Source organism: Ixodes scapularis, unplaced genomic scaffold, assembly GCF_016920785.2.
Source record: "Ixodes scapularis isolate PalLabHiFi unplaced genomic scaffold, ASM1692078v2 PGA_scaffold9__187_contigs__length_104089568, whole genome shotgun sequence".
NCBI lineage: Eukaryota > Metazoa > Arthropoda > Arachnida > Ixodida > Ixodidae > Ixodes > Ixodes scapularis.
The window spans coordinates 17,221,577-17,365,755 of record NW_024609884.1 but is presented as its reverse complement, the minus strand read 5'-3'; the positions used below and the strand labels follow the sequence as shown (position 1 = coordinate 17,365,755).

General features: G+C 46.3%; 3 protein-coding genes and 1 long non-coding RNA gene across 4 annotated transcripts; 1 reads left to right on the top strand and 3 right to left on the bottom strand.

The window, feature by feature from the left end:
- Nucleotides 1-25,458: 25,458 nt before the first annotated feature.
- Nucleotides 25,459-28,039, bottom strand: LOC115320110. The gene is made up of 3 exons (XR_005715276.3): nucleotides 27,904-28,039; nucleotides 26,761-26,961; nucleotides 25,459-26,068 (listed from the first exon to the last, which is right to left on the bottom strand). It is a non-coding gene; the product is annotated as an uncharacterized LOC115320110 (long non-coding RNA).
- A 25,335-nt stretch (nucleotides 28,040-53,374) lies between these two features.
- Nucleotides 53,375-65,365, top strand: LOC8024873. Its single transcript, XM_040209430.3, has 5 exons — nucleotides 53,375-53,487; nucleotides 53,956-54,180; nucleotides 57,556-57,562; nucleotides 58,540-58,669; nucleotides 64,852-65,365. Exons 1-5 carry the CDS (start codon nucleotides 53,375-53,377, stop codon nucleotides 64,935-64,937), a joined length of 561 nt encoding a protein of 186 aa, XP_040065364.1. The 3' UTR covers nucleotides 64,938-65,365.
- Nucleotides 65,366-66,991: 1,626 nt separating this feature from the next.
- LOC8024860 (paramyosin) lies at nucleotides 66,992-101,999 on the bottom strand. Its single transcript, XM_029980221.4, has 14 exons — nucleotides 101,481-101,999; nucleotides 93,280-93,336; nucleotides 90,667-90,920; nucleotides 88,650-88,728; nucleotides 87,600-87,845; nucleotides 86,408-86,604; nucleotides 83,042-83,391; nucleotides 78,704-78,944; nucleotides 73,280-73,475; nucleotides 72,491-72,619; nucleotides 72,012-72,176; nucleotides 70,754-70,960; nucleotides 69,565-69,765; nucleotides 66,992-68,399 (listed from the first exon to the last, which is right to left on the bottom strand). Exons 1-14 carry the CDS (start codon nucleotides 101,580-101,582, stop codon nucleotides 68,202-68,204), a joined length of 2,622 nt encoding a protein of 873 aa, XP_029836081.1. The 5' UTR covers nucleotides 101,583-101,999; the 3' UTR covers nucleotides 66,992-68,201.
- Nucleotides 74,044-74,944, bottom strand: LOC121833743. Its single transcript, XM_042287286.1, has one exon. The coding sequence runs from the start codon at nucleotides 74,832-74,834 to the stop codon at nucleotides 74,244-74,246; it is 591 nt and encodes a 196-aa protein (XP_042143220.1). The 5' UTR covers nucleotides 74,835-74,944; the 3' UTR covers nucleotides 74,044-74,243.
- Nucleotides 102,000-144,179: the final 42,180 nt, after the last annotated feature.

Below are 144,179 nucleotides of genomic sequence, written 5' to 3'. Positions count from 1 at the left end.
ACCGCCCTGTCAGCTTGTCGGTGAACGGAGTGGAAGGGTGCAATGTGGGCGCTGCACTCTAAAAATGTCTGTGCGTCTACTTTCACGCACAACACTCGGAGAGCCAATCAGCGCAACTTGCGGAGGCAGCTCAGCGAATGGCAATGCCGAAACATGTGTTTAGACCAAAAAACGCAGTCTGAGTTGTGACATTAAGCAATGCAATACGTCACGCTTGCATTGCTTAATGTCACAACTCAGACTGCGTTTTTTTTTTTTTTTTTTGTCTAAACAGATGTTTCGGCATCGTCATTTACTGAGCTGCCTCCGTAAGTTGCGCTGATTGTTTCTCCGAGTGTTGTGCGTGAAAGCAGAAGCACAGACTTTTTTTAGAGTCTGCTACCCCGCATGCGTATTACGCTTCGCTTTGTATGCTTGAGTCGCGGAACCGTTCTAGCCCGTGCAACTGTCATACCTCCCCTTCTAGCCCACAACAGAAACAGCTGACAATACACACACGCTTGCTACATCGAATAGGTTATCTTACAAGTTGACGACAACACATAACACAAAGGCTTTCTTCTTTTCACGCTTTCTCTACTTTCTCTTTGTCGCTTTGCGTTTATATCGAAAATCTTGTCTTTAAATGGGGTGGATATACAATGGAAGAATTCAAAAGCTTGAAGAAAGTTTGAGTCGTGAGAACGACAGAGTTAAGAAAAGGACCCGCGGCTAACACAGAAATAGTAAAAACTTATTCAAACGAATTCCCTCACTCCGCTTCTTCTTTTGGCCCTGGTAGGCCCTCGGTGAGGCTTAATTCGTGGCTCGGGTCCAGTATGTTGTTTAAAATTTCCACCTGTCGCAGGCGGCGTGCCTGCAGCTTCTGCAGGTCTTCAAGGTCTTCTTCCAGCAACGTTCTCAACTGCACACAAAGCAGTAAGAGAAATTAATGACCAAGCTGAGAATGTCGTCATTGCTGTGTCACCAGGCAAGCCTAAAAAAGATGACACGTACATTTTCAAGTGACCCAAGTCAGATGTTAAATATTTCAGAAGGCCGTATCTTGAGACGATGCGCACCGTGGCCCTTCGTTACTCTACAGAGGCGAATTATTCTTGGTTGCGGTGAAACCTTTGCTATCTTTTCACCTTGTCTCCATAACCTTCAAAAAATTTTGTTCTTGTCTTTAAAGTAATGTTTTAATTAGCCCAATAAACGTCTTCTGAATAAAGATGACGCGAAAATAGCATTTTAAAGAAACTTATTACTGGTGACAGTAAGTTATCTGGATTACAGGGTACTACCAAATAGCAGTGATAACGCTGCACTTCTCAGACAGTGGGGAACAAGACAATGATATATCCTTCTCTGCTCGCACCAAGATTTGGTGGGAATTAGCCGCTAGGAAGATCATAGCGCACACATTTGAATCCTTCTTGGACCCTTTTTGTTGAACCACTTCGAATCATCGATAGAGCGGGAAGTAAAATTTTCACTAACCCATTTATGATATAACTACACTCTAAACAAAATCTGGTTGTAAAAGAACTCTTTTGTGTTTTGCGGGTTGCTCTGATTTTGCATCCTAAAAAGTTATTTTAAGCACCCTTTAAAAGGGTTATTCCCGAAGAACCTACGAAGCGTTCTTTTAAGCTTTTTTTTTTTTTTTATACGAAACAGTTCTTAATCGCTCAGTTGCCTTTCTAATGTGTCAGAGGGCCATAGTGCTTGGGGCGAAACCCTTCTTCACGAGCTGAAAGAGTTCTTGAAACGTCAAAAAATCTTTAAAAAAAAAATTATTATTATTTTTTTTTTTTTTTTTTTTGGGGGGGGGGGGGGTTTGGTTTATTTTGTTTTTGTCCTATTAACGCATAAATATTTACCATTGGCAGAAAGATGGTGAATATCTTCTCATTACGAACTTCGGCGGCTTTTTTCTCTGCCAGCCACACCCTCGCCCACTCGAGTCTGCGGGCCAGACCCCTGTTGTGCGCCGAGAGGACCTCGATTTGCGCTTTCAGGCCACCTGCATAATTCAATCCCCAAAGCATCATGCCGCCGTTTCCAAATGCCTCGGCGTGGACGGGGGTTAAACACATAGCCCCTGACCGAATCGCGTGAAAACCCAAATGCAAGGCATAGCACTACATCGTACTATATGCGACGAGAAACTGAGAGAGAGCAGGAGACGAGAAGGACGTTACAACGCCGAGCTCTTGTTCGAATAATTGGTGTGTACACCGTAAACGAAAAGTAGCCCGGATGGGGGTTTTAAAGAATAAGATACCGATTAAACTCCCAAGCCTAAAGCATTCACTCCCCGCACATGGGAGTATAAAAACTAGAAACCACCACTTTACTCTGGTCGCTAAGAGACGAGGTATAAAAGCGACAACACCTGATTTTACTCCCATTTTAAACTGGAGTTCTTGTATGACAACCCTCCGCAAGACGAAATGGGAATTGAAAATAGTCCCATCCGTCCACCCGTCTGCGGGAGATCGGCCGCCATTGACGCAGCCGGCGTTTCCCCCGTCCCGCTCAGTCCCGGCTCTGGCACCAACAGGTTTCCCGTCGTGGAGGAGGTCGTTATAATGAGTCCAAGACGTTTTGGGGCTGGTTTTTGTCCAAAATACCGACGCTCTCGAACAACAAATATTACACCAGTGAAAAACCAATCACAAAATACGAACTTTTCGCTCAATCTGGCGAATACTCAAAAGTTGAGGGTACTATGGGGAAGCAGAAGACAATCCAGCTCTTTTCGGGCAGACTCAAGTATAGTGCAACCATTGTATGTTGTTTAAAGGCCCTTTCACACGATGCATTTTTCTGGCGCATCTTGACTCGCGAAACGAGTTTCGTGAAATGAACGCGCCGTCTGAACAGGACCGAAAAATGTGCGTCTGCATCTTTCTGGGTTTTCACGAAAAACACAGCCAACGGCCTCTCAAGAAAGCTTTCACGCGATCTCAAAAGGATAAGCGAGCCGTTGGCGGGGCCCAGTGGCGGATTAGAGAGGGGGGGGGGGGGGGGGGGGGGGGGGCGGTCTGTCCAAATGTTCTGACTTCCTCTTGATTTCTGCATGTGTAAAAATTTAGGGCGGGAAAACAAAGGGAAAGGGGGGGGGGGGGTTCAAGAGACATCTGATACGCTAACCTCCCCTCTCTGGAAATAGCTGCGTCGGTACCTGGCGGGGCCAGATTTCTTCCCGATTCCAAGCCACAGCAGAAAAAAAGTAAATAAACACGGCGCGATCCAGGGATGGATACGTAGGTTGCGTTTTCTTGGTCCACACGAGTTCGGGTGCGCACAGATCGGTGGCTCGTGGCAGCTTTCTCGATTTTTGTGCACTCGTAGCGACGAGCGCGAACATTGCACGCCGCCGCCAAGAATGCTGTATTCGCGTCGTCAACGAGCCCGGAGAGCGCTGCCCGACGGTGGTGAGCCGGTGTCTACCCAGAAGCCCACGCGCGAGCGCCCCATTCGGGAATTCGGGGCAGCTGGGGCCAGTGTGGTGCTTGAGGCGCTCACTTCTGCGATCTGAACCTGCCGTTCTTGCCGCGTGTCGTCTGCTGTACACGTTTTTCCGTGCTGGTGTGGATTTCTAACGTTCGTGCGCTCGACTGGGCGATTGTGCGCGTGGACGTGGACTGCTCCGAGGATGCGCTACCGCCGTTAGGCCTATCTGTCCAACGATCCCGGGCCCATAGGCCTAACAGCCGGTGGTGGTGGTGGTGTGCCGGCGAAAGCGGGAAGCTCCATGACGCGTCAAAGGTAGAGTTAATTAGAATTAACGATGACCTCATGTGTGTGCTATATTTCATCATGTGCTAGTCGTACGTTAAGGCAGCCGTTCCCGGTCGAAAGAAGCGCCATCAAATGTACGGGAACGGAATTCGGGGCAGCTGGGGCCAGTGTGGTGCTCGAGGCGCTCACTTCTGCGATCTGAACCTGCCGTTCTTGCGTGTCGTCTGCTGTACACGTTTTTCCGTGCTGGTGTGGATTTCTAACGTTCGTGCGCTCGACTGGGCGATTGTGCGCGTGGACGTGGACTGCTCCGAGGATGTGCTACCGCCGTTAGGCCTATCTGTCTAACGATCCCGGGCCCATAGGCCTAACAGCCGGTGGTGGTGGTGGTGTGCCGGCGAAAGCGGGAAGCTCCATGACGCGTCAAAGGTAGAGTTAATTAGAATTAACGATGACCTCATGTGTGTGCTATATTTCATCATGTGCTAGTCGTACGTTAAGGCAGCCGTTCCCGGTCGAAAGAAGCGCCATCGAATGTACGGAAACGGAATTCGGGGCAGCTGGGGCCAGTGTGGTGCTCGAGGCGCTCATTTCTGCGAACTGAACCTGCCGTTCTTGCCGCGTGTCGTCTGCTGTCCACGTTTTCCCGTGCTGGTGTGCATATTTAACGTTCGTGCGCTTACTGGGCGATTGTGGACGTGGACTGCTCCGAGGATGTGCTACCGCCGTTAGGCCTATCTGTCTAGCGAGCTCGGGCCCATAGGCCTAACAGCCGGTGGTGGTGGTGGTGGGGTGCCGGCACAAGCGGGAATCTCCATGAAGCGCCAAAGGTAGAGTTAATTAGAATTAAGGATGACCTCATGTGTGTGTGCTATATTTTATAATGTGCTAGTCGTACGTAATGGCAGCCGTTCCCGGTCGAAACAAGCGCCATCGAATGTACGGGAACGGTGGACCCAATGAAACATTTTAACCAAGTCGGCCAGAAATTTTCATCTGGAGTGTCTCGGCTAGGTAAACGATAGTAGCGGTCCGCGATGAAGGTGGGACTGAATTTTTGCATTGTTTGCAAAGGTTCTGTGAAATGCGCTACAATTTCAAACGCGTACGTTGTGTAATTAGGCTTCGTCCGCTTTCTTAGGTGTCAGTTTCTTGACTTGGCGAACAGACTGGCCATCTGTCAGAAAGAGGTCGCTGTGGAATATCGATTTCATCGAAGCATTCCGGCGGAATCACCAGAGTCGCTTGACACCACTCCGGTAAATCCGCCAAGCAGCTAGTTTCGACAAACCCGATAGTGTGATTTGTGTTTTGTCACATTTGTGTGAGATTTTGGAGAAAATAAATGCTGGTCTGCATCAGGGCCGTACCCAGAAAAAAATTTCGGGGGGGGTTTTCGGGGACAACGGCGGCCATTTTGAAAATGTCTATTGTCTTATTTTCGCCTATGAATCATGTGCATCGGTGGCATATAATGGAGAGTTATAGCAAACCGGAGAACTGGTCCCGGTTTGGTACCCGGTAGCCGACCGGCGCCACTGCGCGTGCGCAGAGGTGGAGATTAAAATCGGCTGGCTGCAAGTGCACCGACCAGGGCCGTACACAGAAAAAAATTTCGGGGGGGGGGGTCAGAAACCCCCTATCCCCCCCCACCCCCCCCCCCCCCCCCCCCCCCCCCCTGGTTACGGCCCTGGTCTGCATTCGTTATCCCCCAACATTTGTTTGTTTTCTATCTGCTAACCACTACCCCGAATCGTTGTTTTGGAGCGGGTCCAAACCACGGGAACGAAAAAGTACCGACTGGGAATCCGACATACGGTACGTGTAAATACGACGCGGTTGCCGCGAAGACACGCATGCTCAAGGTGGCAGCTCGTCGGGGTGCGCTGGCTGGCCGCGCTGATAAACCAGACAGTGGCGTAGCCAGGTCGTGTTCAAGGGTCGAAACACCTTCGAAATTGCATGGTTTTCCTCTTTCCCCCTTTCCGTTTTTCATTGTCAGCTTTTTTTTTTTTCTTTTTTTTTCTCTTGTTTTGTGAAGGCATTAAAAGTCCTATGTGCTTCTCTTTCTGTTCGACAACCCACTACGGCGAGGGGCCGGAACATTCCAAAGCAAAACGAAGATGACAACACTGTCCGTGGACGGCGTGAGCGTGAGAAATAGAAGTCCGGCTCCGGCTTTCCGAAGAGCTCTCGCCAAACTCGACAGTGTTATTAGCAACCTAAGCCTTTCTTCAAGCTCGCAGGTGCGGGTGACTCCGCTCCTGACGTCACATAAGCCGCGAAATCCTGACCTCGAAGGACGCTGGCCTCGCCTCGGAGAATGCAGGCGGCTTGAATAAAGTTCCCCTACTCTTTGAGCCTCAAGGACTCCACGCCACTCTCAGGGCAGCGAAACAAAATTTCAAAATAGCAATACTTTGACTTCGCAAACCCTACAACCCTACAAACAGGACGGCAAAATGACAAACAGCTTAGCTTTCTTCTTTTTTTTTTTCGTCCCGTCTTTTATTTGTTTTGAGGGCATACCAAAATGTAAAAAAGAAAAAAGCGGGAGAGAAATGCGGCAGCATATGCACCGTAAAAGCACTTCGGAACGCTCATAATTCTTTTGGTTTCAAAGCGTACCGAGGTTACTTCTTTAATCACTGCAGTGGGTCATGTTTATAATCTTGCGTTCAACACGTGAGTTGTGAAAGTTCCTTTACGTATATAGACTCTCAAAAATTAATTAAATAGCCACAGCTGTCGCTTGACGCTTTTTTAAAGAATGATTATTGACCTACAACTTCAAGCGTGCCATCAACGTCTCCAACAGAGTCGGCACATTCACGTCAGGGAGCATAGTCCGCCCTAGGCGAGAACAATGTCATGGCCAACGACGTCGGTATCAATGTCGCAATCCTCGGGTTGGGCCAATCACCAGCCTGTGCGGAGCATTCGTTTCATTAAACAAACTGTCTGAGGAACTTCTGGTTTAGACACAGATGTGAAGGGACCGCACCGCTTAGCGCGTGTCACCGGTAGAGACAACTTGCCTTGGTCCCCAGGTCTTGTATTCTAATGTCAACCGCCTGTTGCAAATCCTGGCCACCATGCCCGTTAATAGCCGATTCACACGACGGACTGATCCGCGGACGGATTGATCACGTGATGACATATCCGCGGTTCATCCGTCTCCCAAGCGCATCCACACGAGGGAGACGACGAGCAGACGCCAGCGAGGACGGACCGATCCAGCTCGCCACCCCACAGTGCCGCGAAACTCCAACATCGCACCGTGGCACCGTTGTCCAAGAGAGAAATCGACGTTTGCCACCGCGATCGAGAATCGTACGCTGCTGTTACGCACAGATCGAGACAAAACACCGGGGCAGGCTTCGCACCAAGCGCCACTAACTTTACTAACCCAAAGCATGACAGTGATACAGGCATGGTCCTGCTCGAGAAAGCCTCGGCGTAGACGCGACGAAGTTCTGGGCTCGTGGAGGGGCGTTTGGAGATGCCTTCACGCACTCCGCGCTCGTGCACAACACTCAAGCACACCACATTCGCGACTTACAAGAGAGGTCTTGCTCGGTGAAATCCTGATCGGACGTGCAAGAATTACCGCGGCGTGCTAGACAAATTTTGACGGGAGCTTCTTGACACGGACCCGGAGGAGTACCGAAACCTGCGTCGCGTCAGCCAGACAAGTTTCTGGAGTTTCTTTCACTCGTGGAACCAAGATTCGCGCGTCAAAATGAACCAACCACGCACAAAACACAACGATGCGCCATTTTGTTTTGAACGCCCAGAAGCAAAAAACCAAGAAAACAATGTACCGTTGCCAGACTAAACGCTTTCCAAGTCAATCTGCCGCCAAACGTCCGCGAGTGAAAAAGGCGCTCGACTTTATCAGTCCGCGTCTCCGCGGACGAGGCGCGGATCGCAGGAATCGGTGGCGTGCCGGTCACGTGGTACATGGTCCGCGGACGAAAATCGCGATTCGGTCCGTCGTGTGAATCGGGTATAAGGGGTATCCACACGAAGGAGAACTCCGCGGACGGATGTCGTGACGTCAACATCCCGGGAAACTCCGTCCCCGGCTCCGCCGCGTGCACCGGCGGAGCCTTCGTGCTGACAGCACGTAGCCTCCGCGCCTCCGCCACGGAGGAGAACGGCGGCGCGAGGACAGCGAGGCGTCAAAAAGGGATGACGTATGTCTCACGTGATGCGCGCTCCGCGGAGGAAAGGGGCGGATTTCTCCTTCGTGTGGATACCCCTTTAAGGGCTATCCACACGAAGGAGAACTCCGCGGACGGATCTCGTGACGTCAACAACCGGGGAAACTCCGTCCCCGGCTCCGCCGCGCGCACTTGCGGAGTTCTCATGCGAAGAGTAAGGGGGATCCACACGAAGGAGAAATCCGCCACGTTCCTCCGCGGATCGCGCATCACGTGAGACATACGTCATCCCTTTTTGACGCCTCGCGGCGCGTTCTCCTCCGTGGCGGAGGCGCGGAGGCTTTGTGCTGACAGCACGAAAGCTCCGCAGGTGCACGCGGCGGAGCCGGGGACGGAGTTTCCCGGGATGTTGACGTCACGACATCCGTCCGCGGAGTTCTCCTTCGTGTGGATACCCCTGTACGAAGCCTCCGCGCCTCCGCCACGGAGGAGAACGAGAGAACGGCGCCACGAGGCATCAAAAAGGGATGACGTATGTCTCACGTGATGCGCGCTCCGCGGAGGAAAGGAGCGGATTTCTCCTTCGTGTGGATACCCCTTTAAGGGGTATCCACACGAAGGAGAACTCCGCGGACGGATGTCGTGACGTCAACATCCCGGGAAACTCCGTCCCCGGCTCCGCCGCGTGCACCTGCGGAGTTCTCATGCCAAGAGTACGAAGCCTCCGCGCCTCCGCCACGGAGGAGAACGAGAGAACGGCGCCACGAGGCGTCAAAAAGGGATGACGTATGTGTCACGTGATGCGCGCTCCGCGGAGGAAAGGAGCGGATTTCTCCTTCGTGTGGATACCCCTTTAATAGCCGATTCACACGACGGACCGAATCGCGATTTTCGCCCGCGGACCGTGTACCACGTGACCGGCACGTCACCGATTCCTGCGATCCGCGCCTCCTCCGCGGAGCCGCGGACTGATAAAGTCGAGCGCCTTTTTCACTCGCGGACGTTTGGCGGCAGATTGACTTGGAAAGCGTTTAGTCTGGCAACGGTACATTGTTTTCTTGGTTTTTTGCTTCTGGGCGTTCAAAACAAAATGGCGCATCGTTGTGTTTTGTGCGTTGTTGGTTCATTTTGACGCGCGATTCTTGGTTCCACGAGTGAAAGAAACTCCAGAAACTTGTCTGGCTGACGCGACGCAGGTTTCGGTACTCTTCCGGGTCCGTGTCAAGAAGCTCCCGTCGAAATTTGTCTAGCACGCCGCAGTAATTCTTGCACGTCCGATCAGGATTTCACCGAGCAAGACCTCTCCAGTAAGTTGTGAATGTGGTGTGCTTGAGTGTTGTGCACGAGCGCGGAGTGCGTGAAGGCATCTCCAGACGCCCCTCCGCGAGCCCAGAACTTCGTCGCGTCTACGCCGAGGCTTTCTCGAGCAGGAGGACCATGCCTGTCACTGTCATGTTTTGGGTTAGTAAAGTTAGTGGCGCTTGGTGCGAAGCCTGCCCCGGTGTTTTGTCTCGATCTGTGCGTAAAAGCAGCGTACGATTCTCAATCGCGGTAGCAAACGTCGATTTCTCTCTTGGACAACGGTGCCACGGTGCGATGTTGGAGTTTCGCGGCACAGTGGGGTGGCGAGCTGGATCGGTCCGTCCTCGCTGGCGTCTGCTCGTCGTCTCCCTCGTGTGGATGCGCTTGGGAGACGGTTGAACCGCGGATATGTCATCACGTGATCAATCCGTCCGTGGATCAGTCCGTCGTGTGAATCGGCTATAAGGGGTATCCAGACGAAGGAGAACTCCGCGGACGGATGTCGTGACGTCAGCAACCCGGGAAACTCCGTCCTCGGCTCCGCCGCGCGCACTTGCGGAGTTCTCATGCTAAGAGTACGAAGCCTCCGCGCCTCCGCCACGGAGGAGAACGAGAGAACGGCGCCACGAGGCGTCAAAAAGGGATGACGTATGTCTCACGTGATGCGCGCTCCGCGGAGGAAAGGAGCGGATTTCTCCTTCGTGTGGATACCCCTTTAGCGCCGCTGAGGCGGAACGTTCGGTCTCGAGACTCCGAAGACGGGAGCCATACCTGAGAGCTTCAACGTCCCCGGAGCGCTTGCTACTCCGTTCTTAGCTCAGACCAGAAGCTCCGCCTTCAGCGCGAGCTCGCTGGCTTCCGCTGTGCTTTGTTTGCGCGCGCCTGCGCGTTCAGACTTGTGCCAGCAAGGGCAGAAAGCTCGCGCTGAAGCTTCTAGTCTCGGCTAAGGGTGAACGAAGTATAGGGGTTGCGCTTTTGAACATTCACGGGAACATCCAAGACAGCTCCGAAAGGGTCCTCTCGCTTCTTTCGATCGACCGACCGCGGCTTCCACTAAATGTTTAGACTCCACAAAACGATAGAAACTGGTACTTTTCTCTGCCACTTTCTCGTAAAACGACAACGAAGAACGGAAAAAACCAGAAACATGACCACAACACGATCATTTCTGAAAAATGTGCGCAGGAACAATGAGCGTGACGTTTCACTTGCTCGTTGCCCCGGTCAGTGCGCATTGGAGTTTTTATGTGTAATCGTATTCTAAACTTCGCTATTCTTTGGCACTCTTACGTAGTTTTCAGTCATTGGATACCCCAGTGTTCCGCAGAGAAGGGAACGCACCGGAATATTTTGTGAGCCTGTCTAGACTTTTTTGTTCAAAGCGCATTATTATATTTTATGATTGCGTGTTTTTGTTGTTCCACAGTAAAGTTCCCCTCCTTAAAGATCGGAGGGACGAAATCAAAAAGGTTGAATTCTTGTCTTCTGAGAAACAGAAAAATAGCAACTAAAATTGTGTTTGCGGGATTTCTTTTCCTCTTTCTTGATTTTTTCTTTTTTTTCTTTTTTCTACTTTTGAATGGTCTGGGCAAAGGAAAGCATCCCCTGAAAACATTTCCTGGCTACGGCACTGGCGGACTGCTTTCTAACTGTTCGCGTACCGGATCGCCGTGCAATGCTCAAAAAGGACGACGAGCTGGCGTGTTATCTCCGATGGGTGGAAAATGCACCAATCTCGCCGTGCCCTTTTATTTCGATATGGCGTAAAATGTGCGTGAAATATCAACAGGTAAAGTGACAAGATTTAGGCACATAAACAAATTCAATCATACTGTGAATTAAAGTCGTCCATCTTTATATTTAATCCCGTGTAGGTATGCCGCGAACTTTTTTTGACCGAAGTTTCGATGATCGATTCAAGTGGTTCAAAAGATTTCGAATTTTCGAACTTTCCATATCGAGAAATTCGACGGAAGTCGTATTTTCGAACTTATTAAACTAAAAAGTTCGACGCTTTCCGAAATTTCGAACTTATTACCAGGCAAAATTCGATGCTTGTCGAACTTTCGAACTTGATAGACTAAAAAATCGATGATTTTCGAACTTTCGACCTTCTTGCACTAAAAAGTTCGAAGCTTTTCGAACTTGCAAACTTCCTACGCTAAGAAATTCGAAAATTTACGAACTTTCAAACTTATTAATCTACAGAATTCAAAAATTGTCGAACTTTCGATTCCTGAAACGTCAAAGGTTTGACGAACTTCGAGCTTTTAGTGCAAAAGTTCGAAGTTCGTCAAACCTTTGACGCTTCAGGAATCGAAAGTTCGACAATTTTTGAATTCTGTAGATTAATAAGTTCGAAAGTTCGTTAATTTTCTAATTTCTTAGCGTAGGAAGTTTGAAAGTTCGAAAAGCTTCGAACTTTTTAGTGCAAAAAGGTCGAAAGTTCGAAAATCATCGATTTTAAGCTTTTAGGGTAAAAGTTCGAAGTTGGTCGAACTTCAAAAGACCGGCGGGCGGTTTCATTTGGATTCAAGCAGTGAGGTACATTCGTAATTTTTTTTTTTCGCAATTTTACATGCGTTGCCGCATTCCTTGCGAAAGACAATGCCGTTTATTTCAATCATCTGGCATGGTTAGTTTTAAAGAAATAGATTCCCGAAGGAGCGAGGAAGGCTATAGCCGAAGCTATTTATGGTAGAGATGTTAAACTTTTTAAGAATGATCTATGTATAGCTTAGGTAAGTGTCGTCTTAAGATATGATTATTGTTGTTCAAGACGAGTTTCGAAGAAATATCAAAACATATACCTACGGGCAATTATGCCCTAAACTTGGTAATTTGTTTCGCCTACATTCTTTAGGCATCGCAGTTAAATTAACACCAGAGACAGTACATATCTTTTCCATCTGCAGATTATAAGATAATGTATTTCTTTTTTTCCCCCGTTGAGGAACAAATTAACTCATGGGGGAAGGTTTCTAAAATTGTTCAAGTTCAGCACGTCATAAAAAAAAAAAAAACATTTTTTTTTTCTCAATTTACGTTTTTGGGACGTGTTTCTTTTGGCCTGTATACATTTTGGTGGGAGAAACTTGTTTCATAGTTCTGGGCCTCTGAATATGCAAGATTACAACACTTCCGGCTGGTTCTTGATAGTTCTTTTTTCTCTCCAGCTTTTTATTTTTGCATTTATTGTTATGTTTATTTATTGATTATTTTTTACCAATGGCACAGTTATTTAGGTCGAAAAGACATAGCTTTGAACTTCCGAACCACCGAGCATGTGACGAGTAGAGCCTTCTGACAACGAGTTTCTAACAATGACCATCTACGCGATCTTTTATGCAGTGAAGAGCGACAGTAGCTATACATATGCATAAATAATTTCAGATTAAAAGAAGCTAGACCATGCCCTCTTTCCCTGTGTTCTTTTCTTTAACAGTCCGAAATATCAGGGAGGGGGGGGGGGGGGGGGGGGAGGGGGAGGGACTGGAGCCTCCCCCCCCCTCCTCCCGTTTTTCCGCTTCGGACGCCACTGGTATTGTAGAACGCTCCTCGACCTCAAGTTGCATCAACTTCTATGCTTTTTGCTCGGCGTTTCTTCCGCCCCGGAAAATAAACCTCCAAAGCAATTACAAACAAAAAAAATGTCAAGATGCAGGCAAGCTGGTGTATGTTGATCATGATACAAAATCCCGAGACTGGGAATGAAATTCGCAAGAAATAGTGTAAGAAGAAAGAAAAAAAGGGACAGGACAACGTCTCAAACTCAGCTGAGTTGAGTTTGAGACGTTGTCCTGAGCTGAGTTTTCAGCTGAGTTGAGTTTGAGACGTTGTCCTGAGCTGAGTTTGAGACGTTGTCGTGTCCCCTTTTTTTCTGTCTTCTTACAATTTTTCTTTAAAATTTAATTCCCAGAACTGAGTTTGAGGCGTTGTCCTGTCCCTTTCTTTCTGCCTTCTTACACTTTTTCTTCAGAATTTCATTCCCAGTCTCAGGATTTTGCATCATGTACAAACTAAACTTACTATATGCCAGCGTCACTCGGGCGGCGTTCGATCGGATTACTACCAGCGTGCAAGGGGGTAGGGGGGCAGTTTGCCAGATCACTTCAAGGTTTTTCTGAGCCTCAACCACCTGCCTGCCCCCGGCCGTTTTGAACTGGATGAGTATCGTTAAACAGTGCGTTCGTAGGATCACTACTTCGTAATGCACGTTAATGACCACCCCGGGCTGGCGGTCACAATTACTGATCTATTGTCACACGTCACTCTGCACTGGCAAATATTCCAGCACATCCCGGCCACTCGTCGTCTCATTTAATTGCCTGACCAACTTCGCGCAGTCTAAATATCACACCCGAACTTTTCTAAACCTGATTTCGTGAAAACCAGTGAGGCGTGAAAACGTTATTTGAAACTGAAACTGGTGGCGGAACATGAGAACCCGACTTCGAACTTTGCGCACTTGGACATAAAAAAAATTTAAAACCTTAAATTTTTTTTTTTAATTTAGTCCTGAAAGAGAATCGAAACCTTCGACCTTTTCGAACTTTATGTAAAAAGGCAATCGAAATCTTCGAATTTATCGACCTTTGTCTTTAAAAATTCGAAACGCTCGATTTTAGATCTAAAGCAATTCGAAACGTTCGAATCTCGCGAATTTCAAATTAGGGAAGTTCGAAATCTTCAAATTTATCGAACCTCAAGTAAACAAAAATTCGAAATAATCGACCCCAACTTTTAGAAACCGTGAAAGCTTCGAACGTTTCGATTTCGAAACCCCGCGATTTAGGAAAGCTGCGAATTTTTCGAATTCAAACCTCCGTACGGTCGAAAATATAGAAGCCTTTCGAATTCAAGCATCAGTTCGGGTCGAAAATATCGAAACCTTTCGAAATCGAACCTAGGGTGGTTCGTGGCATCCCTAATCACGTGCAAAAATAAATATGTTCAAAAATTCATTTGCAACAAAAAAAAAATATTTTGTATCAAAGCGATAGGCAGCATTATCTCCAATCTACCTTTCAAATTCAGGTTCCGATGGTTTTAGTGGTTTTAAGTACTATTTGTATCCGATAAAGCGATTTTATCTTTTTCGGTTTTGAAACCGAAACCGAAACAGGGTGCCTATGGCAGGTGGCGCTAGCTATCGCCCATAATCTCCCCGCTCATATCTTGTTTTGAATGGGCGTCCATAACTTTGCTCTCAGAGGCGAGTCGTCGGGTGTCGTCGTCTTGTGCCGGCGTTCGCCGCTTATTTTTTACTTTTAAGAACCTTAATAATGGGCGTTTCTTACTAGCACCTTGTTCAAGAGTGTCAAACGGTATCTCGGAGACGCCGCGTCTAGTCATTGACCGTTGGCTGGCAGCGAGAGGCTACGAAAACTCCAAACGGCCGGTGAGCACAACTCTTTCCTTTGTTCAGAACGAAGTGTTACTTTTGCCGTAAGCTTGCTAAGCTATGCTCTAACCTTTAGCCCCTTTCCCTGGCAAATCGCGAGCGCTTGTTTCGCACTTGGACTCGTCTTCGTGGTTGTGCGACGGCACCGCGTTGTATCGGATCGCCTACTTCTGATGCTCGTAACGGGGCTTGTAACAGTACCGCATCCCTCAGATGTCCACGTAACTTTCTATTGCGAAGTGCCACTGGCACAATCAGTTTCGTGAGTGCCACAACATCGCCAACAGAAATATTGAAGCTGAAATGTTGCGAGTGATTTCCGAATAAACTACTCCGAAAAAGACAGAGGACTTCTGTGGCTCGCTCGACGCGCTCCGCCCCTTTCCCTCGGATCGGTTGGAGCTAGAGTTTTAGTAGATCGTTTTCAGAGGCTCTGTACTGCTACGGGCGCGCGCTTCAGAGCATGCATCGAAGTGGCAGCGCGAGCTCCCGCTACGAATAGCGTGGTCTGAAAACACGGCCGCTCGCCGAGCGCTCTACCGGCTCCAGATTTACCAGCGGCACAAGAATCCGCCCGGCGAGCGCGTGCTATTTGCCAAGGGAAGGGCTACTAGTATGCTTGTGACCAGGGGCGGTTTGCTGGATAGCGACGTTGTGTTTGTCCTTTACCTGTCTCGGCTTTCAGTATGTCGAATGCGCCAAGCGACTGAGAGAGAGGAAGAGACGAGTGCGCGAGGACGTCAGAACGCTGAGCTCTGGTCGGATTGATTAGTGGGTAGACCTAAAGCCAGGTACCTTGGTCTGCGCTGCATGTGTCAAACACATTCTGATGCAAGAGCGTAACGCCAGACGCATTCTAGCTCGTTCGACAAGTGCAATGAAGACAAAGGCAGCTAAATTTAGATCTACCCACTAATCATTCAAACGAAAGCTCGGCATTCTGATGTCCCCACGCTCATTTCCCCTTCTCTCTTAGTCACCTGCCCAGTATTGTTACCTTCAATTACCGTTTATGTCGTCCAAGTTTGCCACGTTTACATAAATCCGACTTGAGTGCGTAGACTTTAATTATTCTCAGAATTAAGCCGATACGCCAGCATTCACGTTAAAGGGGCCCTGCAATCATATTTAAGCGTCAACCTTTTTTGCGGTTTCCACGTCTCTTCTGGTTCGGGCAAGCCAGCGGGTACGGAGAGAGTAACTAAATATCAGTGCGTCCTATTTTAACCGGACGACGCGGAAACCTCTTCCACCTACGGGGGCGCCCCGCGGTACCGAAAGTGCACCAAATGTGAGATATTTGCTCCTGGGCTTACTACTGGTGAGAGCCGCTAAAAGCTTCTTTTAGTCGAAATACAAAACATAAGTGGCAAGAACCGTCTCAATTATTTATGCAAGTAGTTTTTGTTCAGTATTTTAGATCAGAAAAGAAACAAATGCAGTTTATAAAGTCCGGAAACCAGAAATGACCTGTCGACATACCCGCCACCAAGCGGTAAAAAAGGTGGCACATACTAGAAAGGAATAATAGGATCAGGCTCCAACGAGTGGCGAGCGTAGAAAGGTCCCGGATGTATGCGGTGGCACTGCGGTCATTTACGGACTCGAGGATTTGACCGGTCCCGAGCGTTCGGCACAGGTTTGGCTTGCTGTTTGGCCGTTTCGCGGTATGGCAGCGCAAAGTGGCTCCTGTTCTGAACTGATCTTTACCCCGTGTTTGCTGTCGTTTGTGGCCAATGAAGTGTCATGCCGAATTAGTGTTTAATCGTGCAGAAAATGCAATGTGAGCCGCCCTGGCTGCCTGCTCCTACAGCCTATCCTGAACATGCTTTTGTGGCACCCTATCGAGCTGTCGACGCAGAGTGCGGCAGCCATGAGCGCTCGCTGCGCTCACTACCCCTCCTCTAGTTCACGGCCACTGTAGTGGCCAAAGACGTCACGAAGGAAGTTATTTTTTGCTTGTAAACTTGAGGAAGAAAACGAGAAAGGACGGACAAACACAAACTTCCAACTGGCAACAACATTTAATAACACCAAGAGTTTGCTTATATACAGGAAAAAAGGGGGGGGTGAAAAGGGGGGTGGGAAGGAGGAGCACTATGCCGTCAAGGGTGCGTCGTCGCTGTCAGGAACGTGGGGGGAGATAGCTCCGAACTAAGAAATCTTATCTCTTTCCCCGAAAGGGCAATGGAAGGGGAGCCGATGTTGTCCTTGGATCGACACATGGAAGGCCTCCAGAATCTCCCGACCATACCTCGAGGGGTGACCCCCGATTCTTGTAGTAGAGGGAAGGACGGCTGAGCAGGAAGTACATTCCGATGCGTGTTTGGCGATCGGGTGGTGAATGACCTCTGAACCGTCAGAGACCGCTTTTTTAACCTCGTTCGCGTGCTCTCTCAGGCGGTCGTTTAAGCAGCGCCCTGTTTGGCCGATGTATCGGGCGCCACAGGACATAGGTATTGAGTAAACACACTCTTTGCGGCAAGGAACGTAACAGGTTTTGTGGTTCTTTTGGCAAGAGGGCGCCGGTCCGGGGCTGTTGACTTTTTTGCAAATAGATGCCAATTTAAACTTACACGAGAAAACCACGTTGGTGTTGAAGCCCTGAGCTATTGATTTCAGTCGATGCGAAATGTTATGAATGTAGGGGATGCACGCGAAGCGGGACCTTGGAGGCGGCTTTTTGGATTGAGGCCCTGTGACAAGTCTTTTGTAATATTAATATACAATTTTTGTAATATTAATATACAATTTTTGTAATATTAATTTGCCTATAACTTTTAAGATAAAGCGAAATTCGAGGGGAAAAAAAAAAGTTTAATTAAGTTACTATGTTTAGTGCGCTTAAGTTCGGTGCAAATTAAAAACCAGTAAAAAAGTCATTGCAAGGCCCTTTTAATGCTCAAGTCCTATGCTAAGATGGCACCATGTTGTGTCACATCTCAAAGTTAAACCAGCATTTCCAACTCAGGCCGAACATTGTAATCACATTTTCTGTCTGGTGTTCCGCATGCGGTGGCCTTTCTGATAGCATAAAGATCTTAACCACTGTCTTTGATGCTCTGCAAGAAGTTACAGGCTGCAAGAAAGCGCTGAGAGTTCTGGGCCTTGCCACTCTAGAACCGAGGGAACAATACTGCACACGACATGGCGAGCTAGATCGTTTCCAACGGCTTTCAAGACACTACAGCTACTTCTATCATGGTTGGACCACAAGGACGAGAGGTTCCAGTGCAAGCAGGAGCAGCACTGAGGTAGGAACTACTTTTTCTGCAGTACCAGCACTTGAGCTCGCGACGCCATTCCTGCTTACAACTTACTTTAGGGGCTCCCTCCGATGCGCAAGGCCAGAGTGGGTGCCGCCCTCGCCAAGCAGCTCAGCTATTTGCGACTCCAGCGAACTATAGGGGCGCGCCAGTCAGGCAGTATGGCGGGCGAAAGGAGGTTGCTTTCGTCGTTCGGCACGCTGACCACCATAAATTCTTTCACTGCAGCGCAGATCGGTGTTACATGTGAAAGCAAAGCGATTTTTCGACGGTAGAAACCTTCTTCTAGTCAGTGCGTAGGAATGACACGGCGGAAGCATAACAATAATTACTGGAAGCAATGTTTGTTTCTATGCTGCCTACGTGAACCAAGCAGCGATAACAGACGACAGAGTGGAAACGACCTCCTCTCCTGAGCTTCTCGGTGTTGCCGCTACGCACTGTTGATTTCGCTGGAGTCGCCAATATTCAGCTCATTTACAATGGCAAGAAAGGTTTTCGTTTCTTCTCGAGAGAAACTTACGGAGGGACACCCAGGATTGTGCCCACTTTTTTTCTGCTGCCAACAAGACAAGACTCACCGCCTCCATGTTCGCAGCTAGGCACATAGCCAGGATTTTGATTCGGGGGGGGGGGGGGGGGGGGGGGGGGGGGGGGAGGAGATTGGTGCTTGGTTTTTGCTACCAAGTCTGCCAATACCGAGTTGGCGGCAAGAGGAAAAGGAATGCTATACTCTAGCTCTGCAATGCCTATACAGTTACTCTATATCTGGACTAAGCGCAGCACTCGCGTTAAACCACAAAACTAAAAGAAAAAAAAAAAGATTGCAAAAGTGCAAAGACAAAAAAGGACCTTGAGACAAGTTGAAAAATGTGTCATCTCGGGATCGTCCTTTTGTTAATTCTATTCCTTCCGTTTTGTAACAAGTCGTCGCAGACTGTCACCGCGAAGCGGCTTGAATGGGTGGACCAGGTAGGTTAAAGGGATACTGAACCGAAATTTGGATTTCGCAAAGTAAGGCTGCAGAAGTGTTGAACCAGATGCTACGAACTCCAAAACATCCCTCGTACATCGATATGTCAAACGGATGGCCGTACTTTTGCAAAAAGAAGGGCGCGATCAAGCGAGTTCTTTGACGTAACTGTCCTCCGGGAGAATTTGAGAATGAGGAGAAGCGGCCTCGCTTCTCTCCTCCTCGCTTCGGTTCATCAGCTTGGCGGGACGTAGCGAGGAGAGAGAATGGGAATCGTGACGTGCCTTGTCTCGTCGGCCGGGTTCAATTACGCACTTCTTTCCCAAAAAAATACGGCAACCCGTTAGATATATCGCCGTATGTGTGGTATTTCTTGGTTTTGCAACTTCCCACCTATCCGCCCGGCCTTGTTTAGTTAGCTCGAAATCTCGGTTCAGTATCCCTTTAAAGGGGCCCACCAACACTTTTTTAACCAGTTTGAAGTTGGCGCTGAAACGGAGCTCTATGAAAGCAGGAACACCGAGGAAAAAAAATATTACAGAAATTCGCAATATTTTGTGAGTTATTAGAAAACTAAATATTGCAGAAAACAACTTTAAATAAGCAAAACATTGCGCTTCATGACGTAAAATGAAACAGTTTAGCGATTGGAGCAAAGCGGTTGGCCAATGGGAGCAAAGCATCGGCCCGGCCGATTGGAGCAAAGCGTCGGCCCGGTTGGCTCGTCGGCCATTAGGCCTAGCTGCTACCATCGTAGCTTTGGGATCGGGTTGCCATCATTGATGAATTTACCGAGCTTATCGGATTTTGAGTGCGGAGCTGGGCGTCGCGCCGTACGAGGACACTCCACGCATGCGCCGCGACGCGTCTCTGCCTCAGTCCGCTTCGACTGCCGCGGAAGACTCGTCTCCCGCAACTCCGCCACCGGAGCCACCTCGGCGAGTAGGAGCTACAAACTGGTGAGCGGTTCCGTTGGGCAAAAGCTGGATCCTGTCGCCGCACTTCACTCGAACAGTGAAAAGTCCGTCACAGCATTAAAAGAAAATAAGGGTTCCCCTGGCTCCTCTTATTGCTTTTAGTTGACCGGGACCGGGGGCACACAAGTGAAAATACGATGCGCGTTGACTACACGGATCACTTGTCGTCTGCTCGCGATGGTACGTTGCGGACGCCGCTGGGAGGCGCGCATGAGCGACAAGGCGTTGTTTTCGCTCTTTTTGAACTTTACTTTGCAACTTTATTAGCTCTATAAGAATGACTTGTTAGAGAAATAATGACGGTTAACGTGTGATATACTTTATTTCGCTTCAAAATTCCTGGGACGGCTGTCGCCAATCACAAAACCCAGAGAATGTGACGTATAGTGAAAGGGAGCGCCGTTATGCGCGCGCATTCGGCACCTCGCGGCGCCACCATCGGAGGAGGTGTTTCCGAGTTGTCAAATTAAAATATGATGCGCTAATATTTTCAAACTCTTTCGTTGTCCACTGGGTTTCCGGGAGCACTAGCGTGTAGAAACCGCAAAAAAAAGTCGACGCTCAAATACTGTTGGAGGGACCCTTTAAAGGGACACTGACACCCCTCAAAAAAAATTTTTAATTTTTTGCCAGGCGCTTTATTATGGTGTCGGAGGACTACCCAATTAATATTTTGCAACAGAGTAGCGTATTTTTTTAATAAAGCCAAAAGACGCAACTGCTCGAAACCGAAACCCGACGGAGGTCGGTGCAGTGGAGAGAAGAGAGTGAGTGGCGGAAGTCACGTGGCTACACCCGACCGTGCGTTTTTGTCTTTTTTTTTTTCTCCTCTCTGTAGCAGACGACACGACATGCGGCGTGCGGGAACTGCTCGCCGTGCGATACTTTTGCAGTTATGTTTGTTCCGCTCGTTGTTCTGTACTCCAAGATGAGTTGTTTTGTACATTGAGGAGTTGGAGATGAGTAGTGAGTGCCCGTGGTGAATTTCCATGATCGGCTCCGAAAAGAATACACCCAAGATGTTGCGTGAAGAGCTGGCTCACATGTCCTGCATCCAAAAAAAAGTGGCATTGTGCGACAGAGTTTCCGAAAGATCAACGGGATCGGGACCAATGGCTGGCTGCAATTCCTGTAGAACATTTACGGGCACCTCGGAAAGCGGACGCTACCTGATTTATATGCTCCTTGCATTTTGTGGAAAGCGATTACATTGAGTTCGCAGGTGTCAAAACGGAAATCCCATACCATTTAATTCAGCTAAGTATCGTCCACAACATTTGTTTATTTTTTTGTTTGTTTCTTCAGTGATGATTGTAAAAAAAATAAAAAGATATGTAAACATCGGAAAATGTTTAAAAAAAAAAATAGCTTCATGGGGGATCGAACCCGGACCTACCGCATGTGAACCGGACGTCTTTCCCACTGAGCTACTGGGGCAACTCTTTTGTGGTGGATCTCTTTTCTTAGTAATAATCCAGCCGGTAAACTGTAAGTTGGAAAGTTTGCTGTCGATTTTTCTCTAGCAAAAGCACTCCCGGGTCGAAGACGGGAAGCACCACGCTTTGGGGACATTCGCACCTAGTAAAGAAATCGTACGCGTGCATATTCAACTCGAAGTAGACACGTCGTGCTTGACGTTTGCGCGAGCGATGTCTTTAGCCACGAGAAGGGAGCGACGGCTCGGCGACGTCTTCGTGCAAATCGGCTTGGTGGTCGGGCGTGTCGTACGGCATGAATACCAATTCTTTTGATCAGTCCCAAATTTCTTTTTTAACGGTAGACAGAAGTTGCCGGTACCCGCGAACGACAGTTCTGAAATAGAGGTCCCACGTCCGTCGTCCGCTGCCATCGCCGTCCCCGCGAGTCCCACGATACGCGAAACGACAAACGCACAGAATGCTTCCGGTTGTCTGTGGAACTTTTTTTTTCAATCAACGTATTTACAGCTTTTTAGAAGCCACAAAAAATGGGTTTCATAATTTTTTTCTATTTTTAATATTGAGTGTGTGCCTTCAGTGACCCACGACTTTGATTAAATTTGGTGGTCGCATCGATACCTTACAAAACGGCCCGTGACCGCGAAAAAGAGAGTGAGCGAGACTCGAACCGGCCAGTTCTTGATCGGCGGTTTTCCGGCGGAAAGAAACCGAATTTCAAGCCGCAAATTCTGTTCTGGGTAGTTGAGCTCTCATATGTCACGTACAACTAAAAACCTCGGCGAGCATAAATACCCTGTCAGTGTCCCTTTAACGCGCGCCTTAGTGTTACGTGTGCGACATAGTGGTCGTCCCCCACTGCAGTGGCGTGGACAGGGAGGAGGCTTTTGGGGCTTCAGCCCTCCCTCCCCTGGTCATAAAGATCCCAGCCTCCTCAGCCAGCCCCCCCCCCCCCCCCCCCCCCCCCCCCCCAAAAAAAAAAAATCTACGCATGGCACCGTGAAAGCGGTGAAAGTGGCAAGTTATTTTCTTCGACAAGGAAGGGCACATAGGGGTAAATTACCTTGCGGCGATTTTAGGGATTACTATGGTGCAGTATTTGCTTTAAAATGTCAGGGAAAAAAGTATATTTTGGCTTTTAAAAAGCTGCATCCAGTTAACATCTGCAACGATTTTTCGTGCAGCGAATTGCCCTATGACGAATCGGCCTATTCGACGAATGAACCGTCGACGATTTGTCCGAGACCCTCACCACATCATCTCAGCTGCGATCTACAACGCAGGACAACATTGCATTCCTATAGGACAGGGGTCTCAAGCACGCGGCCCGCGACTCGCTGGGACGTGGCCCGCAGGCAACCGGCTACGCGTTCCAATTCCTGTGCGCTGGAAATGGCATGCGCCATAGTGATCTCATCACGCCGATTCATTTCCGCTCGAAATGTAGCTCTGCCATTTTAACGTATTCACACAGTTTATACTTATCTGTGCTCATTTGCCCTTTGTTTCACTTTATTTTTTTGCTTCCCGGCTTTTTGTAATGTACAACAATTACGCTACTGCTGCAAGCGCGAACTATTCGTTTCAGGATACATCTCGGCTGCGCAAACTCTCGATCAGCAGGAGTAGTGATCAGCAGGAGTAGCGGCCCGAGCGCACCCTCCTTGCAAGAATGATCATGACCAAAGCACATTTCCAGTGAATGAGGGATGAGACGATGTGTCTTGCAACACAGTCTCATCCCAGATGAACCTTTTTGATCGTCAGATTCTCAGACATGAAAACTTAAGATAAAATAAAATTAAAATTGAAAATGATGAGCGAATGTTTACTTTCTACATACACATGAAAGCATTCATTTGGTGGCATTCACTAAGTTGTCTGTGCAATTGGTAACCACAACAGTTCCATATGTAAACACTTTTTGTGTCTGCATGTGCTTGTGTCGTGTAAACCAAACTGCACGGCGAACACGCACTGCTCAATAGCATTTGTTGTTTATTGAGGTTGGTTCTTGGCATTTGTTGCTTAAATGAGACCGTGGCTTACGAGTCCACAGAAATATACAAGAATGTAGGAAACATGCGCCGATACCACACCATTCGCAGATTGACATCCTTCGGCAAGCAGCAGAGTGTACTGAAAATACAACTAGTACCAAAGTCCATATCGTACAGCATACCACCTGAACCGGACTGATGCCTGCAGCCATCTAAAAGAGACTTTCTGAAGCTTAAGATGTGTGCGAAGGGACATTATCCACTCACGACAAAAAGCTGTGTATGTACATCTGAAGAAGAGTGTTATCATACACAGCACTTTCTATCGAAAACAGTAGTCCGAGCATTAATCGGACATACACTACTCCACAAACTAGTCCTACATTTTCTATTCAAACAATAATTGTGCTGTATTGTTCTTCATTTTTGTCTTATGTAGGTACCAAAAGGCCCACTTCTGGACTAGGAACTCAGTGCAGCGGGCCTAGGCACTTTCCGTGCCTCGACATGTGCTAGCAGCACAAGCCTGAATGATCAGCTGTGATGATCACTGGACTTGCACTGCAAAACTTGGCCCACCTGCAGAACGAGCCACTTTCCGCTCTACCAGTCCCACCCCCCACTGACGATGCTGAAGGCAGTCTCATCTCCCATCGACACCAGACCACGTGGACACATTCAACGGGGCATGGGTGCGGGCTCAACTCGTTGTGTGGTGTTTCCAGTAGGAACTGAATGCAGAGCATGTCCTTTTTAGCTTAAGTCACCGAAGAATCAAGTCACTGGCCATGTTAAAGCTCAAAATGCAATCGGGCCAGAAACAAATCAACCTTATACTATGGCCACACACTTTCTAATTTGAACCGAAACAAATTTGCCGGTTTCTCAGCTAGTTGGTCACCACAAATTGTTGCAATGTCTTTGTTCTACTCAGGTTCCCGCTGGACGACAGTGTTTGAAACTATGCTGGTGGTTGCTGTTTTATCAATCCTCCGAAAGAAGCAAGACCAACTTGCCCTCTTTGTTGTGGAAACTTTTTGCTCGAGAACAATTCAATATTTGTCATCACACAAAGCAGGATACAAAGAAAGTGAGAAGCTTCAGGTAATTACATTAAAATAACTCAAAATTTTGCAGTGTTCAGACTCGAGACTTTTCAGCGAGCTGTTCAGTGCACATTTGTTCGAAATAAACTTATACATGAGAATGTCTGAAATGACATCTTGCAGCTGTGACCCCATATGAAAAGTTTTCGGTTAGAATAAATATTACAATAGCGCAGCAATTCCTTGTGAGGACTCCTTCGGATGTTAGGCAGTCAAGGGTGTCCTACCTAACAGTTACTTACACAAGCATGCGGAGCCCATGCACTCAAACTGATGGCATCACACTATATTACTGAATGCGAGCATGAATGAGGTGAGCACCGTACCAGGGTTTAGCTGGAACCGCTGCTCAATTACTGTATCACTGTGTGGCCAGCTGCAAACTTGGGGCCCAATTGCTACGTCGGCACTGTAGTAGTGTGCAGTGAAAAGGCAGTGAAGTCAAATTTGGGGGTTTTACGTGCCAAACCAACGACAGGCATCTGGCACGCCCCAGCAGAGAACTGAGGGTTAATTTTGACCACCTGGGGATCTTTGGACAAGCAACCAAAAGCTCTGTGACACGGCGCCACCTCCGCAATGAAAAGGCAGTGGGCAAGCCTCGTCAATGTGGTGTCGACTTTACTCTGGTAGGCGGTACAAGTTCACAGAGGATTGCGAGGCACAAACCCCTGGACAGGAAATGAGACGTCTTAATGAAAACTATGGCAAAACTCAGTGACAACAGCATTTAATGAACGAGGCTGCACATGGACTACACACTAATAAAAGAGACATTACATAAATAATAGTGGCAATGTTTAGGAAACACCTGGCTGTACATTCAAACAGATTCCTAATATCCATCAAGGGGATCGGTGGTCGACTGCATTAACGGATCACAGCTTGGAGCACGTGGAGTGAAAGCTCGCACAGCTGAACATAGGAATCTTGAGTTCAATCTCTGCTTCTGCCTGTATCGATGTGGATGAACATTGTAACAGCATGCAGTTGTGTATCACTACTGTGATTTAAGTTAAAGACCCCAGGATAGCTGTGGTACGACACTGGCTGAATATCTCGTCTACAGTGGAGATAAGTTGCTCACTGGGGCTGACTAACTTCCCGTTGTCTAAACATACAAACAATGTAATTAGTAAGAAAAAAATACTCTGTTACTTTCTAAGTTTCAAAGGAATAGATTTAAAGCTGACGTAACTGCCCTTTTGCATAAAATGTTCACTACAAATAGCAAATCGAGAAACAAGTTAAAAAAATGCTAGGCTTTAACAAACGAGATACGGTCAATACTTGTAACAACTTCAGGTCAGAGATAAAATGAAGCAAGTTACAGACCTTAAAAAAGCATTCTTAAACACAAAAGAGAATGGTAATTACTAAAGAGGAAGATGAAACAAATCGAATAAATCAGCCTACTGTTGTGGCTGGACCCCGAGAACAAGCAGTTGTTGCAGCGTGATTAGTTTGTTGAGCTGAAGTAGCTCAAGCTCGACCTGGGCCTGCGTCTGTTAATAGGCAACCTGACACTGATGTAGCTCCACCTGCAGCAGGTGTAGCTCCTCCAGTCGGTGCAACCTTTAGTTGTCTTCACTCGGACAATCACACGTGGCGGCTGAGGAGGTAGAGGAGCTGGGGCTTGGTTGGTGACGCAGCAACCGCAACCTCCATGATGCCACCCCAGTCCAGCAGCGGTGAGGCAGGTGAATCTAGGCAAGCACAACACATTGACGCCGAGTGTTACAGGCACGGTGAAGACACCGGAGAACTGGTAGAAACTGTTACAACAACCCCATTACAGAAATGTTAAATGCCAACTGTTGGTAAACATGAAAGTTTTCCTTCCTTGTTCTGACCCTTTCCTTTCCGTGATACTGTCAGTAGCGGCAGGGCAGACTCCAAATGGTGATGTAAAAATTAAATAGTGCAAAGGTTAGACAAAGGACAGAACTTGTAGACAGGACAAGCGCTAGCGCTTGTCCTATCTACATGATCTGTCCTTTGTCTAACCTTTGTGCTATTTAATTTTTACATCATGCATATCCAACTAGCACACCTCAATATCTTAGTCCAAATGGTGATACCGTCAAAAGAAACAGCGCTGTTATCTCAGACCTTGTTGGCCCTCGGGCACACGTGTGGTGTATTTGTCAATAAGCATGTCATTATCCAGACCCAAGGAATTTACCGTGTTCCTACGTGGCACCCCTAATAAGTCGCATTCATGAAAATGTGGCTCATTGTCACAGTTTTTAGCGTTCCTACGAGACAGTATGCCAAAATCGAAATAATAAACGGAAGAGCATAGACAGATTTTTTTATAAATAAACATTGGAAGCTGTGTGATCAAGTAGCAACCAACCTCCATGGGTACGTAGCAAATGCAATCGAAAACTTTTACCAGGCATCATGCCAGTCGTCATGCTCGTCCACTGTGGCTTCGGGAAAGGCGGCTGGCAGCATTGAGAGCACCGGCCAACCAGCGCGGGCGCTGCCACTGTTGTACGGGCTTGGCAGCCGCATTGCCATGTGGGACACCAGTGCCCCCACAAGATGGAGGGACGGGCCCATTGTTCAGCGGGTGTGATACCAGTGCCCCCTCCTGCAATGAAAGGCCAAAGAATATCCTGTGACAGCATCCATGAGTTGAGATGTACAAAGCACAACGCAGAAAGAAAAACAAATCGTACTACAACTTATGCGGTACAATTTGTTGTTCGACACTTAACTGCAAGAAATAAATGCGAAACAAGTGATGTCATACCTGTGCTGTTTCTTGATATGCATGGAAAATACTGGAGTAGCTTAATGTGATCATCGACAACAGTTGTACTGTAGACACAACTTTTCAAATCAATAATGTATACTTCTACCCATATGAAATTTGTGCCAGCTTAATCATGCCAGTACAATGCGCTGGTTAACCTAGGAAATAAATGACAATGGTTGCACACTAACATGGACACCTGAAAAAAGGCATCTGTCAACAACTGGACTCCAGCACATCTCATGTACGCATAATGGCATTTCTTCGGAGGTTAAAATTAAGAAATGAGAGCTGGTAGTCAATTAAACCTGCACAAGATTTTTTTTTTCTTCAAAAGATTAGCACACAAGGAGATGAGGTGCTAGGTCCAATTGACATAGTGGAAACTCCTACTTAGCGTAACTTCTACGTGCACTAGTGTCAGTTTCGTGCGTCGCGTTTTTTTTTGTTTTTTTTTTTTATACGTCCAGGTTGCCTCTCTAATCTCAAGAAAGGGGCCGGAGGCTAAGGTAGTGTGGCGCAACCAGAATGTTCGCAGCGTAATTTTCGCTTGGATATAGCACAACACGCAAAGTTGTCCAAGTCGGCACAAGAATCACCAAAGATAGCGCCAATTCACCGTGACTGCCCACCTACGGCCTCGACAGTAACGTGCTTGACTAGCTGCAGGTGGCCACAGCAAAGTCGCTTCCAGAGTTATTTAGTACATACGTCCTGTCATGTGATTTTGCGAACCCGTTGCGTTATTCTGCCCAAATATAAAAATTGCTTACACACCTGTTGCGTGGATGCCCCGATTCTTCTCGGAGTCTGTTTTCTTCCACTTGGGTTTACCGTTGTCCCAACACTCGTGGGCGGACATGCGGCTGGCGCTTATACTTGGTGCAGACTCTTCTACGCGTCAATTTTAGCTTCTTTCGGGGAGTTGTTAGTAGAACGACGAAGAAGCTCCCCTCCTTCGTGGAACCACTCGCCCCTTCTTGTCACCTTCGTTGAACGACATCGTTCTTGGGCAAGGCACTCTAGTAGGACTCTGAAGAAAGAGGAAGGGTGAAAATGCTCGTTCTAGGCGGTGACAGCGAAGCAGATAAGCGGTGAGACGAGGTGAGACGGCGAAGAACGGGCGAGACGCAGAGACGAACGACGGTAGCGAGCTACAGCTGCCTCTACGACGCAAAAGCTGGAGAGCGGCCACCACCGTTGCCAGACTGGAGAACGCTTGTGGCTGTTTGTCCGAAAACCGGCCGCAACGCATAAAACATGCGCGCTGCGAAGCAGAAATCTTTCAGACTCCCAATTCAATGTTAGTAAAATGTGTCCCTTCAAATAAAATGAACTAATATGCTCATAATTCACACCACAATATTGTTTTCAACTTCGTTTTTTACTACAACCTCGTAACCAGACGCCTTTCACGTCTCCTCGAGTTTCCTCGAGTGGGGGAAGTGTTCTCGAGGAGCTCCTCAGCCGAGGAAACGCCGAGGCGCGTCTGTGAAGCCCAGTGTTGCCAGGTCTACTGATTTATCAGTAGATCTACTGATTTCGTTCCGGGTCTACTGATTCACTGAAAAAGAAGAAAATCTACTGACTTTCTTTTAGTAAACATATTAAAAATTTATTATTTGGCCCCTTCAGTTCCCAGGGTCGCCCACCAAAGGAAACTCGTATTCTCCCAGAATTAAAAACGAAGCACTGGCTAGACGGCCCAGAAACCCAACCTATTCGAGCGACTTAACCGTATATTCATATCTATTCATCCAGAGCAGGTTCGACCAACGTTGGGTTCGACGGTGACATCCGGGCCAGAGCCATATATGGAAGAGTTTGGCCAGCCTATGATCTCGCAACCGTAACGTCTATTTCCGAGTGAGCCAATCAGCCTGTGGCGCAGAGAGAGAGGCGTGAGCGCATGCGCGTGAAATCTCGGCTGCTCCCAGCTGAGCGGGGAGGTCCGCCATTTTCATTCATTCGCCCGGAGGAATGCAAGGGATTGACATCCAAATTTCGGTTCTTAATTTTTATTTGGTAGGTTCGGCAAGAATATAATATAATGTTATTCCTCGGTAACTTAAAAAGCTAACGAATTAAGTTTCTCCATGTTCGAACGCAAGCTTTGAGTCAGGCGAAAAAGAAATAAGCCCGTAGCAGACGACGTGTATCCTCGACAGTGCTCCGCGCCGACAGCGTTGCGTCAAAAACGTTCCACAGCCCAGAAAGGAAGGATGGCAGCTTGCAGAGGACATAAAATGGACATGCACGCGCGCACTTGCTGGAACGTCTTGTTTTATTTTCGTTTCAATAATAGGGACAGGTGGATGTCTGACCGTCGCCCTCATCTGTTGATCCCAAAAGTGGCTCAGTCTCGATTTCAACGAATAATCCTCGAAATCGCAACACTAGTCAATGCTGATAAAAAATATATAAATAAATATATTCACGGTGCCATTTTACTTTGTTTTTCATAAAGAATTACTCGAGAACTGGTCTTGTTTTTTTTCATATTTTATTTGTGTTTATTACCATGTTTGTTGCTCTGTAGTATTTCATTTGTTGTTCTATAGTATTTCTTCGAAAAATGGTTTAATGAAAATGGCAAAACATGGCAAAACACAGATTTCGTAGAATCTACTGATTTTTGTTCAAATCTACTGACTTTTTGGAGACCGATCTGCTGACTTTTTTTTTATCCGTGTGGCAACACTGAAGCCCGATGGCTCCTCGAGTGGAGGCGAGCTGCTTTCCTCCACTCCAGTGAGTCGAGGTGGAGTGTCGAGTCGAGGCCCGTTTATGAATACGGCCGTAAAAACCTCCCATAAGGGAATGCGCTAGAGGACAAGCGATGTACTCCCATCTGGGTATATTTTCGTTTAGTGTGTAGACCCAAATCTAGCCGCTCTTGTATCCATTGCACTGGTCGAACGCTTTCGAACGCGAGAGCCAAACGCCGGGCGCCGGCGTTCCGCGTTTTAACGCGTTCGACGAGTGCAGTGGAGACAAGAGCTGCTAGCTTTGGGTCTACACACCAATTATTCGAGGAAGAGCTCGACATTCTGAAGTCCCCGCGGGCTCTCGTCTCCTCCTTTCTGAGAGTTTCTCGGCGCGTTCATTGAAAAAGTGCTCACTCAATTTCGTTTCCTGTAACAATTCCTGCCTACAAAGGTCAGACTGACAAGATCGTTGTGGCAATGAGCCGAACGATAGTTTGCAGATGCTGCACAAATGCTCGTTTAAACCTCAATGGAAAGAGCGAGGGAGTATCGAACGTTAGCAAAGAGTACTTACTCGGGCTCGAGAGGTGTGATCTGGAAGATAGGCTGCTGCGCCGGGCAATGTTGCGAGTTACCTGAGCCGAGCCCGATGGAAGGACCCGTCGGGACGAGAAAGAAAACAACAATACTTTCAAAAACGCTCAGGAGGAACCAGCTAATACAGGGCACTGAGAGGAAATTGCCTTACCTGCGCTCCCGGCATTTTCGCCGGGCGTTCCAACGATATACACGAACTCGAATGATGCTGCTCGTGATTTGCGCGAGGGACGTATGTATGTATGTATGTATATTTGAGGCACAATCTCTTTGTAACGGTGGCGCAAATCACGCGCCACCGTCCCTCCGCCAGCTCGACGCGCGTGGAGCGAAAGCTCGCGCTGCAGAACCCAGGGATCCTGGGTTCGAGCCCCACCCTGCCCGTTTCGATCTGGATGAGCATCGTACCGGCGTGCGGTCGTGTATCACTACTGCGTGGTGCACGTTAAAGACCCCAGGCTAGCGGCTGTACTCATCTACAGTGGGTAACAATGTCGCCATGTTCTGGCAGACTAAACTCCTGCTGTATAAACAACTAACGACTAATTTTTTTTTTTTTTTTTGGTATTAGCGCGTTAACTTGCCTTGATCCTTTCTTTTTCTTCCCGGTGTTGCGATTGAACAGGTGGGACTAACAGTAAAAACCGTGTAAGGCGCAGTAGTGCAAGTGGATGATTTCCTAAAAAGGATCACAGTTAAAAAGTAAGACACGCGCAAAATACAAAAAGAAAAAAGAAGTCCCTAGTGCGATTGGAAGCCGGAGCTTTTACGCCCCGACGACAAGTACCGGCGCTTAACCTCTCGACCATAGCTGAACGCGCGAGGCGCCGTCGCCGGCGGAGGTAGATAAATATACTGCTACCGCTTTTATCTCCTGTGGTTTCTTCTTTATTTTGGCTCCTATTTACCCTCCCTGGCCGTAACTTTACCTGCCGCTCCTACAGTATAAAGGGGAGGTCAATTGGACTCCAGATGAAAGTCCCTGCAATCACTTTCTGCGAGCGAAATTAGGCTTTTGTACTTGAAGCGATGCGGTTCACTCCGCCATTAGGCAGGGACGCTAGGTACTTCTTGTCCCCATGGAGCTGGTCACGTGACGTAAAAATCCCTCTTGGCCGCAGCCGCGACCGCAGCCGCAAGATGAGCAAACCGGCCCTGGGCCCGGTGTTTACTGACACAGAAAAACAAAGAAATTGAACCTCGCCATGCACGGTCTGGACACGAGCGCTTCACTCTTACCAGTGCTTGGTTGCATGAGGAGCGGCTTTCGAATCCTCACCATCGATATCGCTGATCAAAAATAAACAAAAAAATTCGGTTTGTTGTCCCCACAGCTGAAGCGTGCCGCCAGAGGCGTGACTGTTCTATCTCCTCCCCAATAGGCTCCCTACGGGAGCCAGAGTTGCGCGTCTGTTTTCCACGTGCCGCCGCGCCGCTATTCCCCGAGATCCGATAACTTGAGGTGTCGGGTCAAGTGCCGTGCAGGAAAGGAAAGCCAGTTTTATTACGCCACCGCTGCCGCCATGCATCGTGGGAGATGTAGTTTTTCTGCACGCGCAACAACCCCGCTAAAGGCCTGCGCGAGCAGAACACGAGGCGGCACGAGCTGCCTCGTGAACTGGCGCCTGCCTCCTATGAACTACAGTGATGTATGGCGACGTTACGCATGCGTGAAACCCTTAGTGAGATCGGTCTATTCTCCATACCAGAGAAAGCGACCGTTTTCGAGAGCATAAAGCAGAAAGGGGAAAAGATGTTGGTCCTCTGACGTCCCCTTCGATTCACGAAATCGATGGTGCGTGATTTAGCCGAGCATGACCTCCTATCACGGCCATTGGACCGGCATTATTGAAGCTTTTGGGACTGCCACAAGGTGACTCTGACTTTTGAAAAGGGTCTATTAATACCATAAGTAGGACGTCCCTGCTACAAGCAAACCGTTGCCAGGGGCGTTATAATAAACAAATACATGAAACTAAATTTCGCTCCGAAAAAACTATCGCTCAAAAATCAAACGTAGCATGTAAACATCTAAAAATAGTAGATATAGGAATTCTGTATTTCCCACTTACAACGACAGAGGTTTACCGAAAAGGGGCTATTTCTGCAATATTTGCGACGGCAACTTCCGGTCCTCGAGATGTCTCGAGGTGCCTGTTCCAGACGACGAACGCATGACGAACACACACGGAATGACTGGAGTATGCCGCCTGCAGCAGTTAGAATCGTTTGCATAATGATACGTTTTTGATTTTCTATTTATTCGGAACATAGCATGGCCTAAGAAAACTCATCAGGTTTATAAAAACGAAATTCCCGTGCGATACGGGATACCTTCTGACGAAAATCATCCCAAGCATAGAGATCTGCTAAAAATACAGCGAGAAAAGCATGTGTTTAGAACAGGATATCAAAGCAGCGTAGGGCCCTCTTTTTGATTTTGCAGTTGACGTGCATTGTAATGGGGGGGGGGGGGGGGGGGGGGGGGGGGGAGGAGCAAAATTATTTTGACTCTAACATTAAACGGTTCGAGACCCCAAAGTTCGTTTTTTCAGGCTCGCAATAAAGGGTCTGCGTTTCGTACCTGCTTGTAATAATCACACTCAGAAAAAAAAAATCCTACTGATTCTTCAGTCTTAAGGTGCAACCCCACCCCTGGTTAGTGTGATTCTGAACCAACAGATGGCGGTGGGATCGCCTTCCAGGCCTGCACATCAATGCCAGAAATCGTGTGTGAAAGGCGCTTCCGATACAGTTAGATTAAAGCGCAAACACATCGAGGGGCTTTAAGTTGGATATTCTTCTATATCCAGAATTTGACATCCCTGGTCCCTTGCTTGGTTTTCTCTGCATGAGCTTTCTTTGGAACGCCCACGGCTGCGCCAGTTCTCGTGCAAGGGGGCCAGTTGCCACGCTCCGAGCTCACGTCTCCAGCAAATGTAGGCAGAACAAAACGCGAAAATCGTCCTGAGCCAAATAGCGAGACACATGCACAACAAAACTACCGACGCGTTGAAAAGTATAAAATCGCCTGTGCGCCGTTATCGGAGATTTCAGAGGCCAATGACACATATTACAATGTGATCAGATTTATACTGATACGAATGAAGGTGACGAGAGGACGAACAGTGAACTGAAAAATAAAGGTTTAATAGGCGAACTTGTTCCAAACAAAAAAAAAGTAAACAAAGAGCGTCGAGGCAGCAGAAAAGCAGGCGGCGATTCGGCAGCGTAACAAAGAGCGAGAGCGAGACTGACTCGACAAGGTCGCTGGCAGCTGCTTATCTAGAGTGCGTGACGTCACCATCTCGAAAGTTCGGCAAAGAAGGTTCGAGCGTCGCGCGTTCGGGGCGAGGATGAACTGGCACTTTCGAGGACAAGAAAACAGAGCGAAAGTTCCGTCTGGTGCAAGAATGAACGCGAATCTTCCAGAAGTCCGTGACCGAGCGTTGCTTTCTCGGCTCTGCGGGCGGCAATATGACGGGTCGGCCCTTTCATCGTGCATGTGTTTGGATCTTTGTGGATTTCCAGAAAAACGTGATGACGTCATAGTCTGGTTTCCAAAATTCTAGCTTGAGGAATTAACTACCTAAAAGAAAAGACTATTTTTTGGGCGGTCAGGTGTCTCATTTAGGTAGCTGGGTGTTTATTTTGACCCAAACCACGAGACTGGAAAACACAAAAAAATGACACTCAGGTTTAGATGTTGAGTTTGGTAAACCCAAACTAGGACTGGTGCGGGGGTCATAATAAAAAATGCCGAGGTTAAAAATAAACTCGCAGCAATAAAGAATAGTTATTAATTTTAATACGAATTCGGTGATAAATGCAATGACTGACCAGGCAAAGATTCTGGGTCTGTTGATAGCTTTTGCACATAGTTTAAGCAACTTGCAGGGTGTCACAAAAGAAAAAAATACAGGGTTTCTTTTTAGCGCAAGAATAAACTAGGCATCGCCGAACGCTCATTCTCCGCCAATAGGTAGCGCTAGAGGTACAACCAGATGTCAAAGTTTCAGCCCAATACGATACCTTCTTCAAAAATTATAAGTGATTTTCTGAAAAGTTCAACCGGAAAATAGCGGCCGACGGAGCTTTCGAATACATGGGGCTCTATGGCACCAGAAACGAAAAACACGCAAAAATGGGCTCCATTTTTCTCATTGGAATTTTCAGAAAATCACTTATAACGTTTGAATAAGGTGTCCATTCGGGATGAAACTTTGGCATCTGGTTGTGACCTAGCGCTTCCTTTGGGCGGAGAATGAGTGTTAGGCAATGCGTAGTTTATTTTTGCGGTAAAAAAAAAACAACCCTGTAAATTGTTTTTCTGACATCCTGTGCCAGTCTCAATTTGGTGATTCATGCGCGCAAGTAGTGGTGTGCAAAAATGAAAATGATGCAAACGGGTAGGCTTTGACGTTATATGAAATATAGTGTAAGCACGCAAATGGTACGCTGATTAAGAATGAAACAGCCCTACGTTTTACAGTAGCGTTGAGCGTGTCGAAAGTTAAGCGTGCATCAAAGCTAAAGCTTGTACACATATACTGCTCAGGCCATTGTGTTTGAATGCTCATAGTAATTTATTACCCTCAGATTTGGTGTAAGTTGTCTCCTGATTGCTTACAACAGAAAAAAGGAAACATTCTAACTCTGGGTTGGTATAAAAACTCCACCTGCTGGCGGCCACCAATCATCTCGGCGCCGATTATGAGTATTCACTGCATGCCAACGGTCGCGTTCTTAGAACGAGTTTTTCCCACGTGATTTCATACGATCGCAATTGTTCTTGACAAACAACAATGTTTAGTCAGGCAAGCGGTCATATGTGAAGCTTAGAATATTTTCTATTGGTTGTGGCACACGTGGCACAACCACGTTTTAGAATCCGCGAAAAAGAATGCTCTTGGGTTACCTTGGTCTCTAATAATTCATGTAGCACACACAAGAGCACGAACTGAATCGCTGTGGGAAACGAAAACAATAATGATAAACAAGCGTGCAATCATGCGAAAACCGAGGGCATGGCACATATAGACCTTTCCAGAAAAGGGCTGCTGGCCGGTTTCATTTTCAGTGTTCGTGCGTATCGCGCGTGATTTGCTCGCTTTCCGAAGCGACGCACACGTGCGAGCTGAGCTCTGGAGATCGCGCGCTGAGCTGTGGATATGTAAACATTGGAAAGGTCTATACAGAAAGTAAGCTTTGTTTCACTAAATACATTACCAATAAAGTATTTGGTTTTATCCTGCGAGCGAAGCGGAACATACAAGTGCGAGCATACTGTCCTGAACTACACTTCCAGTGAACAAGCGCACCATCCAAAGCACCGAGCTCGCTTTTATAGCGTTTGGTGCTTTGTTGTAAATGACAATTCGTTGTAAATGACATTCGAGTTGCCCGTGTGGCACGCGTGCCACACGGGCAACTCAAATGTATTAGTGCTGCGTCGCCATTTGTGTCCAAGGGCCGGTCGAGTCACGGGCCTCGTGCACTGGCACCTTTGAGGTTATTTGAAAAACCAACGCAAATACATCGAGGGGATTTAGTCCCTACACGCTCTACAGCGGGAGCTCCGTGCTTTGAACGGAGCTCGCACTCGAGCATTTCTCCATGTGCTCTGATCTGCGGTGCCACAACACACTCGGCCAACGATCTTCCACCGCACTTGATTTATCCTTAGAGTATCGGCAATTTTTCCCCCGATATTTTTTTGGGCGCCGCCATGTTGGTGGTTAGTAACAAATCAAATGCAACTGCCGGTCGTCATGATTCAAAAGTGCGACTTCCTCAGCAATAGTTTCGGTGTCAGGAAGCTCCCGTAATATTGCTTTGCTTTGTCGCCAACTGTTTAAACATTTGTGGAGGACGGAAAAGCGTTTCCTGCGATTTCAGATAAAGCTTCAGATAACTGACAACCACCATTTTAAGCATCCATATGTGTATGAAGTGTAGCTTATTTAGGGGGTCTAGTTTAGCATGACCCTATGCCTGACCGCATAGGCACTGAAAGAGAACGAACAGCTTAACTTCGTGCTCTTGGCGCTGCTTCAGTGGCTTCATCAGTCCGTAGCGTTGGTTGCGCTCCGTACTAAGGTAAAGCAAAGCAAATATTCAGATCTTAGGGTTTCACAAGCCAAACCAACAAAAAGCACTTAACACGCCCAAATAAAAAAAAAATTATTGCGGGTTTATTTTGACTAACCGTAGATCTTTTGACGTGCAACCGAAATCTCAGATTGGCCTCCGTCGGATTGCGGGTACCTCGGCCGATATTTAAACCTGACAAATATAGATTCATGGGCCAGCACGTTGGCTGAGAGGAACTGAGACGTTTTAATGTCATTCGAGGTGGTTTTTGAAACAAAATATAGTCGTACCATTCCGACAAGCATAGTTTGATAGAGTAAATGATTTATGCAAGTGACAAAAGCATTAAAATGTTTTCGCATACGTGGCGGAATCTGAAATGGCAGAGTGCATTTCATGGCGCCCATTTCATTTGGATCGCGTCGGGCATGTGTACCGACGCACCGTAGAACGCGCGCAAAAGTAGCTGTGGTGCACCCGCAGCCTCGCGCTTGTTGTTCTCACATCTCTGGCTCGCTCACTGCGGGCATCCAGGCATCTGACACCCTGACATCTGGCGCTTTTTCTGTCTTTCACGTGGCGTTCCAAGCGGCACACGACGGAAAGTACACATCAAGCTGTTCTTGAACACGTGTCACCATCTGTACTTTATATTAAGAAACTACAATTTCGCCGTAACTGAATGGGAAACGTTTGAGGTCTTATAACATTCTTAACGTGTAATATATCGATATGGAAGTTCTGGAAAATGTAATATCGGAGGATGCTTCATAATTTAATGTCTCGTTATTTTGATTAGTTGACGTGATTTTGTTTTTATAGCGCCATAAAATATTACAATTTTAAACTTTATTTTTTATTTTAAAATATACATTATCTGTACAGTTCGTTGCTTGCTTTTTTATTTTATTACATCTAACCGAACTCTCACGTAAAATATCGTGGGCGATGAGACATTATAACTCGAGAAATAATTTTTTCAATATTAGAAACTGTGGTCTATTAAAAGCCAAATAACTAACAACTAAAAATAATCGTAATATCAAGACATTAAAGCATTGTTGAAAAACTGCTCTTTAATTTGGCACTAACTTTATAATTGTAAGATACATAGAAAGTTATAAGCCGTCGGAAAAGCACCCAAAACGTCATGCACGGTGGGGTTGCACCTTAAGTAAGACCCCAAATAGCGATGGAGCCGGATGGCTAGCATCAGAGCGCATGACCCTAGATCGCCGACAAGAGAGCGCGCGACAGGTGAGCGCCACGACACCAGAGCGCGCGTCACGAGAACGCATGTGCGCTTTCATGACGCGTGACGCGTGCTCCCAAATGCTGTTACTTTTTCAGGTCGCAAAATTTAATGATCTAATGGAAGCCAAAGAATTAAAACGCATGTTCAAAACGCAGGAGAAAAGCTCACTGGGGGAAAGCTGCCTGGTGTAATGCTCTCTGCAAAGAAGGCTGATGAGGAAAACATTCACCGCTCTTTTGACAGAAGAAGAGAAAGGCACACGCACAGCATTGGAGCCCGCTAGAATTCAAAGTGTTCGTCGTAATAAATTAATGGCAAAACATAAAGATATTCACAAAACTATGCAGTGCAAACTGCCGTATAGTACAGTAATATATACAATCGCTCAAGATATGTTATTACTTTATTGTTCATTTGCCGACTAATTTTAGTATAAAAAAATAGTTTGATTGAACTAAGTGTGCACTGCATTGAGATAAAAGAGGCCTTGTGCGACAAATTAAGCTGGGCGTAGTGGCACAAGCGTGTTGAGCGCAGCACTCTCCAGTCGTACCATTTAAGATAATTTATTTTGTTCAGGTTATCTATCCTAATTCAACGCATTACCGCTCGCAGTTGTCATCGCTGCCGCTCGTAGAGTGCTCCTTTCAAACTTGGTCACTACTTTCGCTCTCGAGACATGTTTACTTGTGATGTTTGTTAGTTCTTTACTGAGAGCAAGGGCTACAGGAGTCTACCGTGCACGCTGGTGTTACATCAATACCCTGTCTAATTCTGGCAAACGTCGGAAAAACGTCGAACTTGGAGCGCGCTAGAAATTATTTCGCTCGTTCCCATGTTTAAAGATGAAATATGAAGCCGTTAATCAAAAAATTCAAACGTATAACAACCAAGCTGTTATACAACGTGGTTGTTATATAAAAACCAATAACAGTCAATTAAATGTATAACAACCAAGTTGCTAGAGAAGGGGATTCAATAGTTGAACGTTCTGCCACGGGGAAGAGCACCTTAGTGACTGCAGCTGTTCAGCGCTCTCGTGACGCGCGCTCTAATGACACCCGCTCTTGTGTCGCGGCGCTCTTTTGTCCAGCATTCTTTTGTCGCGGCGCACTTTTGTCGAGCACTCTTTTGTCGCGGCACTCTGCTGTCGTGCTCTCTCGTGTCGCGACGCTCTACTGTCGCACGCCCTTCTGTCGGCGCTGTCGTGACATGCGCTCTCGTGGCGCCCTCCCGAGCTCGCGTCCACCGTGGGTACCGATCAAATCTATACGCGAGCCCTCTTGATTTATTCTGATGTGCCATGAAAAGCTGCCCCCGAGTGGGTAGCACCGGTATCGTGCTCGCCACTGAAATGAAATGAAATCAGTTTGGCTTTCTACGCAAGTGTAATGCCCTAGTTACGCTGGCAGCCTTAACCTTAGTTAAGCTCGTCGTAGTTTGCGGCCACTAACCGCGGTTAGACCCAACTCTAGCCAACAGGAGTACCTTTATCCCTGTTGCCAAAATAAAGGCAAGTGTTGTCTTATGTCTTCACTTTAAGTATTGAAGCAGATTGTACATATAAAAAGGCATTTTATCTTGTTTATAGGTGTTTATAGTCTTTGTTAGTCAAGATGGTAGGGAGAGAGAAAAGAAGGCCGGGGAGGAGGAAGCAGGCGTAGCGCTAGAGAGAGGAGGAAGTTTCCCCCTCTCCCCTCGAGCATTCCGTCTGCTTCCTCCTCCTCGGCCTCTCTTTCCCTCGCCCTACCTTCTTTAGTTGCACTGGACTATAACAACTGTTATGATGGCGCGCCTTGCTCTCTTTATGGCGCACGAAAGAAACACTATAGGGCTTATTTGAGGGCGCTGTTTAGAGCTCAAAATAAGAACGAGCTCACATTATTAGGCTGCTAAGACCGGCATTATTGATGATGCGGAATGCACGTTGCAAAATAACTGTGGAAGCTCGCCGTCAGCATGCGCTCAGCGTTTGCGCACACAGCTATGGCCGCCAGTGAACACTCCCTATTGGCGACGTGCACGATGGAAAGCGTCGTTGTGGTCGGCCTTCCATGATTGGCAGAATGCTAACTATGACGTCAGCAAAGGTTTTCTCAACAATAGAAATAAGAGGAATGCAAGAACTTGAAGTTTGACGATGTTGGCAGTGTTGCTTTGAGAGCGCAATGAATTCAAGCTTCTACCATGCTCATAACAAACACCATCATAATTGTTGTTCGCAAGGTAATGACATAACGAGAGGGAACCACCGGAGGGCGCCACCAAAACATCTCGCCGCTAATAGACCTTTCCAAAAAAAAGGTCTCCCGGCCGGTTCCATTGTCAGTGTTCTTGCGTAGATTTGCTCGATTTCTGAAGCGACGACCATGCGCGTGCTGGCCTGAGCACTTCTAAAGTTTGAAATGGTCTATTGGCGACATGAGCGATCGCAAGCGCCGCTGTGGTCGGCCCACCACAATTGGCCGAATGCTGCATAGGACGTCAGCAAAGGATGTCTCATCAAGGGAAAGAATTTTGACGGTGTTGGCAGCAATGCTTTGAGAGCGCTATGATTTCATTCAGGCTTCAACCATGCCCATTACGAACAACATCGAACTTTCTGTTCGCAAGATAATGACGTCACGAAAGGTAACCAAACGAGGGCACCACCGAAACATCTCGTCGCTAATAGTCGCGGTGACAGGCGAAGAGCGCAGTCGAAGCTCCGCCTTCAGCGCGAGCTTTCTTGCCTTGAAAGCGGAAGAGTGCTCACGCAGGTCTCTGGGCAATAAACAGCAACAAAAAGCTCACGCAGCTACACACAGCCAAAGTGCGGCGAAAGACAACGAGCGCGTGATGAAGGCACTGACCGCCAAATGCATTGCACAGAACCGAGCCACCGAGGAAGCCGCAACGCCATCGGAAGCTTTCTTTTTTTTTTTTTTTTTTATTGTGGAAAGAGAACAAAAACAACCCCGTTCTGCGACGTGCCGGCGTCGTTATAAAAGCAGCTTTCACAACTAAATATGGCTATTCCGGCAGTATTTGCTGCTACGAGTGTTTTTAGATGACTCCTCAAGTATTCTGAAACAGTGTGTCGTCAAAGCTTGCAGTGGCGAAGCGTGGTCGCCGCCATCTTCAACACAGGACCGCGGAAGTGACGTTGCGCGGAGGCGCGTTTCAGGCACGTGACGCCGGTACAAGTCGCGCATGCGCAGTCGGGCCCACAGTAACAGTAGTACGGTAACGGTTTGCTAAAGCTCCTGATAACATCAGGTAAGTTATAATTATATCTGTTACGGACTTCGTTTGATCACACAAATGTGTACTGAGGTAACTTCTGTGCTGTCAGAACTTTTTGAAACGCGTGCTGGCCTGCACTTCGACCTTGATACACTTCGCTTCGTCGTCGCACGTGATTCGGTTTCGCAGTGTTTTCACCTTCTCAAATATTGCGCAAGCCTCCAGGGGCAAGCGTTTGTGCGCTCGCGTATCGCGAGCGTCGATCAAAGCTGTGCACAGGCACTTTTGCTTCGGAAATCCCACAGAAAGTTGACCCCGAAAATAGAATAGTTTCGTCTATCGTCCCCAACTTTATTCAATAGAGTCGCGTACTCCTTCAGAAAAACCCACTGAACTCACGAAGCTGTCATGTCGTCTGCTCTCTAGGCAAAATCGGTTATAAAACTTTATTACGGGCTTTCGTCAACGCTTTATGGTACTGAGACGATAGAGAAAAAAGTATTCATGATTAGAACTTGAGTAGCTTACAAAAAATTATTTAATTTTTTATCAGACAATTTCTAACTCCACGTCGAACCCGCAAGCATTTGTCCACAACAACGGCCCTAGCCACTGCTCCTTTGGAGCTGAGCGCCATGTCGTGGCGTCATCATTTACGGGATCAGATAGACGATGTCGTGCGCGCGTGCAGGGCAAGCTTCATGGGCTCTCCTTTCGCCAAGCTTCCGCGTCATTAACCTTGTTGTTGTTGTTTTCTTCTTCTCAGCCAATGCGTCTTACAGCGCCAAAAAACTACACTAAAATGCCCGGTTAAGATCACGTGGGAATGCAGAGTAACAAGCGCCCCGGTTATTCGCTAAAACGTCGATCCGCTTAAAACGTCATTCGCTCATGTGATATGGGCCCGTGCTGAGCACGGCTTCAGGTTTCGATTCGAGATCTCTTTATTGAGCCAAACGATTTCGGCGTAGGTTCAAAGGATCTGAAGCGGCTGCCCTTAGGCTGCCCTCTTCTACGACGCCCCAACAATGAATTTGCTTATAATCTGGTACTGCCGACAGAGATGCACAGAAAAGGTAATGGTGGGAACTGGAAGAAGGAGATATGCGCCCTTGCTTGGCTGGGTCTATGGCCCCACTTCCGTAGAGCGGAGGAGTTAGCGTGACACGCTCCTCCTCCTGGGGACTTAGTCGGATGGGACAGCCGGTGCAGCATCTCGGAGGCCATGCCGGAACATCAGTTAGATCGGCGCGCCCCCTTTAAATGTCGCACGCTCAACCTCAGAGCTTCAGCCACCTTTTATGGTCCCTGCTGTCGCTTGGGATCTCGTGAAACGACTTGATTGTGCTGTCGTTTCACGAGACCCCAAGCGACACCCCAAGCGACCCTAAGCGAGACCCCAAGCGTTTCACGAGTCCGAGTTGCACGCAGCCTCACAACAGAACGACTTTTTGCTCGTTTTCCTAAGTCTCCCGATCTTTGTGATGTTAAAAAAGACACATCGAGCCAATAATAATGCTCTCGCAATATCAAACGGTAAGTGGCCTTCCCCGTCACGACTCGCTTTGCGGGAGAAATAATTGACGTGGACTAGGAAGTTCCCTCGTCGCAAAGTCGGAAGGCCAACGTTCAAGGCCAGTAGATTGGTCACTCTCGGGTATCGCGTGAGTTCCACGTTTATAGCCCGGGAGAGCGAAGCGGAAGCGCTACCGCAGTACCCTTCCGTGGGTGCGGTCGAAGCGGAGAAGACAAGAGCGATCGGCTACTCGATGCCCAAGAAAATGCCGCGGCCTCCGCGGGTCTGCGCTTCTCCCGAACGCGCAGATCCGGACCAATGACACGGAAAGCTACTCATGTAGCCCGGGCTGTTTCAGTGATTTCTTTTGTTCCGTCGGGGATTTTTACGGAGAAGAGAGTTTCGAAAACGACAAGGGCCGCAGAGTGAGAGGGAGGAAGGGACGGGGTTCGCTGGAGCGCCTTTCGGCGAGTAGCGCCGGGACGAGCCATCGCCATTATAAAGATGGTTCGTCTTTTTTGTCTCTATTCTCGCGCGCGGCGAGACGCACGGAGAAGGAGAAAGCAAGGAGCGACAGAATTCTGTGTTCGGACCATTGCTCAGATGGCCCGCCGGCCGCCGGTTGTCAGATAAGGGGCCACCGCTTTTGCCCTCCTGCGGCGGCTCCAAATCCCGTGACTGGTTTCTCGGGCCGGTGGTGGTGCGACCATTGGCCTAAATCGCGGTCTGCTCAAATGGACGCCGGGAGAGGGGCAGCTGCGCGCCGACGCTGCCGAGGAGCGAGGGAACGCGCGCTAAGGAAAAGAGGTCCGGAGGGGGAAGAAGCACCGCTGAATAATTCACGCTCGGAGTCGCGCCACTCGGTTGAACTGCCGCGCTGGTGCCGAGTCTCCCCGCCACCCCCCCGCGCCCAACCTCTGATGACCGCTTGCTGGACGCTCACTTTCCGTGCACGGTCGCCCTGGGCCCGCTATTTGGAGATGGAAAGCAGAACGCTCTCGGAAGAGGCAATGGGAGCGTTATGGCAGCGGCAAACTGCGCTCCTTTCTGGCTGCTGCCTTCTCCTCGTTTGGAGCGGCGATGGCGGTGCCTAAGCCAGCGTTCGTTCGTCGCGGCGGCTGCGCCACTCGGTTTGTCGTCGGCTTCCCCCTTGATGGGGGAAGGTGGCCGGAGGCGAGATGCGACCACAACTGACTCCTGGGGCTTAGAGTTGATCGGTGAAGCGGACGGCTTCTTTTCGACGGGTGAAACGTCGTGCTGGACTTCTCCAAATCTGCGATTTTTTTTTTTTTTTTTTTTTTTGCAGCATTCACTTTGAACGTGAGTCGACACTTGACATTTTACATTCGCTAGAAAGATCAAAACTGTTCCTCCGAACTCTAATTATATATATTTTATTTTACAACTACACCAAAATTTATGCTGATCCTCCTTTAGAGTTGATTAAATCGATATTTATAGTTTTCACGACGTTTGCGTTTCGACGCTGGGTACAGGATACAGTTATTGCAACACGGAGGTCTAAATCGACTTGCCTATTTTCAGCTTTAAATAATTTATTTCACAAAGGGTAGACTGAAAACAATTTTAATTCCTTTTTGTGCGGAATTCGTTTGTCGACGGAAATATGGGTGCCTAGTTATTCGAACGAACCATGTATTCATGGTTATTATTTGTCGAGAATTTTATAGGTTTCGATCGTCCGATTTTTTTTTTGCGTTTGTTTCGTTTGTTTTAAGAATAAATATAACAATACTAAAACACAACAAAGGGGTTGTTTCGCTTTTAAAAGGGTAGTGCAACGATTTTAATGTTGAAAGAATTTGCAATTTCTATTTTCGATATTGGTTATCAAGGCACAAGGGACAAAAAAAAAAGTTTCACCTTGCTCCGAAAAACTACTTTTCAGCTGCGCAATCGCAAAGCAAAAAAAAAAAAAAAAAAAAAAGCGAATTGTTTGTTGGTCTGCAGCCGCGTGTGGCGTTTATGGGAACTACGGTGACAAGTCACCGAGTGCCACGCGGAAGTCAACAAAACCTGTCACCCTCCGCTTCTACATTAGTTGTCATCCCCTTGGCGAACCGCCTTTTGTGTCGATCGCTCGCCGCGGCCTTCGTCGATGCTAATCCTTGAAAAGTCGACAATCCCGGAGGAAGCCGCTGGAGTCTCTGAAGGGGGAACCCAACGGGAAACCAGGTGGTCTCCCAGAGTACGTTACTCGAAACACGACGTGGGCATAGACACTTTAATCTTCGATTTGTTTCATTTTTTTTAAAATAAAAAGTAGCGTGCGCAAGAAAATACGGTTTGCTGTTCTTTGTTCTATCGGTGAGACAGGCTGATGCCCGCAGTTAATTGACCAAAGTCCGAAAAATCATTGCACCGCCTCTTTAAGTGTCTCCTGCTTTCAGTTTTGAGCCGCCCTCAAAGAGACCTTCGGGCCTGTTGTTTTCCCCTTGGACACAGTTCTCATTAGTCCGAATAACATGAACGCATTTGAGAACGTAGTAAAACAAAGGAACCGCCAAGGCCAACAGCAAAAGTGCGGCGGCCGGCCGTGTTGTACAGTTCACAATACGATCTTGGTTGAAAACATACAAATCAAATTTTATCTTTTTTTTCCCCCGCTCTGGAAAAGAATTAAGTTGGTATGGGTAATAATTTAGTAAGTTGTACAGGGTGCGGCCGTAAGGACCAACACATTTGGGACACCGTGCCAAATTCCAATTTCAAATGTACATACCTGAAACTGGGCGCCCGAACGTATATAGTTTCGTAAAACATTTTATGACTATTTTTTTAAAAGCTCAATTCGGAGGTAATAAAATGTTAAAAATAAAGTGAAATCGGAGGTCGTCTATTGCCTATGTCCTATACCAGCCCCTTTGTCGTATGCACACCGGTTGATGGGCTGGCTTGCTGAACGCAAACATCTAAGAACCATTAGTAGAGGCTGGCGATCGTCGAGATAATCGCGATAAGTCATACTTTAAACGAAATATCTGGACAATGACCAACTGGGAGAAAGATCACAAACCAGTGGGCAGACGACGAACATCCGGTAAAGGGCAGAGGAAATGCACGAACGCCGTTTTTGTTCTATATCTAATATTTCATCACCTCTGAATGGAGCTTTGAAAAAAAAATTAGACATAAAACTTTTTTGCAAAACTACGTTCATGTGCCCAGTTTCAGGTACGCGCGTTTTAAAAGTAATTTTTGCGAGGCGTCCCAATTGAGTTAGTCCTTATACGGTTGCTCCCCGTACACCTCTCGCCCCTTCGAGTGTCGCGACGTAGCGCGAGCTTAAAGCCGCGATCCCACTGCTGCTACATGGTACAAAGGACCTTCTGCAGACATTGTCTGAGGTCTTCCTCGTTCTGACGGTCCCATGGGTCAGACAAACACCGTCTGCGCACATGTGCGAAGCAAACATGCTTTGAACATGACCAAGGCGTGTCCGCAGATGTCATCACGTCTGCGGCAAACACCGTGTCTTTTGTGTGACGTATGAATAGTGTCACTGCGGCTTGATATTTCCGTGGCTTGCCGCTTGTCCCTATTAAGCCGGTGAATCGTCGGGCATCGTCGGGCGCCACACGGGACAGCACAGCGGCTGCGGCGATGTGGTCGACCAAGCGACCAAAAGCGGGCTCGCCGCGGCTCGGCCCAGACCTTCGATCCTTGTCGCTGGCCGACACAGATCGTTCTCGAAACACCATCTCGTCGTAATGAGAGGGGGGGTTGAGCGTGCAAGTTAGACAATGCCGTATGTCCAAAAAGTTGAAGCGAATTGTTTACCGAGCTCTCCCGAAGTTTTTGGGGGTTAAGCGTACACAGGTAACGAACTATGTCGAAGAAATTTGACGAGCCTTGTTAAAGTAGTCATATTTTGCTGTCTACAACTGACAGAGTTTTAATGATTACAATCTCTCGCAATGGTCGTGTCTCGACCATTCGTTATGCGTCTTCCGTGCCGGAGTCACAAATCGACCCGATTCCGGGGTTATTAGTTCCAACTCGCGCTTTGCCTAATAAGCCAATAAATCCGCCAAATGCTTCCGCACAGACTCCCGTGCGCTATGAAAGCAAACTTACCATACTCGCTGTCACATGAAACAAAAATAAAAAAGAGGAAGTTCTGCGCATTACTCATGCGCTGCATGAAGTAGTTTTTACAAAAGTTGGTTGTTGACGGAAGGAACTATGCTTTTAGCGTTTGATACGTGTGCTACTTGATAAAATAACATAAAGCAAACCTGAAGTGTTCCCATATATATATATCATAATTCGACATATGAAGGGAGGAATTAGTAACGTACCGCAAAAATCTCAGCTTTATTTTTTTCTTTTTTCCACTGCGGTACTTGATTTGAGTACGTACACATACTTGTTGGAAATAATCTCGCACTCTGGGGATTTTTCTGCCTATGACTCCCTCTACAGGGGACCGTCCCTTCAGCTTTTGATGCCGCCCTTTTCTTTGCAACCATTTTTGTTTTACTCTTTTGTGCGTTTTTTAACACCCCCAAGTGCTCCTCGAAAGACAAACAAAGCACCATCTTTTTTTTTTTTTGCGTATTTTCTTCTTATATTGCACGGTTTTATCCTCCATAAAATCCCTATGGGGCAGGAGATCGAACTATAGTGGGCGCTTTATCGAGCTTGTTGTCCACACAACCCAGTGTTTACTAACACAGAAGAACAAAGAAAGTGAACCTCGACTAATACGTTCTGGGCACGAGCGCTTCGCTTTTATCAGTGCTTTAGTCGCACGAGGAGCGGCCTTCGAATCGTCATCTTCGATTTTGCTGATCAACAACAAACAAAAAAAAATCGGTTTGTTGTCCACACAGTTGAAGCATGTCGCTAAGGCGTGACTGTTCGATCTCCTCCCCAATACTGGAGGGCAACTTTCTGTGGCTATGACGTGAAAGATACGGAAGCGCTGCGTCCGCAAACCTTGAGTGCCGGTTAATGCTGTGCACGCGCACTCCCCACCTTGAAATGCCACAGAACGTTGCTGGCGACTCGCGTGACCAAAAGCGTTGCCGTGATCGGCTTTTGACTAAAGCCCCTTGATGTGGTTGTGTTCGCTTTACAAGTGGCGTCAAATGCGCCAATGCACGAGGGTCGTGTCTCGTATGGCCCTTCGAATAAATGAGCGGCCCTTGGAAGCGAATAGCGGTGCAGCACTCGCTCGTGGCACATGTCTTGCGCGTTCGCACAACAGTGGTCGGCGGTGCTTGTAAGAAACGCAAAGCGTGAATTATGTCAAGGGCCTTCAGTTTGGGAACTCGGGCGGCATTCACCGAAGGAGCGCGGGCCGCTGCGGTAGCTGGCGAAACAGTGCCGCTGCCTTCGCCGTGAGATCGGTTCTCCCCGCGCAGCGTGCAGTGCTCCACCAGATGGTTTGCGAATCCTCCGCTAGAGTGCATCGGTTTTGAAAGGATCAACTGAAATCGAGATGAAAATCCTCATTTTTTTTATTAGAAATTGTGAATTCGAGAGGATTTGCAGAGAACGCACGTTCTCTGCACTGTGGGGATTGTGATCCCTCAACATTCTGTCGCGTCAGCGTTTTGGCGCGCCGTGGCGGCCGCGCTGGCGTAGCGAGAGGTGACGCTGCTTACCACTGTGAATGGCTTCCTCCTCTCCCCCTTTGGGGCGATTTCCGTAACGAACCCCCGCACAAAGGAGATCGACGTGTCGCTCCTTGATTGGCCACTTCGCCCCCGCCGTTATCTTAAAACCAGCGGACAGCAGTATCGCTGCTCTCTTCTTCCTGGGATTCGGCGGCGGCGACAACGAGGAACCGTCTGGTGCACCGGTGAGCGTTTACCCCGTCCTTTGTATCTTTGTGAACGACCGTTCGGCCGTGGGCGATCTCCACACCGACGGCGTTCACCAGCTTATAGCCGCTGTTTTGTTGTTATTTGTTTCATTGTAAATAAACAGAGTTTATCACCGTTACCAACGTGACTGGTGTCTGTTTGCACTCAACGAGCAGCATGCCACGTGAGTACGAACCCGCTTCGCGGTAGAGTGTCTCGCCGCGAACGTGGTACTCTCAAAGGCAGTGACCCAAAGGAGAACCACAGCACAGTCCTCTCGAAGTCACTTTAGTAACGCAATATTCAACTCAGTGACTCACAAACCAGGCCCATTTCAAGTACTCATCAAAATTTTAAGGCATTCTCAAATAAAGGTATTTACAAACTATTTACGAAAGTAGACATCTGAAGTCTCTACACGAGACCCCTTGAGTAAGGCCACTACTACCAAAGGCCACCTTCTTCACCTTTTCTCTTACGTATACATAAACCTCAGTTCATGTAAATAGGCTTGCATGGCCTTTTTTGTCTAAGTAACTTACAGCCTGAGCAACGCTTCAATCGATGGTGCCTCGTTTGCTGCTCTTCGTGGTTGGTTTCAAGAGATGTGCGGGGACATTCGGGAACAGACATGGCGCAGCATCTTTTTTGAATGACCATTGACCCTGGCCATCAAGACAGCCTGCTTATTAATGACGTGCTAGTAATGACGATTAATGTCGTCGAGCTGAATATCGAAATCGCACAGAAAACTTTTTATGTGAGCGTGAACATTTTCCCAGGGATCGCTTTCTGCCGTATACCTTCAGGCGCACAGCATCCTTCGGAGCGGTACAGAAGTGGCGCTTCTCGTCACTTTTTGACGTCTGGGAGACGCGCTCGCTGCGACAGCCGGGAGCGCAGCAGGTCGGCATGCTTTCACATTGATTGGGGAACGGCTCAAAGTTCCCGGCACCAGAAAAGAGCGCTTACGAGCCTACGATGAGCCACCGATGAGACGAGCGAAAACACGAGGAACATCGAAGACAACGAGATGCTGCCGAAAGTGCGGCCGAGAGTCGATCCAGCGCCACATCTCGCGTGCTCTACTAAATGGCGCCACACCGGGAAGTGAGTTTCCAAACTGACCCCCTCTAGTAGTGTTGGGCTTTACTTTCGACGATTGTCCAAGCACTCCAATGTCTGTTCCAAATCTCACCCAGATAGACCCGAGTTACTCCGGCAGGTCGTGACACGTAACAACACAGATAGAGCAACGCTGGACGCGGGTTGGTTTTTGAACGCCAAGGTACAAAGCCCTTATCCTGGTGTAAGATGGAGTAAAGTATGTAACACAGCCCCTATGACGTCTTTAATGAACTTCATTTTGCTTTGATCGACAAAAATCAGAGCGATGTCAGACTGATAATATTGACGGTGTTAGTTTAAGAACATGATGACTGCAAGATTTCACGGTGCCTTTTCCGCGCACCATCAAACTTGTCGCTCGCAACATGTGAAAAGTGGCCTGGACCACAAGTCGTGACGTCACGGCGTGGCAAATCCTGGTCGTGACGTCACGGACAGAAGCCACAAGAGGACGCCACCGAAACATCTCGGCGCGAATAGCAGGATCATAACGGCAGTCAGGTCTTTCAGGTCCTTCAGCACTAACTTCTGCCTTCGATAGCATGTCGGCATCACGTGAGCGTTTCTTGTGCACGTGCACACAACCATAGCCTCCTCTATACTGACAAAGCTTGGCAGATTGCCACGAGACGCGACCGCCGAAATCGAAGTGGTAGAGCGGCAGACAACGGATGAGAGGAGAGCCAGGTGACAGGTGCCCCGCTGCGGCGAGACGCCAAAACACACTTCTCCCGAGCGATGGAATGTCTGCTCGTGCTCCTCGCATTCCTTGCACTACCGCTTCTTTTCTCGCCGAGTTTCATAACCATGTTTCGGGTCCTCGCCGCTGCAAAAGCTGTGCGCTGACGACCAGGTTTCCCGAGAAATGCTTTGTGCTACCAGATCTTCGCGCTCCAAAATTTGCGACCGGGCTCTCTATGGCTCCGTCATCGAACTGCCAGGCTTTGTGAGTATAGAGGAGGCTATGGCACAACGGAAAAGCAACGTTCGCAATTAAAAACAAATACCTCCGACTTGCATAACAATACCAACATTTATCAGACGTTTCGTCTCCTATACGGGAGACATCATCAGTGCGGCCTGGGAACACCCGACTAGCTACCAGAAATCCAACGCTTCTTCTTCCTTCTCTTCATCCGTAGCGCTGGTTCTGCCGACTTCTTCGTCGATGGCATACGGGAGACATTATCATCGGCTGCACTCGCTTCAACTTCTTTTTACGTCCGTCCTGGATGGGAAGTTAAATGAAAGGTTATTTCAGGATGTCGGTGTACACGTCGGGGAGGGGGCCGTGGTTAGAATTGCAGGCAGATGGGTCACTGCGAATACACCATGATTCCATAGGAGACGAAACGTCTGATAAATGTTGGTATTATTATGCAAGTCGGAAGTATTTGTTTTTAATCATGAATCCCGGCTTTTGGAACATTTTTGCAACGTTCACAAGCCGGAGGCTGGGCATCTGAAAAACACGGTGTGCGTTTGTTGAAGCAATAACTTTACGGGCGACACTTTGCAGACATTTCGAGCTCGTGTGCTGTCGTCGCCGCCACAAAAAGAGCCATCTCTCCGCTCTTGGCGCAAGGCCAGGGAAGTCCGGTTTTCCCGTCGGCCGCGCAGCGCGGAGAAAGAATAGAGGGAAGCCCCGGCGTCCCCGCCAGTAACGACGCGACGAAAGGAGAGTCTTCCGTGTCGTCTGCTTCAAACACTTGTTTCCAAATATTACTCACGTTGTGCGAAATCTCACTTTCGCAGTATCCAGTTGTTACGCGTAACGTTGGACGGTTTTAAATACTTCCACCGCGCTTGCCCACTTACGTCACGGATCACCGAGCACTTGTGGCGGCCGTCAGTGGCATCCACGAAGCCAACCATGACGGGTATGAAAAGTAACCACGTCGCACCTCCGTCCTTAGGTACGTGACGGCACCATTCCGCCTGCATTGTGCGACCGTACTACAGCCATCGCTTTCGTTTCTTCGCACATTATTGGGCTAAAAATACTCATCTGGGGAACATGTGCGCTCTTGAACCGGTGCTTGTTTGCTCCTTTTTTGCATTAGCTTTCTTTTAAGTAACCGTTCGAACTTTTTATTTGTTTACTCTTTAGCTTTAGTTACACATCTGGGATATATATATATATATATATATATATATATATATATATATATATATATATATATATTTTTTTTTTTTTTTTAACGGTCGGAAGCGGCGTGAGACTGAAGACATTTTGGTTGAGCTGAGAAACACGCATTGTAGTCCACCGGTAAAGAAACTATATACAGAATCGGTTGAAACGAGGCACCGGCTTTCGAAACAAGTCTTAATTCATTATCTGGAGGAAACATTCTCTTTGAGATACGTTAATATAGCGATCACTATAGTCTTCAACTGCTGCGAGCACGAGGATAATTCCTATGTGGCTCATGAAAACAGCGGATAAACGAAAACACCTAAGAAAAAAAAAAACTAAAGAGAGCTAGGCACGAACTATCTTATATATTTTGCATAAAAACGCCGCTGATGCGTTGTCAGATAATAACTTTTTTTCTAAAGATCGCACTATGCGCCGCACCGAAACACCACAAGCTCTTTGAAGCCCAAAACGAAGTACATAGAAAATATTTGCCAACAAAGCTCTTTGTTGACACAAGTTTCCTCAGCAGCAGGGATGCAATCCGAGCGTCGCTTACTTTGTCCCGTTTACTTCCACCCGCTGGGACGACGAGATAGGACGACCGGACAGCTAATCCTGTCTCTGAAACCACGCCGTACTCTACACAACACAAAAGGCGAGAAAAACAAACGAATCAAAATTTCCGAGCATGCGCCGAAGCGACGCTGCGGAATTGAACGGCTCCGAAGTCGCATAGCCACCACCATTGTCCCCAAAGCAGTCGCACTGTCTCGTCCGAACGAACGAAGCCCTTTCTAAGGAAGACGTACGTACGCGAGTCCCGTGAGCCGCCGCCAGCACCGGGTGTCTATCTTACGCCGTTTCAGAGTTCGCCCGCGCTTTCGCCATTTTGGGGGGAAGTTTGAAAAATCGGCTTTCTTGCCAGCGCCGTCGGCTCCAATTTGGATTTAGAGTCCCCGCGGAGATTAAGTTGACTTGGCGGCGCGGCACAGCCCGACTCCAATCTCGTACTCCTGCTGCCAGCTCCGCCTCATTGTTTCTAAGCGAAAGAAGAGAGCCGCGACCGTCTCAAGATTGCGTCAGGCAGGCCCGGTCAACATTTTCTACACTTTGCTTTTCATTACGTTTTTTTGTTTTTTTGTTTCTTGTCTTGAAGCGCAGCATCGGTCAGAACAAAATATAAATCAAACTATTATAATAACCCTTCTTTTTTTTTTTCTTTTTTACTTTACCTTGAACGCGAACAGCTCGTTACTCAAAAGATTCGCTTTGTTTTAATGTCGTTCCGAAGCAGCTCGTCGAGGGCTACACTTCTGGCTTGAAAACAAAAGAATACGCCTTCCGAAGTGATACGATAGGTACTGAAGAATGCAGTCGACCAGAAAAAACTCGAAAAAGCAGCCGTCTCCAGCGGTGAGGAAACACGACTACGAATCCAAGTTTGCCGAGCTGCACGAGCGAGTCGTTGCGTCGGGGATCACGGCCCAGCAGCTTTCTCTGCTCACCTCCGTGAAGAGACTTCGGGGTCTGCGTAGCAAGAATGCTAGCCTTGCGTCAGGAAGGCATTTGTGCGATCTGCTTCAAAAGTTCGCCGTGCCATCCTCCGTGCGTCGGTACTCGAAGCTTCTCTGCGCGATGGTCGTCCTCGTCGGTTTGTTCCGGTTGTGGTACATTGGCCTGCATCGCCAAGACGGCTGGGTAACCTTGTTAGTCGGAAATTCCAAGCCCGAGCTGGAGCCCTGCGTCGTCGCCATGCCGGCCCGAGTTCAGAGTGCGCTTATGCCTCCCGTCGACTGCGCCATGTGCCGTGGTTTGAAAAGCATCGAACGGAAGACCTCTCTAAGTCAATGGGATTTCGAGCAGAAGTAAGACGGACGGCGGCGCTTTTATTTGAACCAGAGTTTTATTTGAGGACGCGTTGCGTGATAGAAATGTTGACCGCTTTTGTTTTCTTGCCTTTTACTGAGAGTATTTTTTTTTCTTCAATCCGTTCCTTACCCCGCTTTTTCGATACAGGCTAAAATATTTGTTTTATTTTATAGCTGGACCAAGAAAGCTTTCAAAATATTTCAAAGCGGCTTTGGAGACATCTGACAGTATTTTCTTTTTAAACTTGGATGCCGTTTTCAAAACATTTGAAAGCAGTTTTTTTTTTCTTTTCAACAAATATATATTTAAAAAAAAGCATTTGAGAAAGTTTGAAGGAACACCCCTCTAAATAACTTAATTTGCTCTTTGATACTTCAGTGAAATGTTGGCGTAACTGAAACAAAAGCGGCATTCATTGGTTTCCGGAAGTTACCGAAAGATTACGGGTTCATATCTGGTTCCAGTCACGCCTACACGGGAGTTCCCGTGGTTGTCACCGATGGAGCCTCGAACTGGACCGCGCTGCGAAGTTTCTCTCTGGAATTCTTCAAGAATGTCTACGCAAGCGCGTCGGCTAAAACGTCCAAGAGCTACTGTCAGTTCTTCCCTTACAAAACAGAATTCAGAAGCCTTTTCGAGGTATTCAACATGTCTGCCCAGAGATCACGGCAGCCCTGGTATATTGGATGGTGAGTTCAAAGGCACTGCTCTCGATACTCTTTTCGTTTGAAAATTGTGACGCTTTCGTCTTCTTGTTCGTTGCTTTCAGTACATTGTGAGAGAAAAAAATGTCTAAAAGCAAGCATGCAGATTCAATTCTCTTTTTTGTTTGCGGCCTTATCTAGCCTATGCTGGGAGGGTATTATATTCCGTAAGGCAGTTCAAAATGTACCGGTTTCAGACTGTGCCCGTCTTGATCTAGAAATAACCTACATGTGAGCAAAACAGAATGAGGAAATTAGCGCAAATACAAGGAAGGAAGGAAGAACGTTAGGACAGGAAAGAGCGCTTCTTCCTTCCTTCCTTGTATTTGCGCTAATTTCATCATTATGTTTAGCCAACTAGCCCACCAGATGATTTTAGAGCAAAACACACTTGAAAGGAATGTAGGAAAATATTCCGCACGATGAAAAACTGCAGTGGTCATGAGTAAGATGTTCTACTGCGTAGAACCCAAATCTTGGTTTTTATATTTTCCCATTTTTATTTATTTATTTGCTTAGAGCGATGAGAGCTTACGCGGCTGTGGTTCTTTTTCTGCGCCTCTCTTAACTTCACATGTGACTTGCGTGCCACTCTGATAAGAGGCCTGGAAGGTCGCACAACCTCCAAATTACACTACTACAATATATAAAAATCGGGGGGGGGGGGGGGGGGGGGGGGGGGGGAGCAGAATGCAAAATGGTCTGTACGTTTAAAGCGAATATTTTGTTCTCGTGATCTACCTCTCTGTAAAGCATGCATGCCAAGGACGGAACAACCGTGTCTGGGAAAAAAATTTAAACTTTATTTTTAGATCGCATAAATAAACTACGCATCGCAGAAACTTCAATCTTCGTGAGAATGTGACGCTGCGGTGGTGATAAAACGAACAACTTTGAGAACATGGCGTTAAACGAATCAAAAGATAAAACTGAAAAAAAAAAATTTCTCAATAAGCCGACGTCCAGATAAGCCTAATATTCGCCAAACCAAGAAATTATATTTTGGGCGCCGTAATATTTATGTATATACAAAAAAAAAAAATTAGTCAACAAACTACATATTTTTTTCTTGCTCATGAGTTTGCTCCTTCAAATAAATGCCATAGGCGCCCACAGTGCCATTTGTTGGTTTGGAAAATATTAGGCTTACTCGGACGTCGGCTCATGAATTAATATTGATTTTCGGTTTTATCTCTAGCTTGATCTAGGTAACGTCACGTTCTCGAACTTTACCATTCCTTCACCTACTGCTAGCGTCAAATTCACATTCACACGGAGTTTCAGCTTTCTGTGGTGCATAGTTTATTTAATCGGGCCGAAAATCCGGGGTTTATGTTCTCTCAGGAACCCGGTACACTACGCTTCATGGTGCCGAGGGCGAGCGCGATGCCTAGGCACATTTGCGCAACTAACGTTTCAACAGAGGATTCTCATTCACTGTGTTTGTGCTGTATTAACCTCGGTGGAGATTCGAATTTTCGTGATACCTCCACTAACCGCGTAGGAGGAACGAAGTTCAGAGATTTGACTGGAAGACATACCCTTGTGACAGGAGCAACTGTGACGCGGGTGTGGCAGACGTCTTGCGCCGTCACTACGCCTCGCCGTACTTTCTGCCTGCGCATTCCGAAGGTTCCACGCTGGACTGGATCTTCATGGGCAGTCCGGGATACGGCGCCCACCTTCACGTGCGTCAAATCCGCTTTATTTTCCCGTTTATGACAATGACGTAATTCGAATCATGAAAGTGCATTACTTCATTGAACCAGTCATTGGCTGTACACGTTTTTCGCGTGATGTATTTCTGCGGTTTTCAGTAGTACGCTAGGAAGAACGACTATGTTGCCCTTGTTTTGCTTGGCATGAGCTAACCGAAGGTTTTAATAGACTCTTTCCGAAATTTGGCCAGAAAGCTCCATCGGACGCCATTTTCCCATTGAAATTTTCAGAAAATCACTTGTACCTTTTTTAATAAGATATCGCTTCGGGCTGAAACTTGGTCATCTGGGTGGGACCTCTATTGCTACCTTTGGGCAGAGAATGAGCGTCCGGCGTTGCGTAGTTTATTTTTGCGAGAAAGAAAAAAACTGTAAAAGTTTTTTTTCGGGGACACCCTGTACATTCGAGACGCTCGTACGATGCGAAGCAGGGATTGAATACAAGATCTGCGTAAGCGCTCATTCCTAACTCATGTCTGGCCAATCTTGTTGACGGAACATAATAAGCTCTTAAGCCCCTTGATGTATAAACGTTTATCACGGCGTCAATGTGGGTTTGTGCTTCGTTCTTACCGCTTGTATATGTGACACCATCGAAACTGAGAGATCCAGAAAAAATGGTAAGGTAAAGAACACATTCTCTACTGCTGTTGACTAGAGCAAGTGATAGTGTCCGGCAAAATACTACACACTGCAGGTCGAGTACCGCCATTAGTAAGGCAAAGTGTAAACTGCTAATGGAGCCACCGGATGGCACTGAATTTTGATAATTGTCTGTTCAGCTCAATATGAACACTGTAAGCGAAGTATAATGCAGATAAATTTCTATAATAAAACAATCCAGATACTTGCGGTGTTTTCAGTTTAATGTCGCCGACAGAGTTCACTCTACGGTAACAGGCTAAGAACTGAGGAGAATCTCAGCCTCCAGCACGCACTTGTTGCCGTCCACCGGGCTTTAACTGCGCGTGCGATCAAGTGTTATCTATGGCAAAAAGCTCGCGCTGAAGTCCTACTGCATCCATAACCAGTAACCGACTTCTTGATCCAGAAACGCGGTTGAACATGATGGGTTTAATTTTATAGTGCTTCTCTCCTACATTGTACACAATATATGCTACCGTGAGGGCAACGCCAGCTTAATTTATTCACTGTTTCATTTACCTAGCAATAAGCCGAATAGTTTTCAACCTGTACACATACGAAAATAAAAAAAAAATGTTTATTGTGGGGATGCTGATGCTTAGACACTTTTGTGCTAATGTTTTTGTCGCTTTCGAGTATTTTTTTAACATATGCTCTAAACATGACCGCGCACCTACTTTCCCGCAGATCATCCTACAGGAACACAATACGGTGTTCTGCATTGGCACCTAGTAGTGTCCGCTATAGTCAGTGGCAGGTTAAGCATTCGGTGACAGATCAAAGGGAATCCAATCACCCTTCCAGCTAATCTCTTCCACTTGTTTTCATGACGCAACGGGTTTACGAATGAACCTTTTGCAACATGGCAGCGTGCTCCTAGCAACAAGAATATTTGCAACGGAGTCTGCGCTATGAGTTTTCTGCTTTTTATCGCAGTCTTTACCTACCAGGGTGTGCGGCTCGACGTCACGAGGGAATTCGTGTGCGCTCACGGCAGCTTCTATGCAGGGACGTGTGAGTCGAGTGGTGACATAGTTGTAACTGCCATCAAAGTGTTCAGTGTGCGCATGTACACTCAAGTGGTGGGAGCTTAGTGGGGACGGGTTTCCCCTGACGCCGTCCTGTTCCCTTCATTAATTTTCTGCTGGCCCCTATCCTAAGTTATGCAGCTGACCAATCATGGTATCAGCTCTTTTTTGCAATGGTTTCTCTGAGTTGACGTGCAAATGTTGTGGTCATCACCATTCAAGTCATACACTGCGTAGAATCTGCCAAAGTGAAACCGCCAGCGCCAACCAACCTCATTGCGCTCCGTCTGCTTCCTGCGAGTAAATAAATTAAGGTAGCTGACTGAAATGACAAACTTTAAGTAAAATTTATTCATGAGCGAACCGGGGTTCACTTGCCTTTGCTCGTCGTCACGATGAGTTGCATATGGCAAAATCAGGTGAGTAATAATTGCCTCATCCTGCCCCACATGAAGGCGTCACGGTACAAAGTCACCGTTCAGTCATGCCATCACTCTTGTCTCGATGGAATAAAAATATCAAGTGGCACACCTTTTTTCTTCGAATTAAAGCCTTTTGATTGACGCCGCTCCTTTCCCGCATAAAAAAAAAATGTCGCGGAGTAGACGACAGACTATTTCCTCGACCGCGGAGGTACTTGAAGCGGGCACATGACGCACGTGGGCGAGGATTATGCTTTTATGTTTGTCTGCCTGCCTCACGTCGACAATTCTCGCAGCAATTGAGAGGCTCGTAATAAAGATTTGCGAGGATAGTCATTCTCGAGAATTGCGGACCTAGCAAATACTCGTAATTCTCGAACGGTTTTGGAGGGGGGGGGGGGGGGGGGGGGGGGTGACATTTTAAATGGGCGTCGTAATTATTATTAAACTTTTGACCAGCAAACGAAAAATTATTGATTTTTGCTTGTCAGTATTACGTTTCGAGCTGCTTCACAACTCTTCTTACTGCAGATCGACCATGTGGGAAAGCCATCCTGGCAGGCTCAGATTAGGGGCCGCAAGCAGTGGATCCTCGAGCCTGTACCTGAATGTTACTCGGACTGCCAGAGCCTCGAGATCGTCGTCAACCCAGGAGAAATTTGTGAGGGTCTTTTGTTTATCTCGCCTGTATTTTCAAGATGACAAAGCAACAGATGCCGACAGAGCCCGAGAAGAAACCCAGACCATTACTTACCTGGGCTTCCTCGAAATATGCGGTTCAACAAGCAAACGTTCCATTTACACAGCTTGCGAGCATGACAAAAACAGCCGTACCTTAGGCAAGCTTGAAGGCCCCTACGCACAGTTGCGTTTGGGAGCGTTTGAGTACGTTTAACTGCGTTGCGACTGCGAGACACCAGGACATCCCTGCTTATCACGTCACGTGCCAAGATGATTCCTTCAATTGGATTCCACGCTTCATTCGAAGCACAGATGTGCCGGCGACTCGCTTTCGTTGTTTGACGCAACGCAGTCAAAATCACTCCGACGCTCGTGAACGCAACTGTGCGTAGGGGCCTTAAAATCTGGTTCAGATAGCACCGTTTTCTTATGTTACGCAGCTTACGTAAACGCTTACGTCAATATATGAATGCAAATCACCGGCATATTTGTGCTTCATATTCCACGTGCCAAGCTATTGCTTTAACTGGTTGCAACGCTTCGTACTGGGCACGGTTGCGCATTCTCGACGCAAGCGTACGCAAGCTTCTTAACGTAGGAAAACTGTGCTTAAAGGAACGATGCAACAATGTTTGTACTTTGAGTGAATTCCGCGAGTATTTTTTTATTTTTTTTTATTTTAGATTCGTAATCTCCGAAACACGCGTTGTTGTCTGTTTGTGGTTGTTGTTTTCGCGCATGGCAGTCACGGAGAAAACATTCCCGAAAAAGCGACCAGCATTTATCCCTCAAATAGCAGTCGAACACGCGGCCACGTGTTATGGAGCCGATTAAATGCCGCTAATGTTTAACATAGCCCCGTGCTGGGGTTGGCTAAAGTAAGTGAATCCTAAGAAACTTGCGCCAAGCTCCCCGTATGGTCACCATTTTGGTTCATGTTATGGACAGTTCCCCGTTCGCCTCTCCATTCTTGGTGAGGCGATCAAAATTTGGGGTGACAGGTTGCTTTATGAAGACATTTTCGTTATCCACACTCCGGCGAAACAAGTACACATCTTCGCACTGCTACCACATGTGGCGTCGGTGCTTGGCAACATTGAAAAATAATTTCCTAGTCTTGAAATGCGTAGGAAGAACAATATTATTGTAAGGTAAGTCGACTGCGTACACAGTTTCAAAGACGCGTATATTGGCGAGGAACACTTTCAGTACGGTGAAGTTACATAGCGATCTTGGCGCCACTGGTTCAAAATGAAATTTTTGAAGCTTCGAAGTTTTGAAAGGGCCGAAATGGCGATTGCCATGACAACAGAAACCGATCAGCCAATCGCCTTGCGAGGTTTTTGTAGTCTGTGTGTTACTATAGGTTAATGTTCAGCTAGCGGCAGGGAAGGCAATGACGTTACTTTCCCCAGGATACCGTGACTTTAGGGTTGGCAAAGCACAGGGTGCGGGCTGAGATACGTGCATTGTTAAAATTCGGCTATTCCCGTCGTCGCAGCGATTAGTCACGAGCCACTACCAGAGTGGCGTGTCGAAGTACTAATTGTCGCGAGCCCCAATCAAATGCCCACTTAGTGCTCGTGTCCACTATATATGAGCCGCATTCAAATATCGTCACTACGGAGATCGCAAAGCGTGGCGACAAAAATCCCGGGGATCGCATGGTCGACAACGCCAACAATGCGATCCTCACAACGCCGTCAACTCCGTCCTCAAGTTTTGCGAAGGAGGGACTAAAAGGAAACGTCCGCTTTTATCCTTGACATTATGGTACGACAAAGCAGCTTCTTTGTCAGTGGCATTGCGTGCGAGTATACTTGGATCCCAGCCGGTCCCAGCACTAGCAGTAACCTTGTGTTCAGTTAGAAACATTCCTACCCAATATCGTTGCACGGCACAAAGTATTCAAGAAGCATACTTGAGGACACCTTTTCTGGTAATGAAGCCAGAGCTATGTGTACCCGTGCCGTCGCGCACCTTGAGCGCCGACCAAAGCTCTACACGTGGAGTCTTCATTTTTTTTTTCTGAAATACTAGACATAGTTGTCCCCCAGTACAGGCTAAAACACCACAGAAACACGGGTTTATGCCTTGCGAACGCCTGTTCATAAACACAGTAGCTGCAAAGACACAAGCACGTGAAGGTTCACTCAATCCTGTGCTTTTGCTGCAATATCTTCACGATCTTTGCCGGCGCATGTCCTGAAGCGCTCTATTTTAGAACATCCTATTCGCTTCGAGATTCGATCGGCACGGCTCATGTCGGGAAAAACAGAACTACGATTTGATTTGCATTTGGAGCAAAACAAATGCTACGGACGCGAGGCCCAGGCCACGGGAGGCGCCAATGCAGCGCTCGCGCACTGGAATCCACTGCTAAGAGCTCGTGCCCTGTACACCCTTGCCCGTCCTCTGTGCCGTTAGTGTGGATGCTTTGTCCTCACTCGCATTATGGACAGAGGGAATCACCACGTGCCTCATAGAGAACCATGGATAAACAAGAGCACACTTTCTCTAAATTCAGTTTGAGTCCCGAGGCGAATAGGGTGTATTCACTGGACGCCATATTTGAGGGCGATGTTTAGAGCGCATGCTGAGAACGAGCTCACATTAATAGGCTGCTAAGACCGGCAATCTTGATGGTGCAGAATGCACGTTGCGAAAGAACTGCGGAAGCTCGCCGTCAGCACGCGCTCAGCAGCCGCGCACACAGATATGGCCACCAGTGAATACTCCCTACATTGTAAGAAATGCATGCGCTTCGATTTACCCGCAAAACACTCAAACAGCCAATCTATGTGATCTACGAAATCAGCTCAGCGAATGATGAGGCGGAACATTCGTATAGACCTCAGAATTAAGTCTGCGCTGAGGCATTACGCAATGCTGGTATGACGCTTTGCATTGCTACGTGCATTGCTACGTGCAGAGGCACGGCGGCCGCAACACGTCCTACTTGCAATCGTCTATAGACCATATACGAAAAGAAAAGCGCCACCTAGTGTAATCATGATCTATTATCGAATTTCCGCCATATTGGAGGGTTCCTGACGGATAGTTTTGCCCAACGTTTTTAGATTAAAGAACCGGTGCAACGATACTCAATTGGAATGTTTTTCACTCTACACGAGCTTACTGGGACACCTCGGACTCAAGGATACCCACACGCAACGCCACTGGCCAAGAAACTCCTTTGTTGCGGTGTAATTTCAAGGACAAAAGCGATCATTTTCATTCAATCTCTCCCTTGCAAAATTTGATGACGTAACGTGGGGATCGCAGTACACCCAAGTGACGATATTTGAATGCGGTTCATAGATTGGACCCGAGCATTGCGTGGGCACTCGACTTGGGCTCGTGATAATTGCTAGCTCGAGAAGCATTCGGGTAGTGACCCGTGTCCAATCGCTGTAACGACGACAACAGCCGAGCCATAACAATGTCTGGAACTCAGCGCGTGTCCTGCGCTTTGCCAACCCTGCAGCGCGTGGCTATGATCAACACTGGCAGCATATAATCGGCTCCAGATCACGTGGCCGCTTGTTCTGGCTGTGAGTTGAGGGGGTGAACGCTGCTCGTTTTTCTTAAATTTTTTTCTGGGACTTCTATTGGCGTGGGGTGAAGAACGAACGCGTGTTTCATAGGTCATTAACGTTAGGGATCCGTTTTAAGCGGTATTTGCGCAAAGTACAAAAATTGTTGCATCGCTCCTTTAAGCTCAGTTGGTGAAAGAGCTCGGGCGCTTTATGGCACCGGAGCGCGCTCCGCAGTATCCGTGGAAGCGGTGGCGCTACGGTTCCGATAGGATCGGTTCCTTGCGCGTCGCCCGCTATCCTCTTGCTCTGAAAGGCGTCAACACGCAGCCAACCAAACCGCCGAAGGACTTGTAAAGCAAATGATGCCACTGAACGAAGTGTATTTAAAGAGAACGTGAGCACCAAATAAAAAAGTAAAATGCCAGTATATTATAAGATGTTTTTCTCTCCACTAAGTGCACCTACCCATGGTTTTAGCTCTTTCCTCTGGAGCACGCCTGAAAACATCGGTCATATAACGAAATTTTCTGCTCGCGCGCCCGGTTAGTAAAGAAGGTCGCTGATAAGGAACAATAGGAACTTTTAGTAAGCCGTTACCGTGTTCCGCGTACCGCACTATCGGAGCCTTTGTAGCATGCTTTTAAGCGCCTTACCGGGTGCTACCGTGACCGCGGGGCACGCGCTTAAATCGCAACCAGAGCCGGTTATACTGAGAGAGTTTGGCCAATGGGCGGAGCTTGTTGCTCGCTAGAACCAGCAGATTTCGCGATATCACAAAATGGCGTTACTTCTTTGTCTTCCTTATTCCTGAGAAATTGTATACAGTTCCTATGAGTCAGAGCCCCGAAATGGCGGAGAGAAGTAGTCATTCCCCGGTTGTCAGACTACGCTGCTGTGGTTGCTAGGTTGTCTAAATCTCCTTAAGAAGGCCAAACTCTCCGAGTATAAAAGGCGCTGATCGCAACGTGACGCTAGCGCCGCCTTTCGGAAGCGCCACAAAACGGAGCCACCGCCTCCCGGGAGTTTCCCAATTAACCCTGATCTAAAAACGTTGGTTTAGCATGAGAGACAATGGTCTCAGCAAACCGGGTGTTCTAGATCTAAAATATGATCACGTGCTGCCGTCCAGTACGAAGGCTTCAGACAGTGTCTTCGATAAAGACCGTTCACTGATCTGGATGGCCCAGGGGCCCAATGTTGCGCTTTTTGGACTCCCAGGGCGACCAGGGAGTGGGAAGTGACGTCAACAGCGTTCTTTGGATGTTGATCGGTGGAGTCGCTGATGACGAATTTCTGCGATGTCGTCGCGGCGTCAGAAAGTGAGTTTCCGCGATTTGTGGTGTTGCTAAGATACGTTCATTCACACCTACGTCACTTCTTTCTCCCTAGTCGCCGTGGGAGTACAAAAAGCCCAACATAGGTCCCCTGTTCACTGCTTGAGTGACGAGTCTTAAGACCTCGTTGCTGACAATTCCTTTTCCAGAATTTTGCTGGCGTCTTCCTTTTCCTTCTTGAACCAAATCTGAACAGCAACTCATTGAATGCAGAAATGCAATGTCATATTATCATGAAAACCGAGTTAAATGCAGATGCGCGTCGTCCACAGCTGGAAGATGTGGAAAACAAATATGGTGGCTTCGAATGGTATGATGATGACAGCTGCGGAGCACTTGCTCGTGACGCGCTTTGAGCGTCCCCAGAATAATGGTTCATGGTACGTGCAAGAAACGCGAAGCTTGAATTTTATTAATTAAGGTGTTTAACCTATTAGAAGGATACCACGGGGGGTAAGCTGGCAGCAGCACTTCAACGGCAAATATCACTCAGTTATTTGGAACTTTGGCTCTAAAACAAATGGGAGCAGGCAAAAATATATTTATAAAAATAAGGAGGCCGTATTTCCATTTACGTCAATGCACAGAATGCTCCATATAATCATTTTTGTTAGCATTTTCGTTCGTTAGCATACCGATTGTGCTGCGCTTTTGGGCACGAATCGCCGTGAATCGTGGATACTGGAGCCACTAAATAAGCTACGCTTCAAAGTAACAACACTTAGCCATCTTGGTGCTTAAAATCATGGTTTCCAGTTATCTGAAGCAGTTTATAATCACAAGAAACGCTTTCCCGTCGTCCACAATGTTTAAACAGTTCGCGACAAAGCAAAGGAATATTACCTAAGCTTCCTAACACCGAATCGAATGCTGAGGTAGTCGCACTTTTGAATCATGACGATCGGCAGTGGCGTCCACTCTGTACTAATCACCAAGATGGCGGCACCCACAACAATATCGGGGAAGAAATTACCGACATTCTAAGCGTGGCTCTATAGAACAGGGACCGTTCTGACCCGTGAGATAATCACACATCTTTTTCTTGCACACCATCGCCATGCCTTGTGTTTTCTTAAAGTGTCTTTGACTAAAGTAAGTTTCACAAGTTATAAACCGTCTTCGGGTCGTAGCCGACATTTCAATTGCAACCAAGCCGGCACAACAAAAGATTTCACTTGCTCTCTATTTCTTTTGCCACTATTATGTTTTATTTTTACTTTACAATATACTTTTTCACCGGTTGTGCTCACTGTTTCTCCTTATTAATGTTTGTTTGCGATTCATTTCAGTCGTGGTGGATTCCAACCTGTGGTACCACAAGACACTCATCATCGGAGATGAAGTCAGCATCGCGATCGGCTCGGAATACGACTGAAAACAGCGTTGCTCTTCCGTCTTTCCTGACACGCCGTTTTAACAGTCGTGTTCGAGCTGTCAGACGGCGGCTTTCTCGAAAACACCGCCCATAGCAGTCTTCGGTTTACCCTCTTACGCGATTGTAAAGAGCCCGTGCTTGAGTGCAACGAGGCGAAAGTTCCGTTTGGCGCTTTTATTGCTAAAAGCAAGGTCTAGAATACTGGAGCTGGGGAAGCGTATCCTCTATCACGTACAGCCCTCCTACGCAGACTGGACACTCCCCCAAAGTGCTGTCTTCGATTTTCCCCTATTCACGTACCCAACGCTTGAATTGTATTTGCTACGGGACATCGTTACTTAGTAAGGACTTAACTCCCCCCCCCCCCCCTTTCCCCCCATCTCCCTTCCAGAAGGAAAAAAAGAACAAAGGCAACGGAGACGCTGTTGTATTCCTCCCTTTTTATTGTATGCCCACGTTTCGGGTTGTACGTTTTTACTGTGTTTCACCAGTTAGCCCGTCGCCTCGCTCTTCTTTCACTAGTCACTACCTTTTGCTGATGTCCAATGCATTTTGGTTTTTTCGTATGAGCATGCTGAAAGAAATTTGATTTCATGTAGCAAGGAGACGCGAATTTTACCGTTGGAACGTATTCATGTCCCAGGTCTGTTGCACAAGTTCCCTATTTGCTAGCGTGTGCACGTTTGTGCGTGCGCGCTTGCGAGGGTGTACTTGTGAGTGTGTGTGCGTGTGTGTGCTTCACTGGGTGCATTCGAGTGTCCCGCTGCCTCGGGGTGAGTTCAACTGTCAATAAATGTGCGTTGGCGTCTGCTTGTGTCTGTGACCTTAGCAACTAACCCGCCCGAATTCCAACTTTGAGTGCTGCTCCGCTATTTCTGTCGCTTCCATTTCAGCCCGGTTTCTGGCTACGCATAAAGTCAATATAAACTCGGCAAGCTCGCCGGTGTTGCGCCATAAAGGTAAGCATGCAGCGAGGGCATTACGCAAACAGGCTTTTTGCCCGAAGAAAAAAAAAAAAAAAAGGAAACGGCGCAAACGACGCCGAATGCGTCGACGCAGCCAGAAAACATTTAGTTTTCGCAAGCCGGGCTAGCGTGCACGCGGAAAATATACCAAATGTTGGCGTTGTGCGTGCGTGCGTGCGTGCGCGCCCGCGCGTGTGTGTGTGTGTGCATGTGTGTTTCTTTTTTTTTGCGTAGAAATCGCGTTTTCTTTTTTTTTTTTTTTTTTTTTTTGGAGGGGGGGGGGGGGTGGTTTTTAGATGGTTTTGCGGTAAGGTTGACTTTACATTTGGCGGAGAAAAAAGAAATGTCTGGCCAACTTTGTACTTCACTCCCTGCATGGATACTCCCGTAAACGCCTCGCTAAGTTCCAAGTTCTGGCTCTATTTTTTCTTTTTTTCCTTTTTTTTTTTCTTCATTTTAGCGTTCTGTCAGGGCCGAAAGACAACGAGTGGCATTGGGCCGTTGTGACGAATTCGCCATGGGAGTTGACTTTTTTCGGCCGTTGAGGATTACGTTGTGCATTGACACTCGTAAAGTTTAATTGTTTTTTTATGCAATTATTTGTGTTTCCTTTATCACTTTTGAAGCTTCGCGTGACAACTTAAGTTTTCTTTGCACGTTGCACGTTGCAGTTCTTTATCGAGAGTTTTCATATAAATATTCAACTGTACTCAGGACGCCACGGGCGTCATTTTAACTGAAAGCATCGTTGGAACCGTCAACAAATAAAATTGGTGTCTTTTTCCCAAATGCAGTTGATTTATATTCTAGCCGCAACCAAAAATTACGGACTATGCAAAGGTAATACAACGGGCGGCTATAGTACAATAGAGGACACGTTATCATGTCTTGCAGCGCTATCCAGCAGTAAAAAACTGATTCGTGGAAACTTGGATTGCCTATTAGACTGGCCCACGCCTCTCCTGGCTTCCCTTTTCCCTTCAGCCCAAAACACACAAACACAGATCCTCGTCATAGTGCCCGTGTGAAAGTGACAAGACCAAAAATGGGAGAAGGCAATGCGGGTAGAATATATGAAGAGCCGTGGGGTGGAGGTTTTTGGAGGCGCCTTTATTGTTTCTGTAAAAGTACACCTGCAGCGTGCACGCTCTACGACACACAAATCACGTCTGGTAAAGGAAAGATCGAAAGCTTTCAAAAGAGAGAAGAAAACTGGACGCAAAACTTTGTGTGGAGGGGAGGTGGGGAAGGGAAAAAGAGAAGAAAGAAAAAACCCGCGAGATGTCAGCAACAGCGTAATTAGCTTTGTCTTCGAAACAAGAACAAAATGAGAAAGTTACGATCCACGGAATTCGCGAAACAGTCGACCCGGAAAAAAGAGAACAGACATTCGCATTTGAAATAACCGTACGTGTATATGGACAATTTATGTAAGTGTAACAACAGGAAATCAAGTTGTGTGTGGTCCAGAAAGACCAAGGAAAACCTTCATACCTCCTCTTTTTTTTTTTCAGTTCAATTTATTCAACTTTTATTCGGTTTCGCAAGAAGCCCGTCGTTAAATATCCCCACAACAGTCTTGTAGTTCTATGTCGGCAATGATTATTATTTTTTTACAGCACCATGTGCCAAGGTAACAATGCGTTGTTTCAAGAGTTAAAACAAATCGAGCGTATTCTTGGAAGTAATCAGTTTCTCATGAGTGAGGAGGATACCTCCCGCCCCCTTCGAAAATGTCAGGGTTGCCTACTGGATATGCCAGCTCTTCCGCCAAGTGTCTTAACTAGGTCCCCTTTGCTTTGTTCTCAAGTCACCAAAGACTAACATCGGTTGACAAAAACACCAACTCGTGCCTTCACTCTTTTTTTTTTTTTTTTTGATACGTTTGGTCACTTAAAGACGAAAAACCTGCGAGATGTTATTCGCTTTCTCGAAAGCGCCCGAAGCTCCCGAGAGAGCGAGGTCCTTAAGAAACAGAGCGACGCCTAGAATTTCAAGAGACCTAATCGATTGTCCGCTGAGCTCCGCCGGGCTGCCCGGCATCCGGGGTTCCCGTCGGCAGGGCGATGGTGACTCGGCGCTTGAGCCAACCTTTTGGCAGTCAAAGAAAGTGGCTTTGGCGGAAGCCGCTGGCTTCACCCAGCACGGCAACCCGGCGCTTTCGTGCGTGCTGCTGTGGGGCGAGCTTCAGCGTCGACGCGACTGTTGCGGCTCCTGCTGCTGCTGTTGTTATCGGTGGTGGCGGTGGCGGCGGTCCTGGTGGCGCAGCGGCGGCCGAGGCGGACGGCCCGAGTCCACTCTAGTAGTTCTGGCTCGACTCTTCGGTGACGAACACCTGCCTGGTGCCGCCGGGAACCTGGCTGGTGGTCACCCAGGAGCGGTGCTTGGCCCGAATCATGGACAGGTTGCTCTCGGCGGAGTCGGCGCGGTCTTCGGCCGCCTCCAGTTCGCGTTGGAAGCGGCGCACGCGGGTCAGGTTCTGCTGGCTCATGCCCTCCTGCGAAGGAAGCAGCAACGTTTCGACTCCGCAGTAGAACAGAGGCAAAAATGTGAGATTACTGTTCGCGGCATTAATCTGACTAGTAAATTCTGGGAACGGAAGAGCTACGGAGAAATATGGAGCACACGCCTAAGCGCGAGCAAGCACCCATTCTAGTTTATCACCTGCCCATTACCGATACATTTATTGAATAACAAAGAAAACAATACATCCATTTCTCTTTTTTTAAATAACAATTAAAGATCGTTATTAAAATTTTGTTGCACAAAGTTTTACTCCATTTATTAAACATTTACATTTGAAATATGTTGGTTGTTTCTTAGATTACGTCGAATATTTACTGTAAACGTGAAACCAATAATTTTAAATTTAGTTTCTTTTTCAACTAAAAAAAAGTTTTTATCCTCATTAATATGAAGCAGAAGCACAATTTGAAATAATCGCATGGCTAATTTAAACGCTGCGTGAGTCAAAAACGCGAAGAAATAACGTTCGCTGCTATGCCGCTTTTCACTGAGCCCCGAAAAATCTCTGCGTGTTTGAGCAAAACAAACTGTGAACAGGAAGCTTCCTTGAAGTGGTATAACATGAGGCATTGCCAATATTATCGCAAGAGCGCTTAAAGACTGCACTCTCCGCGTGCTATTCTCTTCGTGCCAATATCACCTTGGCGATACTTTCCCTCAGACTGCCTCAGGTAAGATTTTTTTTCGTGCATTACGAGCAAGCCCTCGTGACTGTTGCAAGCGTTAGCCGGATTCCCGAATTGGGAGACGCATTTGATACAAATTTGGTCAGGCGCTTGACCAGTATTTCGCCGTCAATGTAACCTTAAACAAGAACGTTTGCAGAATTTCTTCAGCTCTTCTAACCCGCTTTATAAGGTGCGATTTAAGAAATAAAAAAATATGATGAGTCTCTAGAAACCGTTGAGTACAACGGGAATAGGTGCGAGCAGTACGTGTACGATTTGAAACGGGAGTAAATAGGATTTCTAAAGTATAGGCTAAACTCGTTTGGTGTAACTGCAGATAGCTAATTACTGCTGTAGACACCAGCACGTTCAGCGCGTGTAGCTATACTCGTAGCACGCTTTACATACTTAAATAATTTAGCAAACTTTGTCTACAAAGAGCGTGAGCGGCGGTGGATAGGCGCGCACCTGTTCGTTGAGCTGCCTCTTGTAGACCTTGACCTTCTCGTTGAGCTTCTCGACGGCGTCGTTGAGCATGGTGATGGTCTTGTGGTCTTCCTCGGTCTGGAGCAACAGCTCCTTGGCGCGGTGGTCCTTCTTGCGCAGGATCTTCTGCGTCTCGGCATGGCGTTTCTTCTCCTCCTCCACTTCGATCTCCACGTCGCGGATCTGCACAAGAAAGCCACACACGGTTCAAGCATGTCACTCTACATGTCATCCAATGTCACAGCAAAGTCCACTGTGGCCATCTGACGTGCGAACGAAGCCGAAGCTACAACCACGAGCATGGTTCCCGAAACGATGCCACGAGAGCACGTGCTCGGCAGGGAGGCTGAAAGCCCAGGACTTGCATCTGTAGCTTCTGCTACGCTCGCACTTGATGTCAAACAAAATATAGGTAAATATTTACCCAATTCTCCTTAATGCAATTCAAACAAAAAGTTAAGGTTTAAAAGTGGCCGCGATACCAAAACGCGTTTCTATGATGTCCTCGGGAAGAGTTGGCCGGGTGCTTACCAAATAAGACTACGGCAAGCGATCCTACGTGATTCGATGAAGGAATCAATGTGATTTTAGCGATTAGCTTGGGTGACCTTGTATAATGTGCCAGACAGTTCAGACCAAAGCTGGAACATGATTTCATTTCTTGCAGATCGGTAATATTTTCATTTACTCAATGCAGTAAAAACATTCAGTCAGATTCGTTTTTTTATATTTTTATCCTTTTTACGAATAATATGTTTCACTCTACTTTTCTTTTACTCACGTGAGCCTATGTCGACATAACAACTTAAATTGGAGTAGATTAGGCTTAACCATGTAATCATTCATATCAAGAATTTACATATTTTTTGTTGTAGTACCAAATGGTTTCTTCTTATTTGAAAACACTCGAGCGCTTTTATAATTAACAACTCAATCAATTTACGTTCAGGTGCCTCGGCTTTGTCGAAATCATGTGAAGATACAACGCTCTCATGCACTGACACAAATGCTAAAATCAGATGATAACAAAGCATTTTTGATAAGCCTGAATATGACATTTACATTACCCAAACGTGGATGAGTGGCGCGTTCATCGAGTGTAAGTTAACACGCTCGGCTAGCAATGTCTGTGAAGGAAGTGTCAGTCTTTGACCCATCTAAGGACACTCACTCTGGACTCCAACTTGGCGATGACGCGCTTGCCTCCAGCCAAGGCGTTGGCCTCCACTTCTTCAAGGCGCACCTGCAGGTTGCGCACTTCGATCTCTAGGGACTTCTTGATGGACTCCACCTTGATGTAGCGCTCCTGCTCCTCAATCAGGATGTCCTTGGTGCTCTTCAGCTCAACGATGGTGCGCTGGCAGCGCTCGTCAACCACCTGAAATACAGTCGCAAGGAGCGAAGGTATACAGATGAGCTGGTTAGGAAACATCATAATCTAAAACCTGACAAAAGGAAACATAAAATAACTGCGAAATTGAAAGGAAATCCCGGGTATTGGGAATAACGGAAATTGTCTGAGCCAGCCGTCTATAGTTTTGAACAAAGGCGTAAAAAACAATCCAGTTGCTGTGATTTTTTTTTTTTTTTTGGCGTTGTTTAGTGGTGGGTGGTCTGAGATCGGGGGGGGGGGGGGGGGGGGGGGGGTCTTTCGCTTGATTAACATGGCCTTAACGGAGATTAGCATGTCGGGTAGCTTGGCGGTGGGTATCTGCTGGTGATGTGGTTTCAGGGTGGAGGTCAATCAGACTGGCTCAGTTCCGCCAACTTTGCGGCGGCAGGTCGTTTTGTCGTCCCTCTTTCCTGTCTGTGTTGACGGCTATAAATTAATGTTCCCTTGTGAATAAACTCAGCTGCGTTTGAGATTTTGTGTCGTCTTGTCCGTTGTTTTATTTCTCAATGTCTCAGGGCTTAGATTAGATCGAAATACATTCTCGTTTCAGCTGCGATTTCCTGCAGAATGAGGAGTGCGCCGAAAAAAAATAGTTTCTATCGAATCTTCTTTTTCATGCCTTTGTTTGTTTCAATTAAATCAAATTGCGCGGCACATTGAAAGTGTTCGCAGATTAGGTTTGTCTGACAATGATAAGTAAACTACTAGTTGGTTATGGTAATAGCTTCGAATGTGCTTAATAGTTGCGACGAACTTAACAATCATATAGAGCTCTAGACCCACTACAAGTACTCAGCAGATTTTCGAATACCATAGCCGCAATATAAGGACAGTGAGGAACGTCAACGTAATGAGCCGTGCACATGAAATCCCGCCATGTGGCTGTCAAGTGGTCAGAGCTGACAGCGAAATAGCCAGCATCCAGGGATTGACATTTACACCGAAGAACGTGAGATTTATGACGATTCTATTCTTTCTTTTGTTTTTTTGTCTTCTAGTTTGAATAAAAAACATTAAGGCGATAAAATGTCCTCACCCTGAGCTCCTTGTGGAGTTCGTCGTAGTCGGCCTGCAGGGCGGACAGCTCGCTCTCCAGCTTGTTCTTGGCAGCGGCAATGTTGACGTTGATGGTGGTCAGCTCGTTCACGCGCACCTGCGACTCCTCCAGAGACTGCTCCGCAACGCGCTTGGAGCGCAGAGCCTGGGGATTGGCAAGGAAAATCGTTTCAGTGGACTTCTCTGAAATTCACGTTGACAACGTCTCTCCAACGACGCCCACGAAACTTATCTGATTGAATCCTAACCAAAAATGAAAGTGACCCCAGTTTGTCGAGCACTCAGGTTTTTGGCCATGAATAAATATTAATAGCGAAATCAGGACTACTTCCGCAATAACTAAAGTGCCTTTACTGAAGATAGAAATCTCCAAGAGAGAATAGAGAATTGGGGCCAAGCCCTTTTGCTCTAGCATTCAGTTATATTTTAACTACGAGAAATTGTATCGAATGTACTTACAGATTCCAGGGCGACACGCTGTTCGTCCAGTTCTGCCTGCAGCCCCTGGCAACGCCTTTGAGACACGGCCAGTTGGTCGGCGGTCTGCTGCAGTTGACGGTGGATCTCGTCGTAGTGAGACTGCAGCTCCTGTTGGGTAGACGCATATACGTTGAAATATAAAGCACTGCAGCGTAATTAGGACATTCATATCCATACAAATGTTACAAAACTACATGAAAAATCTACACGAGAAAACAACAAGAAAATTTGCGTTGCAATGACGTCGCATTTCGTCTTGATATCTTTCTATAAATTCCCACTCAGCTCGATGACGCACTCTTAACGGGCGACGCGAAGCTTGGCAAACCCTGATTTTTGCTCTTTGCACGCACATCAAGATCAGTCTTATTGTCGTTATTGAGTCGCGGGTAAAGGCACATGCAGCGATCGCGTTTCGGACACCTAAAAACGACAGACATTGAAAACACTAATGCCGATTTAGATCTGTCTTCTTGTCAGTGTGTGTTAAATTACAGCTTTGCGCATACTAACTGCTTGATGCTGTTGCGTCTAGGTTTCTCATAAAGCTTTGGGTTTTTACCAAATCAAATTATAGCAAGCGTATCACGAAGACTATTACTTTCAGACTGAGCTGTGATCCAGTAAATATAGAATAAAGAAGCGCAGCTTCCCTTCAGGCTCGACCGTCGTCCAAGCCCACGATGCACTCCTTCAGTACGTAACGTTCCTTCACCATTGGGCAACTCTGGATACTATACAAGCCACGCGGAATCCGGGTGTTCTTACCTGGATCTGGATAGCCTGCTTCTTGATGATCTTCTGGAGGTCGAGGTTCTGCTTGTTGGCGGCATCCAAGGACATCTCGAGTTCGGTGATCTGCACCTGGTACTTCTTCTTGAGACGAGCAATCTCGGTCTTGAGCTTTGCCTCGGCCTCGGCGAGCCGCATTTGGAGCTGCTCCACCTCCAGCTGATATTGCTTGCTGAATTCACAAAACAAGAAAGCCGCCGGTCAGATGTGTGTCGTATAAAAACAGAAACAACCAATTGTGACGAGCACTGTGATTTGAAGTAAGTAAAAAAGGTTTGAAAAAAAGTGTAATACACGAAGAAATCTAAAAAACAAAACATAAATGGGTATTTCGATTAACGTTACGAAATAATTCGCCACGCAAATATATATTTCATCACGCACAAGTTGCACAAGTGCCCTCGATGACGAAATGCGTTTTCACAGCGAGGAAAATTGCTCAGTGCGTTCGAAAGTACCACAGAAACGAGCTCATATTCGATTTTCTCAAGGCTTCCAAAGAAGCTTCGGAAGAGCTGAAATGATGGATGGCACGGTTGTCACCCGTGAAACAGGGTTACATACCATGTTTCACGGGTCCGCGTGCGATACGTGAAGGCATTCAAAGCACGATCGTATACTACGTAATGACCCAAACAAACAACGTACATTTGCCTCACCTACACGAAGTGCAGCAGATGCGGAGGTGCCTTTACCATAAACCATTCAGGGGGTCGACACATCACATGGAACACGAACGATGTGGGGGGTTCAAAATCTTTAAGTTTATTTTGCTCTGAAGAGGGCTACTCTAAGCTACATTGAATCCACAGATGAAACGAAACGTCTCTCAAGTAACGCTGCTGCTAGGGGCGTACATCCTTGGGTAGGGAGGTCAACTGACGGCAAACACGAATAGTGGAGGCGGCACATGGCAAGCGGGGCTGCTAGCGGGTCTGGTCTAGAACCAGTAGCTGTAGTCGAAGTAGCTGAAGGGTCTCCTGCGGCGATAGATGGTCGCGAACGGGTCGCCGGAGTAGGACGGGATCTGTCTCTTGATGGACTCCGGGTGGAACCAAAGGCGCTGGTGTTCCCGGCGCAGGCGGTCCTGCACCTCTTGCATCTCTAGCTCGGCCATCAGAGCCCGGTGATCCTCGATTGAGCGCAGGTGGCGGTCGTGGGACGAGTGCACGTGCACCTTGTTCTGGGGTCCGAACCTCCGTACAGCCTTGTCGTCCGCGTATAGCACGCGGTTTAGCTGGCTTCTGGTGTAGTCCGGGTGGCTGATGTAGGACAGGGAGTTGCTCCTGCGTAGAGCCAAGTCGTCGCCGGTGTCCCAGCGCTTCATCAGGCGGTACATGGACGGTACCCTGGGGTAGCGGGTCAGGAAGTAGGTATCTTCGAAGCGTCGGCTTGACAGGAGGGCCCTCGGGGTGAGGATGCCTTCTCGGAGGTATAAGTCGTCCACGGTCTTGCGGTACAGGCTGTCGCCGTACTGCTGATTCCGGTCGTACACCATGTGTAGGTAAGGTTGTCGGCGGCGGGTTCCCATCGTCGATCCGCAGAGCTCGGGACCTCGGCTCGCCGACCGAGCACGGCTGGCGGTGGCGCTGGAGGCAGGGCCCGCCCCTCGGCCCCTGTGGCTCACTGTTATTTCGAGCGTTGCCCAACAAGGCTCTAGGCTTGGCCGCGGGGGTCCTATTTCCAGGCGTGCCTCCCCAAGGCCCCTGCTGGCACGCAGGGGGCTCTCCCGCCCCGACCGGCTCCCGGAAAAGCCTGAGCGACCCGATCTGGCGCGTCCTCTGCGCACCACTCCTGGGCTCTTGGGGGAATGTGTCGGCCGACACTGGTGCACTGCCCGTGGCTTTTCGCCCATTGGGCCCTTCCATCACTCCGTCACGCGTCCGCTTCGAAAGGAGTCTGATCGTGTTCTTGGGCTTTTCGTGGGATTCCATTCCACAAGCATCGATGAGGTGTTGGTTTCTTACACTGCGATCGCAACGTGAGCGCATTCCTGGCAGTGTTCCAAGATGGCTCGAGAGCATTCCTTGTCTTCTTCTTCTTCCCTTTATTTTTGTTTTCTGCTGACGAATTTGCGTTTCTGTACAGCGAGTGTTGACCTCAGCACTTCTTTAGTGTTTTTTGCTCACCCACTTTCTTGGGGACCTTGGCCGTCGTACTTTTTTTTAACTCCGTGCTCCAATTCCTTTTCAAACCGGCGCTTTAGCAGGAGAGTCTTATAAGTAAACCCTCGTCGATATGTGAAATTCTCGTAGTTTCGTCGCACCTGATTTTAGCAGAGTAACCTTGATGCGAGCTCTGCGACCTTCGTTAGATGTTCTTGGCAACCGGGAATGTGAAGTAAAGGTGCGAGCTGGTTCGTATCCAACACAAGGGTGTGGCAAGAACTCTGTTCGAGAGTCTAAGCTAGAAACCCAAGGGTGAATAAGACTATCTCGCCTGCTGCTAGGGCCCTTAAAGAGCATTAGGTTTTTGGCCTCGTTTGAAAGTCAGCAGTGACAAAGATGAAGGACGTTGTCAAGGACTAATTTCGCGACTATTCCTAGAAAGTTCGCATTCTTCTTTTACTTGTTGCTAGTTTTTTTTATTATTATTATTTACAGGGTTTTGCAACGCCGTTCGGCATCATAGCAGGGATGAGTACATGAGATACATTAAATTCTAACAAAAGTATTGCTCGCACGTTCGCCGCCAAGTACAATGTTTCATTAAATTGGTTATTGTGTCATGCCTAAAATATCTACTTTGCAAAGTAGAGTTTCTTTGCTTGCGTTAGACTTAAATATTTCTGTAGGTTCTATACTCTGTTTCACCTTATGATGTACCGCAGGAAAGGCTACAAGCGCGAGCTCCTTGCTCAGGGGTACATCTCGGCGGCACATCCGCTCGTGCGTTAAGAGCAGCTCCCAACGCTATGAGCTCGCGCTTCTAGCCTTCTCCGCGGTACAACATAAGGTGAAACGGAGTATAGTACTTTACCGGTGTTTCACAAGAAAGCGTATCGTGAAAGAAGAGACAAAAAAAGATCCACTCCGGGTGCGCGCTTCGATGCATGCTTCGAAGTTTTCGAGCGAGCTAACAGGATCTTCTGAACGTATGACCTGAAGCGACAGCTTACGCTACAGGACCGCAAGATCAATTGGATGAAGATTGTACTTTCTGTGAAAAAAAACTGTTAGCGAGCAGGCGAGCTGGTGCGTATTTATCATGATGTGGAAAATAAACTTGAAGATGTTTTAGAAGAAACAGAAAAAAGGTGACAGACAAGCCTCTCAGTCTTTTGAGTCACTCGACTGTCACCTTGCTTCTTTCTTTTTTAATATATCTTAAAGTTTCCTTTCCAGTCTCAGGGTTTAAACATCATGATTGTACTTTCATGTGATCAGTACAGCGTCATGAGCGTTAAAATCCCAAGTTAGCAGGCGTACTGTATTCGCTAACTTTCTGAACTAAAGCATGAACCGGTGTCGCAATATTTTTCAAATGCAGATGGACCTACCTCTGTCTAACCAGTCAACTCTAATACTGGCTAAAACTTCCCAATAGCTACAATGGTACCTAAAGACAATACGAAGACAAAACAAATAAAATTTGTTCTGCGAAACCAATTTTAATCGTTATCCAGTTATCGTAAGCCGTGTGAGTTTCATAAAGTTGAAACATACTTCTAAAAGTTTGCTTATAGTCTCTGAGAAATTTAAAAACAAAAAAGTTAAAAGACTTTAAAGGATTTAAAAGACTTTTGAAACTCCCCCCCCCCCCCTTTCACATGGGCTCATTCCCAGATATGTTTATAGCCGGAAAGCGACTGCTGACTGACCACTTTTCATTCCTTTGAAGTGAGGCTCCTAGAAGTCTACATTTTTAGACCTCTGAATGGGCTTCGCTGCCAAAAGAAGCAATTCCACAAGGTATTCTACCCTATACGCTATTTGGTACGTTTATAAATATTCGAATGTTGACGGTCATGAAGAAACAAAACAATTGAGTCATATGAATTTTGTTGTTTCCAGCACAGGGGATACACATATGCACCATATGGTGCAAGTCAGCAAGCTGAGGGAACAATATTCGGTGCAAGGCAGAAAAGGTTGTGAAAGACTTTGTTGCATTTTACGCCATACACTTCTACACACAAAACAGTTATCATTCGATTACGTATCTGAGTTTGTAAACATTAATACAAACATATCTGAGGAGAAGCACCTCAGAGAGGTTTGTACGTAATATTTGCACAAAACTAATTCCACTATTAACACGCAGGGTTGCGAACCTTATAATCATTTGTTGGTCGTCCCAACAAGACCGACATCTAACACGTCTAACAGACGTAACTTTTGTTTTCAGTTTTAAGAGCTCCTCCTAGAGCATGTTCAAAACCACTAGTGATACCAAGTATTAGTTCTTCATAAAAGTACGCAGCTGCGCATGTGCAAACAACCGGCAAGTTTAACTCCATGCAGAAATGTATCCGCTGTCAGGCGATGGTACACGCTCGCCCATTACTCGATAGAAGAGCTGCATATCTCGCATTGTAATCATTTTACTTAAAGGTCAACTAAAGATATTTTATATACAGAATTTTAAGGGATATAATATAATTTGCATGATTGAGTAACTTATAAAAACACGAACTATTTACATGCACGCAGCAGGAGGATTAGAAGAAACTGGGAAAAAAAGGATTAGTGTCCGAGTTGGCACTAGTCCTTCCCTTTTCGCGCTGATGACACGTGTTCTAATGTAATTTTGCATTATCCTAGCAACAAAGCGAAAGAGACGTAACCGAAGATCACGTTAGTTACTGACTCAAGTCAGTCAGGTACCATCCAGTTGCCTTGTTTCACTTACTTTGCATCAAAGCCTGTATTCCCTTCACAGAGCAGAATAGAGAAAGTCCACATCTTTGAATGCGTCTTTGATAGATAAGCATAACACTTATTCTGGTATATATATTTTTTAATCATGGGAACACGTACGTGAAGTTAGCGCTATACAAAAAACTTTTTTTAGCATACCTTTAGTTCTTAAAATCAGCCTTACTTAAACAGGCAACAGAGGGATACATCGATCTCATACAGGCCTTCCTCGTGTTACTCATCAATCACTGACGAGTATCACGCGGCATGCCTGTCTCACCACTCTACCTCTGTCATGATTAGATGAACGAACCTCTGGCACGGCGGTATATCTAGCACGCCGCTCACAGCCAGAAGTCTTCGTCGTATATTAAGCGGGACTCGAGTGCACCGGCCAGTACAGATATAAAAGATAGGTGCACTTGCACGAACCACGCACCACTGATGGACGAGGGGAGCGGGCTTAATGAAACGGGCTATTTCCGCGGACATTTTGGCGCCCTTCTGATTGGAATGTGGAGTAATGAGTGGCATCGCTCACCGGAGGGCTTCGATCTCCTCGTCCTTGGCCTGCAGGCGGCGCTCGTACTCGTGGCGGACCTGGGCCAGCTCGGCGGTGAGTCGTTGACACTTGGCTTCTTCCTGCTTGCGCAGGGTCTCAGCCTCCTTGTAGGCGGCCGCCAACTCGTCGCGCTCGTTCTCCAAACGCTTGATCTCGATTTCGTACTCGTGCAGACGACGCACGCAATCTTGCAGCTGGCTCTTGGCATCCGCCAAGTCGTCTGCGCGCGAGGAAAACAGCTGCCATTGTCAAAGTCCTCCCAGTTATGTGTTTAACATATATCCAAATATGAAAGATAGTATTGTGTTTTCGCTTAATTTTGTGTTCGCTTCATTATCCAGTTAATTACTATTTCAAGTCCCCAATTCACCAGTGACGGCATTTACCGTCATTCTCTCATAGTGAAAACGAAAAAAAGCTTTCGTTTCTCGTGACTCTCGAAAACTTTTCTTGCAAGAGTTTGTTCCCTTTGTCGAACCATGCCTCCTCTGTACGGGGAAAGTCTAAAAAGTCTCCGCGATTCCCCAAGGCTCGGAGATTGACTCAATGGCATGGCATCAACCTCACCGAACAACATTTACTTTCTTCAAAATACATTTCGCGACGGCTAAATGTGTTTTGGAAAATGGCCGCTGCTGTGGCACAACGCTAAGCTCCAAAATGTTTAAGATTTTTTTTTCTTTTTTTGGTTATCCCTTTTGCGAATCTTCCAGGTTTCCTCACTACAAAGGAGGCTATGGTGAACAGAAGATGGAAAGTGTGAGACAAATGTTGTTTGGTTTGATGAATTCTGGATCGACCTTCCTTTCTTCCCAGGAAGTAAAACAACTCTTTGCACGGAAACAAATATCCTGCACGCAATTTGAAACAGCGAATCACGGTTTCTGGTAAGCTTAAGGGCTGGGAGTTGAAATTAAACCCCGAAAAATTTATCTTTCTCAAATCCAAATGCGCTAAAATTTTTGATTTAAACAAATTACTTTAAAACAAAATTACATTTTGTGCTCGAAGGATTGACTGAGATATTCACAAAGATAACTTATTAAGTGGCCCTCGTATTTAAAAGAAAATTTGGTTGTACATCAATATAGTGTGCGTTAATTATTCAAATATGAAAGCAACGTTGAGACTGAAATATAGGGTAGTAGTTCGAACCGAACTCCCAAGCCTCTTTCCTCTGCAATTGACTGAATCACTCGCAGGAAGCTATTTTGTTATGTACAATTGACATCTCAGCCCTCCGTATCCGCTCACAGTAGTATCAGGAGCATGAGTCCCTACTGATAGCTATATGCGAAAATAAATCTCATTGAAGGAATGGTTGGTCATAGTCAAATACCCACCTTGAGTATGAGATATGCGCTGGAGATACGAGCTTTGCGTCGCGCCGTTCAGTATTCCATTAAATTTAGGATCTTGGTAACGATAAAAAATATCAATGCCTTGACACCCTGGAAGTTTCTTTAATGTAATATATGGACGTGTTTTTGTTTTTTTAATAGTAATATCAGTATTTTTGGGAGCTTATTGAATGAACGGCGGCGATTTGTGGCTGTCGTCCTCAGCATGAATTATACGACCTTGCATTGCTTCATGTGTATGCTTTTTAACAATTACTGCCTTTGACTTTAAGCTCTGTGAACATCGACGAGGTTAACGACAAGGGTGAAGATCCGAACGTTATGACATCTAGTCAGTTGAGGCTAAAATGCCCGAGCCCCACTAAAGCGACATACAAAAACAACCGACCCCGACAAGCCTCCAACACGTGCAGCATGTACGCGAGGGCACCTTTGGCAAGCTTGCAATCACTTCTGCTTACTTGACAAGCACCGAAAGACTGCAAGCCTGTCCAAGGTACTACCATCGCGTGCATGCTGAACATTTTTGAGGCTTGATGGTGTCGGTTGTTTCTGTTTGTCGCTCTGGTGGAACTTAAGACCCCTACGCACAGTTGCGTTTGAGAGCGTTTGAGTGCGTTTGACGGCGTTGCTTCGAGAGACTAAAGCGAATCACCGGCACATCTGTACTTCGTAGAAAGCGTGGAATCCAATTCAAGGAATCATCTTGGCACGCGACATGAGAAGCAGGGATGTCCCAGTTTCTCGCAGCCTTCAACGCTGTCAAACGCACCCAAACGCTCTCAAATGCGACTGTGCGTAGAGGCCTTTAGGCAGAATAAAGCCAGCGAGTGTTTAAATTCACTATCATCACGCCAGCCATAACTTTATTAATGCGGGTGAGGTTTTTTTGTTAGTTTTTTTTTACTTTTGCCAAGTCACTTTCCACTGATAGTTTTGCCAAAAGTTGGAAGGACACAATTTCTGCTCATTAAGCGGAAGCATCTCTTGTGGCAGTCAATATGGAGTGACAGCGTCCTGCCGGCGTGAGCAGTAACGATTATTTTAAGGACGACCTTCAAAATATCTAAGTATTTCTTTCCCCAGTCTTGTTTTAAGTGAGTTATACCCTCGTTACACGGGCGCACTTAACTGCACTTACGCTAGGCCACAGTTAGCGCAGAATACTTGCGGACAACATTCTGCGGCTATGCAGTCAAAGCTATGGGCGAACGTGCACTAGAGCATCTGGAGCACGCATCGAAGCAGTGCACGCGCGCTCTTTACTTCTTCTGAAATAGCTGCCCGAGAGCATAGTGCGGTAACTGTGGTGCCACGTAACAGCAGTTAAAGCTGAGTTAACCACGGTTAAGGGTGCCCGTGTAACAGGGGTATTAGGGTTTTAATAAGGCCCGAAACAGCCAGGACGAAAAATTAGCGCTTCAATAACGCGGCGTTTCCCACTTCAGGTAAACTGGGGTCTGGCAACTGAAGGTGGAAGACAAGAAGCGAAGCTAACAAGATCCGATCGTATATATCTAAGAGTGCGGGACAGGGAAGGAGCGACAATGGGCAAATACAGACAGGGCCTTAAACAAGAACCCTGTTTGTTTTTCTCTCTTTTCATTTTTACTCTACCCAGTCTCGGGTTTCACAATGTTTGAAGAAAGACGGAGCAAGCGGTGATCCTGATCATGCAACCCTAGGAGGCCTCACCACTTTAGGAAAGATACAGAATAAGAGAGAAAAGAGAGAAAGAAAAAAAAAAGCAGAGGAGGAATAAAAATAAGCAAGGAAGGCGAAGCCTACGTAGTACGAACAGAAAGAGTGCAGCATGAAGGAAATAGTGGGGATTTATGTCACAAAGCCGATGAGGACATGAGCGACGTCTGAAAAACTCAAGGGGGAAACGACCACACAATGTACTAACTCTGCACTCTGCATTCCAGAAGTTGAAATGGAATCTCGACGCAAAGCGAACTTGCGGAATTCTATTAGGGACTGTTATTTCAAAACCTCAGCGTTAAACAAATACGGTGATTGTTCGGCGACGCTATGTTTAACTTTTCCAACGCAAGATTACAGCAGTAGGGTCGTTCAAGTTTTCAAGGTAGTTCACTGGGGAGCCCTTAAGGCTCTTGCGACCGAGTAAAACCGAGAGAGACCAGACCGGTTTTTAAGCCTCTTGCGACCTCTTAGGACCAGCTCTATGCAGCGTATTCGCTCCTAAGAAGTCGCAAAAGGCTTAAAAACCGGTCTGGTCGTCTTACTCGGTCGCAAGAGTGTGAACGGCGCTTTATGCTCTCTGCATTTAGCGAGCCCACGCGCATAAAATATTCAAAAACAAACTGATAAGAAATATTATAGCCATGCAATATAAAGTGCCACAAACTCGCGACGAATTAGTGGCCATTTCGTATCATTCTCAAGAACGGGGCGTTTGTTTATGAAGTTTCTCAAGAGCCTAGTCTCACTAGGCAAACATTCAGTCAACTCTACTCATGAGTATGAGAACCTATTCACTCATTAAGAATACCACCTGTTTGCAAGCACGTTTGCTCAGCTGGTGGTGAGGAATACTGAAGCATTATTTCGGTTCGCAACGTGGATTGCCTATTCGTGTCTTTTAGTTCTTAGCTTCCAGGCTAGTTGACACAAGTTACTGTCTGATACAAAGGGTACAGCCGTTAGCATCCATCTATGTATCCAATACCATATTGACATGTTCATAAATGTCCCTTTAGCAAAGGGACCTTTATGTTCGGCGGCGAATCAGTTCGTGATCCTCGGCTCGTGGAATGTACTCGCAACCCAAGAGCGCTGGCTGATTCGCCGACTGCAAATGGAGCTATGTTAAAGGTACCTTTAAGCTGGCCGTGTGAATGAAGTATAAAAAGCTATGAACAGGGCCGCTTGGGTGTTCGCCTACTGAGACGCGCCCATAAGGTAGACCGAGCACACGGCCCATGTGGCGTACCGACGAGTTTCTTGTTCTCCCGCTGGAGGGCATCGCGCTGCTCGCGCAGCTTCTCGTACTCGTGCTGGAGCTTCTGCAGGTCGGCCTGCTTCTGACGAAGCTCGCGCTGACTCTGCTCCAGCATAATGGTGAGCTCCTCGACCTTGGACTTGAGGTCGATGTTGAGCTTCTCCAGCTGGGCGACGCGCTTCTCGAGGTTCTGAGCGTGCGCAGTGGCCTTCTCCAGGTCCATGATGAGCACCTCGACCTCGCTCTGCAGTCGGGACTTCTGCTTCTCCAGGCTGCTGCAGCGGGTCAGCAGGGCCTCCAGCTGCTCTTCGTACTCAGAGATCTTCTGGGCCATCTTGCGCCTGCGCACAAGCAGTTTCTCTTTGAGACATCGGCCTAAGTCAGGGCTGGGAAGAACTTTACTCCTCGAGGAACGGATTTTTTCCCTAACGTTATGCCGCTTTGTCGCCGCACAGTAACACGCATTGGTGCCTTAAAACAATACTGCCAATAAAAGCCTAGTTCAAATATTGGTTCCATCTGTCCCTGCACGACGATTTCGAACATTTATCACGGTATTTGTAGGAAGACAAAGCAGCTCTTTCTTTTCTTTTTTTTTTCAACTCTATTTCACCATAAACAACCTGCTCAATGTGAACGAGTCTTTAAAACATATTTGGCAGGTTCTAATACAAAATCTGCCTCACGTATTCATACCGAAAACGTCGTTCCAATTTTCAAAATACTGCATTCATCTAGCTGCATGCGGTCTTCACTAATTGACTGGGCGGCAAAGTGGTAATTTGCCCGGTGAGGTTCATCAATCTCGCTGTTAAGTAAGCAACCTCGGAAACGACTAACCACCCCCTCTTTTCCCTCTCCTTTCCGTCCAGAAAGACACAAAGATCGCTCTCATGAGGTCAGACAACGAGCGTCTTCACGCCTTCAAGGAACGATTTTGTAACCTAGAACCCTGCGATTGTTACCATTTAGACTAAGATAATTTGTGCCGATGGTATCTTTCAAAATTTATTACCCTCAGTAAAGAATTCATTCTCTCTGTTGCCCAACGCCTCGGTTAAATTGTTCAATCCGATTTCCGGATCGTAAAGCAAGTTACGCCATGCTCTATTTGTTATTCCTCCTTCACTGCTTTTTATGGCTCTAGAGTCATTTAAATTGCACAATAACGTTAATATTGTAATTTTAGTATTTTAAACGATCGAATAAACTCCGCCGGTTTAAAACGAAGATCGCGGTAGTGACTGTAAGAATAAAAAGTTATTTCGATTTTCATGACTCAATTTTTTTTCTCGTCAATGTATTCTTTTAGATTTCCAGCGCGGTACAACAATAAATCTAACAAGGACACCAGCACGACCTCAGCAATTGTGGAACCTCGGCGTCGACACTTCCCTTCAATTTCGACGTATAAGCCGATTGGACGGCAGGACAGGAGGCAGGACCTGTCCTCGGGCATCTTAGATCCAGTCGGCAACACTGAGAGGAGAGCGGGAAGCATCCAGCAAGGCCGAAGGACAGTTGGTCCTCCTTCCCCCAAGCGCGACGGCGCCACGCTTTCGAAGCTCGGCCCCCGTCCAAGGTTTCGAGTCGTGGGGCGAGCCCCCCGGCTCTCTTTTCCTCAAGTGTTTGTGTTCAAACATTGACTCTGTCCTCCTAGGGCAGTGTCCACTCTGCGTCCCCCGACGAGAGACGACGGCGACACGGAAAAGAAGACGTATTTTGTGCCGCGACAATCTCTCGACCCACTTGGAGCCCACATTTTCGCTCCTCTTGGCTGGGCTTGAATCGGAGTCTGTGTGCGCTTCGCGCGGCACTACACTGGCTGTTTTATGCTTTATTGGGTTTGTCGGCGAATGAGGTGTTTTCATTTGACGAGGTCTTCGCCAAGGCTCTTTCTTCGTAGATAGCTTTGAGTCAACGAAATGTCCTCGCCACATGCGAAGAAAGTAGGTCTGGGAAGTGTAGCAACTCGAAAACCCGCTATTCCCACAAAACTGAAGCAAGTCTTTTTTAACGCACCTTAAACGCAGGTGTGTCTGAAGCAGTGTATCCTATCGTATTCTCGTTCCGTTGGAGTCTTGCCTCAAGTTTGAGGTTTTAAATGTTGCCTCTTCTTGACAGTTTGATATGGAGTAAAGCTTCCTTCAAGTGAGCGTGTTCCGCACACCAGCAGACTCACCTTCCTAGGACAATGAACGGCAACATTAATATGGGTAGTTGATTTTTAGATACCATGAAAATGTGTGAGCGCACAATGCATCAAGCACAACCATTTTTCTGTGCCACCAGCAGAAACTGAATGTGTTGCATGGCTAATAGTAAAACTAATTACTAGAATTTAACCTACTTTCTAACGTTCGTCATGGTTTCGGCAATGTATGTGTGCACTACAGCCATTTATTACACTTGGTTTTGGTTTGAAAACCTAAAATACCAGTGCGTCAACCTTTTCTGAAACTATATGAACTCAACAGATGGTAAATAAAAATGGTTTAAAAAAACGTCACCAGTGAACAACGCAACAAATATGCATTGTATTATATTGTATTATATAGACATCCTTAATTACTCTTTTTTCCCGTTTTCTGCATGGGAGAGCGTAGTGGAGTTCCGCCTACGTGAGGTTGTCTAATCGTATCGGCAGTGTAACTATTCTACAGCTGCTCGAAACTCTTAATGAGCGAGCTATGTTTTATTAATATTATATTTTTCTTCATACTGAAAATCCCCGCTAAAGGGGAAACAAAAAAAAAACACACACAATGTGTGTGTGTTTTTTTTTTTTTAGTAAGATCGTGCACAGCTGGCCATTTAACTCTCATTTCAATAATTTTCTTTTCCTTTTTTTTGTTGGCGCCTTCTAGTTTAATACTGCATATGTGATGTTTGAAAGTGTAACTCCGTACTATTCCTCCGCATACTGTTATCTTCTTCAAAAGAGTCAAATTAAATCTAGGACGCATTTTTATTAATTAAGTTGGTGTAGATCAGTTAGACTGAACAACAGAACAATAGTGATCAAAACCAGATGAGTAAAAGAGTTATTCGAGATAATCTTATCAAAAGCATTGGCAAGGTGGTCATAATGGTGTGTAAAACTTGGATATCTATGTACAAAAGAGGGGACGGAGTCAGTGCTTCCAATGAGACTGTGTCGAATGCGATTCTTGTTCATTTAGTTTCGAACAAGTTAGTCCCGATTTCTGATTTGTTCTTCATTACCAGTCTGTATGCGCCTGCTGAACCGGCGACGTACATTGCTGTAGGATAGCATTCAGTCGTCTGTGTGAATTGTAACAACAGCGTGGCAACGTTAGCCTCCGTGATCCCACGTGATCTAGGTAGAACACTCACCTAAGTTCCTCAACCTCGTCGGCATGAGCCTGGACTTCAGTTTCGTACTTGGTCTTGTAGGCGGCGGCGTCGGCGTTGGCCTTTACCAGCTGCCTCTCAACCTCGAGCCTGGCTTCGGATTCTTCGTCGAGCTGCACCTTGAGGGACTCGATTTCAACCTCCAGAGTGTGCAGGGACGACTCCAGACTGGCACGTTTCTGGATAAAGACACAATAGAATCTTCTCAGTTTTTTTTTTTTTTTTTTTTTTGAGGGTGCGTTTACAACATATTTACACACAGCTTGAAGAAAATACTGCGCGTTTGCTTCCAACAGAATGCGTCGAGGGCAAGTCATAGCGACCTAGGGGCGCTGTCTAACGCATCGCCAGGTAGCATCTTCATTCAAAAATGTTATCTGCTTTAGGCCACTGAGTACTCGAATATTCATGCACAGTGCCCTACATAGATCATATTTACCGGTCAAAGCACTTTCTAAGCTTCGCTCGTCCGCTTAAGACCTACCAATTTAGTCTAGATTCTATAGTGACTGAGAGCTTCAGATGCGCAAAAGTGGTGAGTCACGTGCAGTTTATTATAGCTCCTCATCCAAAAAGATTGAGGCATTGGCCGATAAAAAAAAGTTTAACAACAAATCAAGAAGATAGAACGTGAACATCATAAGCCACGCTCTGCCTTTCATAAACTATTCGTGACTACTAGCCATGACAAAAGGCATCGCTATAGTCGCAGTTCGCGTTTGGCCGAACGCTCACTGTGACGTCTTTATCTGGATTATTTTTTCTTTCATCGACGGGAGTCAGGGCAATGTCAAAGTGTCAACTGTGACGATTAGGAATGCGATAACTCAGAGCTTCCGTTGGTATTTTTACACGTAACATCGAACTTGCGATTCGCAGCTGATGAACAGTAGTCAAAGATTACAACTCGTGACGGCACCGCGAGGAAAATTCTGGCCGTGACGTTATGAACCAAAACCATAATAGGGTGCCACCGAAACATCTGGGCGCTAATAGTAGATAACCCTCGGAGGGTTCTGCAGGGCCACGGACTCAGTATAGTGGGGCCTAACGCCCCCGAAAAACATTAGCTAAAACGCGTGTTTTTTTTTTGTTTTTTTTTGTTTTTTTTTCTGCTTGAGTTTTAGATGACAGCTGTGGCTCGCGACTTTCTCGCAAGGGAAAAGCATCTCACCCTCTCTTCGTCCTCGAGGCGGCGGCGGGTGTCCTCGAGCTGCGTGGCCAACTGTCCCTTGAGGTGGTTTACGTTGTCCAGGGACACCTTGAGTTCGTGGACCTCCTTGAGGTACTCGGCGTTTTCGGCGCTCAGCCTGGTCCTCTGCGCCGTCACTTCGATGACGGTGCGGTTCAGTTCCTCGATGCGGATGTTCAGCTCGTACACGGTGTGCTCCAGCTTCTCCACTGTCTTCTGGATGGTCAGCTGAAAACGGATGCGACACATCACGCTCAGATTGGCCGGAAAAAAACTGAATAGATACGCTGCGACCCGATGTGTTGTGTACGACCTAACAAAACCCCAAACCAGGTTGTTTGTAAGGAGCAAGCTGAACGTTTCCTTTAGGTCTCCCCACTAATCCTTCGAACCAGAGCTCGACATTCTGACCGTCCCCTCTCGTCTCCTCCTCTCCCTCACTTTCTTGCCGCATAGCTTCTGGCCGGTTCACACAGCACCGTTTCCTTACGTTGCGTCACGTTACGAAAGCTTACATTGGCTTACGTTGTCAGTCGCAGAGACATCCGTGCTTCATGTGCAGAATGACAACCAGTAGGCTTGCACGTGACATTCGAAGCAAAGATGTTGCGGTGACTTATTCGTAACGCAAAAAAAAAAATGCAAGGGGAATGCTCCTGTGTGTAAGGGCCTTTCGAATTTAGAGGACTATAATATACCTTCGAGATAATTTTGAGCGTGACAGAATGAGACACACACACACTAACACACCTGTTTAAAAATTCTATCTGCTCACGAGCAGAAACTGTTCCTCGAATTTTTGCTGTTGCTTGATGTTACATTTCTCTCGTGATGTTACATTTCTCTAGTGATCAGATTTAAATTTTACCAAGATAAAACACAAAAGCGCCTCGGTGGTGCCCTGTTTTTTGTTCAACAAAACAACGATATGATTTCCGTAACTTCATGTTCAAGTCATAAAAACGCCCATGATGACTATTTATATAGAACCATCTTTAGAATGTCATTTAAGATACACAATGAACCCCTCACCTTTTCCTTGTTCGAATTTTCCACTTGAGACAAGAGTTCGTACACTTCGGCCTGAAACTTCTGCCTTTCCTTCTCGGCCCTGTTGAAGGAAGATAAATACAATTAGAGTTATAAATCGCATAATTTTAATTAAACTTTCTGCATGCATTTCTGAAGATGGATCACGAAGAAAGTTCTAAATCATTCAGTAACTTCACTTTTGTCCAACTATATTATTTTGTATTGTATGCTTATTAGGAAAATGTATGACTTAGCAGTTCCATATTTTTTTACAAAATTTTCGAAACCAATTTGGTTTTCAAACATATGTCCTGGTATATTAAATTGAATCATGGCGGCTTTCAATCTATTTACCCGAACGGACTTCCAAAAGTAAGCTTCTCCGGCAAAGAGAGAAAACTACATGTGATGCGTGTAAATATAATTGCTAACTGACATAGTTTGGTTACTGCTCATGTGAAAATTATAGGTTTAAATTTCGTGCGCAAAGCAGCAATGTGCGTCTGCTTATTTTTATATATATTTTTGTTGTGTATGTGTCTGGAACCTATTTTATTTTGTACTTAAATATCTGACAAAAGGTAGGTAGGTGCCTTTATGTGCGCGTTGCTTAGCGGGATGACATCTGACCATATTTTTCTCGACTTATTTGTTTCTTTTTTGTTTCTGAACGCGAGAAAGCGCGTCCCCCGGCACACGCTCTTGGCATTGAAAGCGCTGTATGGCCATATTTTGTTACCGGCTTTTTCTTTGTGCTTTTTTTTTCTCAAGAGCGTGCGTTGTCAGCATCGGGTTCTACAAAGAATGTCATCACCCTAAGCAAAACGGGCATGAAGGCACCCTAACAAAAAGTTGCTCCACGAATCATAAAGTATAATTGTTTGGAGAGAAATACAATTGTCCTCTGACTCAAAGGACAGCGTCTATTATTCGATGTCCGCTACTCGCCTCGTACTGCGTTTTTCTTTTTTTCTTTAAGCTGTCTGTTACTTTAGCCACTGTAGCTATTAATCCAGGTGCGTTAGCAGTTTTATATATATATATATATATATATATATATATTTCATTAATGAATAAAAATGATTGACTGAATATATATAATGAATGACAACAACACGCTGATTGGCCTTCGGCACCAAAATAAGCCTGCGCTGCTACACACAAGATCTGATTTTTAAGCTTAAATTATTTATGGCTCTAATCATTTCCTTTTTTTTTTTCAAATTCAAGCAACGTTGTGGATTCTCTAGGAAAGTACATCATTGGGTATTTTTTAAACCGGCTCTCGCTCCTGGCTGAGGATTACCTCCATGTGTCGTGTCCAAACACGCCAAAATAAGAAACTGAGCGACTTTAGAAAAATGCTCTGAATCAAACACAGATATCACAGATGTTTGTGTTTTTTTTTTTTCCTGCGGTCATCTATAACTGTTCAGCAAACACGTTCAGTTTTTACTTTTTCATTTCATCTTAGAGCATCAGGTTATAATTTGATTCGCCGTAGAAGGTACTTGGAAACTCGTGTCTCGCCGAAGTTGGTAACCCTGATTTCCTTCGTGGGTATTACCAATTTCCGATGGCCGAAAATTCAATCAGCGCTGCTAGTTGAGAAAGCAACTTCATTACAACCGCGCACGCATCGATGGTAGAGCTTGTTCACGAACGTTTCCGTTCGTTCCCAAACACGAAAATGTTGTAATCGTCTGAGTCGTAATCGTTTTAGTTTTAGCAATCGTTGTAGTGAGTCTCGTCGTCTGTGAGCAACGCCGGACGCTGGCGCTTGACGTTCGAATCCTTCCGAACAGTGAGCAGAGACCAAGGAGGTAGCTAGCATGGCGTCTACCCACTAACCATTCCTCCTCTCCCTCGGTTTCTTCCCGCATGCAGCACCTCCCAGTTAGGAAAGCCTTAGTGCTGAATTAAAGTTCAGCACTGAGGCTTTCTTACCTTGGACGTGATGCCGTATAGCTAGGTGGTGTTTGTTTGTGCAGTCGCTGGAAACGAAGCGGGCACTCACTTGCTCTTGAGCTTGGTCATGCCATCGAGCTGCTCCTGGAACTCGGCGATGGCCTCCTGGTGCTTCTTGCGCAGGTGGTGCGCCGTCTCCTCGCTCTCGAGGTGAACGTCCTCGAGCAGCTTGCGCAGCTTGGACAGCTCCGTGTCCCGCTTCTTGTTCATCTCGACCACGGTCTCCGAAGAGCCCTCGGCCTCCTCCAGCCGGTCGCTCAGCTGCATCAGCTGCACCGTCAGGTCCGACTTCTCGCGCTCGATCTGCAACACACAAAGGGGCCGACGCCATCAGACTTCCCGATTAACCCGAAGCATTCGGCACCGAACGTGGTCCCTGCACCAAAGGGGAAACAAAGCGTGAAGAGAAGAGATCTGTCAAGAGTCTGAGTTTCAGAGCTTGCCCATTGTTGTGCGTGTCTGTGTTTTTTTTTTTCTTTATTTCAACCCCCAAGTCTTTTCTCTAAATATCTATGAAGTAAATATCGACCACCTCTCGCGCCTTTACCGGTTGCGTCAATCGGATCAAGCTGCCTTGATTTGTTTTTTACTTCTTTTGATACATTCATTAAAATTGAACTGAGAAATGTCCCTCTCAGACATTTTCGTTAGAAAACAAAAAAAAAAAGCTAGCACACACAGTGACTACGTTTTTCTTTTTTCTTTTTTTTTTCTCAAAGCGCCAGGGACTTTGACTGTTCCGCGAAAGGCCAGTCTTAAAATGCAAACAAAGCTTAGCTCCAAAATTAAATTTTTACAGCACGAAGTGGCGATTTTATCTTGGCAGAGCGTAACTAGAACTAATCTACACTATCTTAAGGGTAATCGTAACAGATAATTTTTTTCGAGCAAACAGGCTGAAGACAACTGCAATCGCACACGTCAGAGCAAACAAGCTCTTTAATTTTATCACTGCAAACGCTTCACAAAACGGGAAAAAAGCAAAACATTTCGAAACAATATAAGATCAACAACATATTATATGCTCAAATGTTTTAAAAAATATGTGTAAGCACGTTTTCTCCTTCCCAATCGGCAAGAGTTTTAATGGAGTCGCTTCGTGATTTCAGGATTTGTTCAGTCAGAAAAGATAATTCGGATTGACAACTTCAAGCGTTTATGAAACTGTTTCTGATTTTATTCCTTTTTTTCTTTAAACAGCATATTTCATCATAAAGAAAGGCCATTTTTTTCAGTGTTTGCGACCCTTTATAATTTTGTTGCCGATGCTATGCGTGCTTTCAACTTTTAACTTATTGTCGACTATGTTAACGTCAACTAAAAAAAGCAGTTTATAAGAAACAAGGTCATCGGTGCCTTTTATATTGTAAAATGATTAGGCCTAATTTTTCTGGAAAGCTAAATCGTAGCTTTGTGGGGCACAAAAAGATTTTTGACTTTAAAACGCCTCGTGAGTGCACACTCGGAACGTGTCTCGTGGCGGTATCATTCGAATCAATTTTTCTAGGTAACTGCGAAACGTTTCTTGCCAAACATTTTATCGGGAAAAAAACACGTTCGCTTACTAAAAATTTACTCTTCGTACCCTGAGAATCGCCCAAAAGTGGCTTCGAGACTCTCACCCAATCGCTGGCTCAGAATCGGGCCTAGCAACGTGACGTTGCAAGGTGGGCGGGGTAAGCGTAAGCCAAGCGCCACACGTATCACATAGAACACACGCGCGCCCCTAATCCCACCCTTCAACGTCAATGAGCACTTCCTAATCCTGACCAATTCATCGGAGAGCAACTTTCGATTGAGCGATGACGCACTACTCGTTACCCGTTAACGTCATTTTTTTTTTTTTTTTTTGGGGGGGGGGGGGGGGGGTGTTAGGGTTTACAGGAGGTGCTGGTATAGGAACGCAACGCGAAAAACAGCCCAAAGCACAACACGAAAGTTGATCGGATCTGTATTGCGAATTAGGCCATATAATGTCAGTTGCAGCATCTGAATGAAAGGCATTGTTGCTGCACATGTTACGCCTACATACACACACACGGCGCTCGCTCGCTTTCTTTTCGCAATAATTCTCCTCCTTTTTTTTGTGTGTGTGTAAATTTAGCCTCCGGCGGCTCGCTCCTTCTCTTCCATCTAGAATAAATAAAGACGCGCCGAGAACGAGATGAGAAAAGAATCCCCGAACGCTGCATGCAGCTCGCCGCCCAAAAAGGCGAGCGGAACCTTCCAAATGCGGCTCTTGGAGTATGCAGCCAGGATGCCAGGTTCGGCATCCCACCAAGAAAAAACAAAGTGGTGAGAACGAGGAAGAAATAAATAAATAGACATGATGCAGACAAAGTAAGAGAGCCAGTTTAAAAGAAAAAAAAAATCAAGCTGGGAAAGAAAAGACCAGAAGGAATAGAGTGGAAGAAAAGAGAGAGAGAGCGAGATTGCGAGCCGTTTCTGTTGAGTCTGGGTACGTAGCGCGCTTTTCTATTTTCTCCGCTTTGCTGGGCCGCGAGCTCGGTACCCCCCTCGATTCTGGCCCGACTTCAGAGCGTGACGTCGGCCAGGAACGTGGCTAAGGGATGAGGCACTGAAACAGTGAGGGTGGAGCCGGTGTCGGAGGAGGAAAGGGCAGCGGAAGTGGGGAGCGAAACGTTTCCCTTGTAGTACTCACCCTTTGCCTGAGCTCCCGTTCGGACTCGAGGTCCTCCTGGAGAAGGCGCAGCTTGTCCTGGGAAGAAAGAAGATGGAACAACGACAAAAACACGTTAAACGAGACCAACTTGACAACAAAAGTTCGCTTTCCTGAGAACCTCCCCAGAAGTAATCTACTAGGCCTTATATGTTCGTAATTAGCATGAATGTAAGCCTCTAGGCCGTGCTTATCTCTACTATCAACCCTCTGTCACGAATCAATCGCAATGTCTAACGAGGGCGCAAAAGCGCAGAGGGAGCAGCCATTGTCTCAAACCTCGCCCTTCTGTAGCCCGCTGTTTTCGTCGACAACGTTCTTTGGTACGAGTCCCATTTTCTCTTGTTCACGTTCATGGTTATTGCTGTAGTAAAATCAGCAAAGTGTTACGCCAAGTCTTCTGACGAGGTACAACCGGTCCTTCATTTTTACCTTCTTTTTTTTTCAATTCGCGATTCTTTCGAGGTTTTAATCTGTACGGCGATATTTAAAAAAAAAGGAAAACAGTTTGCAATACAGAACGCCTAATATCTCCTTTTTTTTTATTCTACAGACAGTGTAGTAGCACAAGTAATTTATGTGTCGCCCCAGAAAAAGTTGACACCTTCAGCTGGTATTCTAGTGCACTGCACAACCCCGATATAAATCGACGACAGTGTACTATAAAAAAGTGACAAAGAAACCACGCCGCTCTAGAGAGAAGTTAAATATCACGCCAGTTTAAAACACGTCGTAATATTTATTTACATTTTCTTTCTTTTTTTTTTGTGTGTGTGTGTGTTTGTTGACATGGCAAAATCAAGTCACCGCGCTAATGCGAGGCGCGGTCACACGGTAGCACCAGTGACACGAACTTCTCTTCCAGGGCGTGGCGTGGTTCCAAGCTCCAGATGGCTTCCGCGAAGTGCTTCTGACTGTTATTTTTTTGCCTACGGAGCGTTCCACTTACTATCCGCTCATTAGTCTTCCCTGTCTGAAAAAGCAAGTGGTTGGTTTTAGAAAAAGTTTCAAACTTGTTCGGCTGCGTCTTAAACGGCGCCTTTAAACCTAAGCGGTCGATGGATGAAAACCTTGTAAGAAACGCGTAGATGTAAAGTCAGTGTGCAAAGAGGATGGCGGACTTTTGCCTTGCGTGTTTTGTGGGCAGAAGACTTTAAAAATATATTTCCAAACGGGTGGCGGCATTAACGAATCCTTCCCGCAGAGAAAAGGTGAGCTTCTCCTCTACACTGACCGCTTTGTGGTAAAGCCAGCTTCTGGAGTTACTTAATTTAAGACGATCAGCATTGACGACGTCCTTGAAGCCATCACGCTAGGGGTTACACTAATTTACTGGTAGGAAGTCAGTTAGCACAATACAAAGCAAAGACCGGACTAATTTTGTACATTTATTTAAGGATTTGTTGTTGTTGTTTTTTCTTATTAAAAAAGAAAAACTTTCGTGTGTAATGTTAAAATTTTGCTGACGATTCGCGAACATGCTCATTATGTCTCTGCGCTCAATCTCTTGGCAAAATGACGGCAGCCATTCTGAAACTTTCTACGAGATATTATTTTTCAGGAGGGTTTCACCTGTCAACTTCAGTTACCTTTGTGATTTGGATGCGTTGGTGTACTGCAGCACGTCTCGAAATAGGCTGTTATCACACCGGTATGCCACGAGAATCAGGATCCGGAACGGTGGAGAACGATTTAGCTCCCTCGCTTCTTCAGTGATTTTTAAAACTATGCATTTTACTTTAAAAAAAACAGCAAATGTAATGAAAACTAGTGTCATTTATCTTATAGTGCCTAACTTGATTGTCGTTGCAATTTTTTCTTTTTTTTTTTCTTTCAGCTTGGACAGAACTCCATTTATGTCCAAGTCGATTAAGCCCAACAGGCCAAGAAAAATCGGTCTAAGCCAACAATGCTCCGAATGTGATGACCTAAAGTAAAAATGCGCAACTATTAGGCTTTCAAAAATATGTCTACGTGCTAATATTGTAGTGTTACTGTTTACATGATTTCCAACCTGATAATCAACATACGCTTTGAACACTTTGAATATGAACGCTGTAAGACGAAATCCGAGAGAATTATTTGTGATCTAAACGTCACACAGCTTCTAGAAGTTAATCGCACCATTAGCGATTCCGTCAAATAATTGTTCAGCCTTTTTTTCGTGCTCAGCTTTGAACCTTGAGGGTCTACTCACTTTTCAGGCGCTCACTACAGGACCGCCATAAGCCCCTCCAAAGATCGAAGTTTTCATGACTCAGTTTTTACCGTGTCCGCTCCAGGCGTTAGTAACTAGAAGAGGCTTCAGAAACGTCGGAAGTGGCCAGTTTTAAATGCGTTTTTTGTATTGTAATGAATCTCTGTATGTTTGAGTCCTAACTTCGATGTATACTCTAAAAAACGTCTGTGCGTCTACTTTCACGCACAACACTCGGAGAGCCAATCAACTCAACTTACGGAGGCAGCTCAGCGAATGAAGATGCCGCAACATATGCTTAGACCAAAAAACGCAGTCTGGATTGTGACATTAAGCAATGCAAAAAGTCACGCTTGCATAGTTTAATGTCACAACCCAGACTGCGTTTTTTTGTCTTAACATATGTTTCGGCATCGTCATTCTCTGAGCTGCCTCCGTAAGTTAAGTTGATTGGCTCTCCGAGTGTTGTGCGTGAAAGTATACGCACAGACTTTTTTAGAGTGTATATAAGAATTAACGCAGGATTGATATGATTAACGTAATTATGCAGACTCAGTGACAACTGTGACACATATGAAGGCTGTTGGATCCTTCAATTATTTAAACAGCATCGTTGTCCTTTAATTGGCACTACACAATATCGTAGTTTTATTTGAGTAATTATTGTTTCCGGGTCAACATCTTTCATCTGGCGTATGCTTGCAGTGTATGGTTTAGTTGATGCGTACGTTTGGTGTAATGGCCCGTCCACACTCTTGAGTTAGATTAGGACAGAGTTCTTGCGATTTCTTACGGCAAAAGAACACCATGGCACGCTTCCGCCATCTATGTGGTGACCTTGGAACTGCATTTCACTAGAGCGAAAGTTTGATGGTATTTAAGAGATCAAATATACATACTATTTAAAAGAAAGGATCGTTTATAATGCTATCAAACGTTTTTCAAGCCAAAAAAAAAAATGATGCTCAAAAAAAAAAAAAAAGCAAGTACGTATACAAAATTGCCAAGTATTCTACGACTACCTGACAGATGGCGCCGGTGTGTTCTCTTGTCGTAAGAGATTAAGAGGTTTTAAGGAACACGGTCATAGGCACCACTTTCCGGGTTCTCCCGTACTCAGCGCCTATGCACACAATCGTCAGCAGTCGCAATTTTGTAACCATCTTTGACGCTACTAAAACTACACAAACATTGCTGTGTTTGAGGCCTAAAAGTAAAAAAAAAAAAAAAGAAAACGTAACACCGTCTAAATCCAGGATAAACGTGCTAACTCGAGAAAGAGAACTAACGCCGATCAAGCTGTCCTTTTGTATGCTCGCCAGTTGTTGTTTGTTTGTTTTTTCGCTTTTTCCTTTCGCGTCGCGATCGGTGTATCAAAAGGAATCAGTAAGGAAAGGGTAGGGATAGGGTAGGACAAATCAAAGACCCCCTTCGGGAACAGAGTTGGCAACCCCCCCCCCCCCCCCCCCCCCCCCCGGGACCAGCATTGCGAAGGCGCGCCATGGCGCCCCGAGGCGGTCTCCGTCCCCACGCTCTGTTTCCAAGTGGCAGCGGGGCGGCACTGTAGGCTCGCGAAGGCGAGGAGACCTGCTGACGTTTATAAATACACGGGCTTCATGGGCTCTGAACCGCTCTCCAAATTTAGCTGGGCAAGCGGCCATCCCCGCTTCCTCCACGCGCCGAGTCGCTGAGCTCACGCCCGATCGCTTGCCGCCGCTCTCTGCCAGGGACGTGTGGAAACTCTATCGGGTTCTCTGAACGCTCTTCCTTTTGGCGTAGATCGTTCGATCCTCGCTAGACGCGACGGAGCCGCCAATAGCTCGTCGATTTCTCTGTCTCGTTCCAACCCTTCCTTCTGACTATGCCGGTCTAACGGGCTTCGAGGAGAATTTTGAGCCGCATCTACAGGCATATTGAAAGGACGGAGTTTACTTAGCTATCTATTCCAAAGCGAAGGTTTACGTGAGTGGCAACAGATTAAACTGAAGTAGGAAAAAAACAAACCGGGGACAACCGAACTGACCAAGACATCGTTCTTTTTTTGTTTCTTTAAAACTGTCTTTAGCCGTACAGTTGTTTCTTTTTTTCTTTCCTGTTTTTATTTTGATCAAATTGTGTTAGCGGCATGTTATCATTTATAAGGCGGCACCAGTAATTTTTCTTGAATGTGCATGAACTTCACACGAGGTCTGTTAGAAGCACATACACTTCATCGAAAAACTTCTGGCACTTTTCTAAATACCATGTATGTGTTCTCGTTAAGAAAACAAAAATAAAAAATGCATCCACAGTTTGTTTCTAAGCCTAATCAAGCGGCCCTTTCGGTAGTACTACGTAATTATCTTTGAATTAGGCCTATTATCAAGTGGTGTAAGATGGAGCAGACACCTCTTAGCGGCTGAAGTTATCTGTAAATAACAGGACATGTTATTTACTGATAAGCTGTACGAGTTGAAAGGCGAGCTGATAACTCTCTCAAAGCCTAGTTAAATACTTCAGTGTTTTTGACGCTTCATACCAACTAATTTTCTATGCGCAAAGAATCGGTTATTTTTGCATAAACTAAGTAGGCTTTTGGGGTCCATGTTTCGTCTTGATAGACACCCCTGTCCAAAGATAAATGTCTTGTTCTACTAGATACAAAAAAACGCCTATTTTGCGTGCATTTTAAATGCTTTGACAGGGTATTTTTATATTCACTTAATTAATTCACTTGGTGCTGACATAAAATTTTGAATTCGTCAGAACTATTGTTACTGTGGTATTGTTTTAAATATATGTACTACTTCAGGCAATTGAACCTAGAAACTTCTTGAAATGCCGTGTCTAAGCCCTGTCAACTGGGCATTGATAACATCTCTCTGGTTTCTTGCTACAACCATCCGGGCTCCCCAAAGTCCTATAATACGTAGAGCATTCCAACACTGCGTCTTCATCTTGTGCGGCGATAGTTGCACGCGAAAAACTTTTATTTTATCCTCTGACGCCTTCACACAAATATGAGTATGATACAGCGTGATGGAAGCTTAGAGCGCTTGTTGTAAGATTCAGCGAAGTGACCAACGTGCGCCCTTCTGTGGAAGCTCAAGATGGCCACCTTAGCTGATCAAGGACTAGAAAGGTCAGGGACTTTCCCGAATAGTTTACGTTCAATGGGAGCGTAGAGGTCAACAAAGAAAAGGTCTGTGAGACTGCTTTCAAGATGGCGATGGCGTCGATTATCCCACTTTGGTGGACAACGCCGGAGGTGCTTGCCCCAGTTGTCTGGAAATAGTCCCCAGGTGATGGAGTTTTCCAGAATTAAATTTAGCCGCTCAAGGTTGGATGCCTGTGCACGCACGCCGCTGCTGCCGCGCGTATGGGCTTTGTCGACGCCCTCCCGTTATCTGGTTACCGCGTACACCATTGGTGCTTCGTTCGCAGGATCGAGAGGAGCGGAAATCTTGCGACATTTTCTGAATCGATGGGCTCGTTGCCCAGGGTCCTTCAAAGTCTGCTCATCAAGTTCGTATTCTTCTTTTGTTACTGAGTCGACATCTTGAAACTTATCTCTTCGTGAAAAGTGCAGCTGTCCCGTATCCTTGGGTACGTTCGCTCCGTTATTACAAATGTAATTAAAACAAGGAAATTCGAGGTTGTGGCCCTTCTTTGTCTATGTGAGCAACATGCGAGGGCGAAATTCTTATCATTGGCGGCCGGAATTTAGGAGGGTATGGTGTCGAGCTTATAACTCTCCCAGGGAAACCCAATTGAGCTGCTCGACTTATCGAAAAAACGGGGAGGCGTGATACGCTACTCAATCAATGTTTGGTGTGATCGCATAATTGCGTTCGTGCTGTCGGCCAGGTTTACTACGAAGAATTTCAAATGATCCCACTGCGTCTCTCGTGTTTCGTTTCATTTCTTTGTAGCACCAGAAAAACAAAACGCTTTAATAAAGCTGGTAAGGACTGCAGTGTTTCGTAATTTCAAGTATGCATTGCCCAGAAAAAGTCTTTTTCGAAACTTTTCGGCGCTTTTTTACTGAGCTGGCTCCGAGCAAGTCTGCCACCCTCTATAGAACCATAAAACTTAACGACTTAAAAAAGTTGATTTCAAGAAGGGAAAGTATACAGAAGATATGGTTAGGGAACATCATAATCTAAACCCCGAGACACGTTTGCCAAACCGTTCGCTAAAGCTGCACTTGAAACGAGAACGTTTAGAGTCACACCCCTCGGTGTGACTATCAGATAACCTTTTAAAAATAATGACAAGGTCAGCATTTTTTATGTTGATTAACTCGAGAACCAAATGTGTTCAGCACTCTCAGAGTAGTTCGCCGTATTCTTTAATGTTTTTGCCGTGTTACTGTTTAAATGTCCGTCACTAAAGTGGCATGCTTTTGATAGAAAAAAAAAACGGATTTTAGCAAATAGAACTGAACAAATGCTGAAAACAAATTCTGACCTGGCCTTTCAATCTTTGAAGGCCAAATACCTAAGGTCGTCTTGGTTATGTATTTAAAACAAATGCACACGACCATAAAAAGATGTTTGTCCTCTGTTCCTACCACAAATTTGCATCTTTCCATAGTCCCATTTCTTTTCTGTACAAGAAACACCCGTATTGAAACCAATATTTCGGTGTGTTGGTGCCATTAAACAAAAGAATGAAGCTCAAGATTAGTGCTGGTAACCTTGAAAAGTACCTAAGAAACACGCGAAACCCTTCCAAGGGAAATCTGACGCCATGACCAAATCAGGCGACGCTTTCGCAGACCCTCAGTGGGACGCCATCTTGGATTCCTCTAGCCAGACGCAGCAGCTTTAGAGAATTTCTCAGAGCACCGCATACATCTACTGTAACATAACTGCAGAAGAATTATTCACTTTTTTTATAAAGAGCCGTTGGCATGTCAAAAATTAATTTTGTAAACGCTAAACCTCTCAGTCACATTTAGCCTTCGGGAGGAAACCTTGGCCGTACAATTTCGCGTTCCCGAAACATTTAGTTCAATTAAAGACCAGTTGTCGCAGAGATATTTCTAAACATACTCGTGCGTCGACTGGCATTAGATGAGCTGCAGACTGTATGCCTTTAAGGCTTCATTAAACTAAATGGTGCTTTTGTAGGCAAAGTCAAACGTTCTGAATGTTCACTATTCCTGGTCTTTGGTCTCCAAAAATAATAATTTAAGATAATTCTGGATCAGGGATTCAAGGTAAGAACAATATTGTACCAAGGATCTATGCTGCCTTCATTTTTTTTTTAAATAAATACTGACTTTAAAAAAATGTATTAATGCAAATTCGTTCGTTTTGATGAATGCACACTGGACAAGCTATCCTACCGTAGATGCCACGTCCAAACGGGTGTCCTTAGCGGCTTCTAACTGTTCCAAAGAATGAGCCGGCCAGTTCGTCCATTGAGAGGAGGTCATGTAACTCTCAAGGTGTGAACTATAGGCTCACTCTGAGGATTCTTAAGAACCTTGGTGACTACTAGGGTTAACGGTTTTTTTTTTTTTTTTTTTTTTTTACAATTGACACTGAGGGCATCGCCACGGAGATGATTTGACATTGGGGGGAGAACTAGTTGAAGAAAGCGCATCGAAGCGGTACTGTTGGCACTTCACATGCCGGTGGGAGCCGGGTAGGCAGGCTGGTCTCCTTGCACCATTTCGCCTATTCCAACGGTCTCACAGGCATAAAGCACGCACAGTAACACTTCGAGACGCTTTCCTCGCCCAAACATATTGCTAAACAGAGATAGCAAATGCCTCATGTACGGCAAGTCGTTCGAACGCGTTTGAACTTCAAGAGCACCGCTGGTACCTATTTCGTTGTTATTTCCTATGTTTCGAGATCTGCGTGTCGCTCGAGAATGCACCAAAGCCCGTGTCCTCCAACGGACATCACAAGGCTTAGTGGCACTCCGAGGACAATTGGAGGTAAGAACAGCAGCGGCGCCATGAGCCAGCGCGGCAGAACCGACTTGTGCCTACCTCAAGCCTGGTGAGCGCACCGAGGTCGGTTCCATACTCGATGGAAATATCTCCAGCGCCGCCGGAGCTCTTGTACATGTACTTGCTGCTTCGTGCAGACATGGTTGCGCTCTTCGATGCAGCCACGGGACGTCGGAGCGAAAACGTGAGTCGAAGTGTGGGGGAAGAAGGCTGGAGACCGCGCACCGGGGAACCGGAACCTCACACACCACACAAGTGAGCGGCAAGAGCCCTCGATGTCGAAGTGAGCAGACCGCGGGATCGCCACTTGAAGGTCCTTCCCGAGAACTTGTAGGCACCGCGTGAGGGCGCTCGGCTCGTTTCAACCAACAAGGTGCTCGTCCTGGGGCCCCGCTTGCTTTTTGGTTGCTCGGGACGCCCGGGGGGCGGCGCCGGCCGCCCCGTTTTGGGACTCCGCGCTCCGAGCTCGGGTTTCTTAGAGCGGAGCCCTTTTTGGGAAGCGCGCGCCGTTGCCCCACTGCGAGCTGGTGAGCCTCGGGCTGGGCCCCCGACTCGCGGGCTTCGCGAGCCTCGGCTCGCATTGGCTCGTTCGTTCCGATGGTCCGGACTTCAATGCGACACGTCATCGTGGGCACCCGTGAAGGTCGCGCCGTTTGAACGGGCCGCAGTCCTGAACGGTCTCCGTGGCTACGCCCCCATGCGCTGCCCGGACCTGCTTCGGGCGTTCGCACTCCTCGCTCGTTTCGTTTTTGGCCGGTGGTCTCGGTTATTGGTTTACTGCGAGGTGCACGCGTTTGTGTGACTTGCGAAGACCCCATTCGGGTCACGTTTAACGGAGCGTGCTTTAATTGGAACGAGGACTGGCGTGTTATTCTTTTGCAATCTAGTGGCCGTGGGCCGGCACCGCCCACTCGCGCGTCTGTTTATTACAGGGGGACGTTTACAATACGAGGGCAGTTCTTTATTTTTTTTTAATCTTTATTCCGTTTTTTTGTAGATTTGAATGACTTGTTTATTTTGGCAGATCATAGTATGGGGGGGGAAGGGGGGGGGGTGCTCGAAGAGCGTTCGATGCCTCCAGAGCCACAGTCAGTTCAGTGTAGGCGAGTTGGAGGTTGATTCGCTACGTGAATGAAAACGACTGACGAGCAGTCTTGCAAAGCAGCGCATCCATCAAACGCCCGAAAGCGCTCACACGTGGCGCGCTGATGGTGCGGCGCGATGTCGCTGACGATGAAAGTCGATTCATCCTCGACGCGACACCCGTGGACAAACGAGGGTCGGCTCGAGGTTCGGCGCTCTGATGTCGGGCGCTCGCGAAGCCGACACAGCTCAATAGGACGCATCTGATAGGTGACACCTTATGTCCACACTGGAGTGTAACGACACACCTGGCCTGTTCGAGACGGTTTTGGGATCCGCCATTTTGGAATCACCTTTCCTGGGAGCGTTTAGGAATGCGACCGGCAAAACTTGAGCCGCTCCGCTCGAAAACGTTAGCTTCCCAGAGGTCCCTTCCCCCTTTCGCTCTCACCTAGTCTCGCTCTCACTCGCTCTCCTCCCCCATTTCCTTCGGGTGCTTCAACCGTTCTGATTTGTGGATCTTTTAAAAATAGCCTCGAGCGTTCCTTCCTTTTTGTCTTTCTTTCTTCTTGTTGTTTCCGCCGTCGCTTCTTCGCCCGCGGCAACTTGTCTGTAGCTCGGGCTTCCAGGCCCGTCCTGTGTCGCGTCTTTTTTTATTTGTCTTGAGGCGCACAAGTTGCAGTTTTCCGGTCTGGTCCTTGCCTCGATAAGCCTCCACGTCTTTCGCTAGCCAGCGCTGGGCTCAATGCACGTCATTCCGGTCACAGTGATTGTGGAATTTGCGTCACGATCACCAGACACTGGGATATCGAAAACGCAATATTTCCACACAGATGTGGCAAATATGCCCTTGGCGAGAAATAGAGGTGCAACGGAAGGTTGGATATTCATCCTCCTAACCCCGCCGACCTTTGTTTAACGGAGTAACACACAAAACCCCGAACGAGGTTGTGTAAACGAAGCCGAAATGAAAGCTTCAGGCTAACATTTAAGAAGCGGTGCCCTCTACCCCTTTTCTCATGTCATTTAAGGGCTGTTGAGTTTTCCTGTCATATGTCTGTTGCTACAGAAATAGACGCGGTAACGCTTGCTGGCCAGGTGGCGAAAAACGTACAGCTAGAGTCAACATTACTCACATGCCCAATAAAACCAGTTTCTGGACGACCAGATACATTTTCTGCAGTGCCACCCACCCACAAACATGATCATTGGTGGCTGGTGACGCTCAAGAGTATACGAAAGCTGTTAACAAGATGCTCTCGGCCTAGCTAGCTGCAGGCAGGTTTTTTTTTATTTTTTAAGATGTTTTTGTGGTAGGACTAAGTTATAAAAGAAACAAGATATACGTGTTTTTTTATTCCTTCACCTTATGCATCAACCCACGTGAAGCTGCGCTAGGGCCCAAGGTATTTCGAGTTCCAGGTGATGTTGCAGCAGAGCTCTCGCATATCCTTCGCAAACTCCAAACGCCAAGCGAAGGAGCACCTCTTCAAAATCGGCGCTTTTGTGTGCGTGTTCTTTCCCTCGGCACCACATGCCGGGCTATACTTCGTTTCAGTATAACTTGGCAAACCGTCGAACCTACGGCCTATGGAAGCGAGGCACGTGACAAACTCACCACCGGAGTGCCGCGCCTCACTCCGACGTCCCTGATTGGCTCGGAGCCTATGCGCAGCTTTTGCCGTTTTTTATGTCAATCCGAAACAGAGGATAGTTTATGCTCGCTGCGTCTGGTTTTGCGTGGGATGCTCGCAGACGATGCCACCTCCTCCCCGGGTTCTGAAGTGTTCTTTTGGGACCCGTTGACGTCATGCGCTTGCGAGCGCTGCCCTTTCCGAATACCCGTCGGGCCCAAAATGCGCTTTCTGTCGGGCATTCACTGCTTCTTCACCTCGTCTCTCCGTCGCAGCTGCTGCCTCGTTTCCCTCCTTTTACCTGCCTTCTTGAAATTGCACTATGGTCTCCCTGCTTTGGTGTCGGTTCGTGCTCTTTCGGGTTTTAGACTAAGCTTCGAACGATGCATGTTCTCTCGCCAATGCTTTCTTGATTTTTTCCTGGTAGCCCATGGTTATTCTAACATCCCGCGGGCGCATTTCAAGACACCAGAGCTTTTCTTTTTTTTTGGAAAGTGTGAGCACTGTATTCGCGGTACTAAGTCTCCACGCTGTTCCGCCCTATGTTCGAGCTTCTCATTTTGTATCAGCGCCGCGCGCGTCCGCATCGTTTCGGTTGGACCATTTGATGTGGCGTGAGTTTGGCCCGCTTTGTACTCCCTGTATGTTCTACCCTTTACTGTATTGTGCCATCAACGTGTGCTGGTATTCATTTGGGTTTTGAATATGTTCAAAGCTTTGAACGAGATATCTCTTCTAGGAATCTCTTTTCTTTTTTTCTCTTTTTTCCCCTGTGACAACTCGCAAAAAAAAAAAAAAAAAATGTCGCTACTCCAAAGGCGTCCATTTTTGTCCATTTATACGAACGTGTCTCAAAAATCATTTCAGTGTGTGTCTTGTATTCTCGCTATATTCGCGTATTATATTTTGAAGGAAACTCTGAGAAGGTGTTGTGCTCTCCCGTTTTTCGTCCCAATTCTCAAGGTGTTTTGTTTGTTTTGTTTTGTTTTCACTGCCAAACTTTTTTGCTTTGAAAACTGCGCATGTGCACTATTTATCCTGTTTTATTTATAAGAGAAAGTCACCACAAGGCGTAAAAGAAAAGAATTTTTTTTTTTAATTTTTGGATTATTAATTTTACTTTTCAGAACCACATACGACGTGTGTACTACAAAAATGCATGATGTTACTCGCGAGCCTCTGACATATTGGCAGTCTTCCTCAACCTGAGCTTCTCGTAGTTTAACGCCATTGTTTGATAGTATGCGAACTGAATCTGCACGCTCCTGTTGACCTTAGAAAAAGCGTCATAGTGTCTAGTAGACTTGTTCAGCAAATACTCCCATAAAACTGCGTTTTACGCACGTGGCATAGCGCGTACGATCTGTATTCTTATTTCAGTCGTTTCTGCGCTCATCATTTATATTGAAGGTTCGTGTTCTTTTTTTTCTTTTTTTTTTTTTCTTGCGCTTGAAACAAGCTTTTGGTTTGCGAAATCTCCTGTCAGCTTCGGAATGTCTTCAACGTTAGAGTGAACAATAACAAAAAAAAACTGAAAAACCTAAATGGGAAGGTCCCTTTTTTTTCTCTTTTTTTCTTGTCTGGTCGATTTTATTTGTTGCAAACATGAGAGTCGGACCAGTTTGTTCACGATTGAAGACGCCTTGTTCTCGTCACTTCGTAGTCCCAGTTCCTTTAATTGTTTTGCGTTGTTTTTGTTCTTCTTTCCGTGTCTTTGCGTCTTTGAGATTCGGCCGGACACGCGCACGGTCCAGAATTCCACATTATTTAGAGTAATTTTTTTCTCTGTTTTTTTATACTCTCTCAAGTATTCGGCTAGGTGTATTCAAATCCCATTTTAAATTATTCCAGTTCCAAGTGAAGAGGACGCGAAACAAGTTTCGTAATGCAGAAGAAACACGATTTGTTCGATGTCAATGTGGAAAATTTGCAAATTAAAAAAAAAAAATCAAGAACTTTTTTTTTTTTTTTTGCGTGCTTGTGTGCAGCTGTATTTTGGGATCCGTGAATCAGTGTTGACTGTTTTCGTCTTGCTGGGTATTGTGAAAGCTACGTTCTCATTGTACTCTCTCTCTCTCTCTCTCTCGCACGTTGTGTGACTCAATATCAAAGTCACAGGCGTGAGAGGCTGTGGCTCCTCGATGTGCAATGTTTTGAGCCTCCCCCTCCTCCTCTGCGCCCTCCGCGATGCTGCATAAATTGCCGCAGTCAAACTGCTCATACATGACCCCAAAAGATGCCGTGTTTGCTGCAGACTTGAGAACAGGACTATCTTCGGACACTCCTGAAGCATCTTGGAACCGTGCCTGCTTCATCTGCACATGTCTGCGGACTGTTGTTTTTGTTTGACCAAAGTGACCGTCATACATGATGTTTTTGTATGATGTAGTGGCAGTGTGATGAGTACGTGACTCCGGGTTACTTTCCTAATCATCATATGATTGCGAAGTTGCTGTTGGAAACATTTATCGTTAAACTAGCCTGCCTCGCTTCCGTGCAATCAATCTTCGGATGGCGAGTTTTAACGAAAAAACAATATTTCATATTTCGGCACATTTGAACTTTTCAAAGTTTCTTGGGTCTGGGTCATATCACACTCCTAATTATGGTTCTTTCTTTTTCAAGGTAAAAAAAAAAAAAGTTTAACTGAATCCTGACGTCATGTGACGTCGGTGTTCAGTTATGAAAATGAAAATAGTAGTGTCGCAATTTTTTATGACCTCAATTATTTTCTTCTTTTCTTTTGTTATTATTCAACAGAGTCTAACTGCAGGTGTCAACTTTAAGCCACGATGGCCTGTCGGACTGCCTGTGCCACAATAAAATTAGAGCGGTTCATGGCAGAAATTTGTATCCACTTTTCTCCAGCTCGGAGCATGGGGAGCGAAAGCTCGCGCTGCAGAACCCAGGGATCCTAGGTTCAGTCCCCACCCCTGCCCGTTTCGATCTGGATGAGCATCGTACCGGCGTGCGTTCGTGCATCACTACTGCGTGATGCACGTTAAAGACCCCAGCCTAGCGGTTCTATTCCACTGGCTAAATTTCTCATCTACAGCTGGGAGACAAGTCACCTGTTAAGGAAGACTAAGTTCTAGGTTGTATAAACATACACACAACACAATTCTTGGTACAGTTTTCTGCTGAGTAGTCCAATTGATTTAAAAATGTCGGAGGAGCTTGTTCACTGTTTAGATAGTTACCACCGGAAGAAGAGCGAGATTGTGTCTTTGATTATAAAATACCTGTATTACTCCCTTCATCAGCCCCTGTTGCTCTTAAGCATAAGGGATTGGTTAGAGGCCAACTTGGGCATGTTTCAGTCTAATTCGGAAATCGATGTGGGAAGTTATTTGTTTTTTGTTTGCTTTTTATTTACGTGATTTATATTTCCCATACACAGCTGTCTATCTAATTTGAAGAAGCTAACTGTACCCCCCCCCCCCCCCCCCCAAAAAAAAAAAAAAAGAGTTTGCATTGGGTCGTCGTTGGCTTCAGCCCTGTCCGAGATTTATCTAGCTCCGTTGGATTTGGCCATGTGGCAAGTGGTACAGTCGTCGCCAAAGGGGATAGTGCTAATTAAGAGGTACGTCGACGACATTTTTATATGTTCAGAGGTAGAAGGACTGCTTCCCAAGGTTAAAGGTTCCATTGAGCAGGCGGCGCTTGAGTTAGTTTCCAGTTGCGAGGAACCTGTTGAGTGAGTTTGCAGATCTTGGGTTTCATTTTGAGCACGTTAGATGGGCTGTGCTGGGAATATTGTAAGCTTGCGGCGAAACCTTTGTTACCTTTCCAGAGTTGCCAGTCAAAGTTAGTTAAACGAGGAGCAGTGGTTTTCTTGCTAGATAATGCTCTGAAGAAATTTCATCAGCACACGCGGTGCCTGGGGCAGTTAAGCATCAGTTGTTGTGCTTGAAGGATGCGGGGTACTCGAATAACAGGGGTAGCCTTGAAATACCTAAAGGATTTTAGTTGCATCGAAAAGAAAACGATGGAGAAACCGGACAGACTGGCGCGAATTCCGTTTTTCCACGGGTTTTTGCACAATTTGATGGCAATTGCAAATAGGTTCCGTGTGAAGGTGGTCTTTACTACAGACTAGAATTTGAACAGACTGACGCCACTTTCGGGGGGAAATGAAGGTTGTTTGAAAAGGCACACGAAAGCCCCCGTAAAACGCCAACATGGTGTTATCTATGACATTCCAATGACCTGTGCGTTCTCCTACGTCGGACAAACAAAGCGCTGTTTGAATGAAAGATTACCCGAGCACAGGAGTGCTGTCCAGAATAATGCAACGAACTCTAAAATTGCAAGGTACGTTTAAGAGTGCAATAAAAGTTTGCCAGTGTCGAAGGACACTATTGTATTGAGACAAGAGAAAAATTGTACAAAACGTTTTTTAAGAAACAATTAGGTTTGGCTCTGTGGGAAATTGATTTAGCCAGTTTTCAATCGTACTGGACGCAGCGTCGAGTAGGTTTTTACTTTTGTAAGGGGTGGAATAGGTGAAAGGAAAACAATCGTATAAAACCTTGTCATAGTTGCTGTTGTTGTTGTTGATGTTTGTTTGTTTTTTCTGATATGGTTTAGTTCGAGGAGTCTTAGTCGTGGACTACTGAGTCTGTTATGGAGGAGTCACGATGTATGTATGAACGTGTGCAAACTATACTCGGTGTAACTAGTTGTGTACAGTGCAGACAAAGGCAACGCCAGGCGAAATGAGAAAGGGCGAGCACTAGGAAGGCGGGACGGGAGAGGAGGGCAATGGAGGGTGAGGGGTGAAAGGGGAAGCACTAGGAATGTTAGAGAAGAGAGGAGGTTTCCCTCCTCGGTCCCCAGCCTTTGTAGTGATGGCCCTGTCTCCCACGCCTGGCGTTGCCTTCTCCTGTCCTGCACACAACTAGTGACACGGAGTATAGGTGAAGGTCACGTGAGAGGATGGGTTATACGGGTTTGTACCATTGGTTCTGTTATGGAGGCGTGGCGTTGGATGTATGAACGTGTGCAAATTCGATGGAGGTCGTGTGAGAGGGCGGCATATAAAACATGAAGTGGGAATAAAATCTATTCAAATGAGTTTGAGACTTGTGTGTTCGTCCCTTGTCCCCTTTGTCGTCCGTCGTCTCCGGTATGATCATGCGTAACGTTAACCAGCTCGCCCCTTTATTAAGCTTATCTTCTGATATTTTAAGTTTTAAAAACCGCTTCATTGTGTCTGTCGTAATTACCATTTCGCTTGAGTCCTTGTTATACTCTCACTGACAGACGAACCTATTCTGTCACAGCCTTTACGTAACAAAGCTCGCGCCATTTTTTAAATATAAAATACTGCACTTTAAGATGTTTCGCAGCTGTGCCAGAGATCGCTACCGAGGCAAAGCGTAACTTTTTCTCCCATTAAAGTTGCACGTCCTTCGATTAAAAAAAGAAGCCGGATATTGCTTTCTAAAGTGACTCGACTGGTAGAAGGTGAAGGATGTGTAGATGAATGGAAAAAGGGTGTCCGCTGTCCGCGGACACTTTCAATTCGGTTCACTGGATAGTAAACGACTTTTGGTACCGGCGCATTCCCTCGGAATGTCGTCGCGTATCCTCCCATTCCCCTCCGACTATTCAATTACAGTTCCCTTTGTGCCGTTTTCCGGCCACGATTGTCATCTTGGAGACGGACCGTTCCGACAAAACTCCCCTCTCTTCGCTCTCGCACACTATTCTTACCCTAACCAGCAACGCTTATAGCCTGTAAAGAATCCTATATCTCTCGCGTTTGTGATCCTTATCTGCGTCATCCCCTTTACACACACATACATGCACACGGACGCCGAGGGACAAGACGAGGAAACGGCGGCTTCCTTTTGTGCGGGCTGCGTTGTTCGTGCTTGGGGGGCGTCCAAGGCTCGAGGCAGGCGCCGCAGCCCGCGTCAGTTGGGTCTGGAAGTGGACCGGAACTCGGGCCCGTGCTAGAAATGGGGCAGCGATGAAATTCCTCGTCGAGATTCAAGCCCCGGAGGGCTATTGTTGGCGGCACTTCCTCGCGTCGAAGCCTCAGGGAGCGGGAGACAGGGACGAAGCCACGCTTAGCCGAACCAAAGAGAAGCACAAAAAAAAAGGATCTTCCTTCCTCGGCTCGACGCCCCCTCGGCACCCCCCCCCCCCCCCCCCCCCCTTCCCCTCTGTCTCCTAGGGAATTCGGGGATCAGCGCCTTGGTTTCCTCGTGTACCGTCTGATGCGGGTGCCATTCATCTTCGTGACGAACGACATTCTAGATAACGAGGCACCACTCACGAGAGTTTAGATAGCGGCTACCGGTATGCTCCTAAAAAAATGCGTACAACGCCAAACGGGAGATCAGAAACTAAGTGCAACTCGGGTAGTATTATAATAGCAAAGTTGTTTTGTTTTGTTTTTTGTTTCTTTGTTTTTTAGCTGCACTTTTACCGATTCAGGCAGCTGTTCATTTCAGTTTGGTACGGGATTGTGACAAGTCCGGATAAACAAAAGTAGCTTTCCCTCAGTAAACATTTTAGCCTTTGAGCGCACAATCCTCAAGGTGATTCCTTACGGTCAATTATAGAGAATAAAATTAATCTTCCCTTGACTTTGAACTCTAATTTGCTTTCAGTCAGGGACGACCGGTTGTACACGGCAATATGAGCTGGTGCAGCGGCATGGATACGGGAGCGCTAAAAATTCCGTGCTGGGAGCCCCGCCCCGACCGTGGTTAAAAGAGGGTCACGAAATCAGTGTTGCCGGTAACTCATTACAAGTAATGGCGTTACTCGTAATGCGTCACTTTTTTAGGTAACACAGTAACGTACTCGTTACTTTCTCAAATCAGTAACGGGTAACACACTTATTTAGTTACTTATTTCGAGTAACTGGTAACGTAGTTGCGTTGCTCGTTACATCCTTTCCCAAAACTTAGAAAAAATGCACTTAAATGTTTTTGTGTTTCTATACTTCGTTTTACCTTAAGTCCAGATGTAGCCGAAGCTACGAGCGGATGGATTGCCACCTGCCCGGTTTTTGACCGGTACGGTCGGTTTTTTGGATCACGGGCCGGTTGCCGGTCTGTTTCTAAAACCAGCTGTCATTTGACGTTTTTTTTTTTTCCAACTATTTAAGCGCTTTTTTTACTTTTTTGCTTTTTTTTTTTTATTTGGGGGGGGGGGGGGGCATTTATTATTGTAGTCTAGACCTGTGTTGGACAAAATACTCGATAAAAGCACTTAAGTTAAGTTACTAATTACCTGCTTTATACAGCATTTAAAATACTAGTCAAGTTACTTTCACTGTAAAGTATCTTGAGTAGAGTAGAAATACCTAAAATGTAATTCAATTACTTTTGAAGATACTTTCGCATTGAGTAATTTGTATCGGCGTCAGTGACAAACACATTTATACAGTTGCGGAAGTCTGGTATACCATTAGCGTGCAACAGCACAAAACGAAAACAAAACACACAAAAAAACATCGTAGGGCTATTCTGTTCACTCTAACTATAAAGAGCAGGATATCACTGATACATGTTACAAAACATTTCTGGGACAACAAAAAAAAAGAGGTCGCTTTAGCTATAGTGACATCCCTGAATATCACGTCCTGTGGCGCACCTTATACGCATCGTTTAACTACAATCCATATTCCGTATATGTGGAGTTCACTATAAAAAGAAACTTGGGATACGGAAATGAGTAAATGGATAACAAAGAGAGCCCACATACTAGCCACAGCACTGGTCGCACCTTCTTCAAGTAGGCTGCGTTCAGAAAGGCACTCAACGTTGGGGGACGCTTAGTTGGCATTTTGAGGGTAAGTTTGCACCTTAGTGTGGCAACTTTTGCTTCCGTTTGAGGATCTTTTGGGGGAAACTCTAGAAAACAAAAGGCGTTTTTGAGGAGGCGAGGGGGGAAACCTTCACTGTACGCGCTTTGGGGTGAAATATGAATCACAATCGGCACAAATGCGATGTTTTCACGAGCTCAATCTAAGGCACCGTAGTTTATCGGAGCTAGCAACAGGATTTGGTTACTCGAAAGAATGTTCCTGTTTGCTCGTACCACGCCGATGCCACTTTATACCGAGACACTAGGAAAATGGCGAAATGTCAAAAATGTATTTGAGATAATGAGCACAAGATACTCAGAAATGTAATTAAAATACAGTAACAAATACTATCGATCAAAAGTATTTGCGCGATACTAAGATACTTCAAAAAGTATTTGAAATGCATCTGGAGTAGAGTATTTGAAATAGGTACAAGTATGGTCTAGACCGTGCCTCCTCTATGCCTTTGGCTTCTCTCCAAGGGGTGTCCAGGCCCGATGCTCCACCTCAGAACATGCACGAACGGCTTGGTAGCGCCGTAAGGCGGACGTGCGTTATTATTTTTTATAACATGTAGTATTTACATTATTATTGAAGATATATTATATATATATATATATAGAATAAAGAGCCACTTCAAAAACTTAACTCCTTTACTTAGACGTTTCGACCCGAGACGGGTCTTCATCAGTATGACAGCGATTCAGTAAAGCGGGACTCGCCTGGTTGAGTCCCGCGACAATTTGGATACCTCTCTTTCCCTCCACCCCCCCCCCCCCCCCCCCCCAACCCGACCTTTTCCATTTTGTGTGCGTATATACATTGTTGTGCCTGTTTGCCTCCTTCCTAACCCTCTTTATTTATTTTTTTTTTTGCAACGATCGGAGGGTTTACCAGTGTGCTTTCATGAATCGCTGTCATACTGATAAAGACCCGTCTCGGGTCGAAACGTCTAAGTAAAGGAGTTAAGTTTTTGAAGTGGCTCTTTATTCTATACAAACTCTCGGCAACCAAGCCCCGGACTTCGTACTATTATTTATATATATATATATATATATATATATATATATATATATATATATATATATATATATATATATATATATATATATATATATGTGTGTGTGTGTGTGTGTGGGGGGGGGGTGTGTGTTTTTAACATGTGGAACTTTTTTTGGATGTGACCACCCTGATTCAAACGAGTTTTGCTGAGACAAAATACCGAAACGACGAAACAAGCAAGGCCAGGCCGCTAACGCGGAGAACGCTTGGCCGCTTCGGCGGCAGTTTGGGGCTTTAGCGGTTACCTTGAATCGCGCGCATAGAAATAGTTGGCGCCGGGTCGAGTGCGGGTGAAAGGTAGAAAAAATAAGAAGTAATATTCCGCTGAAAACAGTGAGCTGGTCCCGAGCTCTAAACTGTCGGTCAAGGACATTTAGATTTCCTGCTGTCCCTGCTGCTGGGGCGCCATCATTGAATCTCCTCTGGAAGAGATGGTTGACTTCACTACACGGCAGGTTTGTGCGCCTAGGTGGCTCCGCCTCACGGCAGCCACACGTACTATTCGCCCTCCCCCTACCGCTTGCCAGTGCTCGAAGCCAACAGGCATTGTGTAACTATATAGGAGACGCTGGTCTAGACCACCAACGTTTTTGTGTATAAAAGCATATGAATTTACTAGTTGTAAGCTTATTTCGTCCCTGAAATAAGCTTATCCTGGTTCCCGAAACTGTTTCCTGTCCTGGTCTCTGAAATTGTTTGCCTAGCCGCAAAGAAGACGTCATTTTGGTAAAAAAATCTGGCGCGTTTACGATTCATTCTAGCGCCTAGAGAATATTTGTGATTTCCCGAAGGAGATAAGAGAATGGTGAGCAAGACAGCCCTTTGAATTCGAGGACACAATCCTTTTGTAGTGCATGATTCGAGAGGTATGAAAACATGCTCGCGTTACACGAATTTACGAGTGACCATAAACTTTCAAGCCATAGGCTCGTGCCGGTGCTCGAGGTCTATAGGAAGTATTCACTGGCGGCCATATCCGTGTGCGCTGCTTCTGAGCGCGTGCTGACGCTGATCTTCCGCAGTCCCTTTGGAGCGTGCATTTAGCACCATCAAGGTTGCCGGTCTTAGCAGGCTATTAATGTGAGCTAGTTCTGAGCATGCGCTCTAAACCGCACCCACAAATATGGCGTCCAATGAATACCTCCTATAGACGCTTTACACAGGCGCCAGAATACAGCCGCCATTGCTGACCTTCTCTTGTTTTACCGAGATACCGAGCCACTGAAATTGGTGTGGACGAGCCTCCACAAAGGCCAATGCTGGGGAGCAAGACAGAATAAAGTCTAAGATGTCAATAACCTGGCCTGCTATGGTAAAAACGAAGTGAAGTAAACGTAATAAGGGGGAACAAAAACTGAAGGTCAGTTATGGCGGCGCCCATGCACAGCTGCTGCAAAGCGTCTATAACTACATTCACTACCAAAACCTCCAGAACAAGCAATTCTTGAAAATAATAGATTTACGCTGGAAATCTGCTCGCTGAGTATCATGCTGGAAGCATTATTTAATTCGCAGTCATTTTATCGTAAACAGAAATAATAGGTTCTCCACCTGCTGCACAGGATGACTGTGAAAAATTTGTTTTTGAAGCTTTATTTTTGAATAAATGGTATACATCTATGTATGTTATTGAGTTCAGTGTTGTGTATTCGTATACTTACATGGGCTATTATGTCTTAATAGATCTTATCAATAGACTTTACTTTGGGAAACTCGTGTCAAAAAAGAGGACACCTAAGACTACTTACGTGTAGGAATGCGAAAGCCTTCCTACACGCAGCTCATTCCTACAAGGAGCGCGCCACGCCTTCCTTTTTCACACGGAGCTCTGGCGGTGACATCACGCTCCCCCACTGCGCAGGCTAACCCCGCGGGCTCCACGGCTTCCGGGACGATGCATCTGTGTTGCTGCGCTTTTCTTTGTGTTTTATTTTTGAGGCGCGTCCGCTTTGAGCTTGAGCGACCCCGCCGCCTTCCGTGCCGATGCATCTGCGTTGCTGTGCTCTTCATTGTGTTTTAATTTATTTCTAAGACGTGTCCGGTTTGACCTCAAGCGGCCTGGCCGGCTTCCGTGACGAAGCGCCTGTGTTGCTGTGCTTTTGGCCAATAGAAATTTAACTGCCGTTTAGCTGGCCAATTGGGAAATTAACTGCCGTTTCGTCACTACGTATGGTTACAGACAACGCCGGCTTCGGTCTATGGGGCAGTAAATGCTTTCGCATTAATAAATTGATTCTCTGTATCAATTGCGACTGTCAACACTGCATCATCGTCGAACGATGATATGTACTTTGTACTCATTCGCCAGTGTAGTTATCATCGTTATCACTTTTGTTCTGTTCTGCACCCGAAGTGTGGGGCTGCCTCTTTAAACACGTGCCTTATAATAAACCCTGTTCACAACCTACCATGTTTTGTCTGAAGTACGTCGTAGCAGTGGCCACGAGAACGAGTCAACGCGGGTGAAAAAAAACGTGTTGCAGCAGTCGCGCAAACATGGATTACGACGTGCCACAGTTTGACAACGGAAAGGACAAGTGGGCCTCCCACACCAACCGGATTGCAGCCTACTTTGAGGGGGACGCCATAACCGACAAAGTCAAGAATAGAGTCTTTCTCGTATCAGGCCTTGGGTCAAGGACAATGGAAGTGCTCAGTGGCCGCTGTATTCCAAGGAAAGTGAGCGAATTAACCTACAAGGAAGTCGTGACAACTTTGGAAGATTTTTACGCGCAACACGCCGACGAAATAGCCGAAAACTTTAAGTTGTACCATCAGGTTCAGAAAGAAGGGGAGTCGGTGCAAGAGTTCATAGTGCAACTGCGACGTCTAGCCGCCAGATGCAATTTTGGAACTGTGCTAGACAGAAAGATTCAGGACAAAATCGTGTACAGTATTCGAAATACTGACGTGCAGAAACGGCTCCTGGCACAGCCGAAGCTCAGATTGAAAGAAACCGAAAGTATTCTGCAGGCCACGGAAACAGCAGCGCAAGATGTCAAGGAAATATAGCAATCAGAGACTGCGGAAAAAAACATAATTGAACAAGCTTACGGAGAAGGTACGAAAATACAAGTTCGGAAAAATGGAGAGGTGTTCACGAGGGCAGACCAACTCATGCGGAAGATGCGGAAGCTCAACACACGCTACAGAAGCCTGTGGATTCATAAACGCGAAGTGTTTTCAGTGTGGCCGGAAAGGTCATACAGCCCAGATGTGCCGTTCCTAGGGCACTGGTTTTCCGGTCTGCGTGATCCCAAGAGACGTGTTCGAGAAACATCGCCACAAATGGAGCGTTCAAGCCTGAAATTGTCCTGCTGCCTAGGAAAGTTGCCTGTGGAAGGTAAGATGACGTGCAAAGTCCGCTACTGTGGTCAAGTAGTAACTGCGACATTGACAATTTTAGACTGTGTGGGACCAAGTCTCTGTGGACGCGACTTCATACAGAAACTTAACTGTTTGCGGACGCCGGTTTCAAAGTTAACTGGTGCAAAAAAAAACTACGCAGAACGAAACTACTCTCCGAGCACGAGTTGTTGCTCAGCGACGGACTAGGGTTGCTAAAAGAGCCTCCAGCGCATCTATATGTGAAGGAAGGTACCGTACCCAAGTTTTTCAAGACCAGGTCCCTGCCATACGCGATGCGTGACAAGGTGTCTACCGAATTGTACAGGCTGCTTGAAAGCGGGGTTATTTCACCTGTTCCCCATGCTGAATGGGCAACGCCCAATGTTCCTATGCTAAAAAAGGACGGGTTCATAAGAATTGTCGGAGATTTTAAACTAACCGTAAACCCAGCCTGCGGCACCAAACAGTATCCATTACCAGCAATTGACGACCTCTTCGCGTCACTGAACGGGGGTGAGATACAACGCCCTAGACCTTCGAGATTCATACAGTCAAGTGCTACTAAGCGAAGAGCCCAAGAAGTTGACCGTAAACAACACCTGTCGCGCCCTGTTTTGCTACAAGCGGCTCCCGTTCGGCGGTTCATCTGCTCCGCCCTGCTGCGAGGTGTAGACGACGCACAAGCTTATATCGATGACGTCATTGTCTCTGAAAGAAAGGATGACAGTGGAAACCGTTTAAACAAGTGCTCCAGTGTTTCTAGGAGAACGGAGTCAATCTACACAAAGGGAAATGCAACTTTTGGCAGAACGAAGCCTGCTATCTCGGATACCGCATCATCAAGGATGGCCTGCATTCTACTGAAAAGAACTTGACGGCCATAATGGAAGCAAAGAGTACAACCAACGTAAGCGAACTGCGCTCTTTTATTGCGCTGCTTTCATACTACGGCAAGTTTTTACCAAATATGGCCACCCTCTTGGCACCATTGTATGAGCTTCTAACGAAAAATAAAAGCTCGGTGTGGTACAAAGCAAATGCAAAGCAGACGTGCTCACACATTTTGACCCGTCTAAAGCGTTGCGCGTAGAATGCGATACATCGCCTTATGCTGTTGGGGCGGTGCTGCCTCACCGTTTGGGAAGTGTACACAGACCAGTAAGATTCATGTCACAAACACTTTCAAAAGCATTTAGAAATTATTCGCAACCAGAGCGGCAAGCACTGACCCTATTCTTAGGAGTGACGAAGTTCAGGCGATTTGTGGGAACGAGCATTCACTCTCGTAACTAATCACAAGCCCTTGGTAGGACTGCTGAGAGAGGATCGACCAACACCTGTGATGGCAGCGGCCAGAATTAAGCGTTGGACTTTGATGTTAAGCTCATATCAATACAAGATTGAGTACAAGCCGGGATCACAGAATCGAAATACCGACGCCCTTAGCCGCCTTCCAGTAAACATTCCCGAGGAAGAAGCTCAAGAGATGCCAGAATATGTGCTCTCGCTGAACCAACTCAATGACGCTGTTTTCTCCGCTCAAATGCTGCAGGCACTGACTTTTAATGACCAGCTGCTGTCGAGGGTGAAAGCCTATGTGTTGAAAAGGTGGCCAAGGCAACTAGATGATAACCATCCGCGTATGCAACCGTACTTTCACAGGAAGCTGGAATTGACCTTAGCCCAGGACTTCCTCTACTGGGGACATCGAATCGTCATACCCCAAGCTGCCCTGGGACCGATTCTCCAAATGCTACACGAGACCCATTGAGGCTCCTCGGCAATGAAGGCGGTCGCGTGGACGCTGTTCTGGTGGCTAGGCCTCGATGGTGAGATCGAGCAGCTTTCCCGTCAGTGCAGTTCGTGTATCTAGGCACAGCCAATGCCTCCTGCCAAAGCTCCTGTAAAGTGGCCAGGACTGGCGAGAAATGGCCATGGGTTCACTTAGACTATGAGGGGCCAATAGGTAAAATAATGATATTGATCGTTGTGGACTCGCACTCCAAATGGATAGAAGCTGTTGCCATGAGAAATTGCACCGCAGATTCCACAATATGAACTGTACGCGAAATGTTTAGCCACTTCGGAATTTCAAGGACCATTGTGACAGAAAACGGAACCGAATTTACGGCAGAATCGTTCTCACGGTTCCTCTCCGAGAATAACGTAGAACATCTGAGCACAGCGCCATACCAACCACAGTCCAATGGCCTAGCAGAAAGAGCTCTGAGAACGATTAAAAACAGCCTGAAAAAAGGTCGAGCAAGGCGGCTTATCAACGCGTCTAGCAAAAATACTATTTGCCTACTGACGAACACCCCTACCAGACGGCACTGCGCCGTCACAGAGACTTCTGGGCTACCAGATTAGATCCCGTCTGAACTCCTGCATACCATACCCTCCCAGACAACAGCTGACATCCTCAGGACGTCCTCGAAAGGTACAAACGTCCTCAAGGTTTTCAAGACGTCCTCAGGACATCCTGAGAACGTTAGTCGCTGGATCATCCTAGAAACATCCTTCCGAGGACTTATTGAGGACGAAGAATACAAAGTTAGAGGTAATATATACGTCCTCAATTTGATTGCGTTTTTAAACAAATAAATGAATGAAATAGCGGTACTATACACAGTTCACGTTCACTGCTCAACTAAATTTCACATACAAATTATTCTATGTAGTTGCGTAAGTTTAGGACATCTTTTAACTATAGTTTTGATCAAATAATTCTTTAATAAAACCAGGACGCACTACAATTATTATTAGTTTTGTATTTGCGCAGTATGTCGAAATTCAGTTCCATTGGCAACATTCAATCTAGGTGGCGCAAGCTACCGCCTACTACAAGGTGTACCGTTATGGCAATTATCCGCCCATCCGAGAGACTCAAGCAAGCTAAGCCAAGCCAGGACAGAAACATAAATAGCGCCGAGGTTGATGATGGCTTGATAATGTGGATGCTTGGGCTAGATGGTAATTCATGTTTGGATGGAGCAGCGCGGATACAGTCACACTCACAGGCACACAAGAAGGAAACAAACTTGCAGCGCTGATTAACAACTCAGTCATATATTTCTTCTTCCTCATATCGTCATCTTCTCCTCCTTCGCCGTTAATGAGAACATTTAAAAATTTTAAACACCACAAACCAAAAAGCCAATAAACGTTAATAAATAAATAAATGACAACTAAAAAGAAATAAAACTTAAAAAATTAAAAGAAATAATTTTTTAAGTTTAATTTTTTAATTGTAATTTATTTTCTAAAAATATTTTTAACTTTATTTTGATTTTTTTTAATTTTCTTAGTTTTAATTACTTTTAGCTGCCATTTATTTATTTATTATTTACTTATTAATGTTTATTGGCTATTTGGTTTCTTGTGTTTAAAAGTTTAAAATGTTCTCATTAACGGCGAAGGAGAAGATGATGACGATTTGAGGAAGAAGAAATTATATATCACTGAGTTGTTAGTCAGCGCTGCAAGTCAGTATATCCGCGCTGTTCCATTCAAATTGATGATGACAGCAATGCAAGGCAGGAGACAAAGGTTAGTGTGTTTTTAAATGAATTCTTCTAAATGGCGGAAAGCAATGAACGGCAATTTCGACGTGAAAGATGCCGGCGCGTAAACGAATGCTTCGAGCTTTTCAACTGTGCGAAAGTACACTCGGTAGCAAGGGTATCTTCCTCGCACGAGCATTAATTGTGATTTTTTTCTAGACCATCTTAGGTTTCTGCTGTGACTGTCATCACAAATCAATGTTTTAGGAGCAGTGAAATCAAATGTTGAGTGCGCAAACAAAGCTGACGTGGAGACCATCATCAAAGTATGGCTGCGCCACGCTGGAGAGAAACTGAAAAAGCTGCAGTTAAAGGCCGCAGATGTTCGACATGATGGTAAGTTTCGCACATTACCTGTTTTCATTATTAATGCTTACGGAATTGATTTTTTCCTGCAGATCCCGCTCACTATTTGGACTAGTGCTGGCCAAGATGCGAATCCAGACTGCACGTCTGGTGCAGACATTGAAAAAAGTCATGTATAACATTTGCTCTGCAATAAAGTATTTCTTGAACAGTTACCTTTGTTTGCAATAATGAATGGAACGATCATGCTCATAGTTACAGGCTAGGAACATAGCGCAAAGAAATACGCAGAGGAGAAAGCCGACAGGATGCTGGAGGGGAGAGGTTTTTTTCTCTCCTCTTCAGCATTCCGCCAGCTTTCTTCCTCCTTTCCCTTGCCCTATGTTCTTAGCCTCCCACTGACTAGTGATCTAGAATTAGTGTGTGAATTTCACTTTAAAATAGTGCACAACAAAGCATTTTTTTTCATGGAGGCAGCTCTTGCAGGCACCTTCAGGTTCAAAATCCAGTTGGAGAAAACCTAGAAACAATAAAAACGAAAGCAGCCTAACAGCTCAGTGAACAGCTGCACCTGCAGTGCATTGTCCTAAAAATGTACTAGAAAAATCCTTGGCTGCCCTCCTGAGGACGTTCTGAGGATGTCCTGAGGCCGGACAATAGCACGTTTTTAGGATGTTTCCAGGATCATTTGAGGACATCCTCAGGACATCGTAATGTCCTCAAAAGGCTGTCCTGAGGACATCCTGGGGATGTCCAAGTGTTGTCTGGGCTGTCTCTACATCCACGGCTTTGCAGGAACGTCGGCCGGAGATCCCGTGTGGGCAAGGAACTTCGGAGAAGGGGAACGGTAGTAACCAAGAACCCTGGCTACCCGACCGGAGCCCGGATTGTGTCGGTTGACATGCCGCTGGAAGAAGCACGACGCCACACAGATCAGATCCGTTCTCGGGAGCTACAAGCACACCAAGCACCAGCGACGACGCAACAAACAGCACCCGCTGTTAGTGAAGATGCAGCTGAGGGTCCAACACCTACCACGGATGTCACACAAAAGCAAGAGCTGCGCAGATCTACCAGAGCAAGAAAACCGGTAGTGCGTTATTAGCGACGTGCACGACCAATAGCGTCGCTGCGGTCAGCTTTCCACGATCGGCCAAACCACGGGCATAAGAGGATTCTCAGACGGTCAACTTCGACGGTGTTAGTTTCGGTATGTGATGGCTTCTTGCTTCCAGTGTGGTTTTTAAACACACCATCGAACTTGTCGTCGCAACTGATGGTAAGTACACAGTAAAACGACTCGTGACCTCACGGCGAGGCAAATCCTGATCGTGACGTCACGAATGGAAACCGCAAGAGGGTGCCACCGAAACATCTCGGCGCTAATTCCCCCTAGAGGGAAGGAATGCAGTGTTGTCGGAAGCTGTGTCGTCGAAAGCTGTATCAGCGTCGAACGACGATATGTACTTTCTGATAACCCGCCAGTGTAGTTATCATCGTTATAACTTTCGTTCTGTTCCTCACCCGGAGTATCAGGCTGCCTATATAAACACATGGCTGATAATAAACCCTCTTCACAACCTACCATGCCACGTCTGCCGTACGTCGTAGCAGTATACATCTATGTATGCTATTGGGTTCAGTGTTGTGTATTCGTGTACTTACATGTGCTAAGATGTATTAAAAGGCCTCTGACACGCAAAAAAAAAAATTCATGCTAGGCGTTGAAATAGCATATCAGGACATCACAAAACAATTGTTTCACTATAGAGTTGCGTAGTTTTTTTTATAAAAAATAGAAATACGAGGCCCTATTCAAAGTTCCCGTCAGTGAACTGTGACGTAACAGTGTACCGCAAGGTGTCGGGGCGGTCAGAAGGGAGGCATCGACCTACGTCACTAAAAGTGGGTTCGCCGGAAGTCACGTGAGTTTGACTCGTCGTGCTCTCCGCGACCGTGCCTAAGACTTTTTTTTATTTATTTTTTTTATTCTGCTCTTCGTACGAGCGATAGTAGAAAACGAAGTTTCAGTTCCACTAGCTTTTTATCGCTGCACCGTTGGTTAGTTTGCGCGCTGTAAAAGTTGAAGACGAAGAGTCAGTGGATCGACGTGATGGAGGTCAATGAGGAAAGCGTTGAGAGTACAAGCCAGTGTACGAGTGCATGCCGTCAGCCTATGATACAGAGCTATACGGCATACAAAACAAGCTATCAAGTTTTAAAAAAAAAATTAGAACGCTCGCAGAAATTAGGATTGCTAGCATACGACACGCCCGATCGCATTTCTGAAGGTTCAGACACCGAGGTCGTTGAATCATCGGATACTCTCCAGGCTGAAGATGCCTGGCGTCTAAAGAATACAAACTGGTGAGTGTACCAAGTACAAGTAAACGTCAAACATAAAGTACGTGTTTTGTCTGGAACATGAGTAGAACTTGTTTACTAGGTGCACATGCAGCCGATGCGTCGTGATGCCTGAATTCAAGCCTCTTGAGTGCCACTGCCGCAGGGAGACGGGCAGGAAACTGACACACCTGCAGTTGAGGTCTCACATCGAGACCTGTGAGTTTTAGTGAACTTCGCCTACTCAAGGATTCTAATAGCTGTCCTGTGGGAACCGCAGTCAGCCACCGGTCCATCTCTTGTATGTCTCTCGGAAGTACATGCAGTGTAATCTCTTCTTCAGTTGCTGAAATACCGGGACAGTCCCTCACACAGCACCTTCTAGGCATTGTAGTTGATCACGTCAATTCACTGACTCCTCTTCTACCTTTACAGCAACATTAAGCGATGAAAAGCAAATAAAAGAAACCATCTCTGCTTGGATCGCTCGTGGAGGTGCGGAGAATAACAAAACTATTTAAAAAATATTACACGCACTCGCGGTAAGCGCGAGGAGGGATACAACTCACGTGACTTCCGGCGATGCCTTGCGCAGCATCCCTGTGACGTCACGTCACAGCGGAGCTTCAGTTCATTAATTGTACCGCGTACCGCAGCACACTTGTGAAGTCACGCCACGGCCGTGCGGCTCATGATCAGTGTTGCCATCCCTCTAGCAGATAGTTTCGGTTTTGCCGTAGACGCCCGAAACCAAACTTTGAGCCGTGATATTTATAAAACTACACATAATATTGAGCAAAAAAAAAAATTATACCTCGTTATTCAGGGACACTGCTTTAGCTGAGAAGAGTTATTATTCCAAATTAAAAAAATAATGACCGAAATTGCCCTTTAAGGTCACACGGACTCGAAGTTCATATGTTTTCAATTTTTCGAAAGTTGCAATGTCCGGCATTAACGAAGTATGAGCGAATTATCCACTCGTGTAGGGAATGGTTAGATTGTGGGTTGCCAAACGACTCAGAACAGAGACAGAAGAGTTAAGCTCCGAAAAATGTGGAAATATATATATTTCAAAATATGCTAAGCTCGTCAGACACTCTTGACAAAAGAGTTTTGCTCTTTCACGCAGCTTAAACGACGCTTTGCACTTCTGTCCTTGTGTAAAACGCAGGGCCAGTCTCATAAAGCTCTCGACGAGTCCCTGCCCCCATGGCAACGCAGGCGCAGCGTGGCGTCAACACGGAGCGATGACCCTCGCACGGAAACTGCGTTCTTGGTAAAACAAACACGCTGAGCGTTTATATAGCAGCGGTGGAGGCGCTGATAATTTGGTCCGTGATAAACACCTCGAGCGTGAACACGAACGCTGCCAAACTTGCGGCAGCGAAATATACGAGCTCACACGGAGGAGCGAAATCACCCGCCAAAATAATTACATCCTGTTGTTGTCCGCTCTAATGTGGAGGTTGATGGAACTGCCAAAGCGTAGCGAATTTTTAATTATAACTTTATACATTTCAGGAACGCCAATTCTGGGATACGTATAGTCTTATAGCGATGCAGGAACATTACGCACCAATGAAGCCATTTCATTTCATTTGCTGGTTTTTAAACATATAAGCATTCAAATATGTCGCTGGCTGATGGTAGACCCAGAGAACAGAAAGAATTAGATGCAGCTTTTTACTAACATCACGTTGTCAGCTATTAAGTATAAAGAAGTTGTAAGGAGTTAGATATACGTGTTAAACACGTGTTACCTACCTAGAAATTACAAGCATAGAGCATAACGCTGCAGTGGCGCGTTGTGCTCCGTGCAAGCATTACATGGGCGCGTCTTACTTAAAGCCAGAGCCGTAAGAGTTGGGCCATTCATTGGGAAGTATAGGAGTCAAATGAGGAGAGGTCATTGGCCGAAAGCGTGCTGGGCGTGTTCCGGGGCGTCTTCACAAATTCGAATGTAGCCAACAAGAAGCCGGAAGGAATGCCCTGGCGGTGGTCGCGAGAAACGAAATTAAGAAGTGCGTCTCAGTAACTCTCGGTGACTGAAAATATGGTGCACGTGATGTTTCACTCACGGTCATTCAAAATCATGGTGGAAGAGTGCGACTAGCAGAACGATCCACATAATCCTTACGCCAGGCGCCGATGGCCGAGCATCTGCCATCCGAGCGGTCACACTCTGTTTGAGCAAAACAAAGTTCGAGCCGCACATTCGTTTCTTACGTATTTCTGCATGATCATAATCGAAACATCACGTGCACCCTATTTTCAACCATAGAGGGTTAATACATTTAGCTCTTACGCGCTTATTAGAACAACATATCTATGAATAAAACTGTTTCTCGCTACCACCGCTGGAGGATTCTTTTCGGCTTCTGGTTGGCCAAGAGAGCAAGTCAAGCTCTCTTTCTGCGTCTGGTGCAAGCCCTGGCTCTGCCCGCTCCTCCCATTGACCAAACTCTCCCCCTACACGACTCTTAAAACATGAAGGGGCTTCGGTTTTACTGGCGCGCTCGTGCCCCCTGGCCGAGAGAAACAGGCTTTTTTTAAGCTTTTTGTCCGGTGTCGTCGGCACAAGTATGGTTTAATGAAGTTCAAATCAAACGAGTAAATACCATTTGTCGTTACTCGTTTAATCAATAAAGAAGTACGGGTCTCTTGACTGATTCTCGAAAGAAAGTCGATTGTTATACTAGTAGTAAGGCGCTAAACTCTTTCACTTCTCGATGTTTAGAAGCTGATCAACAGGAAGTGTGTATGTTAACAAGAAAACATCTTCTAACCATGTCGCTTTCGGCGTGTCTCAACTAATTTATCCTTTTTGTGTCGTTTCAGTTTTATCGCAATCCTCTTGACATCACGTTGAACGCCCAATCTGGCTTGTGAATGATCCTTAAAGGAAGCATCCAAACAACATACCCGATGTGGAAACTCACTTCGGTACTTTTGGCTGAACCATGACTAACCACTTGTAGTATAATAAAATTCTCGCCATTAGTTAACAAATCAAACGAACCGTTTTGATGTAGATAAGTAGATTCAGTGGCTGGTAGGCAAAGTACACCTTCTAAACAGTCGTTATTCACTCATAATGCAACGAAGGAGCATTATGCGTTCTTCTCATCAAAGAAAAAAAGAACGAAAAAACAAAAATGTTACTTTCTCAGGGCAGTAATCTCGATAAGCCTTCTTGCGACACACTCGCATTTTTCTTCCGCTTCCATTCACAGATTGACACCGAGCAATATGTAGCCACCGCTCACATCACAAGTACTCAGAGGAGGGAAGCAAAGTGTCTTTGGCGAATACCAGCGCCTCTCGGGAAATTCCACGTCGCCAACCGGTCGGAATTTCAGTTTAATTTGGGAAGCCACGTCAACATCGTAGATAACCCGGAGCAATATCTCGCTGTCTAGCCAAGACTGCCGCGTGGGCCAAAACAGTTTGTCGGAGGGGTCTTTCTATTTCGGTGAGCACAACAACAACAATAACGACAAAAAGACACTAACAACAGGGGTACCTGCAGCTTCCTCTGGAGTGCAGAGATTAAAATTGAGAGCAATTTATTTCTCAGAATCAAATTTATGAAGCCGTTACACCCACGGCCGTTTGTTTGTTTTCAACGAACCCGATATGGAAGTCGATTCAACCCGTCGAGATTCTCGGTATCGTGTTTTCTGTTTCATCCCTGGACAATAAACATGGACGCGAAAGCACGGGAACAATAAAGGTACGCGAAACTGAGGCCACATCCTTCTCTCCTTATTTTTTGTGTTTTATTTTTTCTCTTTCCTCCCCCCCCCCCCCCCTTTCCCCAGATTTAAGACAGCTAAAAAGATACCAGAAATCCAAGAAGTCTAAGCTCCGATAAGGGTTTATCATCAGGTTTATTTCGCGCCTTGAGATAGAGAACGCGCCTAGAAAGAAAGAAGTGCCGCTAAGGGGAAAAACAAAAACACGTGTGTTTATGTTACCGCATGACGTCAGCACATTATTCACCCAACACATGGGCTGTGCAGCGACTTCATGTCACTCGTACAAGCACCCCGGTCGCACGCATCGTGGCCGTACGTGTGTACAGTCTATATACATATATAGTATTCACGTCAATGACGCGGTACAAGAAACGATAAGATCATATTTTTTGCTGTAGAGTTCCCACAACAGCGAAGAATACCAGCAACGCTCTAGCAAAAAACGCATGATCATTTTCTTCGTTGTCCAACGTTCAAAAAGAAAAAAAAAAAAGAAAAACTTTCGAAAGTCACGTGCCGATCGTTATAAGGTCGGAACCACTGAACAATGCCGGAGCAACCGACACCTCTGAACTTGCAATTATAGAACTAGAAGGGACACAAGCACAAACCCAGACTAAGACCGTGGTCGCGGTGCATGCCGGCGCTTGGTTGGTTTAGCCGATGAAAACATTACGCACTGTCAGACAACGAACGCTGCGACGTTACGTTTTGGCGCTGCGTGTTGGCAGTCATCGTCTTGTAGCGTCGGTCACACGCCGGTCGTGCAAAAGGCAGTCTGTAAACAGATTCCAACGCAAATGGGGGATCGGTGGCCGAGTGGTCTAGCGCACACCAGCTCGGAGCACGTGGAGCGAAAACTCGCGCTGCAGAACCCAGGGATCCTGGGTTCGAGCCCCACCCCTGCCCGTTTCGATCTGGATGAGCATCGTACCGGCGTGCGGTCGTGTATCACTACTGCGTGATGCACGTTAAAGACCCCAGGCTAGCGGCTGTACCGCACTGGCTAAATTTCTCATCTACAGCTGGGAGACTCGTCGCCCCTGTGAGGCAGACCAAGTTCTAGGCTGTATAAACACACACACAACCCAATTTTTTTTTTTTCAAACGCAAATCACCACGAGATCCGTGCTTCGAATGGCGCATGGCAATAAATTCAAGGAGAAACTTGGCACGCGGCATTCAAACCACACATATCGTGGTGACTGATGCCTGCAGACCCTCTTTTGTATGATCTATAAGCAGTGTGACCCCCAGTTTTACAGTGTAAATATTCAAAGTTAATGACTACACATACGCATATCAATTGCGTGGGTTAATGCTGGTTTCGAGCAATGAGTTGCTATCACCCCCCGACCGAACATCATCACGCCTTAACAACACATGTGCCATCAAACATATTTCAGGCTCTAGAAACGCATTTAATCGATTCCTTCCTCAGGTCATCAGTGACTGGAACAACCTCTTATCATTCATAGTCACCACTCTAGACCCGAATAATTTTTTATCTTGCATTAAACTTCATTCTTCGTCTTACTAGTTGTATTATTTGTGTAATTCTGAGCAGGGTCCTGGGTGTGTGTTAAGTGTTAGGTTTTAAGTTTCCTTTTGTGCTTTTCACGTATTTGCATTTCTTTATTGTAAAAAACGTGAATATCCCCCCTCCCTCCTTATGTAATGCCCCTCACGGGCCCTTACGGGGCTTCTAAAAAAAAAAAAGTTTTTTCTCAGCAGTCTGATTGGGACACGCGTGTCAAAAATTTATTTTACGCAAAAAAAAAAAAAAAAAAAAAATTAAGCGCAGTATTGACGGCGCGAGACGCGATTTAGTCGGCAGTCACCTCCTTTCCACTTGTTTTCCCTCTCGGCATTTCGGGCGCGCGGAGAAGAGGTGGATCGGCTTCGCCTTCACGACCGAGATGGACATTCCGGAATCACCCGTGACGGCATGGACTTCGCACGCAGAATTTCAAATAAACCTCTCGCCATCAATACTGCTCTAAATCTTTTTTTTTTTTTCGCGTAAAATTTATTTCTTGACACGCGTCGCCCAGCCAAACTCTTAAAAAAAAAACATATTTTTTTCTTTTTAGGGGCCCTTTAAGGTGTAAATAAATCAAATAAAATGCACGCACCTGCGCTTCTTTAAAAAACCTATCAAAAATCTACCGTTGCAGTTTCTCCATACGTAACGCGACATAGTTAACGCAAATGAGACAGTCGCGCTTTCTCTTCACAATCAAATTTTACTGTCTTTGCTAGTTGCCACACTATAGTTGCCACTCCGACCATAGTTGTCTCGGAGGCATTCCTTCAGTTATGAAAGAAAACCAGCAGAAACTGGCTATGGTTGTCTAAGCTAACTATGTCGCGTAATTTACAAGTCGTCAATCTCTTGACGAATGTGCAAAATAACTTATAAATAGTCGAAAGCGACAATCTTGATTGCACGAAACGTCATGAGTAGAATTTGGCTGCCAGAGCGCTTAGCCGCATGGCTTACAGCAGCCAATCAATGTGTGCGGACTGGTGTAGCTTGTACCTAAAGGTAACAGGCTTGTATGGCGGCGGGTAGCTGCCAGGCTTGTAATAGACCCTTTCCTAAACTCAGTGCCATCTGGTGGCTGAAATGGCGGTTTAACTTTTGCCCTACTAATGGCGGCAATGAGCCTGTATCCTGCAGTATTTTATCGGGCACCGTCACTTTCGTAAGTAAACGGCAAACGAAAATGTGCTCTTCGCTGTGCAGTTCTTTCTTAATCATCTATTTCAGTGTCGATGGCCACAAACATGCAACCAGTCAGAACGAAGCGCCAACCCAGGTAGACACCTTGATAAATTTCTATACATCAAGGGGCTTTCAAATGGATTCTGGGCTACTAAAAGATTGATTGGGCCCGAGTTATAGAAATGAACGCTTACGCAGCTCTTGCATTCAATTCCGTCTTCGCAACGTGCTAACGTCTTGAACGTATAGGCCTCGAATCCTCAGCTTAGAAGTATCTTCAACATGTTCCTTCATCAGTAAACAGAAGGCCGCCATTAGTACGGCACATATGCCATTCTTCAGATGATGATGGTATGTGATCAAAGTGCCCAGACTGAATTTCGGAAACGATCTATTGTCTGTAAACGGTTACAGAAAAACAAGTTTCTGGTCGAGGTCATTTTTAAAGTTTGGCCATATAGCTCGTTAGCCCGCCCCCCATAGCGACGAACATGATGTTTGCTCATTTTGTTGCAGATTGGGAATCCTTGGAATGGAATATTGTCTGAGATATTTGACATTTGTAAAACAGGACTTCAATGCAATTTTTTCTTATGACAGTCGCAGGTATTCCCACAGTACTGACCCCACCACAGTGAAACTTCCAGGTACATCTTGATGTGATTTGTGAACTGCAAGCTTCCAACAAATTTTGTCAAAACTGCAACCTCGGGAAAGTACAGTAAATGACGTCTCGCAGGCGCCAGATCACAATTTGTTTGTGTTTACTCGAGGACCAGAACGTTTCTGAGAATCGCATGTCGCTCATCTTTTTGCATGGATATTATTGAAACTAAGGATTGAAACATTCGATGAGGTTAACCATAAAAGCTTTTTATACGTAATCAAATTAAGACGCTTATAAAAACTACACTTAACCTTTGGTACTTCATTGGATTCCAAACTTTCTTTCTAACCGTACGCAATATGTAACTGTTCATGAAACTGACTCGTCTGAGGTGTACCTCATGGTCCTGTTTTGGGGGCCTTTACTCTCCTTGATTTACATACACAATTTGCCGAGCTGTGTTTCTTCTTGTCTTTTTGCCGATGATTGGTGAGTCGTTTACTGAAAATAACTGACATTGCATCTCTCCAAATACATTTTGATGTCATCACTGCTTGGTGTGCCCTTCGAAAAATGGATCTTGCTATTTCTAATTGTAAGTCAATGATAGTCTCGCGTGGGTCATTTACCTTACCACGATCATTTCCTTCACTGTTCTCCGCTTGATTATGTAACCACATAAGTAATTTGGCAGATAAAAAATAACATCTTACAGCAACAACACATCGACCACGTAGCGTCTAAAACACTATCTCGCATCATCATCATAAAAAAATAAAAATAAACAGTTATATGTTAGACATTACACAACCCCAAGACTGCAGGTAAGCAAATGGCAAAACACGCAATAAAGTATAGTGTGTTTGTGTGTGTGCGCGCGCGCGCGCGCGCGCGCGTGTGTGTGTGTGTGTGTGTGTGTGTGTGTGTGTGTGTGTGTGTGTGTGTGTGTGTGTGTGCGTGTGTGTTATGTGTGTGTGTGTTAATTCTTAACCAAGAAATTCTCGCTTAAGAATTAAATATGTCGAGCAGCATATGTCGTACCATTTAATCGGCCGTTCTCATACTTCAAGCTATCCAAAAAAAACTTCCTGCCTCGTCGTCCTTTTTTGTGTATCGCTGTAGTTTCCACTTCATCCTTGTTGATTTTCCACATCCTCCCGAGACGGAGAAGCGTGATGAATCCCAGGAAGATATAGCTTTTGAATTGGCCTTGGAAAGACATTTCGCTGTTGGTCCCTCGCGATGCACGCTCGCACGTGACCATTTTTCCCTTTGGCGGTGTCCGTAACTTTTCCCAGTTTCCAAACATACCGTGGACAGCTCTTTTCTTCAAGAAGTGCCACGTCACCTACATCCAGGTTTGTGTACCTGATATTGGGATAGTGATGAGCAGATCGTAGTTCCAAGGTGTATTTGTTTCTCCACCTGGTCCAAAAATGGTGCACCAGCTGTTGTCGGTATCGGAAGCTTCTGAATCGCTTGCCGTTGTGTGAGAGGCGTTAGAACCTCGTCCGTGCAGTTCATTTCTGGTAAAACAGTCAAGTTTTGTCCAACCAGAAAGTTTGCCGGGCAAAGCGGTGTCGGTTCGTCAACTTCCGAACTGACGTATGTTAAAGGTCTCGAAATAGTAATAGCTTCCACTTCAGAGAGGACTGTTGACAGCTCTTCGAAGCCCATGCTGCATCTTCCTAAGGCATTCCTGGGTGTTGTCTTTACTGAGGGCATCAGCCGTTCCCACCACCCTCCCGTGCATCAAGGAGCTCTTTCAACCATAAATTTCCACCGTATTCTGTGTTGAGCAAGGTAGGAAGTGAAGTTTGTGTAGTTCAGACTTTTCAGGATGTTCCTCAAGTCATTTGATGCCTTCTTAAATGTTTTAGCATTGCCGAAGAATATCGTGCTGGGTACTCTGCGCGAAATGAAACGTTGAAAGTCCAAAAAAGTGCGTCAGTTGAAAGATTAGTTGATAATTCCAGATGAACGGCTCTCGTTGTGGCACAGGTAAACAAGACTATGAAAGACTTAGCATCGATCATCTTTCCGTTCCGGTATTTCGCATAGAGTGGTCCTGCAAAATCCACTCCCGTTACCTCGAAGGGTTTTGTTTCGTTAATTCTATCAGTTGGAGGTGGAGCTAATTGCACCTGAGCTAGTTTAGTACTGAAGCTACGACGCTTACGACATGTACGAATTATCTTCTTGGTTAACTGTCGTGCTCGAGGTATCCAGAATCGTTGTATCAAAACAGTCATCGTACTAGACACACCTTCATGAAGCAACTGGTTATGAGCATTCAGGACAATCAGTTCTGTAAAATGCTTCTCGTTCGGCAGAATGATAGGATGTTTCACTGCACTTTGGCGCAGCTCATGTAGCCTTCCTGTTACGCTGAGTATAGGATGTTTGTCCAGAAAGGGGTGAAGATCAGCCAAAGGGGAGCTTTTTTCCACTTGATGGTCTCTCGTCAGTATGCTGACTTATCTTTCGAAGGCTCCGTTTTGAACTTGCCTTATTCAACATTGTTCCGCCGCGGCAAAATCAGCAGCTTTCAAGTGTCCTTCTTTTCTTTCCCGACTTTCGCCCCTGCAATTGCTAACAAACCTGATAACCCAGGCTGTAACTCTAGGCATTCTAGCCAGGCTACTCTACTTCGTAAAAATAAAAGATTGCCATCGCTTCATGACTTGTTGTTTGAAGGTATACTTTGGTGATGCAGCGCTCGTTGCATTTGAGTTCCCACTTCCAAGTGCCTTCTTATAGATCGTCACGGGTGGATCACCTTCATAAAGTAGGGGTAATTTGATGAAATACTAATCTCTTTTTTTATTATTTCATCCCACGCACCTCTAATGACTGGAAACGCCTTCCCTCTCTAATAGCCACTATAAGAAATTTCGATTTGTTTCAACTTGCTTTGCAGAATCTACCTGAATGATTTCATGTAATAGTAGTATAAGTAATATATCTCTTATAGATTTTGTTATATATATATATATATATATATACAGTAAAACCTCGTTATAAAGAAGTTGAAGGAGCGGTCGTAATTACTTTGTTATAACCATTAGTTTGTTATAGCCAATGTCCATTTCTTCCAACTATTCAAGCAAGGGGAATTATGATTGCTTTGTTATATCCATTTGTTTGTCATATCCCATGTTGTTATAACGAGGTTTTACTGTATATATATATATGTGTGTGTGTGTGTGTGTTTGTGTGTGTGTGTAGGATAGGCGGACTGGATATTTTTTAAGTGTTTGAGTCGTTTGTATCCATTGTTTTTGTAACTTCCTTTTGTATTGCTTCCCCAATTTTCATTCCATGCTTACTTCTTGTTATTTGCTCTTTCACTCCCCTCTATAATTCTTACGCCTTGAGGGTATGTATAAATAAATAAATAAATAAATAAATAAAGTGAGTATCTGAAGTAGGTAGGTCTTTTGGCCATTCAACCGGATCTTGAACAAGCCAGTTGGGTCCTTTACGCCACATGGAGCGGTCCCGCAGCGTTGCTGCTGATTCTCCTCTCGTGAGCAGGTCCGCAGGGTTACCGTTCCCAGGGCAGTGCCTCCAGTTTTCGGAAAGACTTTGTGATTGGATTTCTAGTACGCGATGTTTTACGAAAGGCTTCCATCTCTCTACTGAGCCCTGAATCCAATTAAGTACCACAGTAGATTCTGTCCACATGGTATATCGAAAAGGAATGTCAGGGTACGTCTTGCGCAGGTAGTCTAGGAGTCTCGTTCCAACAACAGCTCCCATCAGTTCCAGACGCGGTAACGTTAATGTATTGATCGGCGCAACCTTTGATTTAGCTGTCACTAGAGCCGTTAAAACTCCTCTGCTTTGAGTTTTCATTCGCATGTATAAGCACATGCACCAGACGCTTGTATACTTGCGTCGACAAAGATGTGAAGCTGTGTTTCTACGACTTCTGTCAGCCCATTCTTGAGGTGTCTCGGAACTAAAATACCGTAGAGTTGAAACAGCTCAGTACACCATTCTTTCCAGTCTCCTCTCTGGCGCTCCGGAAGCTCTTCATCCCATTTTAGTTAAGCCTCCGCAAACTCTGGAAGAGAATCTTTGCTCGTATCGTGAATGGTGTCATCACTCCCATTAGATCAAAGACTCGTGACGCCGCTTGGAGCACATATCGTCTAGTGTTTCGTTTGTTTTGTAGAAATGAGGTAAGACTATCCACTGATAATTGGAAGCAATCGTTGGCCTTGTCCCAGGTCATCCCCAATGCTTCCGAGATCCTTGAGAATCTTCTGTCGGTGTCCTCTGCTATCACGTCTGTCTCTATTTCGTCCATAATTTTCTGCAGTTCAGCATCATTAGAAGACCATTTTCTTAGCTTCATGCCTGCCCCGTTCATGATGATCATGGAGGTTTTGTACAATTCGGTTGCTTCTTCCGGCGTATCTGCACCCATAAGGAGATCGTGCACGTAGAATAAGCTCTGTAATATTTTTGCAGTGCTCTCTTGATCTCGAGTGGCGTTTTTAAGATGGTTCAGTATAGTTGCAGACAGCATAAACGGACTCAACGTCGCTCCAAAAGGAACTCTTGTCATCCGCCATTCCTGAATGTTCTTAAATTTCATCTGGGAAAGGAGCTCGTCTTTAAACCCTCGGGAACCTGAATGCGTTGCGATCTTCCTTTCTAACTTCCATTTGTAGAAACGCTTGCTCGATGTCTGTAGTTAGTGCAATCGCATGCGCTCTAAAGCGAAGAAGGATTTGAAGGATTTCTGGATTCTGGTTAGGACTTTTTTGAAGAAGTGATTAAGAGGTTCGCATCCTTTTTCGTGAGATGAAGCGTCAAATACCACTCTCAACGTCGTAGTCACAAACTTTTTTCTGAAGATTTCCCAATGTGGGGGGCATGTAATATGTTCGTGTCTAAGCTTGAACGTGCAGGCCGAGCGGTAGTGGTTCCGCATGTCCCACCTTCATATACTGGCGGATTGCCTCGTCATAACGCCGAAGTAGATCGTCCTGGTTCGAAATTCGTTTGATCAGACGATGTAGGTGAGTTAGAGCTATCTGACGATTATCCTTCAACACCTCCATACAGTCTTCTTTCTAGGGCAATGCTACTTGGTACCTTTCACCAACCTTGACAATGCTCTCGTCAAAGCGCGATGCTACACTCCGTTGAGTGTTAGATGTCTCCAAGTCTGTGATTCTCATGCTGTCAAGTTCCCAAAAATCCTTGAGAGTTTGGGTGCTGTTTCCTCGTCGGTCATGGCTTGTGCGTTGAGGACGCACACAATCAGTGTCGTTTTTAATAGTATTCCATTTTGTATCAGGGGTCGTTGGAGAGTCCATCCCATCGCAGTGTTTATGGCTACCAATTCACTGCTTTCCATGGATCTAAGGATTTTACCTGTTATAAGTTTCCATAGTGGATCTGATCCGATGAGAAGAATTATTCCAGGTGTTCCTTGTACGCCAGAAAATATTATGTAATCAGCTAGATTTCTCTTCCGATCCCGCAGAAAACGGGCGAAAGTGTCGTCGGCAAATAAGGTAGCTATATCCTGGCAAATTACCGGTATGGTAATTGCCTCATTTGTGCACTCAGTGTCGTTAAACTCGTTTTTGATTCGAACCTCAACAACATTCCTATGGTGAAAGGTTTTGCTTGAGGTGCTCGCAAACAAAGTAACGTTGTTTGCAAACATATTTAGTGCTAGCTTCGTCTTTCTTAAGATTCTGAGATTTAGGCAGCGTGCGATATCTTCTGTGATGAACGGCCGTTGATTGCCTTCATCAAGGATGCCCCTGATATAGCTACTGCCTATTTTACTGATGGCCCACGCTCGAAATGTTTGTAGATGGATGTTATTGCTCTCACCTAGCTCAGTAAAAGTATTGTGCTTAGAATCAGAGCGAGACACGCAAACGACTGCGTCTTGCTTCGTCTTTTCCTTCCTCATCCGGACGAATGACGGATCACACATTGTTATCGCGTGCCGTCCATTACAATTTACGCACCGTAACTACCTTTTGCATTCTCCTGCGCAATGTCCTTTGATGGTGCAGCAGAAATATCTCATGTCCCATCCCAGTAACTTCTTTTTCTCCAGAAGAGTCTTCTCAGAGTCGCCAGAAAGTGTGCCGTGCCTTTTTGAATGGCACAAATAGCACTCGCCAGTTGTTTGCTGAGAACTATGTGAGCTGTGAAGCGCCGAAGCAAATGCACGAGATTCTTGCTTTCGCTCGTTCGCACGGGCTCCCCTGTAGTTGCTCCTTTCCCTGCTTTCCATTTTAATTCGAAGAATTGTAGCATCACGTCGAGTTCTGATGTAGATGCAGATGCAGGCGATGAGGTTGCTTTGCCCTCCTCTGCTGCTGCTTTATTTGGAGCCTTGTATGAAACTTGTCTGTGGTATTGCATCACAATGTCGTGAGGCGTCGATGTGATGAGAATATCACAAAGTAGGGCCACGAAGCTTTCTGTCGGCACGTTTAGTGAGTTGAGAGCTCGAATGTTCAGCTGCGTAGTGTCGTACAAATTCCTCAGACCCAGGGTGTCTGTAGAGGTTCGAACACGGGGAAGATTTCAAAGGGCCGCCAGATGTACTTGCTCTATCCTCCTTTGATCACCGAAACGTTGCTTTAGTAGTGGAATGGCATCAGCATAGCACGCTTCCGTTGTGGGTATAGTCCTGCTATTGCAGCTGCTGCGCTTCCAGTCAGGTAGTGGCGTAAATAATAAAATTTATCCGTCGTTGACAATGTGCCATTGGAGTGAATTGTTCCTTCATACTGTTCCCAAAAAGTCCGCCACTGGGTGACGTCCCCACTGAAGTTAGTGATGACCAGGTTCGGTAGTCTGGATCCACTCATCCTGAAGACTGTGTCATGCGCATTGGGTGTAGTCGTTGCTGCGTTGCCAGAACCATGGGGCGTCTACTGGTCTCCAGTTCCTCCATCTTAAAGCAGAGCCGCGCAATAAACATGATGGCTTGGCCTTGGTACTCGTCGACAGCGGCGCACTCGTCCTTAAACTCCTCTGGTGATAGCAGCGGCTCTAACTCCACGTTAATTCTATTAAGCTCTGCGTTGCTCGCAGTCAGGCGTTCTTTGATTCTGATGAGACTGCTCAGGTCTATATTAGGGCTGTTCAGCAGTGTGGTAACATCGTTTATCATCCTGGTGTTTTAGGCTCCTACACTTCAGTCTGTCCGTTGCAATTCTCAGTGTGTGTGCATGTGTGCGTCTGCGTGTGTGTGCGCGTGTGTGTGTGTGCGTGCGTGTGTGTGTGTGTGTGTGCGTGCGTGTGCGCGCGCGCGCGTGTGTGTGTGTGTGTGTGTGTGTTTGTGTCGCCCTTTGCTTGCCTGCAGAGTCGGGGTTGTGTTCTGTATAATTTTCTCCAGCTTGTTTGCGTCCGACTTTCTGTTTAGTTATATTTTACTTAAAGGAGCTGTGCAACGATTTTAACGTTGAAAGAATTGGCATTTTCTGCTTTTGATATTGTTCACTGTGTCACAAATGGCAGAAAACACACCTCCTTTCATCGAAATGTTGCGATTCCGCCGCGTAATAGCGAGGCAAAACTTAGAATATTTCCCGACCTGCAGCCACGAGCGGCGGCCATGAGAAACAAGCGGCGTGACGTCACTTGGGTAGTTGTAAGAAAGATAGCAAGTTGTGCGAATACCTGCTAGATAAAAGGTAACTTTTTTATAAATCTTGTCGTTCCAACATATATATAAATGCGTCAAAACCCTGGTATCATCGAAAAAACTTTTATTATACGGAGTTTTAGTGGCGCCATCTATCCTAGGTCCACAAAACCGCGAACAGCCGCCAGAAGCAGGAGGGGGAGGGGGACAGCGCCGGACGGGCAAGGACGGGTGGTCACGCGGTCGCGAGCGGATGAGTTCTCGCTGCTCGCTGATGGCTTTAAAGAGAGAACTCTTCCGGAACTCCGCGCCTACTCAAGTGACGTCACTGTGCACGTGACCCGGAAAACGATGCACGAGTTGAGAGGCGGCAAAAACCTGGATAGTTTTCTTCTTTTTTTTAAAAAAAAAGCTAGGGTATTCAGGCAAAATCTGTTTTCTGTAGTTCACTGCAGAAGTGTCAGGCATCGACTTCCACAATTATTTAAGCAAGCCCTGAAATTGTTGCACAGCTCCTTTAAGTTCGCTCGGATTTAAAATATGCCTCATCTATTTTGGATCCCGGCCACGTCACACTGATTAATAGACTGGAGGCTGTACAGAATCACTCGGTCCGTTTCATTCTTTCCAAATATGAACGTACTGCTTGCGTAGCTAACTTGAAGACCACTCATAATCTTCCCTCTCTTGCCACTTGCAAGAAGCCATCTCACCTCTGCCTCTTTCATAAGTGGTATCACCATAATCACTTGCTTAGCTCAAGCTTGATTAAACCTGCTTCTTTTATTTCAGCGCGCCCGGAACACTACCATAAAGTCGAAATAGCTCATCGACACGCAGTAACCTATTCTTACTCTTCTCTTCCAAAAACATGCCTTGACTAGAAACGCCTGCCTTCCTCTCTGATCAACGAAACTGACGATAATCGCATTCGCGAAGCAGTTAATATTCTACGCCATATAGTATATAATATATTACGTTCTCACCCACCATAATCGCTATAGCATTTGCAATGTTTCGCTTATTTCAATTGTGCACCCAATGTCAGATGGTCCGTTATTTAAAGTACTTTCATGTTGATTACTTTGTGCCTACGTTCAATCTTACATGTTTGTCTTCGTTGCGTCCCTCACCTTTAAAACGCCGGATGATTCGAGGGCACAATAGATAAATTAATAAATAAATAAATATCCTTCACACACTGTTTCGATCTAGAACTTCCCATCTGAGCTAGAACATAAGGCAAGAACACAGCGCGACACAGTCGGCGCGACCTCCAAAATCCGCGTTTCTTTTCTTTCTTTTTGTTTAACTTTACTCATATATTTTAATGTCGAAAAACAACTTGTGGGCACATTCCTCTTGATCAGCACGTGAAGAGCACACGAATAAGTCAAATTAAAACTCGTCAAAACATTCAGCGTGCCGTTTTTTTTTTTTTTTTTGCGAAGAGTTTTTGTGAAAATGTGCAACAAATGGGAGCCCGAAGACCCGGAAACCGCGTGTTCGTCCTTCTAGCAAGCGAGAAATCGATTCGAAAGACGAGAGCATAAAAGACGAAAGATATAGATAGGTGACAGCTCACTTCCATTCGATGCTGTTGTAACAACGCACGTGCAGCCTGTGTTAAGTGATCATACCACGGTAAGTGTCCGTTATTTCATCAAACGTATAGCGGGTTTTCTAGGGGCTCCTGCAACGCGGCATCGCGGTCGACCCGGACTCCACGCAAGAATTGTTCGAGTTTGTTGCCGATGGGAAACTCATTCAACGTGGTATTGGATCCAAAAAAGTAGAATCAGGTATACTAAAAGAAATAAAAAAAGCACCACGAAAACTTTAACTAGGCAGGCGAGTTCGAGAAGGTGCTTAACATGCGCAGACAAATACAAATTAGAGTGGAGACCATAGAAACGTATCATCAAGAATCATGGCGTGATTAAGACAAGAGTGTACCAAACACGCACATAAAAAACGGCATTAGTTTGTTTCCTTGCGTACGTATCTGAATGTCTGAGCTTTTTTTACACTATGATATACGCATAATAAGAAAAGACAGTCGCAGATATCACAAAAGTGCTGTTTACCTGAACCATAACATCACCACAAGCTACGTGCGCGTTTTTATCGCGCTGGTGTACCTTGGGACTATTTGCCGCTGATAGCGTTTTCCTGTTTCTTCGTCCATTTGGCATGCAGACGGCACGCGACCCATTTGTACAGAACGTGGCATCGCTCCCGACACGAAGACACGGGTATCTCATTGCTCTCCTGCGTCGAAGTCCGCCAGACTCTTCCGTAGACACGTCACGTGCTGGCAAGGAGGCCGCCGCTGATTCTGTCCAAGCCGAGACGTCATCAGCTGGCAGCCAGGGCTCTCGCATTGCCCGACGCCTGCCAGGCTGTGAGCAATCCGCTCTCCCCGGCGATGACTCACGCGAGAGCCCGAGACGGTTTCAGGCTTTTCTGAAATGCCGCTCGTAAATAAAATAAAAATCTAAAAAAAAAAAAAAAAAAAAAAACTTCAGAATGAAGACATTTTCGAATCATGACTCCTTCAAATGTTCACCTTTACGTGGCTTCACACGAAGCTCTAGGCTCTAAACCTCCTACCTTCGATCTCAGCTAGCGAATGGTAAGGGTTGGGGTCTGCGGAGCCACTGGAGATTGTCTCAAATTTTCCTTCTTGATTTACAACGTATTTCGGACCCTGACATGTCTTCTTTTAACCAAATCCACCAAATCACGTTCGTCGAATGGCGTCCGGTAGAACAATTCGTAGAAAAAGTAATTCATACGGATTGGCCAAATTTGCAGACAGTAGCCTAGGAGTCAGGTTGAAGCGATGGACTATGCTCCTGAGATGGACACTCCGCTGCGCAAGTTATACCACGCCTACATGTCATACGTGTAAATTAACTTCCGCTACTTCAACGAAGGCCGTTTCATCAAATAAGCGGTCATTTCCTCGAACGCCGTTTCATCGTATCGCTCGACGCCGTTTCATCGAATTTCACTTTACCGAATTTTGGAGCCTAATAGTGCTTTTTAGATGTGTTACTCTCGCTTCTGAGTTGCTTTCACGCTGCTATCGAATCACCAGAAATCAAAATGCTACCCTGGTCCCTCTTTCACCATGGTTACTGAATCACACAAAGAAACTTTAGTGGGTGTGCGACTTACTGTTTCCATGTAGGATAAGCGGCTGTACTGCCCCACAGTGCCTTAGCTAGTAATATTTTGCCGAAAAGGGGGGCGGGAGGGGGGAGGGGGGGGGGGGGTTGAGATGCCTGGGTTGTCCATGACTTGAGTGCGGGGGGGGGGGGGGGGGGGGGAAGGGGGTCAAGACGCATGTGTGTATTATAATTTATAAGGTCGCCTAAATTTTCGCCCCCCCCCCCCCCCCCCCTGAAAATTTATGAATTGCCTGGCTCCGCCACATACTTTGTTCCCTATTTGTTTACACATGGAAGGCATATTCGCAAAGAAGTATAACTAATCTTTGCACCTTTATTTTAGACCGTAGCTCTTAGGAACACGTTTCCAGGTTGAGCGGCGTCGCCATCGGCGTCGGCGTAACTGCGCGCGTTGCATTATGGGACGCCCAGCTAAACTTAGCGGAAATCTTTCCCGCTAAATTTAGCGGGAAAATTTCCCCACTAAATTTAGCGGGGAGACTTAACCCGCTAAATATAGCAAGGAAATTTTCGCTAAATTTAGAGGGAACATTTTCGCTAATTTTAAAGGGGAAATCTCCCCGCTATATTTAGCGGGTTAAGTTTCCCCTCTAAATTTAACTGAAAATTCGCTGAATTTAGTGGAAAATGTTCCCGCTAAATTTAGCGAAAAATTTTCCACTAAATTTAGCGGGAAAATGTTTGTTAAATTTCCTGTAAAATTAGCGGAAAAATTTTCCCAACTAGATTTAGCGGGAAATTTCTCGCTGATAGGAGGCGAGAAGGAGAGGAAGGTACGGAGGGGAGGACGCGCATACCCTCCCCTCCTCCTCCTCAAGAGCTGCGCTCTAATTTCGCATTACACAGAATTGTAAACGTCTTTGTTTTTCTGTTGTTGTTATTTTTTTTTTTATTTGATGTATCTATTTATATGGGTTTTCATACCCTAGGAGATTACCTTCCTTTCGAAGAACATTGGTTCAAAAGCCGGCAAGACCACGGTTCTGCTGATGACGAAAAATAAAAAGAGGGGAGGAACGTGTTGTTTTTTTTTCTGTTTTATGCAACATGGAGGACATGCCATTGCTTTAAGGACGGCTTCGTGCTTGAAACAGCACGCGTCTCTTCACGGACGAGGACGCACCCTTGAAGAGATGTACCCCCTTCACTGCACCCGCTGATCACAGGTTTCATAAAATGTCAAGGCGGTGTTCCTGTTATTATTGGCCACATTAGCAGCACAAGTCCTCAGTTACTACCATGTAATTGAATGAAAGGTCTAGCAGAAAAGATTAAGTTTCTATTATTAGTTCTCTTTCTAGCAAAGGAAAGGTTTTCTACCCCTCCGGTTATTATAAGAGAACTATTTTCTAGATTAAAAACGCCTACTTCTCAACTAGGCGGTGCTCGATGAAACGGCTTCGATGAAAGTGTTCGATAAAATACGTTCATTGAAATGGCGTTCGATGAGACGATATTCGGTGAAACGGCGTTCGATGAAATCTCCGGGTCCAGTCTGAGGCGTATAGACGAGTAACAATAGACTGCAAACGGTGCAGCTCTTATCGCAAGACCCGCAACGAACGTCCGGGTGCGCACTGTGACCTCTTGGGTTCACTGATATCTCGTCCCCAAAATAGCTGTCCATAGTCCGGACTGCGGGTATCCATATTAAAGGGGCGAAATTGTATGGCGAAAGACGTGCCGCTGAAATTTTCGTCCATAATGCGGGTCTTCCATATTAACGGGGTTCATAATAACAAGTTATTACTGCAGTGTAAACTCTTATTTATTTTTGGTGTAGCTTATTTGGTGTGAGCCCCTGCGTGAACATTTTGCACGAACACGTCTCGCGAGCTGCGTCGATTGTGGACAGTTCGAGACCACTGACCTTCGTAACCGGCCTCAGAGAGCATCGCTCCGTTCGCCTTTCGGGAGAGTTTCCATTTATGGCCGCCGTCGGACGGTCAGACTGCAGCTTTAAAGACCGACGACCAGTTCGCAATTTCCCCTTTTCCCTCTCTTCCTCTTCTCCCCCCTTCTACCCTGCCCACCGTTGCCTGTTTCCTCCCCTCCCATGGTGAGAAGGATCTTCTGCCTCGCAAAATCTCGAGTCTGGTGGTCGGCCTTTAAAGGGAAACTCCCTTAACTGAAGCATGCAATTTCTGAAAACAAACCGAGTGGTGCTCTGATATCAGGCAGGGTTTGTTTCCCCGGCACGTTGTCCTGGTTGGTGCGCCGGTTTTACAGCGCTCCGAAGCCCCCCCAAAATGGCAACTTCGTCCCGGTATTTCCTCGGAGACATCCGCCAAGCAACCTCATCGTTTTATTACAACGCAGTGTGCACTCGAGTGTCCCTAAAAGGAAGCCTTAATGAAGACCGCTATCGGCTGGATCCCCGTTAACAAACAGCCATCAGCGCTTTCTCAGCGCGACACGCCGGGGTCATGCGTCCCAAGGTGGGACACGAGCTCGAATCACGACAGAATGAGTCACAAAGAGTCCCCCCCACCGCCGTTCTGTTCCTAGTCGTATCTCCTCGTAGACGCTTGCGCTACTTGCTACGCCCCCCCGGGAGGGACTAAAATTAGGCCTAAGGGAACTCGTCGCTGCTGCACCGCATTGCGCGGCGGCTTCTTTTTCAGACCGCGGCCGCCACCTCGCAGTTTTGTCTCTCTCTTTCTCTCTCTCCTTCTTTCCATCTTGCGTCCTCTGTCACTTCCTTTCCCCGTCTAGCGTTCTCGCCCTCTTCCGTCTTTCTCGCTCTACAACGGCGCTGATCCCCAGGAGACCAGACGCCCGGAGACGACGGCGCACCGGGAGCGAAGAAATGGCGTAACGAGCTTGTCTTCAAGTACTTCAAGCTCGGGCTCCGTCCTCCTTTCCTGGCGCGCGGGAAAGCTTTTCCTATACGAGGAAGGCACCTCGTTGTCGGGATTGCGCGCGACTGCTCGGCGGCTCAAACGAAGGATGAGTCGCGCCTTACAAGCATATTGTCGTACACTTTGGCGGAACCCGAATTGAAGTGCGACACTTCGAGCAGTGGCGGACTTAATTCCGAACGACGACGGAAAGAGATAAAAAGGGCACACACAAAATACCGGCTCCGATTGAAGAATGTCGTTGTGCGTGGTATCGTTTAATGAATGATTCATTCATTCATTTAGTAATACCTTCAGGCTTTTTGGGGCTATTACAGGGTGGATGAAAAATACAGAATGATGCAGATACAGGTCGCTGGCACCAAACTAACAAGTTCGTCGTAAAAACAAGCAAAACACGTTTACGAGAACTATAGTTTCTAAATGCATCTGACTTAAAGATCATAGAGAAACAAAAGGAACACATGGACCAGGAGTTGATATAATACTAAGTGAAGTTAAATACGGTGAATGTAATGAATAGCACATACAACAATATTTTTAATATATTCAAGAAATTAACTTAGCGACGCTGATGAAACACTGGCAATCCGGTAGCATGTTCCATTCGTTTATGGCTCTGGGAAGAAAAAAAACTGAATTTAAAACAACCATTTCGTACAGACGGACTTGGAACGTACATGCTGTCGCGATGCCTCGATGATTCATTACGGCAATTTTTTAAGTAGTCTGATTTACTTATTTTTACGTGATTAGAAATAATCTGGAGAGACAAATTTCA

Coding starts and splice junctions, on each gene's coding strand:
- LOC8024873 (XM_040209430.3), top strand. CDS start 53,375: ATGCCGGCCCGAGTTCAGAGTGCGCTTATGCCTCCCGTCGACTGCGCC. Junction 53,488..53,955: donor CAATGGGATTTCGAGCAGAA/GTAAGACGGACG, acceptor ATCTGGTTCCAG/TCACGCCTACACGGGAGTTC. Junction 58,670..64,851: donor CGTCAACCCAGGAGAAATTT/GTGAGGGTCTTT, acceptor GATTCATTTCAG/TCGTGGTGGATTCCAACCTG.
- LOC121833743 (XM_042287286.1), bottom strand. CDS start 74,834: ATGGGAACCCGCCGCCGACAACCTTACCTACACATGGTGTACGACCGG.
- LOC8024860 (XM_029980221.4), bottom strand. CDS start 101,582: ATGTCTGCACGAAGCAGCAAGTACATGTACAAGAGCTCCGGCGGCGCT. Junction 90,921..93,279: donor AACGGGAGCTCAGGCAAAGG/GTGAGTACTACA, acceptor TGTGTGTTGCAG/ATCGAGCGCGAGAAGTCGGA. Junction 87,846..88,649: donor AAAATTCGAACAAGGAAAAG/GTGAGGGGTTCA, acceptor ATCCGTTTTCAG/CTGACCATCCAGAAGACAGT.